This window comes from Erpetoichthys calabaricus, chromosome 17 (genome assembly GCF_900747795.2).
Source record: "Erpetoichthys calabaricus chromosome 17, fErpCal1.3, whole genome shotgun sequence".
Taxonomy (NCBI): Eukaryota; Metazoa; Chordata; class Cladistia; order Polypteriformes; family Polypteridae; genus Erpetoichthys; species Erpetoichthys calabaricus.
Genome location: NC_041410.2, coordinates 97,957,044 through 98,101,222, shown reverse-complemented (window position 1 = coordinate 98,101,222; position 144,179 = coordinate 97,957,044). Strand labels below are relative to the sequence as shown.

The window sequence follows — 144,179 nt, the reverse complement described above, 5'->3', positions numbered from 1 at the left end:
ACCTTGACGTAGATCTCCTCGTCTGGCTGCAGGTGGAAGACGCCGCCCAGGTAGCTGTTGGCGAGCCACTGTCCGGACGAGTCGATGCAGTAGAACTTCTTCATCAGCATCAGCTCGATTTCTTTTTTATACGAGGGCATTTTCTTATAGATGGCGTGGCTGAAGTACGTGGGCTTCTGTTTGCACGCGATCTCCCCGTAAAAGACTTTGGAGTAGATGTAGTAGAACCCCTCGTGCTTGATCAGCAGACTCCCATTATCTGTATAGTCGACTTCATGGGTGAAGGCTTCTCCAAGTTTGGACTCCCATTTCAGTGGGCCAGCGGTACCGGGGCTGCTGCAGTTACAACCTGGGGGGGTTAAGAAGGAAAACGTTACAACAATAGAAATGATACGACAGTAATGGCCGTCAAAAGCGCCAGAGACAGCCCCGGTGGGATGCTGAGCAATTCTAAACCGAGCAGGAGAGGCACGGCCACGGCTTTGGTTGCCCTGAGAAAAATGAAAATGCACAGCAGTTACTTTAAGTAATTATTGGTACTTGACTCTGTTAGTGACTTCTACTGACGTGATCCCAGTTAGTGAGATGTGTTCATCATAACACAGGATCATGCAGGTCTGCCATTACAATGTTAGGACATGAAACTCTTTTATTCACTTTGAACAAACACAAAATGTCCAAGTTTAGCCAGTCGATGTCACATTACACGACTTCTGGTTTGTCAGACTCGATGACTCCAGTTGCTGATCTTGTCACCTGAGTGTTACGATTGGATTTCTGTTTAGATTTTCTGTGTGTTCTCAAAGGAGAGAATAAGAAGGTCAATGAAAACGAAGGAGAGGTCACATCGGTGTGATGGAAGGGCGTGGCCTGTTATACCGGAAGGACCAGGGCTGTCTTAACGTATGGGCACAATGGGCACTGGCCGGGGGCCCCAGGAGCATAAGGGTCCATGATGTTTCTGATGCCTATGTATGTTTCTGTTTTGCTATCAGCACACGGACCCCGGTGCACTACTTTGCTGGGGGTCCTAAGATGCTGCTAAGATGCTGCCTCCCCCCCCGGAGCACTAGAGGGCAGCCCTCCTGGCTCGCTATGGCTCCACAGATTCCTGCACGGCTTCATGGGAGTTGGAGTTCAGGTCAGCCCTGTTGCGTTCCGTGGGGGCCACCAGGGGGAGCTGCAGAACACTACATTGGGCCTGATTCCCGATCCGGCTAACGAGCCCCCTGGAGCACTCCCAGGAACAGCATAAAGGGAGCCGCCTCACTTCACTTGGGAAGCCAGTAGAGGCGGGAAGGAGAGGAAGAAGAAAGAGAAAAGGAAGGAAAAGAAAAGAAAGTGCCGTGTGCTGCTTAAGGTACGAAAGGCAAGCGTTTCCCGTTGAAAATGAAGCCTGTGTGTTGCAAAGACTTGTCTGTGTCGGGGGTTTGGGTGGGTGCTGCGCCCCCTGGTGGACACACCGGAAAAGGAAAAGAATCGACCGACAAAACCTGCAATGCAACGACCAAACTTCAAAGCCTCATTTCAAGCAGGGAGCCGCACAGTCGTCAGCCACGTTTGGTCGTTTGGGGTCTCAATACTCTTAATGAGGTCCCAGTGCATGATGGGTGCCACAAGGCTCTCAGAATGGTGGCCACCAGTTACCAAAACAAAATGGCGGCAAAGATAACGTTGTTAAATTCACGATTATAAAATAAAGTCCCCAAATAATACAAACGGATGGTCCGGGTAAGCAAACCTCCGAATAGACGTAAAGATGAATTTTTTAAGTGTAAGGAATACGCTTGAGATAAAAAAAAACCTTTAATCACAACACAACCGATTTGTTTGATGTGTCACTTGTTTGGGGGGGTTCTGAAGGCGCAGATGACTTTTCTCACAGTAAGTTTTCATTCTGTCGTCTCCATGACAAGTTATTGGGTGCATTTTGGCTGCCATCTTGCATTTTAAAAGCATTTGTTTCCATCCATCCATCCATCCATTTTCCAACCCGCTGAATCCAAACACAGGGTCATGGGGGTCTTCTGGAGCCAATCCCAGCCAACACAGGGCACAAGGCAGGAACCAATCCCGGGCAGGGTGCCAACCCACCGCAGGACACACACAAACACACCCACACACCAAGCACACACCAGGGCCAATTTAGAATCACCAATCCACCTAACCAGCATGTCTTTGGACTGTGGGAGGAAACCCACGCAGACACGGGGAGAACATGCAAACTCCACGCAGGGAGGACCCGGGAAGCAAACCCAGGTCCCCGATCTCCCAACTGCGGGGCAGCAGCGCTACCCACTGCGCCACCATGCCACCCAGCATTTGTTTCTAGAGCACATTTTCATACTAAGCACTTTACAAGATGTTGCTTTGGCCTCCCGTCGTTAGGACTGTGCCGAGGGGCGGGGGCGTGTCCTCAGAGGTCGTGACCCGCGGGTAGTTAACGCGACGGGTTAAAAGGTCGGCTAAGAGTCACTTCCTCCTCCAAGTTGCGGATTCAAAACCCTTTTCTGCGTCCTTTGCTTCAGACTTTTCTCGTTTGATTTCTGGTGCTACTGACCTTTTGGCCACGTTTTGTGTCTCCCGTCTTGGCGGTGGTGTCTCTCGGTCTCCAGGCTTTGAATCAAAGAATCAAAACTGATCTGATGAGAGATCATCGCTGAACATTTTGGTTTAAAGTACCTCAGGAGGCCGGGTGAGTGAGAACGTGTGTGGCACCTGGAATGGAAACGGGATAAGCGTACAGAAAAGCTGACGACACCCCGGAGGACCTTCAGGCTCCGCACTAAGAGGACTAACCGCTGGGCTACCCAGCATACCTGACCTACAGCACGTGAGCAGCCCTGTTTAGGTACAGACTAACAAATCAAATAGGAAACTGTCAGGACCTCCTCCTCTTCCTCTTCTCCTTCTTCGTGCTGTGAGCTCAGCGGACGTTTCTTGTTCCCTGCTCAGAATGCGTGTTAGTCGTTCCGATTGGAGGCAACAAGGCAGACAGAACAGTAAAATGGCATTTCAAACGAACCTCCGCACATTGCTTAGGATGATGACACCGTGTCCCTAGTTGCTCAGAATGAGAGTCGGCACTGGCAGGATGCCGTTTCAAGGCGGGTGGTGGTGGTGGGGGGGGGAGTCCTCCTGCTAACGTGCTTCACGCATTTATAAGAAGTGGATTTGTTTCCCTTTCACAACCAGGGTAGGCCTCACATCTGAGACGACTGTGACGGTGGCCTCCATGCTAAGTGCACTCAAAAAAAGAGCATCACGTTCAGCAGCAGCGGAGCCCACTCAGCCGGGCCTCGTGTGAAATCTGAAGGAGGCGGGGGCCTTTTCCCTTCCATGGTGGTATTAACTTCTCATTTAAATATACAGTCTTGCAGGACGGCCTGCACACAGTGGGGAAATTGAAAAGATGTGTTTGAGTTTCTGTTGTGGGTGATACAGTTAACGCCAACCTCAGAGACTGTGATATGATGAGGCCGAGTAAGCAGACTGCGGCCTGGCATTTCAATTTAGTCAGCTCCTCCGTTGATTCCAAAGAGAGTCAAAAGAGAACGATAGAACGTGACAAAAAGAAAACTCGGCGTGCCTGCCATCCGAGCCGTGTAATCTGCAATGAAGTGCGGGGTACGCCTCCAAAATGGGCGAGCTGGGAAAGGAACAAATGACCAGCCGTATCTGATAACAACGCTGACATATAAGGCAAAGGGTGGCAGAGGTCACTGCTCCGCCAACGGAGCGCAGCCATGGAGGTCTGCAGGTAGACTCTGTTGAGAAGCCATCTTGTTGTGGGGCCATCGCCGTGACGCACCAATGGTTGCTTCCTGAAGTTATGTGGTTGACGTCACCAAGACATTACTGCAAGAACTGGCACGGCGGACGTGTGTGGATATCAAGGAAAAAATGATCTTGGTGTTTGTGTTCGGCTATGTCTGCACCGCTATGTTTTCATTTAAAAATGGTGCTTGTGAATAAAAATGATATCCTTCCGTATTAGTGTTTTCATACTGTTTGTGAAAGAATCTCCGTCCAAACTAAAACTACCAAAAACACGTATGACATGGGTGTTTACCTACACTGGGCACACACACATCGGCGGACGCTGTAGTGACACTGGGTAGGAAGCGGGATCCAGTTAGGGGAGGGATAGACAATAGGCAGGATTCAATCAGGAAGAGCTGCATAATAAGTAAGACCCAATCAGGGGAGGGCTACGTAATGAGCAAGAGCCAATCAGGAAGAGCTGCATAACGAGCAATACCCAATCAGGGGAGCACTACACTAAGCAGGACCCAATCAGGAAGAGCTGCATAATGAGCAAGACCCAATCAGGAAAAGCTGCATAATGAGCAAGACCCAATCAGGGGAGGGCTACATAATGAGCAAGACCCAATCAGGAAGAGCTGCATAATGAGCGAGACCCAATCAGGAAGAGCTGCATAATGAGCAAGACCCAATCAGGGGAGGGCTATGTAATGAGCAAGACCCAATCAGGGGAGGGCTACATTAAGCAGGACCCAATCAGGAAGAGCTGCATAATGAGCGAGACCCAATCAGGAAGAGCTGCATAATGAGCAAGACCCAATCAGGGGAGGGCTATGTAATGAGCAAGACCCAATCAGGGGAGGGCTACGTAATGAGCAAGACCCAATCAGGGGAGCAGCACTATACTAAGCAGGACCCAATCAGAATAAGCTGCATAATGAGCAAGACCCAATCAAGGGAGGGCTATGTAATGAGCAAGACTCAATCAGGGGAGCACCACACAATAAGCAGGACCCAATCAGGAAGAGCTACATAATGAGCAAGACCCTATCAGGGGAGGGATACGTAATGAGCAAGACCCAATCAGGAAGAGCTGCATAATGAGCAAGACCCTATCAGGGGAGGGCTACGTAATGAGCAGGATCCAATCAGAGTGCGATTACAGTCAGCACTTTCCAAATTCTCTGTCTGTTTAGGGTTAAAAACGCCAGGTTTGTGTGGGCAAAAAATAGAGAATCAAGTCCACTGTATGTTTTCTAAATGAAAAAGTAGTAATGCGGACGTATGCTTAGTTGTACTATTAAGACTTCCCGACTGTGACTTTTGCTTTGATTTCCGTGACTCCGATTTCCAGGGTTTACATAAACGTACAGCTATTGACGCTTGACCAGACCGACCCTTCGTTTCGACTTTCTGCTCATTTGTGTTTCCTCTCCTGGTCGCCACTTTAAAATCCGTAGCCTTTACTGTACAAGTCTAACAGCAGGGGGTGAAGCCCACCCCAGCCACACTGGAGGTCAGGCAGGAAACAGCCCTGAACTGGACACTCACTTACACCCCAAAAACACACACCCTAACCTAACCTGCGTGTCTTTGGGGGTGTACGTCCTGCCCACGACGCAGCTTACTGTTCAGTTCTTTATTGATCTAAATGTAATTTTCCATTTTGGTGGCTTCAGGAACAGGGGGACTTCAGAGGCTCAAACCCCCTGAATTTCTGTGCCAAGCTCCTGATCTTTTTCTCTATCACATCCAGTAACTGATCAATAGCAGCAAGCCTCCTGCCTCTCTCTCAGTCACATACGATATGCCACACGCGTATACAGTAGTCTCATATCAAAGATACACCAAACACAGGGCCGGTGCCAGCATTAAGGCGAATTAGGCATCAGTGTAGGGTGTACATCATAATTGGGGGGCCTACAGGTTAGCCACTGTACATTAACACTAAGAAGCTTGGCCTAGGAGTAAAACTGTTCAATGCTTAGCCCCCAAACACCCCCCCACTACCCCACCCAAGAATACTGGGCAACTACTAAATGAAAGAGACAACCAGGAACAGGGGTTGAGGATTTTGAAGGGTGATTGCCTGACAAAGGCAGGGTGGGGGGCATGGGGTTGTGGTCGGCTTGGGGTATCAAGTGTGTCATTCACAGATAATAGGTCGAAGTGCAGGGTGGGCATTGAGGCTCTTACAATTCAGCCCTTCCTTAACGACGCCACTGCCCCGTTCCACTCCATATTAAAGTACTCTTCTTGTTCCCGGTGATTTTTGGAAGACCCCGTGCACTGTCGGTGGTTTCGGGTGCGACCTATGGTGTGATAGCAGCGACGTTCTCACGACAACTTGAATGTTGTTAGTAATGTCCACGTCCTCCAAACTCCGATCTCTGCCCACCACTGACTGCACTTCTGCTCGGACATGGCGTTCTTCCTTTTTTAAATGTTCTTTCCGTTGTAGACGCTGCCTGAAGAGTTCAGTTTGGGCTGAAAACCCGTTTATAAGTGGGCTCCATTAATCACGTGTGTCCGTTCACAGCGCGTCTTGAAGTTCAGTCATCAGGGCGTTCTGTTCACGCGTGCGGGGGCTCGTGACAACGAGGGGCTTTTCCCCGAATCCACAGCAGTCCGATAACAAAACCACCTCAAAGCACAAAGAGTCAGAAGTACTGTGCAGCTTTCATCGAGCCGGTGACCGCGCGCTGCATCCTTAAACTCTCCATTAAGGAGATAAATCACCCGGGCGCCTGTGGGGGTCCTCATCCGGGCTCGAGTCAGAAGACATCCGGTGACCTCAGTAACCCCGCAGCCGCAGGAGCGACGAAGCACCCGGCCGCGAGAAAGGGACGTGGTGGAAACAAACGGCAGTGAAGACGAGCCTGGGCTGCTGACGGGGCAGGCGGAGATGGAGCGGCGCCGGCCTCCGCCTCGACAGCCCCTTCGGTGGCACACGAGCCCACTGCTCATTTCCACTCTTTGAGGTTTTTTTTTCCGAGGGATTTTTACATTTTTTTTTTAATTATTATCATTATTATTTCTCTAAAGATTGCAGAAATTATACGGATGAATATTTTTTGTGAGTTGACGGAACTCGAGTTGAAGCGATTTTATAAACCCCCGCCTTGTCCTAATTAGGTCAAGTTTTATACAACACGAAACTTTGGTTTTATTCCGTGCCGTAGGCAGCAGAGCTCGTCGGGGTCTCACAGGCGCCTGTCTAATGGCGAGGAGGGAATCTTCAGCTCGGAGGTTTCGTGTAGCGCTTTCATAAGGTGGGGGGCCTTCAGATGAACTGAGCACTCACCCCGGGACACCTTGAGCTTTTCGCAGAGACCGAATCTCCAAGATTGTGATTTTATATAGTGCCTTTCCATTGGCCAGGTGCGAATCTCCCGCAGTGTTGTTTTATTTAGAGCTTTTTATAAAGTGGGGGCCGTTTCTGTTCAGCTTTGCACCTGCTCTGCAGTCTGCCCGGGATGACTTAAAATGGGCACAGTTGGGGGTTAACTGACTGACTCTGGGACACTTTGAGCTTTTAGAAGATTTTCATTTTATATATATAGTGCCTTTACATGACATAGACCATTTTAGACTTACACCCAGACGGTCTCCATATTCATGAAAATGAATCACAGGTGGATTAAATGACTCCCAAAAGGTCTCCCTTTGAGTCATCTGGGACATTAAACCTCCAGCATTGTGACTGTATATAGCGCCTTTTCATAGTGATGGCCATGCTGAGGAGTTTCACAAACACAACACACTTGTCCTCACATACGACAAACTGGTGAACACTTGAGTTAAGTGACTCACGTAGGGTTGAAGTGTGTGTATGCTATATAGTGCCTTTCCATAGTGACGGCCATGCTAAGGAGTTTACCACATACTGTCCATCTCTCTCAGTGTCGCTCATACTGGACACCACGAAGACCGAGTGCCTTCCTCAGGGTCACACTATGAGTTTTTGGTAGAGACTGAATCTCTAACATTGTGACTTTATATTGTGCCTTTCCATGAGAAAGGACATTCTAAAGAGCTTTACATATACAAGACAATTATCTCTGTATTTTTAAAACTGACATAACTAATTGATATCTTGTTAAATTTTATGGGGGGGGGGGGTGTTAACCTGCAGCATTGTGCCTTTCCAAAGTGACATCCATGCTAAGGAGTTTTCCACATACTGTGTAACTTATACTGGACACCGTAAAGGCTGAGTGACTTCTTCAGGGTCACACTGTGAGTTTTTGGTAGAGATTGAATCTCCAGCATTTTGATTTTATACAGTGAAGGTCATGCTAAGGAGTTTTATTTATACAATGCAATTATCTCTGTATTTTCTAAGCCGACATATTTGAATATACTGTGTTGGTTATGGGGAGTTGTGATTTTATTTCGTGCCTTTCCATAGTGAAGGCCATGCTAAGGAGTTTTCCACATATTGTACAACATTGAGCAGAGTAAAGGCCCAGCTGTCCCTTTATTCATTAAACTGGAGTAACGATGGGTCCCTCGGGGTCACACTGTCAGTCAAGAGGGGGAAATTAAACCTTCAACATTGCTATTCTATATAGTGCCTTTTTTATATCTAAAGAGTTTTCCACTTACTGTTTAAACTGGACACTCTAGTAAAGGTGGAGTGGCTTCCTCAGGGTCACACTCTGTGCTTTGGCCGAGGACTAAACCTCCAAGCCTGTGCTTTTATGTGCTTTCTAAGGTGACGGCCATCGTGGGGAACTTTACACAAATTGCACAAACGCAGCCATCGCCATTTTCTGTGAAACTGGGACTGAGAATCAGATGAACTGACACGCCAAAGAGTGCCGAGTGAGTCAAAAGCAGTGACACTGAGTGGGTAACCTTTTGATTTTCTGTCTGCTACCAAAGCCAAAGTGCGTGGCCCAGCGTTGCAGTGTGGCGTTGCGGTGACACAGACGAGCTGAAGAGCGGATAGTCAGTGACCACAGCTGAGTCAACATGAGCGGCCCACCTCAGTGGACCGTCAAGGACGACTCTCAGCCTCTGCCTCCTTCTCGCCCTGCTAGCACTTCACATTGTGTTTCTCGTGTTTTGGCTATGAAAGGCGCTATACTCGGCAAGCTGACCGATTGAGTCTAATTGTACAGTCCTTCATTGAGGAGACACAAGCACTCACCTGTGAGGTGCGCCGAGGCCTTTCCCTTGCCGTCAACGTCTTTTTGTTCACCAAGAAAAAAAGCAAAGAAAACAGAGCCGTTAGTCACAAAGAAAGGGGAAAGCTGACATTTAGATATGTGCAGTGATCTGAATAAAAGAAAATAATACCTCGTCCATTAACAGCATTGACTTCAGTGCCACGGGCTCCTGTGTGAGAGGCAGACAGACGTCATCAGGCAGGCATAGATTATAATCCAACAATTATGATAATAATAATAATAACAATAATAATCCTCAAAACTAAAAAAGTTCAATAAAATTAAACGAACAGAACGGCAGCATGCATTACTAAAGGCTGACGTCCTCCAAACTATAATCGCCTCCCAAACGGGCTCACATTAAAACTTGGCGTTCAGTGCCAGTCGAAGCCCAAATGGATCACTAGCCGGGTGGGGATCGGAAAACGGCACCCATCGGTGTCCGTAGCGCACTTTCAGTATCATTACACTTCGAGTCCCCCTTGGTGTTCAGAGCGCGTGCCCCTTCAGTTACACAAATGGCGCCCGTCCCTGTCCAGAACTTTCCTGGAGCACGTCATCTGATGGATTGACCCGCTCTGCTTACGTTAAAGCTGGTCGGTTATCGTTCTCCGCTGTTCACCGCCGTCTTTGAGATTCGCTCGTTAAGAAAAAGTTCACCGTAGTCCGCCTCTGACTGCACAAACACTGCGAGGTCGTGCATTGACGGGAGAGCGGGATTCCGTTATTTGCATACAAGAATTATGGGTAAATGTGTAAAGCTAAACCTTATACTTTAATTTCATTGAATTTTATCCTTATATTAAGTTTAACAATTTGCTTAATTAATTGAAGTAAAAAGCAAATGTTACAGAACTACCAAGGTAAGATTAAAACTATTGTAAAATGATAACTAAAAATGTCACCATCACTGTAAGTATCTGTTTTTCTGGAAGTTTAAATACAGAAATCCAACAGCTTTTATTTATGGTAATTTGATTGTTAAAACGGTTACGTTTTATTTTTTTCTTTACAGAAATATTAAATAGAAAAAGAAAACATAAATAAATATGTAAAGCCTGCTAATTCAGCTCAACTGCTGTGTGTTTTCTAAAAAGTCACCCCACCCAAGCAAATAACAGACGTGACTGTAGGTCATCAAACGCCCCCCTGGACATTCCCAAATTGTAAATTCACTGTTTTGTGTCCAGACCCTCCACACTTCGCTCTCCCCAGTCCTGGCTCCTCTCTCAGGTCTCCATGTTTGTCTGTGATGATGCCACTCCAAGCAAAGGGCATGGCGGTGGCACCACTCACAGCTTCTAGAGCGAGCCCTGGATTGAACGGCCCACTTGCCAATCTGCTGTGTCCATTCCCTTCTAGAATTAGCCTTAAGTGGTGGAGTGTTGGTGTCTGAGGCCACCTCTGCGCCTCTCATTGAGTGTCGTGCCATAGCGCTGGCGCTGATTCATGTGCGTCACCAATCAGCAGTCACATTTCTTCAGCGCCCAGTGATAAATCCCCGTTCTAATAACTCGAGTGGGTTACGCCTGAGATGGAAGGTCAAAATTGAACAGGACCAGGACTCGAAAGAAAAGCTGTGATCAGGAATGTTCAAGATGAAAACTTTGGGTTGTGGCTCATCAAGATCCACCAAACCAAAATGAATATCCCGAATACTTGGAGTGTCTCCACACTAATACACACGGTAACATTTTATTATTTATCCATAAGCATGGAAGGTTAGCGATATTGTGCCTCCATCTTAAATAGTGAGGTCGTGTGTCATGTGATAGCAACAGTAAACTGTATGGCATTGGCATCATTTCCCTTGACCTTTAAAAGATAGATAGATAGATAGATAGATAGATAGATAGATAGATAGATAGATAGATAGATAGATAGATAGATAGATAGATAGATAGATAGATAGATAGATAGATAGATAGATAGATAATTTATTAATCCCAAGGGGAAATTCACATACTCCAGCAGCACCTTACTGATACAAAAAACAATATTAAATTAAAGATTGATAATAATGCAGGTAAAAACAGACAAAAAATTGTTAAGCTGTCATTTTGGGGGATTTTTGGAGGTGAAAACAATTCAGTGATTTCATCCATCCATCCATTTTCCAACCCGCTGAATCCGAACACAGGGTCACGGGGTTCTGCTGGAGCCAATCCCAGCCAACACAGGGCACAAGGCAGGAACCGATCCCGGGCAGGGTGCCAACCCACCGCAGGGCACACACACTACACACACACACACCAAGCACACACTAGGGCCAATTTAGAATCGCCAATCCACCTAACCTGCAGGTCTTTGGACTGTGGGAGGAAACCCACGCAGACACGGGGAGAACATGCAAACTCCACACAGGGAGGACCAGGGAAGCGAACCCGGGTCTCCTAACTGTGAGGCAGCAGCGCTGTGATTTCATTCATTTTAAAAAATTTTTATTAAAATTTCTTTTTGACTTCTTTCTCCTGCGACGCCATATTGGTTTTGTACAAATACCAGGTTGCTAGGGTTGTTGTGAAGCTGAAGGACTGGAGGTGTGCGTAATGTGAGTTGGCATCATGTACTTGTGAACTGTCGAGTACTCAGGTTACTTCTAAGAGCCTGGTGTGCGGCAGATTTGATGAAGTTGGCCTCTTGGCTTGGACTCGTTTTGGTTTCCTGACTGCGCCTCTCGCCTCTCGTATTGGCTGATAAACTGTCACCGACTTGCTACGCCCCCTGTGACCCCGATGTCATCTTTACATTTTGGGCTCTGCTTGACGTTCCCATTTTCTTAACTTGCTTCTCTGACTTCATCTCCTGAGTTGTAATCTAAAGCCGTCTCTGACTGTTTCTTTCTGTGCGGTCATTACAGATGCCCACTGTGACAAAACCAGACCATCCAAAATGGTGGCAAAAAATTTACAAAAATGGCAAAGGAAAATGACAATAAAGTCATATCATGTAAAAAAAATGGACTGTAGAACTGAATCTTCTAAAACACCCAAATCATTACAATGCTCCTCTATCAGACACTCCTCGGTGGTTGGCTGCTGAGCAGGAAATAGCTGGGCAGCCTTAAGATAATGGGCATCTGGGCATCTGGGCAGTGACAGCCTCTTTATGTTGAATACATTTAGAGGTGTCAGCTTCTAGAATTAGTCAGCTGTTTGCCTTTTTGAGGATGAGAGAAACCCACCTGCACCTGAGGACAATTAGGTGTTACCAGCAGATCTGAATGGCACAGGAACAAATGGCATGGGTGGGCTGGCATCCCAGATGGGATTATGACACTGCTTTTCTTGGTCAGGAGGCCAATATAATAAAAGGACAGTGGGAGACTGCCCCCTTCCCCAACCCCCTTGTGCCATGTCCTTCCCCAGTATGCTGGGTGGCACAGTCCTCCTGGCAGAGCTCCTGCTTGACTGGGTGGGACTTGTAGTTCTCACCCACAGCCCTGCTGGTGTCTTTGGGTGCTGCCCAAGGGAACTGCCAGGAAGCTCCCCCATCATGCGGAGGTTCAGGTCATCCAACATACAACACTGATGAGCCAGAAGTCGGCCTGGTCCGGGTTACGAAGGATCCTTAGCTGGGCAAGTCGGAGTTGAGAGCAACTGGAGAGGAGGAGAAGGGCACAATGAAGGGGTAAAGGGCACGAGGGGTCTGTGTGTCTGTCATGCTTACAGCACCTGTCTGGGCTCTTTGGAGAAATAAAGGATCGTCATTCAGACTGGAATTGCATCTTCTGAATTGGGTCTGAGGTTTGGGGGGTGAGACGTCCTCTGCAGTTCACAGCAAGTGCCTCACGGAAGTTTGAAATTTAGGGAACAGATGGAGATGATGGAATACGGGCTTATAATCAGAAATCACTGGCATACAGGAAATAAATTATAATGAGAATAATCATTAAAATTAATAAGGATAATCATTTCATTTCAAAGACTCTGGCACTTTTAATGTTACAACAACAACAATAATCATAATAATAATGTCATGTTAAAGACTTGGGCACTTTTAAGGTCACTACAGCCACAGCAATAATAATTATAATGGTAATAATAATGAGAGTAACATAAATTGCTGAGGAAGACTTCAGCCTCACCCTTCACACCCTCCTATTACTATCATTAGTATGTCATTGTCACTACGAGGCTAAGGACTGGAACAAAATATGATGTGACCCACCTCCAGTCTGCTGTTGAGCGCTGTTGCCTGCAGGGTCCTGTAACATGCAAAGAAAAAAAAGAAAGAAAGACACTAATTAGGTGACATTTACTTGCTGAGTGCGTCCCACATCTGCTTTAACACTGACCACCGCACAGGAAGAGAAGCTGTTTTGAACCGGTGCTGCCAAGAGCAGAGCCAACGGCCTGGTGGTTACAAACCACTCAAAAAGGCCAAGCTGGGCGACTGAGAACTGATAACTAGAGCAGCAGCACAGGACTTCCGCTTTCAGACCTCAGAGATGTCCCACTTAGAAGGTACAGGCGTCTCTTGGACAAGGAAACATCATGACACCGGACATCACAGGTCTGAGAGAATTAGGGAATGGAAAGATGAATACACTGGTAAGAGGTGTGTCATCACACACTTCACAATTTCTAATAATATACTCCTGTATGTTCATATATGTATTAGTAATTAAATAAATAAAGAAGACACTCACCGCAAAGACAGACAGATAGATAGATAGATAGATAGATAGATAGATAGATAGATAGATAGATAGATAGATAGATAGATAGATAGATAGATAGATAGATAGATAGATAGATAGATAGATAGATAGATTGTATTTGGTATAGTAGGCAGGAACAGATAGATAGATAGATAGATAGATAGATAGATAGATAGATAGATAGATAGATAGATAGATAGATAGATAGATAGATAGATAGATAGATAGATAGATAGATTGTATTTTGTATAGTAGGCAGGATCAGATAGATAGATAGATAGATAGCGTAGTTGGCAGGATTAGATAGATAGATAGATAGATATCTCACTAAAGTGAGTAGACCCCCCCACATTTTTGTAAATATTTGATTCTATCTTTTCACTGAAGATATGACCCGTTGCTCCAATGTCAAGTAGTCCGTGTACAGCTTGTATCACAGTGTAAATTTGCTGTCCCCTCAAAATAACTCAATACTCAGCCATTAATGTCTAAACCGCTGGCAACAAAAGTGAGTACACCCCTAAGTGAAAAATGTCCAAATTGTGCCCAATTAGCCCTTTTCCCTCCCCGGTGTCATGTGACCCGTTAGTGTTACAGGTCTCAGGTGTGTTACATTTGGTGTTCTCGCTCTCACACTCTCTCATACTGGTCACTGGAAGTTCAACATGGCACCTCATGGCAAGGAACTCTCTGAGGATCTGAAAAAAAGAATTGTTGCTCTACATAAAGATGGCGTAGGCTATAAGAAGATTGGCAACACCCTGAAACTGAGCTGCAGCACGGTGGCCAAGACCATACAGCGGTTTAACAGGACAGGTTCCACTCAGAACAGGCCTCATCATGTCGACCAAAGAAGTTGAGTGCCTGTGCTCAGTGTCATATCCAGAGGTTGTCTTTTGAAAATAGACGTATGAGTGCTGCCAGCATTGCTGCAGAGGTTGAAGGGGTGGGGGGTCAGCCTGGCAGTGCTCAGACCACACTCCCACCGCACACTGCATCAAACTGGTCTGCATGGCTGTCGTCCCAGAAGGAAACCTCTTCTAAAGATGATGCACAAGAAAGCCTGGGAACAATTTGCTGAAGACAAGCAAACTAAGGACATGGATTACTGGAACCATGTCCTGTGGTCTGATGAGACCGAGATAAACTTATTTGATTCAGATGGTATCAAGCGTGTGTGGCGGCAACCAGGTGAGGAGTACAAAGACAAGTGTGTCTTGCCTACAGTCAAGCATGGTGGTGGGAGTGTCATGGTTTGGGGCTGCATGAGTGCTGCTGGCACTGGAGAGCTACAGTTTATTGAGGGCACCATGAATGCCAACATGTACTGTGACCTACTGAAGCCGAGCATGATCCCCTCCCTTCAGAAACTGGGTCATAGGGCAGTATTCAAACATGATAACGACCCGAAACACACCACCAAGACCACCACTACCTTGCTAAAGAAGCTGAGGGTAAAGGTGCTGGACTGGCCAAGCATGTCTCCAGACCTAAACCCTATTGAGCATCTGTGGGAAAGGTGGAGGAGCGCCAGGTCTCTGTAACATCCAGCAGCTCCGTGATGTCATCATGGAGGAGTGGAAGAGGATTCCAGTGGCAACCTATGAAGCTCATGTGAACTCCACGCCCAAGAGAGTTAAGGCAGTGCTGGAAAATAATGGTGGCACACAAAATATCGACACTTTGGGCACAATCTGGACGTTTTTCACTTAGGGGTGTACTCATTTTTTTTGCCAGCGGTTTAGAAATTAATGGCTGTGTGTTGAGTTATTTTGAGGGGACAGCACATTTACACTGTGATAGAAGCTGTACACGGACTACTTTACATTGGATCAAAATGTCATATCTTCAGTGTTGTCCCATGAAAAGATAGAATCAAATATTTACAAAAATATGAGGGGTGTATTCACTTTGGTGAGATACTGTAGATAGCGTAGTTGGCAGGATTAGATAGATAGATAGATAGATAGATAGATAGATAGATAGATAGATAGATAGATAGATAGATAGATAGATAGATAGATAGATAGATAGATAGATAGATATGTACACTATACACACTACACACAGTATATGCAGTATTTAACGTCTATGCCCCTTTCACATACCCTTATGCAGAATAAATATATTTAACTGTGAAAAATGAATTGCACACTAAAAATCAATAACCAAATTAGAATTTCAGACGTGCCCTCCACCCTGCATCTGTTCTGATGAGTCCGTCAGTTTAAAGCCCCCGCTCTTCGCTGTCTTGAGCCCCCTTAGGCTCTTTCTAAAGTCTTGTTGTTTCTTTGTTCTTATTTATGTTATCTGAATGTGTTCATTTGACATATCCGACCCTACCCTTGGTGATGCTCGCCCCCTTTCTGGTTTCTTTAAGTGGGTCAGCTTAACTTCAGATTTTTGTGAAGTGCTCGTGCTGTTGTTGCGCAGCCTCGTTTCCTCCACGGCCCTACATGCCCCCTGGTGTCGAGTTTCAGTGCGTTTTTCACGCATGGATGTCGTTCCCTGCATGGACGGTGCAGTTTCGAGCTGCTGTTGGTGGTCTGACCGACTTAAGCGCCTCACGCTGAACGTTGGCGCCTGCTCGCCTGAGCTGTAAATGAGGTTTAACATCCGCCACCATGCAGGCTCGATACGACGCTGCCTTTCAAACGCTAGGAGGTTGTTATCGGGGGGTTTAAAGGGGCACAGAAGTCTTAGTCCGAGTGAGCCCGCGTCTCCACTTTGCTGAGCTAAACAGGCCATGCCTGTCATATCTAAGGTTTGACCAGAAGGACAATTCACTGACCACCATCAGAGGATCTCGCCCGCTTTTCGAATCACTGAAGCTGTTAGGTGATTAGCTACATTTACTGTTTTGGTGTCTTTAATAATAATAGTAATAATAATTCATTACATTTATATAGCGCTTTTCTCAGTACTCAAAGCGCTATCCACACAGGGAGGAACCGGGAAGCGAACCCACAATCTTCCACAGTCTCCTTACTGCAGTGGCACTACTAACTGCGCCACCTGTGAGTACAATCTTTAGTGCAAGCTTTGCTTCAGATCTGCCACAAGACATCTTTAAATCAGCTATACATCTTCAGTTGAACCTGTTGCAAAAATATTAATAAAACAGTAATACTTTGCCACGATTTAGTTATTAAGCTGGTAAACAAATATGGCTAAGCAGCCAGAGTTCTAATCAAAACCTGACTACCCGGCCGTTATCGAAACAGGCAAGGATCGACCCCCATCACAGTAATATTAGGGAAAAGGGGGCAACCATCACCGTCCATGACAGGGCGCACAAAGTAACAGGACACTTTATTTTACATTTTTGGCAAGTGCCAGAAAGAAGAAACCAGCCCGGTCATTTAGCCGGGCTATGCCATGTCGAGCCCACACCACCCAACCGTGCACTCGAGCCGTTTGGGTTACTTGGTGGCTTTATGGAGGTTATCGCACCAGGACCCCTCTGGCCCTTTTAACAACCCAGCGCTTGCGTGATAGGGGTTTGCCGAGAATACTCGCACATTAGTGGTTTTCCTTTTTATTTTATTTTTCTCTCACACCTTTTTTTTTTACATTTTTAAATTCAAGTGGACACATGTGCAAATCAAAGAGCACTTTCTTCACACATTCACCCACACCTGGTGATACCTGCCAGGTTAGAATCGTCAGAGATACACGAAGAGAATGGCGTAAGCAACTTGGAGGAACACCATAAAGGGCCGGACCGGGCTGAAATTGGGATCCCTGGTCCTTGGAACTCTAAAACGGCAGTCTACCTTTGTATAATAACTTGCTACTACTACTACTATTACTACGAATTCAGATCCACACCCTTTAAAAAATCCAGTTTGTGTTCAAACCGCGAGTTAAGAAGAAAGTTCCAGTTGAAACGTTAGTCTGCGTTGATCCGGCTGACAAAGTCAATGTTCACCCGCGACAAAATGACTCACAAATGTGAAATACTGTAAGGACCAAGACAGGGAGACGTGGGTGCAGCCGCAATTAACCTTCCCCTTTGAGTTTCGGTTTTCGACACTTTAGTGGAAGCAATCATTTCATGACTCGGGCATTTTTCAGGGTTTTTATCATCACGGGACAATTCCGTTAAAAAGAACGGGCTTCAGCCCGAGCGCGCGTTTGTGCGACGGAGACTGCGCGTAGCTGTGAGCGCGCGCGTGCTCGCAGGTGCCCCCTTTTGTGTATTATGAACGCGCCATATTACGGGTCTGCGGTTTTTCGGACGGGTTTCAAGCCTTGATGCTCTGTATGTGTGGGCGCGTGTGGGCGGGTTAGCTAAAAGTATGTGGGACAAATTTTGAGAGAAAGAGAAAAAAAAGTCCCACAAAGATTGTAAAAGCAGACTTGTCAATAATGAGGGAGTGCCCCGGTTTGGATTCCTTTAAGTATTTTAAAATAGCCAAATTGACTCCTTCACTGCTTGAAAGTTCTAGGCAGTTATGAATGAGTTGATGCCAAATTCATTCAGAGCAATCTACACGAACATGTCTTCAGAATTTAGTGTGTGTGTATTGTGTGTGCTTGCAGAGCGCTATTGTCCACTAGCACCTGAATCTCTGAAGAGACATCTATTAGTGTATGCGAATGAGATGGTGTGTGTGTGTGTTTGTAGGTCTAAACATTGAAATGCTCACTAATGTTGGCGGGTGGCGCAGTGGTTAGCGCTTTTTGCCTGGCAGTATTCTGCGTTAGAAGCCGCTGCCTAGGAGGCTTCTGCGCGGTTCTCTTGGCGTTTGTGTGGTACTCGAGTCTTCTTGCAGAGTCCCAACGCCTAACTGGTGACTCTAAAGAGGTCGAAATGGTGCCCACCTGATACAGGCGGGCCACGTAAACCTCACTGGACTATTGTAAGGGAGTGTATTTGAATAAAGGTCTTAACCGTTTTACAGCCCTTACTGTTTGGGTTGAACTCTAGCTAGCTCACCCTCACGGCTTTGAGTGTGTTGATTGTTTTAGTTGATAATTATGTACAATCACACCTTTAAAAGATATTCATCAAAGTTCATTCAACCTGTGTGATTTTTGGGTTGTGGGCGCTGAAAAGCTCACACAACTGCGCCTGTCTCTGTCGTTGCTTATTTACTGCTTGGACCCTTTTCGTGTATTCTGGTGCAGGCAGTGAAGTGAAATAATAATAATAATAATAATAATAATAATAATAATAATAATAATAATAATAATAATAATAATAATAATAATAATAGCGGGTGAGGCTTTGGCCTTCAAGCCACGAGGCTCTGGGCTTAAATCCCACTACTACCACTGTGTGACTGACTGTGCTCCAATTTGGAAAACAAAGAAATGTATAATAAAAGTCGCCTTGGATAAAGGTGTCAGCCACATGATGTGTCATCAATTTAAAAGAAAAGGGAAAAAGTACAGAAGATTGTGATTTCATTTTGAAACTACTTTCTTTAAAATCATAAATATAAAAGTTAATGCGCCCCGTTTTCGTTCTTATATTAGACTGCTTTTTAAACCTCGCGCGATGCAGTAAAGTGAGCTGATCCTCCACGTTTTAATTCTTGCCACCCGTACTTCTATCCGTCCATTTTCTATGCCGCGTATCCGGATCGGAGCCGTGGTCAATCGAGCCAATGCAGGCACCAGCCGTGGACGGGACGGCCGCTAGTTCATTGCTGAGTGAAGACACTAAAGTCATTTTTATATCCGATGCTGATGCTGATTTTCATTTTCGGTCCTGGTTTTTAAACCTTTTTACGCGTTTTTCCGTGTGTTAATATTGTGAATATTTTCGATATTTTTATCGCTAGTATCGGGTGCAGGAGAAGGATGAACAGATAATCAAATGTGCTGCGCGAGAACGGATATTTTTTTTTTATTTAAGTTTCTTCAGATTTCTAGCTCAATTTCTACAACCCAATCGCTACCCTCTTTCGCCCCGTGCCCAATCTAGCTGGCACCAGCCCCGTTGCATCGCTACTGCTTGCCATTGTACTTACTTACCGAGTCCTCTTTGGTCCGATAGGTGAACAGATAGTACCCTTCGATCGCCAGTCCGGAGAAAGCAAGGATGACCAGCACGTAGAGCACCAGCAGGTGAGTGTTGACCTTATGCGCCCTGCGCCGATCTGGCGGAAAGGACACGGGGTTCACCTTGCCGTCCACCACAAATACGGATGGGTACACATTAGGATCCGACATTTTTGGCAGTTTGAAAATTCAGCAAAAATCAAGCAGTAGAAAATATCAAAAATAGCTAATAACGGTGATGCAGAAAGTTGGAATGAAGTCCATAAAAGTGAGGCGTGGGTCAGGCAGTGCGCCCCTTTACTGTGTGAAGACGAAGTGAAGAAGAAGCCCTCGTGATCACAGAGTGTCACTTAAAGAGCCATCCCGTGATGCGCTGCACCGCGACACAAAACGCAGCAAGTCTCCGGCGATACGGCTGACCACCATCACTTCCTGTCACCTCCACACGACCAAAAATAAAGAGTGAAGCTGACACGTATAGCGAATAACCCTTAATGTGCGCCTTTTGCAGACCTGACAGCGACAGGAACGACGCTTCCAGGAAGCCAGCGACTCCAGATAAAATCTGCAAGAAGCAAAAAAGTGAAAATGAACTGGCAATGATAAGAGGACGGATGGAGGAGTCCACTGCCATCTAATCACAGAAGTAATACACGTGGCGGGGAGAGTTTTGATCAGTTTTATATCTGATTAATCACAGGCACTTCATGGTCGCTATAACATATGGCTTCAAGAAACGAATGGACGTAAGTGACTGAGTAACCAGAAGGGCATAGAGGGGTCGTTTCAGCCATCTCCTTGCATGTCTGCTATTCCATCCACATCAATGGAAGGGTAGGGCCTTCCCCTTCTAAGTTTCCTCCAAGGGACTTAATGTCGCTTGTCAAGAGGAGTGTGCCCTTCAGTCTATTGAGCCAAGGAGATGTTAAATTAGCACCTGGTCATTCATTCATTCTTTTAATGTAGGAGATCATTTGCTGGGTGGCACCCTAGTTAGTGCTGCTACCTTGCGTATCCCACTCGGTTTGACACCCACACCTGGATGTTGTCGGAACTTCCATGTTCTCCAGCTGAGGCTTTTCCTTTGGGTACTCTGGGTTTTTCAAATCTCTGCCCCAAAGATGTGCAGATTATGCTAACTGGTTATTTTAAAGTGGCCCAAAGGCACATCAGGGCGCTGCCCTACCCTGTGCCCAGTGCTAACAAGGCAGGTTTCATCTGCCTGAAAATATCAATCAGATTAAGCAGATTTCAGAAGCTCACAGTTTGTATAGTAACAAAGTAGAAATATTTTGTTACTTGACATTCCTAAAAAAAAAAAAAAGTACAATTTTTGGTTCCCAGAAGAACCATCCTCATGAACCTTGTGGATCATAGAGGTCACTGTTGCCCACCAGACAGACATCCAGGACACACTTGTAAAAGCACCAAGAAGAATTCTTTAATATTTTTCTTCTAATACAGTGCGCAAAGCACCACACACGCCACAATTCTCCAATAACAATAATAAAAAACAATAATCAATAATCACAATCCTCCACTCCTCCCAGCAGCTCTGTCACTCTACCACCCAACTCCGGCTCCCCTTGTCCTTGAAATAGTCCATGACCCGGAAGTACTCCTTCTCTTCTTCCGGGTCAATTGCACATCCTCAGTTCTCAAATAGCCTGCGTGGCAGTACTCCTCGTGTCTCCGAAGTACTTCCGGGTCGTAGTAACAGTAGGAGTCCCTGAGTTCTTTGTGAGCTCCCCCTGGCGGCACAGGGTTGAAGAAATGGACTCCATGTCCCAGGATGCCCTGAGGGAATCCGGGGAACCATTGTCGTCCAGGGGAGCTGCCACCTAGCATCCCCGGGGAGGCAGTGTCCCAAAAATGCTGCTCTTCTCCCTCCCTTCCCGTTCTGGGACATCCTGGCTGTCCATCACAACCTGCATTTATTTAGATCCATAACAGGTCACATATAGCTGTGTAGAGATAACAGGCTGGTGATTAATGGTTTAAAAAGGACTCTTGCTGCTCACAATCACACAGGTTAAGTTCAGGTTTTCTGGATCTGTCAGCACCCATATGTAGCTTGCTTCAGTCTTGACCATTAGGAACCTTGTAATGCCGAAAGAACCTCTACCGGATTTAAATGGTTCTTTGTCATGCAATGGCTCTAAGAGTTACCACACAGCCTAGTAAAAAGGTCATTATGGAACCATCATTTGTAAGTGGGTACAGTCCTAAAAATAAAGGTGCCCAAGTGGTTCTTCAGAGTGACGCCACAGGGCAGGGGTGTCAAACTCAGACAATGGAGGGCTGCTGTGGCTGCAGGTTTTCGTTCCTGCCACTCCCTTAATGAGTTACCAAGTACTACCGCTGCTATTTCATCAGAATTCTTTTGCCTTATGGTTGACTTGCTTAATTGCTTTTATTTTTTGTGTTTTCAACCAATAAAGAGATACAAAGCAAGCCAACAGAAGACCAGCTAACTCAGGGGTCTCAAGCATTTGAAGGCCACCATTTTCATTCCAACCAATTTTTTATTTAAGCGTTAATAAAACCCATTATTGAATTCTATGGCTTGTTAGTGTTATTAATCTGACATACCATTTCCAAAACCAGATCACCATCCAAATGTCTTGTGGACCGGAGTTTTTTTTTTTCAGATACTTTGTTGAAAAGTATGAAAGACACAGTTGCTTTGTATCTCATTATTGCTTGTCTGCTCCTTAAAGGAAAAAATGAAATAATTAAAATGCAAGTTAATTTAAATTTAGGCAATATAGTTTGTGTCATTAGAAGTAGCAACTGGCAGAACAAACACCTGCAGCCACCGTGTCCCTTCAGGAACTGAGTTTGATACCCCTGCCATTGGGGGATCATTTTATTGGTTGCCTGAAGACCCATCCACATGAAGATTCCAGAAAGAACCATTCATTATTTAGACAGGCTCCATAAATAGCCATGAACTGATAGATGATAACAGATTTGTGGAATGCCACCAGGATTCTGTTTTTGAAAGGACATCTTGATTCGCACAGTACACAGGCTGAGTTCAGAGTTTCTCCATCATCAGTATCTGCTGGATTTCTGATTTGTCCCCATATTAAGAACCTTCTTCATTAGCAAAAACCACTTCAAAGAATGAAACGCTTCTTTGACAAGCAATGGAGCTACGAGGAAACACACAACCCAGTTATGTGTCTTGCCAAAACCGTTATTTTTAAGAGTGTATTTGAGTATGTTTTGGGAATATTTCTGCTTTACTTAAGTACTAGGGTGTTGTACCGTGTTAGCCATTATGAATGTAGAGAAAAGCCAAGCAAAATGACACCTTTTATGGGCTAACTAAAAAGATTACAATATGCAAGCTTTCGAGGCGGGCCTGATTTGTCTCGAAAGCTTGCATATTGTACTGTAATCTTTTTAGTTAGCCCATAAAAGGTGTCATTTTGCTTGGCTTTTCTCTGCTTTACTTAAATATAACATTTTTCGGCAGCCTTTTCTTTTACATCACTGCACTTGCAGACGTGAATGGTTACTTTTCCTCCGATGTATTTTTCTAGACACATTCGTTGCAGCAATATTGAATCGAGAAACAAAAGGACCACGCAAATGTCATACCCGATCTATTCTAGAAAACACGAGCTTTCCCTACTTTAAGAAAATTCGCGCATACGGAGAAGCCTGGATGACCTCCGAACGAATGCCGCCGGCGGTCATCTCTACACACTCATTTCAAGTCCACTTCTAGGCCGTTAATAAAACGGGGCGTGGCTAGATTTTCGAGACGAGGCCGGACGTTGCTGACGCCCAATCCCAGACTCGGCAGTTTCCAAAGCGCAATCACAGAGCGGGCTGCAGTGAGGCGGGCTTATTCATTCACATGCTGTGATTCGCTGACCTTGTCACGTGGGTTGCTCGAGTCTTCCCGCACTATCGGGACAGTTTCGGAGCAACACGCCGTGAGCAGGTTGGGAGAGCCCGAGAAAAAAACGAATGTAAAACTAGACGTGATAAAGTCCAGGTAAAGCGATTTATTAAATGTTATTTAATGAAAGTCAATACTGTTTTAGTTATTTTTTATGACTAATGTTTTAACTTTGTAAATTTTCATGTAATGCCTGAAGAAGGGGCCTGAGTTGCCTCGAAAGCTTGTATATTGTAATCTTTTTAGTTAGCCAATTAAAGGTGTCATTTTGCTTGGCTTTTCTCAACTTTCTAAGTGTAATACGGAGATATTTCAACAAAATGAGGGGCATTTTTGGACGCAGTGAACGCATAAATGTTTTCCATTTATATTAATTGTAATTAGGCGTTGGCGTTACGATAATTTGCATTAGGAAGGGGTTTTCATGAACAGAATGGGTTCTTTCCTGAAGCCTGCATGCACGCCATTCATATCTGCGGCCACCCCACAGAATTCATGTAAAATCATCAAGATGTCCGCTCGCGGCTTCAAGTTGCAGTCTCACGGCTCGGATTTTAGTGGCAGCAATAGGACTCACGTGTAAGAAGAATTATTTTGTATTAGCAAGGACGTTTTTATATAAAACAGGGAGTGATCCTCCATTTGCTGGTACTTTTGATAGTCAAGTAGTTTACACTTAATATCAGATACTCTAAATCTTCTGCTTCAGCAGTTTTAATACACATTTAACTTTTACTTGAGTCACTTTTCAGAAAGGCATCTTTGCTTTTACTCGGGTGACTTTATACATAAACACTGGAGAAAGGAGGACGTACCTGAGGAGTGGAAAGTTGCAAATGTGACACCAGAATACAAAAAGGGAGACAAACTGAATCTGGTAATTACAGTCTTACTTCTGTGCCATGCGGAATTATAGAAACAATTACAAGAAGTACATTTTAAAAAATGCTTATATAAATAGCAGCCAGCATGGGTTAATGAGAGGAAGATCCTGCCAAACCAAACTTTTAGATTTTTTTGAGCAGGTGGCTGCAAGAGTTGACAAAAGCAAAGCTGACAACAAAAATCCTTTGAGTCAGTTCACAGTGAAGAGTCATTCTGAAACTAGAAGCTGTTGGCATCAGAGGTCACCCACAAAACTTCAGCTGAAGTTGGTGACCTGGTAGGAGAGAAAGAATACAGAGAAGAGGAGGATGGGAGCGTTAGTGGAGTCCCTGAGGGGTCGGTCCTTGGACCCACATTCATTTTTCTGATTTATATTCATGACTGATTTTGTTTTAGTTAGTAACACTGTGAAATTTACAGATGACACTGAAATAGGAGGAATGGCAGACAGTGATGAGGCAGCAAAAAAGAATTGTAGAAGACCTGGACAAGCTTCAGAACTGGATGAACGCTTGGAAAATGGAGTTTAACGTAGAAAAGTGCAGAGAGCTACACGTGACCAGATTATAAATACAAGATGGGAGACAGCGAGCTGCCGGCAGCAACCTGTAGGATTTAGGGGTTTATGTTGACACAATGATTTCATTATTTAAGCAAATCACAGATGTGATTAAAATGGCAAATAAAATATAAGGTTATATCGTAAAAAATGGAGGGACATTATATTCAGATTGTTTAATGCATTAATGAGACTGCATCTGGAGTGTTATGTGCAGTTCTGGACACTACTCTGTGAAAAAGACACAGCAGCACTTGAAGCTGTGCAGGGGAGAACAGCCAGGTGCATCATGGGAATAAAGGACATGGCGTACTGTGACAGACTTAGAAAATGAAACCTGTTGAGTCTGAGCAGGGGACGCTACGTGGGCACTATTTCCTATAGGGGGCGATAGCACCCTAGTTGGAATACGTTCTTTTGTAATTGCGGCGTTTTAAGTAACCCAAAACTATATACAGTAGATATAATATTAAAAGGCGAGATCCCTCCCATAGTGACATGGCGGTAAGAAATCACATAAGAGAAAATACCTTAACTTTCTTTAATGACGGATTTACGTGGCAGATGAAGGATGCCATAGCAAGACAATTACCAAGGTGGGATCTTGATGTACTGTATACAGTCTCATTTATTGTCAGTGCGATGGAAGGATTTTCAGGACGGATGACATTATCATCCGTCGGCTTCGAAGACTTGGCTGCTGTCCAAGTCTTTTCTACCGTTTTCTCCACGTCCAGGCCCTTACCTAGGTTTCAAACAAGGCAAGGAGAGGATTCAATTTCATCTCTAACATACAGAAATTGTACAATGCCCATTTTCGTAGTTGTACCTTTCTCTCTTCGAATGCTTGCCTAGCAGTTCTAAATGCTGAGAGCCCCTGTGTGCTAACTTTGACCTGGCGTGTACATGTGAGAGGATTTATAAAATAATTTTTGTACAGAGCACAGTGACATTAAACTTATTATTATGATTACAGGCACCTCACCCAGGTCTTCAAAATCCTGATAAAGTAGATCCAGCAGGATTCTTTCATACTAAAGAGTAATTCAAGTACTCGAGGACACTATTAGAATTTAAAGGGGAAGCGTATTTAGAAATAAAGCCAGGAAGCACTTCTGTACACCAACTGCCAAGCCGTGGAGTTCAAGCAGAATCCTCAACAACATTTAAGAAGGATCTGGATGAGGGCATCCTTCAAAAAGGCGAGCTTCAAAAGGGCGACCTCAGTTGAGCACGGCGAATAAAGGCATTTGTAGATAATTTAGATAATAATAGATAGATAATAATAGTAGATAATAATAAAATATCTGCGTGGCATTGCACATAATCTACAGCTTCAAGTGTAAACACAACAATGAGTAAGAGCAGAAAACAACGAAATATAGAGAGCTTTAGAAATAGTTTGTTTGAAGTAGTTCATTAGAAGTTCATGCATTAATTAATTGGAAGTTTTAATATTCTTGCTTTCGCCTTTTTATACGTTCAATCATTGCCTTTATCTAATAAATTTTCTGTAATAATTTTGTTGCGTTTGCCTTTATTCGCTGCGCCCAATTGAGGTCGCCTTTTTGTGTGAGCCCTTATTGAATAGAACCCTGGATGAGATATTGAGACAGCTTAGCTATCAGCTAAACAAACAAGCCTGAAGGAATGTGGTGTCTCCAAATTTCTTATGTTGTTATATTAGAACTTTTACTGCTGTAAGAGACATGCAGGTAGCAGCACCTTTTATGCCCCAAAGGGGGCACTACTGTACAAACGATGGTTTGTACAAAATGCTTATTCAAATAAGGAGGAGGATTGGGGGACTCCCTTTTAGATTAAGGGAGAGAGCGCACTGTATATTGTATGTTTGGACCTGAACTTGAACTTGTTACTAGAACTTTCTCTTTGTCTTCTATCCATACCCTTAACAATGTAAATCCAACTAACAGCACAATCTATAATACAAGACAGAATCGCAACATTATGTACAATGGTAGTGGATAATAAGGTACTGCACATAAGCCACAAATGTATAAAACAATGTGACAGAGCCGATCTGCACTCCCGCCCAGCAGTATATCGAGTGATCAGCACAGTGTAGGCCAGCGTTTCTCAACCTTTAAGTATTTGCGACCCGAGTTTTCATAACAGTTTTAATCGCGTCCCCCCTAACGTTTTTTTTGAAAGGAGCCCACTAATACCAATTTGTTCTTTTATAATTAATGATATATCATACATGCATATTTTATTATACCTACTTAACTTTATCGACATTTATCTACAGTAAGTCTATATTTATTTTTCTAGTACCAGAATGTAGTTTAAGTTAATTTGTTTTGGTTTCAGTAGATGGATTTTTCATATTTTTGATTCTTGTTTTCTTTTTTTCACATCTTCGCGCCCGCCCCACAGATTGAGAACCACTGGTGTCGGCTTTAGGAAGGTGTTTGGGGATCAGGAGCAGACAGATGAACTCGAGACTGCGGTTAACCAGATTGGCAGCAGTAGGTAAGAAACTCTTGATGTGAGTCGTGGTTCTTTCTTTTAGTGGCTGATAGTCTCCTTAATCTTAACCAGATGGGCACGTTTCCTGACTCCTGATGTCTACAGGTCCTCAGTAGTGTCCAGTTGTCCAATTTCAGGCCTATGCACTTTTCTAGTGCACTTCATGTTTTGAGTGAACAGATGCATCTCCATACCACACCAGCCTGCTTACCTGCAACCCCAGGGCTTTAACATGTCACCCTGGATCCTTGGTTCTTTCCAGCAGCGATCCCTGTAAAAGTGACATCCGGCTGTTATCTGTCCAAACCTGGAGTTCGGAGGAGAATTTAAGACAAGAAGGCGATGGGCCAGAGGACATGAATTTCAGACACGAGAAGGACTGCGGCATTGTGTCAGTTGAGCAGGGAATGGCTGAGCATCATGGGCAAGTGTACCAGCTAACCCACAGGGTAGTCGGGGAGCATTTTTGTATAAGAATGTCTAGTCGGGTGGATGTATTTAAATTGTATATTTTGAGTTCTCTCTGTTATAATTATTAATTCATTTTAAGATCCTCCTTTTGTTTTTCACTATCACATCCAATATCATTGTTTGGGTTTAATGACTACCTAAAAGCACCTCCTTCAGTCCACACTGTTTAAATACGACTCCTGGTGCAAAGAGTATCCTCTTAAGGATTGCTTCATTGTGACGGGGAACACACACAATTAAATTTAACGGGACTGGGAAATCAAAACTTTAAAGAGGGAAGTGGTGCATAGTGTGGGTTGATGGCGTGGCGCACCAGGGAGGAACACAATTACACAGCACACCAGGGAGGTTGACTTATCCGTTATTTGATTCTGAAACATTTTGGCACCACTACTGAGGTCTAACACTAATGTCAGCACTACAAAATGCTAACACCATTTATTAATCTTTACTGCATCAAGTTAATATGACGTGAAAAGTTGAAGTCGGCAAAATGGGAAGATTCTTTGAGAGCTGTTAACTCTTCTTACTAACAAACATCAAGTGTGGCATCTGGAATATGGCAAAGAAAGGCTGGTGGGATGTAAGGGAGGAATGCACTGATGGACGGACGGACAGAAAGAGAAGATTTAAACAAATATGAAAGGCACTGTAAGAGACAAATAGGTAGATCTATAGATAGGAAAGGCACTATGTAAGATGAACAGATAGAAGAAATTCACTATGTTAGATAGGGTGGCACGGTGGCGCAGTGGTAGCGTGGCTGCCTCGCAGTTAGGAGACCCGTCTGGGTTCGCTTCTTGGGTCCTCCCTACATGGAGTTTGCATGTTCTCTCCATGTCAGCAGTCCAAAGACATGCAGGTTAGGTGCATTGGCGATCCTAAATTGTCCCATGTGTATGTGTGTGTGTGTGTGCCCTGCAGTGGTTTGTTCCTGCCTTGTGCCCTGTGCTGGCTGGGATGGCTCAAGCAGACCCCCATCATCCTGTGTTAGGATATAGCAGGTTGGGAAATGACTGACTGACTATGTTAGATACGTAGATATGCCACGCACTATGTAATACAGTAGATACTTTATAAATAAAATGAAACTTTAAATACTGTAGGACTCCTTGTAGACAAAGAAGGATAGTTAGACAGATTTACATTTTAGAGTATCTTAGTGGTTCTCAGACTGTGGGGCGCGAATGTTGCCATATGTGGCATAATTTCGCTATTCGTAGGAAAATTTTAAACTTGTAGCGGTGTATCGGCAGCAAAAAATATAGGAATGCGTTTTATTAGGGTTTCAAAAAAACATTAGGGGGATGCGATTAAAACTGTTATGAAAACTCAGGTCGCAAATACTTAAAGGTTGAGAAATGCTGGAGTATCTATTGGTTATCGAGTCACTAGCATGTCTCATACCCCTGACCATATCTTTACTTTGCCTCTTGCATTTTTTTCTAACACCTTTGCTATGCTGGACAAAAGGAAAATTCACTTGAATTACTCAGGGGAAGACGAACAGCCATCTGTGGTGACTTATCTGCCCAGTGCTGTACAGTAGACAGTGCAGGCAGACACACACATACAGTGCCTATCAAAAGTCTTCACCCCCTTGGAAGTTTTCACATTTTCTTGTTACTCAACATTGGCACTCAGTGCATTGAATGTGGCTTTTTGACACTAATTAGCAGAAAAAGACACTTTAATGTCAACGTAAAAAAGATGACTGCAAAGTAGTCTAAACAAATTACAAATATAAAATTCAAAATAAATCCTCACCTTTAATATGGCACATCACTGGTGCAGCCGGTTTTAGAAGTGCCATCATTAATTAAATGGAGCTCACCTGTCTAGGGTTTCAGTTGATTGTATCTGAAGGGCCAACTTGCGTTGAGTCATAATGGTGGTCTGACCAACACAATGAAGGCACAAGAACACATAAGCCACTCCATGAAAAGCACAAGACAACAAAATATATAAGCCACTGTGCATCCATTTAAATCAATCATGAAGAAATGGAATGAGCATGACCATCTATAAAAACCAAACAAAAGAAGTCAGGGAGGCTACAAAGAAACTTCTGACAACTCTGAAGGAGTAGCAAGTTACAGTGCTTGAGGCTGGAGGGGCTGAGCAGCCAAGAGCAGTGCTGGCAGGGTTTGTGGGAGAGCAGCAAAGAGCAAACAACACAGGACATCTTGGCAGATAACGTGAGGGAGGCTCTGAAGACTTCTTTTATGCACTTAACTAGGACTCTTTTTTTCCTCCAGGGCTCATGCATTTTTCACAGATTTGCAGCGTAAAGGCCAAGCCTCTGGCTGTGGCAGCACACATGGATGCCCACAGGCCTGTTAGCTGTGAGCCCACAACCTCGGATTCCGGAGCTATGAGTCAAAATTAAAGCAAAGTTCCGCTCTCTGGCATCAACTTCCACAAATGTCCACCCACAACAATGATCATGTGCAGCCTCACCACTCTTTGTGGGGTTGTGGGGGCACCACAGAGAGATGCTAGAAATAAATGCCAGGCACTCCAAAATGGAGAAAGCCTGTCCTACGCATGTAATCTTATCTTTTGCCCGATTTAATTGATTAATGTCCCAGTGTGTTTTACAGCTACTGTTTCAGTTACATAGATAGATAGATATAGTGCATTTCTTTATTTATCTATCTATTATATAGTGCCTTTCATATCTATCTATCTATCTATTGTATAGTGCCTTTCATATCTATCTATCTATCTATCTATCTATTAGATAGACATATGAAAGGTAGACATATCAAAGGCACTATACAATAGATAGATATGAAAGGCACTATACAATAGATAGATGTATAGTGCCTTTCATATCTATCTATTATATAGTGTCTTTCATATCTATCTATATCTATTATATAGTGCCTTTCTTATCTATCTATTGTATAGTGCCTTTCATATCTATCTATCTATCTACCTATCTATTGTATAGTGCCTTTCATATCTATCTATCTATCTATTGTATAGTGCCCTTCATATCTATCTACTATATAGTGCCTTTCATATCTATCTATCTATCTTTTATATAGTGCCTTTCATATCTATCTATATCTATTATATAGTGCCTTTCTTATCTTTCTATCTTTTATATAGTGCCTTTCATATCTATCTATCTATTGTATAGTGCCTTTCATATCTATCTATCTATTGTATAGTGCCTTTCATATCTATCTATCTATCTATTGTATAGTGCCCTTCATATCTATCTACTATATAGTGCCTTTCATATCTATCTATCTATTGTATAGTGCCTTTCATATCTATCTATCTATTGTATAGTGCCTTTCATATCTATCTATCTATCTTTTATATAGTGCCTTTCATATCTATCTATATCTATTATATAGTGCCTTTCTTATCTTTCTATCTTTTATATAGTGCCTTTCATATCTATCTATTGTATAGTGCCTTTCATATCTATCTATCTATTGTATAGTGCCTTTCATATCTATCTATCTATTGTATAGTGCCTTTCATATCTATTGTATAGTGCCTTTCATATCTATCTATCTATCTATTGTATAGTGCTTTTCATATCTATCTATCTATTATATAGTGCCTTTCATATCTATCTATCTTTTATATAGTGCCTTTCATATCTATCTATCTATTACATAATGCCTTTCATATCTATCTATTATATAGTGCCTTTCATATCTATCTATCTATCTATTGTATAGTGCCTTTCATATCTATCTATCTTTTATATAGTGCCTTTCATATCTATCTATCTATTACATAATGCCTTTCATATCTATCTATTATATAGTGCCTTTCACATCTATCTCCTGATTCACCCCCCCCCACCCCCACAGTATTGACATGTTAAATGGTAAACCACTTGGGCTGAGGGGTTTCAGTGTGGCTTATTAGCTGCAGATGGTTTGAGACCACAAGGCTGCTGGTTTCTGGTGTGAACCTAAAGGATTATTATTTGTATGTTCAAATGTGTGGTTTGGGACAGGCATTCCTGAGAAAGGTGCAACATTAGATAGTAGTGGATATATTCATCTGCACACACTTGAATGGGCCAAGTGTGTAGTTATTTATAGATGGTGTCATAATAATCCATGCATATGGACAAAATGGTGCTCACCATGAAAGGCGCTATATATATATATCTTAAGTATTCAGGATAAATATTGAATACTACGCAGATGTGTGGCAGTTTTCCTGTCATTTGTATGTATTTTGTCCAAGGATAGAAAGCATGCTATGAATGTAGGGCAAAAAGAAGGCAAGTCTCAAGTGGACTGTATGGACATTTGGGAACCACTAGGGGGCAGGAGGTTTCCTCCCCTTCATTGAGACCTGGAGGATCCCAACAGCAGGGAGTCTTTGAGCCTAACATGATATGAGTGAAGGGTTAGGGTTGTGCTGACTTCCCAGGATATGCATGGGGCTGAAGTGGTGCTGCCACCTGCTGGTTCAAGAGGTGAGCTTAAGCAAAGACTGGAAAACGTGTCGGGCCTACCAAACTGAACTTTGCATGCTCTGATGGCAATGTGGGGAGTAGAAAGTCATTTGTAAGTTTTTGGCTGTGGCCTGTCTGAGTAAAAAGAAACCCTCTCATGATGAATCACAAGGCCACCATCTGGCCAGGCCCACTCCAGCCCTGCAAGTCTCTCTCTGGTTTTGAATCTCAGAGCCAAGATGCTGTCCGCTTGGTGTCATCCCAAGACATTGAGCAGCATCTTCAAAAGAAGACAATGAAAAGTGAAAAAGGCAGCTGAAGTGCAAAAACCACCAACACGTTTGTCTTATCAGCATCTCAACTGGGCCAGCAAAAGAAAAAAAAAGAATGAAGCACACCTTTCCGGGTAGCGAGCCGAAATGAGAGCAGCGTGGAAACGACCACCTGGCGTGCCGGGAAATCAAATTAGAATATAAATATAAACAGGAAGAGCTTGGTGGCGCCCACTATCTGGGTTTCAGTGGCGTCTTAATGGAACAGGGGCCTGCAGAGGGTTAGGGGTGCTTTCCGAGGGTCTTTTGGCATAAACAGTACCTGTTCCAGGAAAAAAAAAACATGAGCTTTTGTGGCTGCTGTTGTGATGATTTGTGTCTTTTGATAAAATGTATTTATTTTTTGTTGCTGTCACCCGACAGATGGACGCTTGACCTCTTTTTATTTTCAATTCTCCTCCCTTGATATTCAGAGAACATCATGTATGACATGGAATGGGTATTGCCAGTGCTAAACGAACTTCTGTATGTGAGCCATGCTACACTGAAAGTCACTATATAGGTCTCCAGTAAGTATAAGAGCTCATGCATTTCTTCTTGATTCCTTCGGCTGTGCTCTTTTTCCACTTATTCAGCTTAACATTTTGTCATGTCACAAACCTACTGCTTATACTGCAATGTTTAAGACCCGTGATCTCTTTGTGGTCACATTAGAAGAATCTCGCAATTTATGTTAACTGCTGCACTATATCCATTAATGTATGCTTCAGATTGTCTTTATAATTTTAATTACTCATTAATCCATCCACAAACCAGAGATCAAGGAGAGCCGGAGCCTCACCCTGCATCATCGGCCGTAAAGAAGGTCTACAATGAGTTCCATTACAAGCAACGTCCTTTATATAAAGGTTCAACGAAAAGTGTAAATGTTAAAAAATCATTTTAAAAAATGAGCCTCCGTTCCCCGTTTGCAGCCAAACACTATCGCGTGGTTAAAGCCGCCACGATGTCACGATAACTTCTTGTTGCGCCCAGATAAGCAGGAAACCTCTGCGCAGTGCATTGTGGGTTAGTCCCCGTGCGCCGGTCTCGTAGTCTTACAGTGAACAGGAAGAGTTCGTGTGTCTTTATAAATGTCGTCTTTTTTTTGTATTTGGCGAAAGCTTTAGACAAAAAACAAAATGAATACAACGTAAGTTCTTTTGGCATTTGCGCCAACTGTGTAAAACAGAAACAAAAAACTTACTAAATGTTTGTTTCTGAATAAATGACTTCTGTCATATTCATAGGTAGATTAATATATTCAGATAGGAAATACACTTCATGTAATCGTCATGTGTATTTCACTGTTGTTACGCATGGTGGGCAACTATGCCAATACAGTATTACCTTAGTCAAATATCCATCTGCAGTAGTTGTCTGATATAGTGTCCTTCAATATCTCTCAGTCCATCTATTCAGTAGTGCCTTTCCAATCTATTATATAGTGCCTTTCATATCTGTCTATCAAATCTATCATCTATCTTTTTAAATATAGTGCCTTTCTTTATCAATTCATCTATCGTTTGCAAACCGCTCATATAACACAAAGGCTTTGAGTGAAAATGAAGACCACACCTTTGCACAGCTGGCGCAAGCGTCTTTTTGATTGGTACAGCGCATCCCCGCGAAAGCCCTCCTCCGCCACTCATTAATTGGTCATTGTAGCCTACATGCCCCGCCTCCTCGTGACGAATGCTGACTAAGAGCGTCGTTCACCTGGGCTCAAGCCAGCCAATACGCCGACGGCTAAAGTTTGACTAATCCAGGAAGTTGTCGTGAGGAAAGTTTGAAGCGCTGGGAGCGCCTTCGAGTCGTCGGCGTCCCTTCGTGTTCCTTGGTGGAGGAAAAGTGACCATGGTTTGGGAAGGCAGTGCGGGGTTGTATATGAGGGCGCTGTGCGTGGCGCTATACGTGGCACTGGCAGCGAGTTTCACTCAGCCTCGAGACTCCGAGTTCACTTTCATTTTACCTGCTGGGCGTATCGAATGTTTTTATCAGAAAACCGAGAAGAACGTGAGCATGGAGGTGGAGTACCAGGTGAGAGCCACGCGATCGGAGGGCGAAGGTTACCGGGGGAAGACAGATGAGAAGGAGGAGGAAGGGAACTGGGACAAACATGCGAGGAGAAACGTCACCCTCGAGTGGCATTTAAATGCTGGGTTGAGTGACAGTCCCGTCTGGTGCCGATCGCATTTGTCTTTTCGACACTCCGAAGGCCAGCCAAGTCGTGGCAAGAGACCACTAAACCAGGATCTAGAAACGTCCACCAGGAGATATTAGGAATAGAAAAACCGGTGCCACCTGTTTGGCAAATAGGCTGCCGAGCTCTCCTTTATTTACACGTGAACACGCCTTCCCACGAGCCGCGGCCCCACTGTGCTTGAGTGGCCCCTCGAGACCGTCACGTGATCCGGTTATACCAAATCTAGTCCAAAGGCGTGCGGTCTGATTGGTGATCCAGAATTGGGCGAGTGTGTGTGTGTCTCTCAGAGTGCGCCCTGCACTTAGATGACATCCCGCCCGGGGTTGGGTTTTATCCATTGTCTGGATGGGCGCAGCCTCTTACCACCCCCTGCCGGAAAAATTATGAATCTAGCAATGTTTTCCAAAATACAAGGAATGTTTTTAACTGTTATACAAATATGAAATGAAATGTCAAAGTGCTTCGCTACTCAGATTATGCAAAAGACAGTAAATTGATGAGAAATATTTGAAAATAGAGGAGCGAGTAAGACTAGAAAGACATTTAAGGTGTAAACAAGTAACATACAAGATGTAACCTACAGTGGCTAAATTGCATAGTATAATATTGTGCAAGGCGAGTGTGTGTGTGTATGTAAGTATATAATACCGTGTGCGTCTGTATATAATATATATTTGTATAATGTGTGTGTGTAACTAGTGAAGCACGTGGCTGGTCTTACTCATTATTGCATTGCGTATCTCACACTCGACCCTCATCAGTCTGTCCCCCCCCAAACCCCCACCTGAGTACTTACACGCGGACCTCTGGTCCCACAAATTTCTCCGTCTTTGTCATTCTTGCATTCTGTATCCGGCACTTGATGCTCCGCAGGTGGCACGGCTTGCTCTTCTTCCTCGTTTTATAGTGTTTTCCATCACGTCATTGGCCTGTGTGATTTGCTTGACGCTCAGCAGTGATATTGATATTCTTTTTCGTTCATCACTTTGTTCACGTTACTTTGCCATAACAAGCCCATGAGCGCAGGTCAGTTTGCTGCTATCTTGAATTTTTTGAATTCCCCAACCATATCAGGTCATAATAAGCTTTCAGTCCAGACGAAGATTGGGGTTCTTGCTCCAGTAGATCACAAGTAATGCAAGCAGATGGACAGACTTTGGCATTTTATGTATGTAAATAAGTAAAAATGACAAATATGAAGCAGGTGAGCAGTTGCCAAACCAGGATGTGATGCTCCGTGTTGAGATACCTGGAGAGCCTGTGTTTCCTCAGATGGTGATCACGGATGTTCAGAGATTAGAGGTATTTGAAGCTGCTCATCCTGTCCGCTATAGCCCCATCAGTTTGGACTGGTATGAAGGACCACCACCACTGCTGCTGCTGCTTTTTGCTGAAATCCACAACCAACTCCATAGTCTTGCTGACCCTCAGCTGCAGGCCATTTGCCGTTCTCTCTATAAAGGCCATCTCGTCACGTTTAGAGACGTGACACACCACCACTGTGTCCTCGGCAAACTTCACATGCATTTCAACTCCATGCCTGCCCTTCATTCAGAAGCGATGTGGAGGAGTGTGCCCGTCTCTCGCTCAGTTTTGTGGTCCCTTTTTCTAAAGGACCCTTTTTAAAGTGGATGGAGGAGACACAGATAGGAGGGCAAAGGGATGTCAATGTCTGCCGACACTGGGAGGAAACCCGGGCCACAGGGAGAACATGCCAACTCCGTGCGCCACCATCTGAGTGTTCCCAATCAACAGTCCTAATACATCCCTGCCCGCTTATCCTCTGTGTGGTGTGCGAGTTGGCCCTGCAGTGGACTGGCATCCCACCCTGCGCTGGTGTTTGCCATGTGCCCGATGCCACAGGGAGCGGCTCCACCCTGCAGCACTGAAGTGAATGCACTATGTCTGTGGCATCTTGCCCGGAGTTGGCACTTACGTTGTGCTCGGTGCTGCTTGGATAGGCTCCACCCACCACTTCTCTGAACACTGGATTGAGAATCTTATTTGATGTTCTCATTGAGCAGGCTTTGAATTTCATAAACGGGGGGGGGGGCGCTCTTGGGCGGCCTCTATCCATATGTTTAACAAAGCTGATGAAGACTCCTGGGGGGCTTCTTGATAAGAGTGGTGGGCAAAGATTTAATTGAGTGGGCCAGCTTGGACCCCTTGAGCCAAAAATATGAAACGGAGATTGTGAGGAGGAGGCGGACAAACGCACTTTATACCAGACGAGGTTTGTTCTCATTTTTATTTCATTAATTTATTCATCTTATGACGAGGCCAGTCTGGCACAAGTGGGTGCCACGTCGTCGTTAAAGGGGTGGAGCGGCGACACCCAATGAATTGAGTTAAAAGAGAAAGTTCCATAGTGGAGGCCTGCCGGCGATTTTTAATTTGATACAATTTAAGAAGTCGGATATCAAATTACAGGAGATGGCATGAGACCATAAGGTGGCACAGTGGCCACTGTCTCTTGGCTCCAGAGGCCTGTGTGGAGTCTGCGTGTGACTGGCAAGTCTTTACGCTGATTGGCCCCTTTCAAGTTGTCCCAGTGTAAACCGTGCCAATCGATGGCCTGGCACCCTATCCAAAATCCATCCTGGCACGGGTTCCCCAAGACCGAGTGGATTGAAATGCTTAAATTCAGTTGTATTATGAAAGGTGCCATATAAAGAAGGGGACCCCTTCTCAAACCTACCTCATCCAGTTTTAGAGTCGTGGCGGGGTGACCAGTCATCCCATTTGAGGCATCGCGTCCCGTTTAAATATTGAAATTTTAGCAAATGTCACATGCTGGCCATTTAGTAAAATGACAAGGGGGGACACAAACAACCCCATGTCAGGGCACTGGAGGCAACACTGGGCACAAGGTGGGAGACCACCTGGACAAGCCAGCCCACCAATGGACACACACACAGCGCTTTCTTAATGCCAGCTAAATCCCAACAGCGCGGTGCCAGGCTGCCACAGTGCCCACTCACACTCAGCCAGTCGGCCTAACCTGTACATCTTTGGAATGGGGGACGAAAAACTGGAATACCCAGAGGAGGTCCGGGGCTCTTTATGATGATGTGAGCTGGGTGTCACTGCTAGGGGATTCATGCGCGGTGTTGTCTGGGAGGGGGGTGGGGGTTCTCACACACTCTGAAAACTTGGTGGATTAGTGATGCTGAATGGGTGTGTGTGTGTGAGATCACCATGTTATGGGCTGGCGTTCTGCCCAGGTGGGGTTCCTGCCTTGTGCCCGATGCTGGCGAGGATGGGCTCCACCTCCTCCAGGACTACAACATGGCTGGCTGGATGAAAGCAGGCCACATCACTGACACAGGCAGCCTGGAGGGGGTGCCAGTGCGTTGGTATCTCGCAGCCTCCCACTCCACGTAGGGGAGCACACGTGAGACGTCGAAGGCCTCTGTGGTAATCAGGGGGTCTTTCTGTCGAGTCTCTTTGTTCTTCTGTTGTCCTTCATTCTCTGAGAGGCAGCAGCGTGCAGGAGAATGGCGTTCACTCTCCAAAGGCGCCTCACTATTTAAAATACAACGTGGATTTGCCTACTGAGCTCCTTCAGTAGTGGAGAGGGGCAGGGTGGAGCAGGCTGGTGGTCTGATGGGTCCTCTCTGTGTCTCTTTCAGGTCATTGCAGGTGCTGGGATGGACGTGGACTTCAGCATCAGCAGCCCCCAAGGAGTCATCCTCTACACGGACTTCCGGAGGTCTGACGGCATGCACACGTGAGGCTTTTGCTTTTCCTCCCTTCCTTTATTTTGTATTTATTAACCCTTCTGATCTTTACGTGTGAAGTGAAGGTGCCCACCCCTGACCCCCCCTTCACTGGCACATGCAGAAGTGCAGCTCAGCGACACTTAAAATGTCACCCAATGCTAGAAGTTTGGCTCCCTCGATCTCTTTTGTCTCCAGTAGACAAGTGTGGGACCCCTGAAGTCACAAAGGGTACCCCCCCCCCCCGTATTTGCTCAAAAAATGGACAGTTTTGTGAGAAACTAAAGCACTTTAAGTAAAGGAGCAGACCCCTTAATAGGGGATAAAAATAATCATAAAATAAACGTGCGCCATAAGTGACAGAGGAACGAGACCACCAGACAGGAGGAGATTTCAAACTCTGGTGGAGTGTTCAGCTAAAATGTAGCAATGCGTGTTGGGGAGGGTGAAGGTGAGTGGACCCCCCTGAGTGGCCGCAGTGGTATTCACGTCACAAAGGCCTCAGCTGGCCTGCATGCTTCAACGTTGATTTATTGTGACGGTGACACACAACGGGTAACTGTGTCCCCTGGCACTGGACTCCTGTCCCTGTGTCCACCGTCGTCACTTCATACTCTTTTGCTGGCTCTTTGTTGGGTGACTTCACCTCTGGTCTTACCCACAGTCTGCCCCCTGGTGGCACCAGATATCCCGACACCCCCAGCTGACTTGTACCCTGCCCTGTGTGCTTTTGTAGTTTGTAGATTAAAGCGCCCCCTGGTGGACCTTCTCCACATAAGTACAGTAATCCTGTCCCACCGATTCCCAAGAGCCTATGGAACCCTGAACAAAGTAGCCAACCCGCCCGCCCCCCCCACTCCAAGGGTCCCCTTAATTTGACCCCCTGGCCTCTTTGTAACTTGGCCTTCTCTACTTTCTCCACAGCATTGACTCGACAGACGAGGGCGACTATCAGCTCTGCTTCGACAACACGTTCAGCAAGTTCTCGGAGAAGATGGTCTTCTTTGAGGTGATCTTTGACTCTCCGCAGGAAGGTCAGGACGACTGGTCCCAGATGGTCCCACCCGAGGAGCTGCTGGACTACAAACTTGAAGACATTCGGGTGGGTGTCCACTCTGCTGCTCATATCTCGGCAGGCAGGCAGATTTAGGACAGATCTGAGTGAACCTTAGGAGCCGATTGACCAATGGTGCTGCTGGCACACTTGGCATTGCTAAGCTATTGACCAATGGTGCCACTGGCACATTGCTAAGCTCTTGCCCAATGGTGCTGCTGGCACTCACTGGCACACTTGGCATTGCTGAGCTCTTGACTAATGGTGCCACTCACTGGCACACTTGGCAGCACTGAGCTCTTGACTAATGGTGCCACTCACTGGCACACTTGGCATCGCTAAGCTCTTGCCCAATGGTGCTGCTGGCACACTTGGCATTGCTAAGCTATTGACCAGTGGTGCCACTGGCACATTGCTAAGCTCTTGCCCAATGGTGCTGCTGGCACTCACTGGCACACTTGGCATTGCTGAGCTCTTGAACCAATGGTACCATAAGCACTCACTGGCACGCTTGGCATTGACAAGGTCTTGACCAAGGTTGCCAGTGGCACTCACTGGCACACTTGGCATCACTGAGCTCTTGACCAATGGTGCCACTGGCACGCTTGGCATCACCGAGCTCTTGACCAAGGTTGCCATTGGTACTCACTAGCACGCCTGGCATTGCCAAGTGCTTGACCAATGGTGCCGCTGGCACACTTGGCATCACCAAGCTCTTTCCTGGTATTAGTGAGGTAAGCCAACTCTCAAAGAAGAGTAGCAGCCCAGAGCGGCTAGAAATGGCGCCACCTGCTGGACTGACTGACCCTTTCACGGTGCCAAAGACTCCCAGCAGGTGGCGCCTTTACTATGATGAGCCCCCCAGTAACCAGCTCAGCAGCTTAGTGGTTGGCAGGTCAGCCGGGCGAGTCCTCACCTCTAAGTCACTCGTTGACCGCTGAACAAGGCGCGTCACATCAACATGTCGTAGGGTTGTGCTCACTGCTGAAAGGCGCTATATAAAACGGGTCAGTGAGTTCACCAAGTGATTTGAGCGGCTGATGACTAAACAGTAAAGTCCGAGGCGTTCACTCGTCACTCGCAGATTTATTGACTTTAATTCATTTCTCGCACCCTCCAGGAGTCCATAGAGTCGACGTGGAACCGGCTGGAGCGCAGCGTCCAGATCCAGACAGTACTGCGGGCGTTTGAGGCCCGCGACCGCAACCTTCAGGAGGACAATTTGTGGCGCGTGACCTTCTGGTCGGCCACCAACATGCTGGTCTTGGTCATAGTGGCCCTCGTGCAAGTCTACATGCTGAGAAGCCTCTTTGATGACAAGCGGAGAGTTCGCACGTAGCACCGTGGGACGAGGACACGGCAGGGGAGCGGGGGGTCAAGGACACTCGTCCTGAGAAGTAGCTGGGGAATGGGAGTAGGGGGCTTAGTGTGGGAAACGGGCGAACGAGGACACGGTGATCTGCTTAAAGGCCAGCAGTGAATGTTGTGAACTGGCGTAGTCGGCGGGATCAGCCGTCCTGGGACTGCCCAGCGGTGCCTCGGCTTTTTCTTTGCCTTCTTTTTTTTTTGTTTCTTCCATTCATGTGATCAGTCATCTTTGATGATGCTGGACTTTTTTTTTTTTTTATATTATTATTTTTAAACATTTCAGAACTCTGACCTGCCAAAGAACAAATGAAAGTGAAAATCTCCATCTTTAAAAAAAAAAAAAAAAAAAGTCAATTTTGGGAGTTTGTCGTTTATGGAATAATCTTTTAAAAGCCATGAAAGGTAAAACAACTTTTACAGTAAGTCAGTGCCCAGTGGGTGCTGGGCATGTAGTGGCAAAGAGGGGTGTGGGGGGTCGCTAAGGGCCAACGGGACAGCTGGTGTGCCAACTGTTCAACGTTCTCCTTGTGAAGCGCCTGCCCTTAAGGTGATGGTGGGGGCCGCCCTCCCCCTAAAGAGTTGGTGGCAGCAGTGGGCACCAGGGCCCTACTCAAGTTGGAGTTGCTGCCTTGTCATTTAGCCCTCAATTTAAATGCCAAATGCCCCCCAGGGGGCAATGGCTTCCCTACTTCTATGCACAGCAGATGTGAGCAACAGGTGGGACTTGGCCTGCAGTCGGGGGTCTCGCCCTTCTTTTTAAGATTATAGGGTAGTGAAATCCCCCAATGCCAATCTAAAGCATGGCACTTTAATGCCAGTTCAATTGACCTGTGTACTCTTCTCACACACACACACACACACACAGTGACCAGGCCGGACCCTGTTGTCCTAACCCCTGCGCCCCCCCATCATGTTTACATCCTCACACTCCTGACTTGCCATGCTGTGAGTCATGGCGGTCCGAGGACTTCTGTGGCGCTACCTTTAGAAATCAAACTCGGGCAGACATTTAGGACGGGCACACAAGGCCATGCAGGGAGTTGAACCCGAGACTCCAGGTGTGTGTGGCAGGGGTGGCATGACCCTCTGTGCCACCCTACTCAGTGAAATCCCCACAGAGGTGGTGATGAGATAGAGATTTGAAGATGGGAGGCAGCATTGCTAACCGCTGTGCCACCCGACTGCTTTCAGCTGACAAAAAGCTTGACGATGGGGGAGAAGATGTAAACACCGCGCCGATATTGACTGAGATGTGACTTGAACCCAAGACTGGAGTAGTGAGACAACAGTTCACTCCTCACCACCCTCTGCCCTGCGTGTGCACCTCAGCCACCCTGCCAGCGTTCACCCCGAGAATACAGAGAGAGTGGGCAACAGTGCGCCCCTTACTGGACCTTTGAAAGCACAATGCTGGCTGATATTTCCTCACCACGGCCCCCCGAGTGTGGGACCCCAAATGTCTGACAGCTGGGAGTGGGGAGAATACAGCAGCGCCCCCTAGTGGCTAAGGTATCTCATGGCACCTGCCAACATTTAGACTGTAATAATACAAGAGGAGCTGGGATTGGCACAACTAAAACTAAACTGCTGTACCCCCCCCGCGAGGTTAATCTGCAAAACTTTAAATCCCAGAACTGCCCAAACGAGCCCTGACTGCCCGAGTCGGCTGTTTACACTTCCAGCCATCACAGCAGCAGCCATTGAAGAGACGGCATCAGTGAAGGGGCAGGGCGCCCTCTAGTGGCTAACATAAGGTTGGCTATCATTTCCTTGAAACCTGAATGAGTCGCTTACTGTGCTTTCAGTTCAGCCTCGGCTTATAGGAGAACACGGGGAGGACATGCAAACAGCACACTGATCCTAAGGGAGATGAAACTTGAACCCAAGACTGCCGAGTGCTGAGGCGCCAGTGGCAGTTCAGTCCTCGGTGTTGCCTCCTCATCTAACCATCCTGACATTCATCCATCCATTTTCCAACCCGCTGAATCCGAACACAGGGCCACGAGGGTCTGCTGGAGCCAATCCCAGCCAACACAGGGCACAAGGCAGGAACCAATCCCGGGCAGGGTGCCAACCCACCGCAGGACACACACAAACACACCCACACACCAAGCACACACTAGGGCAAATTTAGAATCGCCATCCTGACATTCACTGTGTGAATACACAAGAAACAGTGACTCGTGAAAGAACAGCTGACTGTTAGAGTGCCCCCTGCTGGCTTGTAACGGCCGACCACTTACCCAGACCGGGTGAATTCTCGCCTTTCTCCTCTCTCTTTCTTTCTTTTCTTCGTCCTTCTTTGCCTTTCGCTCCTCTTTTTTAAATACCCAATGTCCCGGATGTATCAGGTGAGTTTGACAGGTGATGTCCCTCTTGGGGCTGCGGTCTCACTCCATCATCCGTCCCCTCTTCACTTACGGGGACAACATTCACTGACGCACATATAACGGACAGTAAATGGGACGATGAAACGAAACAAACATAGAACATCCTATTATTACGTAGCCCCTGCTACAGGCTGGCAGACATTTCCTCACCACTGACCCCTGACTGTGGCACCTCAGATGGCAGACAGCCTGGAGCAGTAAGAATACAGCAGCCACCCAATGGCCGTGGTGCCGCCTAGTGGCTAAAGTGTCTCAATTTACCTGGCAACATTTCAAAAATGCAGGAGTTGGGATTGGTAAGAATAAACTACTACCAGTCTGTGCGCCCCCTAGTGGTTGCACTGCTGAACTTTTAAGCCCAAGTGAGCTCCAAGTCCTGACTGCCTGAGGCTGCTGTTTGGACTTCACAGCAGGAATCCGCATTGCTAAGATGGCAGGGCGCCCTCTAGTGGCTCAGGTGCTCAACTGTAAAACAAAGGATTGGCTGTCTGTTCCAGAATTCTGAACGAGTCGCTTGGTATGCTTGCAGTTAACAAACGGTCACGAGGACAGCATGTAAACTGCACACTGATATCAACCAGGCTGGGATTTGAACCCAAGACCACGGAGAGCTGAGGCAGCACTGGCAGTTCAGTCCTCGGCATTATCTCCGAGTCCTCACTTAACCTGCTGGCACTCACTGCGTGAACATACAAGAAGCTGCGACTTGTGACAGCACAGCAAACAGAGTGCCCACTACTGGAAAAAATGTTGCACTTCAGAAAGCTCAAGGCTGGCCATTCTCTAAGCCAGGACTGCTATGCTGATCCCCTCTTGTGAGACCCCAAGCGAGTCATTCAACCTGCCAGCCCAGGAACGACAAATGGCTGGATTAGTGACAATACATGACAGTCACGGTGTGCCCTAGTGGTGCTGAAAGGTAAAACACATTCAAACCCCACTGGTGAGAATCAAGTGTCATGACAAACTTTACTTTGTAAAGTATTACGTGGCAGGTTTGACTCCGAAAGGCGCTATATAAAATGAAAACTGAATGAATGACACAAAGAAAACCACCGACTCCAGTGACCCCGAGGCCCTCACTTGACTTGAAACGGCAGCCGACAGGACGTGCGCCCTCTAGCGGCCAAGGTGTGGAACTACAAAAGACGGTCACTGAACCTGCCGGCAGACTCGCTGGAAGACAAGAAGAGCAAACGTGATCAGTCAGGGCAGACATGACAGCCCCCTAGTGGGGTCTCCGGTTCAAGCCGCTCTTGTGACTCACTTTCTAGGCTTACCTTCACATAATCCCACCATATGGCTCGCCAATTTTTTTTGTCAAATGTTGTGTGAAGGTGCCCACCAGGAAAGACGCTATATAAAATTAAATGAGGGGACGAGGGAAACCCAAAGGAGAAAACGAGCACCAAGCCAGACGGGTCGCTCCTTGTGGGCCGGGCGTCACAGGAGCAGACTGGGCAGCCCACTCGAGTTCGGATTTCGTGTCTGAGTTTCCTGCGTTTTTTGTATTTTTTTTTTCATATACTCATCCATCTTTGACTCCAAACTGTGCCATCCCATCAGCGCTGGGCACAAAGGTGGATTCCACCTAGGAGGGGGCTCTTGGGTTCATTACAGCTTAGAACAGGCAATTAACATGGGTACAAACCACAAGAAACCCTGGGTGCCTGCGAGCTGTGAGGTGCCACCCATCCCGTGCCACCCATTTAATTAGGCACAGATGCCCGCTTGTCTTTCATTGCTTTTTATTACAGATTGAAATCCAAGACTGCATAATCAGGTAAATCAAGAAAAGCCCGAGGAGCTTCGCCAAGCCCAACCCCTGCGGCCACTCGTCAGGTGCCCCAGTGCCCACCCTTCTCCCACACCGGTGCCCAAAAGGTGAAGGGAAAAGAAGCCACAAAAATACAGAAAGTGAGTCCCAAACCAAGAAGGCGGGCGCGAGCACTCGGACTGAACGGCGGGAGGCAGACAGGAGTGTCACGTGAAGTGCAGTGCAGCAATGCCAGGGCAGCAGAGGGCACAGCACGGGGTGAGAGGCCCGCAGTAAGGACTGGGCTGACTCCGCCCCCCCAGGCATCAACAGGCCCCGCCCTCCTGGCATTTAAGATCTGAACCCCCCCCCCCCCCACACTCACTCCCCAGTCTGACGGTGAGGCCACAGCGCCCCCTGCTGCCAGTGGAACGGTGGGCACCTTCTCAGTCTGCTTCCCTCACTAGATGGGGGGTCTCGTCCCGGGTGGTCTCACATCTTTGTAATGAGCCGTTGCCGTCGACAGAAGGCTCCCACCTCCCTCGGGGTGCCACTCGAGATGTTCGCTCAGTTGTAACTTGGTTTCGATGGAGCGTTGGGGGCCGGGCGCCTGTGCAAAGAAAACGAAAAAGTTAAATCCTCCCGAGCCAAGGGGGTCCCTGTTGGCACAGCCTTACCACAAGTGCCTTATGTGTTATTGGGGGGCGAAGCCTTAGTCTGTGTGACATAAAACGAGATGCCAGGGGAATCTTTTGGGGCCATGGTGGTCCTGCCTTGGAGCACTGAACATTCCAGAAAAGTAGGGGGGGGTCCATCAATCATTTACTAACCTGCATGGGTCAAGGGGAACTGGTGCCTACTGGGCAGCACTGGATACCAACCCTAGAAGGAATTTCAGTCCACCACAGGGCCCCCCCGCACCCACACTGGGCTACCAATGAGCCACTTGGACCTTCGTGGGGGTCCACACAAGAAGCAACTGGGCAGGATTTGAACCCTAAGATAGTTTGGACTCCCCCAGGGAGGATTTTCCAATTTTATCCCAAGTGCCCACTGAAGGCTCACCAGTTTACCCACCTTGCCCCACAGTGCTGCCAGACTGATCAGGACCCTTCTTATTCTCCAGATACCCCCAAGACCCCAGACTGAAATGGAGGGGGGGCTCTGAAATGCAAGGTGGTGTGTGTGATAAAGTCCTAAAAACCCAATAAGTGAAAGTGTGAGGTGGGGGGTGTTTACACCAGCTAAATGACCCCCTGGACCCCCCTGAGCAAATTGGTGCACCTCAGCAGCAAAGTTTGTTAATCAGAGGGGCGTCCCAAATCCGTCACCTGCACCTCCTGAAGTGTCCCCAACGTAAAACTACCATTAAGTACATGGAGTGTGAAAATGGCTCCACCTGGTGGAGAAATGCTGCAACTACAAGCCCAGCCAGCAATGAGGCTATTGACCCAAAATAAATGAAATCAACGTAAAAGAAAGAAAACCCAAAGATGTGCTAAAGTCCGTCCAGAGGTCAGGAGGTGGGAAAAGGGCTCCTCCTGGTGGAGAAATCGTGCAACTGCATGCCAAGCAACCATTCACTCCCCCAAAACTAAATCAAAATATGTTAGCCGTGGAGGTACAGGCCTACTTCCATACTCGGTGGGCTTTCTCAAACTCCCAACAGGCCCACTCCAGTTCTGGCAGATGCATGGATGATGTCCTGGAGGTTGCGCCGAATCCCCAATGAAGGGGCATTAATACGGAGATCACAACTGAAGTGCCAGCAAACCTGGAAATGTCCGCAATGGAAGTGCAGGGAGTGTGAAAATGCTTCCCCCAAGTGGACAAACACTGCAACTACAAACCCAATAACCTGTCACCTCACCCCAAATAAACACTTAAATAAGCAGAGAAGTAAGCTGTTTACATTTAAACGACTTTCACCTCCATTGGTTGTTCTCAAACTCCTAACAGCCCAATCCAGTTCTACTGGGTGGAGGGTCTTGTCCTGGAGGGGGCGCCAGATCCACCAATGGTCATACAGTAAAACAGAGATCATGACAATTAACGTGCCACACATTGGGGGTCCTGGCTTGTAATCCTGCACCATTGACTGCTTCCATAATTAATGTTCTATGAAGGGCATGTGTGTGAAAATGGCTCCACCTGGTGGCGGAAAGCTGCAACTACAATCTACTCACCCAGAAATAAATAAATACAGAAATAAAATCAACTCATAAAATCCCTACGGCAATGCGTTACGTGTTGTGGATGTGCTGATCCACTTCTGCCCCAAATGGCGGCCCAGTCCAGACCTGCAGTGGTCTTGTCTTGAGAAGGGCGCCAGACTCGTCAAGGAGTGGGCAGAAATCCAGAGGTCTGACCAAAGTAGAGCTGCCACCCTTATGTGCCACCCATCGTCTTGGGTCTGAACCCCAGACCACTGGAAGTGTCCACAATAATAAAAATAACAGCACCACCTAGTGGACAAACGGCGTAACTGCAAGGTCAGCACTCAACTGAAGAAAAGGCAGCGGCAAATGAAATGGAAATCAGGCCTTAATGGGCTAACGTGCCTTGAACCCCAGTGGTCCTCCTCGGACTCAACGCCACCCACCTGAGCTCCAGTTGACGTAAAGGCCCCCAGCGTCATGAATTTTATGCTGTTCTGAGGAGTGTTCCTTAAGCCCCTAAACCTCTTCCGTGAATTGTCCTTTGCGGACCCCCAAAGTGAAACGGCCATCCTTCCCTCTCTGTGGCCTCTTCCCATTTCGGCAGTCGTCCTTCTGAGTATTTACTGCAACTTGGACCCCTCGGTGGCTTGGCTAGCAGATGGTGGGCTAGCCAGTCGCTCAGTAAGGACCCTCCAAATGACCACAGCCACAGCACAGACTCCTTAGAGAGAATGAGGACCCCCAACACCACGTCCACTTGAGGACCTCCCACTGCTCCACAGATGGCACCCCCGACACCACAAGGAACCTTCAGGAATCACAGCAAGGCCCCCCCATGGTGGTCTCTCAATTTCCATTGGCCAATTGGAGGAGTCAGGGGGGCTAAATTGAGTGTGACACCTGAAGACGACAGGAAAACCCACGGGGGGGGGGGCTTTATATAAAAAAAAAGTGGGCAGTGCCCCCCCACTCCAAAAATAAATAAAAGAGACAACACCAGAATGACACACAAAGGAAAGAAAACACAAAGAAGAGGCAGCAGCCACCAGAGAGAGTCCCTTTATTGTCATCATCATCATCATCATCATATAAGATCTTCATATAAGGACTACAGAGGCACTTACAGGTCATTAGGCAGACACCTGTGGAGTCACACAAGTACAACAACCAAAGGGGGGGTCAGCCACAACACATCGGCGGTCCCGAGAAGGGGACGGAGCTGCCGGCGGTGCTCTGGCCACAGTGGCAGAAACGGGACGAGTCTGTGGGCCTCTCGGAGGGCGCCGAGGAGACGGCAACATGAGGAAGAACGGCCGCCACCTGCTGGACTGCAGCCCAGAGCTCATGGACCCTCGCTGACCACCACTGCCTGCATCGTGGAGTGAGGGGCTTGGAATGGGTACTTGGGGGTACAGAGAGACATGAAAGGCACTATATGATAGAGACAGACAGACATGAAAGGCGCTATATGACAGTAAGACAACTCTAAGAGGCACTATATGAGATTTACAAGCATCCGCCACCTAGTGGAGAAAACATACAACAGCAGGCCAGAGCTCACTGATGACAGCTACCTGCATTATGGGGCACGGGACCCTGAGAGGGCTCAGCTACTGAGGGGGGGGCATTTGAAATAAAAATGAAGACATTTAGCATGAGAGAGACCGAGAGATACGCAGGCAGAAATGAAGGGCGCTATATGACAGACCGAGAGATACGCAGGCAGAAATGAAGGGCGCTATATATAGCGCAAAGAGCAAGAGAAACATCGATATACGTAGATATGAAAGACTGGTGGGTGTAGCAATAGAAGGGAAAGGCGCTATATTACAGATGGACAGAGAGATACCGAGATGTAAGGCACCATATAACAGACAGGTAGACTGATATATGAAAGGCACTGTGTGAGCCTGATGAGCATCTGCCACCTGGTGGAGAAACTTAACAACTGCAGGCCAGGCGTCACCGTCCCTCACTGTCCCTCAGTGTCCCTGAGTGCCCGCATTGTGCAGTACAGCATTGTAGAAAGGCACCGCTGCTGGGGGAGAATTTGAAATAAATGAATATATATATATATATATATATATATGAGAGACAGAGAGAAATACAGCTAGTTATGAAAGGCACTATATGATAGATATGAGAGGTACTGCATTACAGACAGATAGGAAAGGCACTATATTATAGATAGATAAATTGATAATCCTGGTCAAAGTCACAGAGCACACATGGCACAAACCAAGAGCAGCTGAGATGCCAGTCTTAAACTTTATTGCCGTTTTAACATATTTATTAATTTCTCTCTCTCTCTACTGTATCTATGATGTAGCGCCTTTCACATCTATCAATCTAATTCTCTCTATATATATATCTCTACATATTGGGCTACATGGGTAGCCACTTGGAGAAAATGGGGCACAGGAGGCCTCACGTGTGCCAGTTCTGGTGGGCTCTTGACCAGATTAGCTTGTGCATGGCACTGCAGGGCACAGGGCTCTCATTCCCTTCAGAGCCTCCCTCTGTATCCCGTTAAACTGAGCTGTCATTTGGCCACCTTTGCCCTCTATAGCGCCTTTCGCAGGGATGCCTACATCTCCCGGCAATGGCCCACTGTCACCCCCTGCAGGTAACAATTGTCCAAAGAAGCTAATGGTGGGTTTGGACCTTGGGCTGGGCAGTTGAAAAGCCTGTCACTAGGTGGCACCGTCATGAATGAGCCGCTCTGCCCACTTCACACCAACGCTTCAGTCCAGTGGCGCCTCAGTGGTTACGACACACACCAGTCGGTCCAAACTCCTGGTGAAAATGACGCAAAACAAAGGGAAGTGACACAAGGGCATCGAAGCCACAGGTGAGCAGTGCATAGCGGCAGGTCCAAATCAAAGTGGACCCCCCCAAAAAGTGACCGTGGCCAGACGCAGCCCCCTCTTGTCTGCCCAACACATCAGAGCACAGAGGAAAGAAAAAAAAAAAAAACAGAAATTGCTGCCAATGTGAAAGCAGAGCCTGGCATCCTGCAGCACAGTTAGTGACAAAAATATGCAAATGAGCTAAAGGACCGAGGACACTAAGGGGGATTCACTCGCCGGGCGTCTCGTGTTCAGGTCTCCGCTGTGCGCCTCATGAGAGCCGAGGGTGCACCCGTCCAGGAGCTGGAGACCACCGGGCACAACCAAAGGGCAGCCCACCCATGGACACCCGGGACTGGGTCGTGATCACCAATGAGCCTGAGATGGAAACGGGGGCCGCACAAAGCCTACAGGGGGGAGTCGGAATGAGGGTCCTAAAAGCAGCAGTGCAACAAACTGATTGACTGGCCAAATGTATAGTGCCTTGCCAGTCACATGGGGGGGGGGGCTTCACCCAAGTGAGTGTGTGTGCCCCCCAGGACTAGCAGGTCTCGTTTGAACAAATCCATTAGTCGCGTCATTAACATCCCACATAAAGAGAGAAGGAGGTTCAAACTTCGAAGGACGAGAGGCGCCTCAGTGCCCGCCATCCCACGTGTCCCAAGACCCCACTGCCGTCACATTTTCAATTTCCAGAGTCTTCAGCCCCAAATCCTTCTTCATGCCCTTTGTCTCGTTTTGTGAGGGTCCGTCAACAAGCAACACTCAATGCCCCCCGACTGACAACGAGATTCCAGAAATTTTTGTAAATTAATTCAAAATAAAATTTCCCGTTGACGTGAGAATTGTGGCTCCAGTGCATCCCTTCTATTGGTCGTCATGGAGCTGTTTGTGAAGCCCACCTGCAGTCAGCTCAGTGACTAGGAGAACCCCCCACACCTCCCCCCAACCCAAAAAAGGCCAAAAACCCAAAGCATAAGCTCGGAGGAGCTGCCTGCAGAACTTCAGGACAGCAATGTGTCGAGGTGCAGGTGTGCAGAAGGCTGCAGCACTGAAGGACCCCAAGAGCCCAGTGGTCTCGTAAATGGAAGACGTTTGGGACAAGCACACCTCCCCCTACATAAGAGAGCTTGACCAGGAACCTCAAGGCAACTCTGCTTGAGCTCCAGAGAACCTGCGTAGATATAGAAGAACCTTCCAGAAGGACGAGCGTCACGGCGACGCTCCACCGGTTTGAGGTGGCCTGACAGAAGCTTCTCCTCAGTAAAAGACACACGGAAGCCCACGTGAGGTTTGCATGAAGGCACTTGAACGAGTCTCAGACTGGGAGAAACGACTCTCTGGTGTGATGAAACCAAGACGAGCAGCGGGCACTGCCACTCCAACAGTGCAGAATGCCAATGGAGGCACCAGGGACTGGGAGACGGAGCAAAGTCCAGAGAGACCCTTAGTGGAGACCTGCTCAGAGCACTTGGGACCTCGGATGTGGCTGAAGGTCCAACAGAACAAACAAGAGGAGCGGCCGAGGGACAACACTGTCAATGTCCCCGAGTGTCCCAGCCAGAGCTTTCAGACCTGAACATCTCCAGACCAACCTGAAGACAGCTGGACACCGATGGTCTCCATCCACCCTGACTGACCCGGACAGGATCGGCAGAGAAGAACGGCGGAAAAAAAATCCAAAGTCTGGCTGGCGTGTGACTCGAGGAGGCCAACGAAGGGCAGGGGAGCAAAGGGTCCGAATGCTCGTGGCGACGTCACGGCGGAGTGTCTGCTCTCGCTGCGTCATTCTGGGGTATCGTGAGTTGCTTGACAATTCTGAATGAGTTTAGCAACAGAAAATGAAGGGGTCCGAATACCCAAGGACTCCACAGACAGAAGGAATGGCGCCCCCCTTAGGCACCGATCACCCAGTAACATCATTATGGCGAGGACCCCCCGGTAGAATTTTCTTGAGAATGCACAGCATCGGCACACACTTCGGTTTTTGTCAAGAAAGCGCCGCCATTTCCTCGTTTTTTTTCGCCGGAGGCGTCCCGACTTCTCGTTCTCACGACGGTTAAAGCATCGCGTCGGCTCACTTCTCAGATGAGCTCATTAAAACACAACGGTATTTGCGACGAGAATCACACAGCAGGTCGGCCGCGCTGGAAGACCACCAGTTTACCTTTGAACTTTCCCCCTTTTCTGCAAGGTGGAGTGCGCCCCCCCAAGGCCAACTCTCACAACATAATTAACGGACAGGAACAACAAAACAAGAGTGTCAAGTGGTCGCGGGTGACGTGTCTGTTGACGAAAACTGCAAACAAACCGAGGGGGACGAGAAAATGGCGTCCACAGAAAGCCAAAGTGGAGCCCGAGACTCTCCGGTGGCGTAGTCACCATCACCCAACTTGCTCCCCTCGCAGCGGTCAGAGAGATCTGGGAGTTGTCGAGAACGCAACCTGTGATCTCATCTTAGTAGAGAATTTCCAGAACAATCGACTCAGTTATGGAGACAAGTCCAGGTGCATCCTGGGACATGAGGCCATGTCCAACTCCGACAGACTCGGAGAATGAAACCGGTTCAGTCTCGAGCAGAGGGGATGGAGTGGGGACCTCGACCAGGTCTTCCCAACGGAGATGCCGCCCATGAAGCACAGACTCCAGGACACCTAGTGGTGACTAAGGGGAGTGCATTTAGGACCAAAGCCAGAAAAGCAGTGGTGTGGGGGATCTGGAACAAACCAGCGAGAAGCAGAAACCTGGGCGACCGTTAAGGGGGATCTGGAGGAGATTCTGGGGTAGCAAGAGATGGGCCGGATGGTCTCCTTTCGTTTGTCTAATTTCTTGCGTTCAAATCTAAGTGAATGTTTTAGAATCTGCGACAGGTTGCACCCAACATGTAAAACGAGAAGCCGTTGGTACCAAAGGGCTTAGTAAAAAAAGGAAATTTTAGGAAAATCGTCCATAACACGCTGCGGGAATCGGTGGGCCGCTTCACTCCCAAAACCAACGGGTTTGTTCGGCGAGTCGACCCCAGGTGTTGAACGAGCTTACGGTCAAGCCTGGGATGAGATGAGTCAGACGAGACTCGGTGGTGGTCCAAAACAGACGGGGGTCCACGCTTAACTCGGGATCTCAGCATGTTTGGGTGGCAGCTTGAAGTTTGAGCAGGTCAGGTGACATTACACGTCCATAATGCCAGCTGCAGACGGACGCGATACGAAGCCGATGCCAGGTCTATGGGGGGCCGCAGTGCTGGGCTTGCACTTTCCGATATTGTCGGATTGAGAAGTTTCCCACTCAGCCGGGCTGCTTAACTAAATCAGTCTAATGAGCTCCCACGGACGCCGTTACCTCACAGAACTTTGAAGGTTTTTTGGAGACGTAAAATGTGTGCGATTAGCAGATTTCCGTGTGACATTTGCAAACCGACACACCACAACTTCCCAGCTAACTCGTCCGAGGGGCCGCAGGGTCCGGTTAAGTCGTGACGTGAAGACCGTTCATCAGGCCCCTCACGAGTCCATCGGTTTCCTCTTGAGGACCCTCCAAAACACTTGGGACACCAAGATCTGTGACCGCCTGGCACACGGGGGCAACTAGGAACTCAACTGGCATCCGACTGCGTTTCCTTAATTCCTTTAACCCCATAACTTTACCGGCACTGAGGTGGGCGACAGCCTCAGAGTCTCAAGCTCTGCTCGAAGGGCGCTGTGCCACGGGGGTTTAGTTTGCAATGCCAGCTGCTGCCATCTCCTCCTCCCTCATTCCTTCTATTCAGAAGACCCCAGATTGGGAGAAAGTGGGCACAACCAACAAGCGTGTGGCTCCAAAATGGCCACCTGGGGCACACGCGGCTGGCCATTCAGAACCCGACTGCCCGGCACAAGTGCTGTACAACGTGGGCATTTAACTCGCAGCCCCGTTCATCAAATTAGAAGGTAAAACAAACAAACAAACAGAAGACAAAATCGTCAAGTCTCTATAATTCCCAAACCCCCCCCCCCAATGAATAATGGACAGAGATGAAAGTGCAGCCACAGAGTGATCACCCCAACAGGCGAGGGTGCTGCCCCCTACAGGACTGACAGACTCACGGTTAGCACACAGGGGCAAAGACCCCATCGGGATTGGCACGGCGCCCCCCGGTGGGTGCATTTCAGACAAGCTGCTGACGTCTTTTTCAGTTTACAGGAGTAGAGACCGCTTGAGGGGCTCGGCGTCTGGGCTCTCGGTCAAACACAATTCAATTAAACCCCCCCAATTCACTTCAAAGTACATCCAGCCATGGGGCACTCCGGCCTCTCTCGATGGCAGCTCCATTCTCAACCATGTGGCTTCATCCCAGGTGCCTAAACGCAACTACGCAGAAGAAGAGTTCACCTCAGGAGTGCGGGAGGGCATCCTAAACCGGGACGGGACAGAATTCCAAAAAAAAAAAAAAACCAAGCAGGATGGATGCTCTCACGTGTTTGATTTTATTACCAGTTCATTTAACTTGTAAGAGAGGGGCGTCTATGCCAAGACCCTTCAGCCAGGGGGCCGAGCTGAACTCCCAGTCACATGATCTGTCCGTCCCCTCCCCGAGAGTGACACCTCACTAGCAACGCCGCGCTGTCTGTGTGTCTGTCTGTCTGTCTCCCAGTATTTTAGTCTAGTAAGGAGGGCTCCGCCGGGCGGATTATGGTGGGCCGGTTGGGAGCTGCAGGTGGTTTCCGGCTGTGGGAAGACAAAGTGAGAAACCAGAGGTGAGCAAACACATCCGACGCAGACAACACACAAAGACATCAATGAAATCACGGCGTGCAGGTGCTCGGACGTCCTCGTGGTCGGCGACACCGGAGCACAAACGACACACGGCGTCACATCACACCCCCCAACCGCCCACCCCCCATACACACACACAGGACGGCTTAAAGTGCGGAAAGTCCCAGCTCAGAGGTGGCCAAACCAGCTAGGCAGTGACATTATAAATAGCAGCTCACAAAGGCCGTTTATTTGACGTAACGGCTGCTGAACACAGCAGGACTCGTGATTTAGACGTCCAAACGCGACTTCACAGGAAGGGCAAAGAAGAAAACAACGGCGCCAACTTTAACTTAACATTCCCTCTCAGGCATGAAGAAGCCTCGCCCACTGGGGCTGACATCACATCTGCTCCACCCTGACTCCGCCTCCCTCCTCTCCTTGGGCCGAACAGAAGCTCTGAACAGGAAGCTGGCGATCTACACAATCTATTTAATAGGACATGACATGATATGGTATGTTATGAGATCAAGATATTCGATATGATTAATATTATATGATGTGATATATGATGATACGATTTAACTAACTGGGAGAACATGCAGAATACGTACAGACAGGGTAGGGCCAGCTCTGGGACCCTGACATCAGTGTACTGTATATATATTTAATATGACGTGACGGGATATGAAATGATATTCAATAGGATATGATGCGACAGGATACGGTATGGTGTATGACCTGACTAAACGAACTGGCAGAATAAGCACTCTGGGACCCTGACATCGGCCTACACGATATATGATATGTGACATGACATATGATATGGTATGTTATGAAATTAAGACACTCGATATGATTAATATTATATGATGTCATATATGAGGATATGATTTAACTAACTGGGAGAGCATGCAGAATAAGCACAGAGAGTGTAGGGCTGGGAATAAGCAGTCAGCTCGGGGACCACTACAACAGTGCGTATTACACTGTATGATATTACATTATAATATTATATTACAGTACAGGATATTATATTTGGAAATTAAAAAGGAAAATATACACAATTAATACAACCAGTCTTGAGCTAGGAATAAACCTTTATATAATATAATATAATATAATATAATATAATATAATATAATATAATATAATATAATATAAGGCAACAATGTGTAAAATAAACATACACAGTGTAGAGACTAAAATTAAACCTTCATCTCTGGGTTCTATTACAATAGTGAATATTAAATAATATATAATATGATATGATATTTATGATGATATGAAATTATATTTGACATGATTTAATATTATATAATGTGATATATGATGTGCAGAATAAACACAGGCAGTGTAGGGTTAGGATTAAGTGGTCAGCTGTGGGACCACAACAACACTGCGTATTACATTGTATGATATTACATTATATTACTGTATAATATTATACTACAGTACAGTATATTATATTTGTAGATTAAAAGGGAAAATATACACAATCAATATGACCAGTGTTGAGCTAGAAATAAATCTTCAGTTCTGAAACCATTATTATAATATAATATAATATAATATAATATAATATAATATAATATAATATAATATAATATCTGCAGTGGGTTGGCACCCTGCCCAGGATTGGTTCCCTGCCTTGTGCCCTGTGTTGCCTGGGATTGGCTCCAGCAGACCCCTGTGACCCTGTGTTCGGATTCAGCGGGTTGGATAATGGATGGATGGATGGATAATATAATATAATATAATATAATATAATATAATATAATATAATATAATATAATATTAAAGGCCAGAATGTTTAAAATAAACACAGACAGTGCTGGGCTAGGATTAAACCTTCACCTCTGGTATTCCTGCATTATATTGTATGATATGACTTTACAGTATTATTTACAGTATTTGCATTTATTTGCTCAGCAGATGCTTTTATCCAAAGCGATTTACAACAGACATAATATTATATAATGTTATATTGCACTATTATTATTAAACTAAATTAAAGGTGAGAAAGTGCAGAACAAACTCTGAGTGTGCTGCGTAGGGATTCCTTTTTCACGTTTCTTTCCATTAACGCTATATGATATACTGCTAGATTGATATTAAATATATATATATATACAGTATATTATATATACACACATACCGTATCTCATGATCTTCTCTAATCAGGTGTCAGTTGACATATTTAAAGTGCTAATGTGCCCCGTAAACGCAGGCACTGTGGGTTTACTCTTCACGCCAAGTGCCGTCTGCTGAGCTTTCTGCTCTCAGGTGGAAGTTCACGAACGACGGTGCCGATGTCGGTGGTGACGAGTGACATGACGATTAGCACAGACAGGTAACAATTTCACGGGACCCTCACACGGGATAATTAGGGTCCCATTAAACTCTAAACTTGTAATGGGGGACCAAGTCAAAGAACTATTCATTTCTAATCACTTTCCCCCCTGATGTTTCAAACGGCCGTCTTAACGTTTTATTCGCTTGCTGATGTAAATTCCATATCAGCCACACTCTCACAGACCGTTGTGTTTCATTTTTAATGACCGTATGTCACTTTTAATTCTTTTTCTTTCCTTACATAACAAGCACAGTAGTTGCTGTCATTATCTCATCATCAAAGGCGTAGGGGGCAGCCTTTTTTAAGGCTATGTGCCACTCCCAACTCCCATGACGTCCACTTTTGGTCACCTCTAATGACACACCAGGCGGATGGTGACCTCATTCTAAATCTTTGGTCCCAATGGTAAATGTTACTGGAAGAAACGCCCACGGAGTTGTCCACCATTCTGATCTCCAAAGCAGCCTCTCTGTAATGAGCGGGGGGGGGGGGGTGATGAAAGCCATGTGAGGAAGAGTACAAGAGTGAGACATCAACATTGAAGGTGGAACGATAGGCAAGGCTAAAAAGAGAGGAGGTGACAATGACCTGGAGGACATGTGGAGTGTCACCAAGTAAGAAGGAGGGGACTGCAGATAAAAGTGAAGAACATGGCATTGGCAGGAGACGCAGGCCGACATGGTTTGGGCAGGTGGAGTGAAGGGCAGAGGATGAGGAGGGCGAAGAGGTGGGCCAAAGGAGGACGCTAACTAGCTGGAGTGGGATGACATGAAAAGTAAGAGCCGCAGACAGCAGAAGAAGCAAACTGCTAGCCTGGTGAAACTCGGGGAATGGCTGTTGAACCGCTGATGATGATGATGATGATGATGCTGTAGAGTATCTGGTGAAGCACATTTCACATGCACTGACATGATTCTGTGGGTGGGCCTGCCTTTGCTGCCTCATACGTCATGGGGCCAAGTTGCTACAAGGTTTGGCCAGCCCTGCTGCCGGTGACATGCCGCTCGCCCCTCCATTCCCCTCCAGTTATTTGTTCCTTTATTAATTTGAAGATATGGTGGAGCACAAAGATGACACCCCACCTCAAAATGGCCCTAACCCTCCACCTTCTCTGCACTCAGTACAACTGAACCCACCTGACCCGGCACTGGTTAGTAGCAACGCAGCAAGCTTGTGATTGGCTCTCAGCACAGAGACAACGGCCAATCGAGAGTCAGAAGACACTGCAAACATCAGGCAGGTGCAACAAGCAAAAACAAAATGGCGGTCAGGACGGCAAATGTTTAACAGCAGCCAGCCAACCAATGAGAACGGAGTGAGCGGAGAGCCACGTTATCCTGTTGGCAAATGGCAGCCGTGCTAAGTGGGACTTGGCGCTTGCGACTCGACAATTACAAACGAGCGTCTGCTTGCACTTAAGCAGCTCAAGCCACCCATGCGGTCACTTTCTGCGCTTGTGGACAAGGTCATTGGGGGAGGGGTGAGGGGGGAGGGGTGTTGGGTTGAGGGGGCACTGGTTATAACTTTATCAGACACACAATGGCCATAAAGAGCAAAGGGGAACATGGCACAAGCACATGCAACAAGTGGCACACACAGCACTGCAGGGCACCTAAAGTCCAAAGCCAGGATCCCACCTATGCCTCACTGCCCACCCTTGCTAACTGAACACTCAAGGCCTGTCAACTCGGCGGGGCTGAAATCTGACACGTGGTCTTCTCCTCAGACAGGGGGTCCAAACACCGCGCACAAGAAAATCCCACGTGCCAGCACTCCAATACCCCCCACCCCCTTCTTTTTGCTCTACTTGCTCCTTGTGACGCCGTCACCAACCCTATTGCAGTTTGAAATTTCCTCACCTGGGAATGCCAGGGGGCGCAGCTGGTGGGATGCGGGCTGGCCGTGAGGGGATCTGTGGAGGAGCGCTGAAAGGATCCTGATTGGCTGAGCTGTAGGATGTCATGGGGCCCGGCCGGCTCGGGATGGGTGGCACTCCGAAGGGTAGGCCAACTGCCGCGGGGTTCATGGGCGGCCCTGGCGTAGGACCTCTCACTGCTGGGGGGCGGTTCGGAGGCTGTGATGTTCCGGTGGGCCGGTGCTGTGGCGTTGGGCTGGTGGAAGGAAAAATAACAAAGGAAAAGTCGATTAGACGTTTACAAAAAAAAAACACAAAGCAAAAGCAGGCATGTCGGCCGTCCAAAGGCCTCCTGTTCTGTTCGGCCGTGGGGCTTCTTCATGCTGGGGGGCCGAACTCTGGAGTGTAGTGGTCCTCTGCCCCACAGATGGCAGGGTACAAATGACTGCCTTGTGAACCAGGAGACACGAGAGAACGCTACCCCAATACGAACTCTAAAAGCGTCAAGAAAACGGACAAATGTCCCGACTCCGTACGTCGATTCTGAAATAACAGACACATGCAAGATTCTCTGGTGCCAACTTCAGTAGCGTCACACGTCACAGGCTCCTTGGTGGCCAACCGTATCAATGGGATCCCAATGTCAGAAACAATATGGCCGCTGCCAACAGACACAACCCAAAGTGACAGGCCCCCAAGAACAAACAAATATAAAATGCTGGACCTCACTCTAAATAAAACGATGACAACAAATCAAAATTCATTTACAAAATGGATTCCGCGCACTCCAGAAGCTCAGAGCCACACCGGTTCAAGATGGTGCTCTCTCATGGTGGAATATGGCAGCCCATGAGCGCCTCCTGTCTACTTGGATAAGGACTCGCCTGTGATCTCCAGCTCCGACACACGCAGGTCACCTCCAGTGACTTGTAGGGTTTATCTGAGGGTCGTTGTCCCTGACAATTCCCTGTGTGACCACAAGGCCACCTCCCCTACCCAGACCCCCAGGAGATGGCAGGGTACCTGGTATCCTTCTGAAGCCAAGTGTCGTCCACCGGTGGGGGCACCGGGCAGGAGACGGTGGAGGTGGTGATGTCGCCGATGATCTTGAGTGATTCTTTCAGGGCGTGGACCATGCGAAGCGTCTCGTCCCGTCTCTGCACCTGTTCTGGCGACTCCTCCATTAGGCTGTTTTGGTCCCCACTGGAGTACAGGTAAGCCAGGAGCTCTGAGGTGATAAATTCTTTCGTCTGAGAGGAGACACAAGTGAAAACAATAGGTTTCAGGTTTTTTTGTTGTTTTCAACTGGTGCACAGGCAGGCGAAGTGACTAACTCAGGGTCAAATGGTGTTAGCAGTGGGATCTGAACTCACAACCTCTGAGTATGAAGACCAAAGTCTTAACCCCTACGACACACCGTCACCTAGAAGTGTTTGACTCTAGCTCATATTGCAGTGGGATTTGAACCCACAACCTCAGAGTTTGTCATTGGTGCCAGAAGTGGGATCTGAACCCACAACCTCAGAGTTTGAAGACCAAAGTCTTAACCCCTACGACACCCTGTCACCTACAAGTGACTTACTCAGGGTCAAATGGTGCCAGAAGTGGGATCTGAACTCACAACCTCAGAGTATGAAGACCAAAGTCTTAACCCCTATGACACACCGTCACCTAGAAGTGTTTGACTCTAGCTCATATTGGTGTCAGCAATGGGATCTGAACCCACAACCTCAGAGTTTGAAGACCAAAGTCTTAACCCCTCCGCCACAATGTCACCTAGAAGTGACTTACTCAAGGTCAAATGGTCTTAGAAGTGGGATCTGAACCCACAACCTCACAGTTTGAAGACCAAAGTCTTAACCCCTACGACACCCTGTTACCTACAAGTGACTTACTCAGGGTCAAATGGTGCTAGAAGTGGGATCTGAACCCACACATTCAGAGAAACAAGACCAAAACCTCTATGCCACACTGTCACCTAAAAGTGTTTGACTGTGACTCGCATTGGTGTCAGGGGTGGGATTTTAACTCACAACATCAGAGTTTGAAGACCAAATCCTTAAACACTATGCCACACTGTCATCTAGAAGTGACTTACTCAGGCTCACATTGGTGTCTGAAGTGGGATTTGATCTCACAGTCTGAATCTGAAGACCAAATCCTCAACCACTACGCCACACTGCCTGGTGATAAACATTTTTTCTCATTTCTACAGTAACACCACCACCCAGAAATGAATGGAGCTGCTCTACACAGCAGTGGTACACGAGACCCCAACCAGATGCCAATCAATGAATTCTATGTCAGTTTTTTTTTTTTTTTTTACAGTAGAAGCCCACAACCATACGAGACATTCAATGAGGCCCCCCTCACCCCGAGGACGTAATCCACCCTTACATTCACTTACATTGTTAATCATGAGATGCATGATGGTCTTTGGCATAAGATCCCTAATGGACTTGTTAACGATGCCAATGTAGGAATCCACAAGGTTACGAATCGTCTCCACCTGGCGCTCCAGCTGTGGATCCATGGAGAAAGTGTCCACCGGCCCAGATTCTTCATTCTCCACCTGAAATCAAGAAAAGCAGGACCACCAGTCAACAAAGACACACCAGGAAGCCGCCAGTGACGTCCGTTACGGGAATTCAGCGTCCGCTTGAAAGGATGAGGCAGTCAGAGGTTGAGGATTGGATGGAGCAGAGCACTCGCCATGGCGGCCCACCCAGATGGAAACCTGAGTGAAGACATCTCATCAGAACTCACCCGTCTGTCACCCATGAGGCCCAGTGCTGCTAGGAAAGCCCCCTAGGAACCCTGCGCTGGATTAGGCGAGCTTGACGATGAATGGACTTTCGAACCAAACACCACCTGAATGCCACCTCAGTCGTTGCCCATTCATTTTAACAGCCGCTCTCAAAGAGACGTGTGGGCATTGAGCCCCTCTCTTTACGTTGTACCGACAGTAGCAGCCATTGCCATCGAGCATGACAATGTCTGCATGCAGAGGAGGCACTTGAGGTGGTTCGGCTGCTACGGGTGCCACCTGGATGCCTCCCTGTGGAGGTTTTATGGGCACGACCTGCTGGGAGGAGACCCCGGGGGAAGATCCAGGGCTTGCTGGTAGGGTGTGCCAAAAACATTCTAAAGGAAAGAAGCAAAACCCTTCTTCAAGATGGCCACCCGACCAAAGTGAGCAATCATGGCAGAAGAGCTTTAGTAAGAGAGGTGACCAGTGCGATGAGCTCCAGAGATCCTGTCTGGACATGGGAGAAACTTCAAGAAGAACGACAAAGTGTCCAGACGATACACAGACGTCAGCATCTGAAGGACTCTCAGACTACGAGAGACAACTGCATGGCCTCAATCCCAAGTGCCACGTCTGGAGGACACCAGGCAGTGCCGATCACCTGTGCCATTCCATTCAAACCAAGAAGCCAAGTGGTGGCAGGGGGCTAGGAGACCAGTCCAGGCTGAACAGAGAAAAGTCCGGAAGATTCCGAAATGAAAACTCACCACCGGGTGCTGTAGACCTCAGACTGGGCTCAATGTTCTTCAAGTAAAGACACCACACAGAGAGAGAGAGAGAGACAGAGAAGGGGGGGGGGGGGGGGGGGGGCTCAGGAGCACTAAAGTTTTAACCACTATGGCACACTGTCACCTTGAAGTGACTCGGTCAGGCTCAGATGGTGTCAGAAGTGGGATCTGAACTCTCAAACTTTGCGTGGGTCCTTGAGATGCCCAGCAACCCAATCAAACACCTCGAGGGAGACCTGAACGTATCTGTCCACGGGTGGTCTCCATCCCACCTGAAAAACAGCAGGAAATCCCGCAATGCAGGGGTGTGTCAGACCTTAAGAGGACTCCAGGCTGGAAATGGCTGCCAAAGGGGCTTCAACTAAGCGCTGAGTGAAGACTTGAGGTACTTGTGTCAGGGTGAGGTTTTGTTTTTCATTAAAATTTGTAATAAACTTGAGAAAAAAGAAACTCCTGCTGTCGCTTGGGCATCCTGAAGTGTTGCTTGATAAGAAATAAGAATTAGCACAAGGCTGCAACACAACAAGAAGTGAAGGGGCCTGAAGACCACCTGAGGCGCTGCGTATCCACCTATTGATTATATAGCGCCTTTACTATCCACCCACCCGTAACACTTCAGTGCTGTGTATCTACCGACACGATTTCTGGGCCCAGCGCCGCCCCCCCCCGACCCAAACCCCCCCTGGTTAAGCCAGGCAGGACGTGTCACATACTGGGGGGCTCCCAAGCTCGCTCCAATTCTGTGATCCGAGTTCATTCCCACCTGATTAATGTCTGCGCTCAGATGCCCACCAGACATCTTCCTGCTTTTCATTGGACCATTTCAAGTGTGATGGCACAAAAGTTCCGGGTTTCGTCCTTGGGCCTCTTCTGTGCCCTTTAATCTGGAGAGGTCAGTGACATCTGCCATCATGGCCACCGAGCTAAGGACAAAGCAGCAGTGGTAAAGGACGCGGCGGCCCTGCCCTGCCCGGCTACTTACTTGGTCTTTCTCAGGGTAGACGCCAGCTCTCAGAAAGGAGGCCTTCCAGCTGTCCACGTCTTCCTGGGAGTCACACGCCAGCTCGATCTGCCGCAGATCCTTGTAGACGTTCCTGCGCACAAAGAAGTGAGCGGGCATGAGAGCCTTGGCACGAAGACAAGCAGAGCGCCAAATGCCTGCGCGCCTACGGGCGACTGGCAGAAAACATGAGGCGAGCAGCTGCCACACGGGCGGGAGGCGGCACTATTTTTTTTTTTTCGTTACCTCTGTTCCGTGTTGAAGATGCCAAAGATGTGTTTGTTGGACATGAAGCCTTTCTCCACATCCCGGATCTTCAGGTTATCCAGAGGCAGCATGTACTTCTTCTCCTTCTCCTGTCGGATCAGACGGACACAAATCAGAAAGGGCATCGAGCTGCCTCCATATTGAGACAGGGGCTGGGCTTGTGTCACACCCCCCCCCCCCAAAATCAAAAGACCCCCCTTTATTTTGTTACTTCTACCTAACATGCACCCCACCGCGACCCCGAGCCCCCCATCCTGGTTTGTCAATAACCCGACCACCTCTTTACTTTCACCCACAGGGCTTTTTGGGCCAAGAGCTCCCTACTGGCCCATTAAGCTAAAACGCGTGGACTGAAGCAAAACGAAGGGGGCCGCCACGTGCGGCGGGGTGGACGTTTAGAGGACATTGCCCCTGGAAAGCATCCCACCGAAGTGTCCGGCTTGCGGCCCCCCGCGAGGCGCACAAAATGAGGCATCTTCTCTTAAGGCCCCCCAACGGCAGACTGCGGCAGCATGAACAGGGGGCTGGACATGGGGGGGTGGGGGTCTAAGACTTGGCAGCCAGGGTTCAGGCCGACGAGAAACATCTGGAAATGTTTATATCTCCGAGTGACGACTGGCAGGGCCTTAACACCAGATGCCTAAACTCAAACACACTCCAGGATCCCAAAAGCCTGACGTCAGCCCCCAGTACAAAGACCCTGAAGCCTGGAGGACCTCCCCCCGACACCCCACACCACATTTCCTGAAAACTCGGACGCTTCTTTGCGCGCTGGAAATCTTTTTTCGGAGCTGCCACGTCACTTGCAGGAGAAGAGGCGCGTGAAGATAACCCGCACTCGCTTTCCTTCGGGCTTTCTTTCCCTTTTCGAAGCACCAACTTGTGTTGTTTTTTATTTTATTTATTTATTTATTTGTCCTGCCGATGAGGTCAGACGTGTGCGGTAAGTCCTTCTTTCTACGGTCGTTCTGGAGGGAGTTAAGGAAGCCATAAAGAGCCGAGGGAGCCTGTTGAGCTCTCATCTCGCATATCACAAGAAACCCCAGGAGCCCACCGGGAAAACTTGGGGACGGCTGCCTGTGCATAGGGGGGGGTAAAGGTTAGGTGGCACACTGTCCCTGCCACTTGGGGTGCGCTACAGAAACGCGCGAGGGACCTCCTCTAGATCCTCCTGTTGAGGATGGGCAGCAGTATGCCCGCTCTTAAGGGGGCACGAGTGAGGCAAAATGGGCAAAATGTTAGAAAAAAAAAACTTAATGTGTGTGTGTGTGGGGGGGGGGGGGGTACAAGATGCGACTACAGTAAGATTTGGAGTGCGCACGGCACATTGATGTCCGTCCGTCTGTGGTTTACTTTTTACAAGGAGAATTTAAAAAAGGAAAAATCAGTCAAATAATAAAAGAATAAAAAGACACTCGCCAACTGGGCACTTTCATCGGGTACAGATGGCGGTTCCAATTTGATTTTCTATCGGTGCGTCTTTCTCACAAAAAGAGCAGGGAGGTAGAAAATCCCGAAGTGAGGGCGATCCATGACCCCAAACCCACCCCCCCGCACCGCCAATCTCAACCACGGAAAAGGGGGTCTAGAAAATGGATTGGCGGACAGGAAGAGATGTGGCACTGTGCTGCTCTTTGATTCGAGTGTGTGTGCGCCTTTTTGGGGTGGGGGGGGGGGCGGTGACACTTCACAGGCAATGTGAGGATTAAATCAAATGAATTAAATCTAATTTTGAAAAAACTGGCATATGGTGATACGCTGGTTGGCAATGTGATTCACAGATCCAGCGTTTTGGTGCCAAGTCCTATGTATACTGGGAAAACTGGTCATTCTAAATGGGACCCCTGTGTGTGTGTGTTTATGAGTGGGCCCTGCAATGGATTGGCACCCTATCCTGTTCTGGTGCCCGCTACAAACTGGCACCCCATTTCTGTGGTAGGCTGGCCCACTGAATTAGGGTTGGTCCCTTAGGAGGCCTGGTGCCCCGTCCAGATATTTTCTTTTAATAATTTTTAATCTGTAATGGACTGCTGCCCCATCTAGGGTTTAGACATACGATGGGCTGGCATCCCGTCCATGGATGGTGCCTGTGATAGACTGGTACCCCATACAGGTTTGGTCCCCTCTAATGAATGATGCACTATCCAGAGTTTATATATGCGATGGCACTGGTGCCCAATCCAAGGATGCCACCTGTGGTGGACTGATGTCCTATACAGGTTTGGGCCCCACAAAAGATTGCTGCCCTATACATGGTATCAGACACATGATGGTCTGGCATCCCATCCAGGGCTGGTACCTCATACAGGGATTACGCCTGTAATAGAGTGGTGCCCAGACACATCTGGTCCCCTCTAATGAATGGTGGCCCAACCAGGCCTTTGTCTGTGACATACTGGAGACCTACATATGTTTGGTGTCCCATCCAGCATTTGACGGACTCCCCCATCCAGTGATGGTGCCAATAGTGAACTGGCAACCCATATGGGGATGGCACCTATGATGGCATAATTCAGGGGTGGAAACTGGCACCTCATACAGGTTTGGTCCCCAGAAACAAATGATGCCCTCATGCAGGGTTTGTACTGAGGAACGGACTGCAGCCCACTCCAAGGATGGCATCTGTGATGGACTGGCACCCCATACAGGACTGGTCTCCACAAAGACCCAGTGCCCAATTCAGGGCTTGTACCAGTGACAGACCGGCACCCCATTCAGGTTTGGCCCCTGATGCTGGTGAGCTCGGCCCCCACACTGTGACGATGAACTGGATTGGCAGGTTTGTTACGTGGCGCCTTTAGGGGTATAATTTCCTTTAATTCTGAGCTACCCGAACACATGCGTGTGATTGGACACAATCACAATGCATGACACGTCATTATATAAGCAACGAGATGGGATGCCATCGAACATCGTCACATGAGGATGGTGGCATAGCCTCCTACACAAATGCCACTATTTTTGACATCTCGCTGCTTCTGCTTCCTAATAAATTTGTCAAAAGAATTAAAACTTATAAATCCGCTGAAGGTAAAGATACCAGCGGGTGGCTACACGAGGAGGCCGGGCTCCCAGCGTGGCACACTCTCACTCATTGCTTTCTCTCGTTTTCAGCACTGAAGACCCCAGTGGGCCTCTGAGAGATGGACGACTCTCCGATTCCCCCTCGTCTGCCCAGTGTTCAGACTACCTGTTCATTTTTCAGCCTGTGTACAGTAGTCCGCACATTGGTTAGGCTGGGCAGGGACAAGCCTCGAGAGGGACGCCCGAATCCTGAGGAGGGGGCAGCATGCGGGCAGGAGAAACTCTGAGGATGCACACCTCCCTGACTGGGCATACCTGGACTGACGCCTGGAGAGTCAAGACCAGGACCTTGGGGGGCAAAGTGGGAAAACTGGTAGAGCCAAGCAGCGGGTGGCACTTGCTGCAGATCCCCTCGACCTGGCATACCCCCAGAGTACCACCAAAGTTCCATGCCCAGAACACACAGTAAAGTGACACGAAACATAAAAAACATGAAACACTGCTCGAGTGTCCTTTGTCCAACCACACTCATCATCATGCTCCTCACATTCACAGGTCATAAAGACGGGCAAGGCTGCCCGTTCGAGGGTCCAAGCCATCAGCAAAGCACGGCGAGTTAAACACCCACATGGCACACTCACTTGCCACTATTCCAGCACTGTTCACACAAATCGATGCCAAGCTCCAAAATGGTACCTGACAGGGCATCACTCATAGGCACAATGATTGTTAGGAGCCAACAAGGAACTGCAAGGAACAACCTTGGTAACTTGGGCACAAGTCCTTCAGGTGTCCAGTTGGCACACTATCATTAACAGTGTCACAGGTCATTCAGGAGACCTATTGACACATCCTGCATAACAGGACCATAAGTCACTTAGGTGGCCAGTTGGCACACTCTTCTTAACAACGTCATATGTCATATTTTGGATGACCTGCCGGCACATCCTACATAATGGGATCCTAAGTCCTTCAGATGACCTACTGCCATACCCTGTATGACAGAACCATAAATTCTTCAGATGCCCAGCTGGCACAGCCTTCTAAAAAACACCAAAGTCCTTCAGATGATAAGCTGGGCACTCTCCTTATCAGCACAGTTAAGTGCTTTGGATGGCCAGTTGGCACAGCCTCCTTAACATTCTGGGGATTTCCAGCTGGCACAGCCTCCTTAACAGGACCACTAGTTCTCCATGTGTCCACCTGGCACAGTCTCCTTAATGTAACTACAAGTCCCTCAGGTGTTCACATGGCACACTCTTCTTAACGAAAGCCATATAGTATGTCATTCAGATAAACTGCAGGCATATCCTGCTTATCAGGACCACAAGACCTCTGGATGACCTGATGCCACACCCCTGAACCATAACTTCCTCAGCTGACCAGTTGGCACAGCCTTTCAAGAGGACCACAAGTCCATTCAGCTGGCCATCATCCACATACAGCCCTACATACCCAGAGAGATGTGTTAGGTTAACTGGCGATTCCATGATGCCTGCATGTGCACGAGTGGAGCCTTAGATGGACTGGTGACCCTGTCCAGGGCTGATGCCTTGTGCCCAGTGCTGCCAGGAGATGCTTTGACCCCTGCTACCCTTGCAATGTCCGGTAGATTAAATTAAAAGAAGGGGCTACGGCTGACACTCCAGACTATCAATCAAAGCAGATAATGTGGTGAGCAATGATGATGCCACAGGGGTGGGCACCCACTGGCTAATGTCACAGTGATCCACTCACTGGCATCCATTTAAAAGAAGTCACTCCAGCTGTCCCGTTGATCATTCACCCCAAACCAACATAAGGTGCACTACTCCTATACTCCTCTATACTCACTAGGGGGCGTCGACTCTGAAACACTTCATCTGAGTTTGTGGGTAGGGGGCACTGCTGAAATGGGCATGCGTGTCATGATTCTGGGCTTACAGAAGGTTCTAGAAACAATTTAGCTCTGGATTTTTACGTACAAAGCCAATCTGATTTTAATATTTTCATGACGTCACTTCTGTATGTTTTTCTAACGCCATTTTGTGAGGATTTGCCACTGGAGATGCCATATCGTTTACTTTTGCCAAGTTCAAAATAGACGGACTACAAATTTGAGGTATTCCTTCTGTTTGATAACTTTGATGTTTGGGTCTTGACGAGTTGATTCTGTGCCCTCCTTTGCCCACGACCTCTCATTGACTTCATGTTCCTGGTAATCTTTACCTTTGGGGCTGCCTTTCCATCTTAGGCTCAGCAATATCTAAGTGCACCAGCAGGGGGCAGCAACTGAGTACATTTTTTTCCTTGGCTCTTATTCACTTCAAAGGTGGGCTTCTCATGGAGGTCCTGAGGCTGCTCAGGTTTCCGAGCTTCTTGACATGAGAAAAGAGGAGCTCTGGTTCAACAGCTCGGGTTTACCAGATTCAAGCCCACAATCTGAGGGGTAAACTAAGGGGGGAATGCAGAGAGGGGTCAGCGGAGCTCCTCTCACCCCCACTGAACTAACATTCTATAAAGGGAAGACCTGAAAGTCTCTTCAAAGGCGCTATATTCAAGAAGGTCTGATGCCCCCAAAGTCCACTGCTGCTCAACAGATTGTCCCTCAGCCATGGCAATATCAAGAGCTGCGTGGCATGTGGAACGCACTACCAGATGGGGTCTGCCATATGAAAGCAGGCAATGCCCACAGAAGGGTGTGCCACGGATGGTAAGGACTGGGCAGATAGTTCTGCTCCAAATCAATCTCTCCAAGTCAGTTCTGTAAGAATATAAACAGACAATGCGTCCTTAACCCAAATAAAAGCACGCCGCCCAAAGTGCGAGCTGGGCCAAGCCTTTGGGCACCAGCAGACAGATGCCACCTGGCTACCATCCTCCCTCACCCATCCTCTTGTTCTTTACTTGTTTATGCTTCACTCCTTTATTCCTTTTCACTCCTAATGCCAATAAGGGTCAACCTAGGAACTTTTCTGGAAACTTCCATGCCATTCCAGAAAATCAAGAGCTGCCCGAGTGGGCGGAGAGGCCTCCTCAAAGAGGCACTATATGCAATAAGGCCTGGTGCCTTAGGGGTGGGCTTCACACCATTCACACTCCACCACTGCTGCTGAATGGTAGGTTGGCAAATAGCCACTTGAGTGAATGGGGGCATCGGGAGCCCGAGTGGCAGGGGGGACTCAATTCAAGATAAGGCGCGTCATATTAAGGAGGGCCAAACCTGGCAAGGACTGCGACAGGCAAATGAATCTCACGTTCATCCAAACTTTACTTTACAAAGCAGTCCACAATTCAGAAGAGCTTAAACAGCCGCTGGCTCCTTGACCCAGGATGAAGCCCAGTGCCAACGCCTTTAGATGCCTTTTTGTTTCCATCCTCCCTCAGTTGTCTCCTTTTTTTCACTTCCCTTGCCCCGTTTTGTTATTCCTACCACCAAGAATGTTCAATCCCCCCAAAAAGAATTTTCTGGAATCCATATTGTTTGATGTTTGGACATTTCATTGAATTTCCCACGGGGTGATTACGATGTGTGCAACACGATACCCGCCTGTCTGGAGATGCCATTCAGAATGGTGGCATCTGGGCGGATTACTTGAACCTTTCATAAATGCTGGGCACTTGTCTGCTGTAAACGCCAGATGGCTTTCAGTTTTTGCTCGTTAAGAATAACTTGGGTTTTACCAACTAATGGGGGCAATTCCAAAATGGACTGGCACCCTGCCGAAGTGATGCCTCCTGCCCTGCGTTCAGTGCTGCCAGCACAGAACCCCAGAGCCCCCACGACCCAGAATTAGAATATCAGGTCTTGAGTATGGCATGCTGTGGGTGCAAATCTCATGTCAAATGATGGGCTGGCACCCTGCTGAGTGATGCCACCTGCCCTGCGCTCAGTGCTGCCAAGATCCGCCTTAGCAGCCCCCATGACCCAGAATTAGAATACGAGGCTTTGAGTATGGTAAGTTTTGGGTTCAAACCCGCACTGCCCATATGGCACATGTTATGTTCTCTCCATGACTGTGTGGCACTTATTCAGGGTCTCCCAATTCTCCTCCCACATCCCCATTCTAAAGTGGCCTCGGTGTGGGCATGTGGGCACTGGGATGAAGTGGCACCCTGTCCAGTGTGGGTTCCTTCTGTTACTGGCTCAGCCTCCCATGATGCTGCACTGAATGATGAGGGTTTTGTTAGGCTATGTTTACGGCGGCACAGTGGCACACTAGCGGACACCACTGTCCTACAGATTCTCTTGCCCGGCTATTGTCTGTGGAAGTTTGCACCTTCTCTCCATCTCTGTGGGGGTCTTCGGTCCCACATCTCCTCTGCTAAAAGCCCGTCTTGTTTGTGCCCTATCTTATGCCCGACGCTGTGGGTATATTCTCCAGCCCCTGTGTCGTCGATTAAGCATAACCAAGAATGGAAAGTCACGCACCATTTAGCATTTCGTACCAAACTCTTCATGCGGCGGAGTCTACGACTGGCACTAGGAGGTCTTCCGTCAGAGTGGCGGCCCTCGGCATCAAAGGAGTTAACTTTCCGGAGGGGCACCCGAGGGAGCGCGCGGTCTGGCCAGAGGAATTTCCTTCCAGCAGTCGCCAATGGAGCTCTCGGCTCCCCAGGCCTCCCCTCTCGCCTTCCCCCCAAGTTTTCATCTTCACTCAGCTAAACAGTGGGCTATTCATGGAGCGACTGGATTCAATTAAGGCGACATATCAGAAAGGAAAATAAATAAATAAACGGCAGGGCAAATGGGGGTCTAAATGAAAAACCGAAAGGAATACAGAGGGGCGTCGAGAAAGGAAAGCCAAGCGGGTAATGGGGGGGGGGTCTCAATGGAAACTCCCTGAGGGGCACACAACGTGCGCTGAATGCATTCGGGTTCAAACCGGGCCAGGGCCGCCTGGTCTTGATGTGTGTGTGTGGCACTTCTAACACTTCTGAAGCCTTCTTAACCCTGCCAGCGCCACCATTGGTGGTCGTCACGTTCAGTGCTGGCGCCCCCCTGTGGCTGCAGGCCTTTGTTCCAACCGATTCTGATTTTAACTGAATTCCTGCCTTTCTTTAAGCAGGCTGCTCTTTCCCAGATGCAGTGTTTTAGGGTCGATTCAAAAATGAGAAAATACACCAACTGGTTATGTGGCCAGCATGACTAGAGTTTGGGTTCTGTGGGGTCAGTTTAGAGCTTCCATCTTGAATTCACAGACGTTCATAACCCGCGATGGGGAAACCACTCCAGCCATTTTCTAAATCTGCTTATGCTGAGGCGGCTTGCGGGTGACGCCTGGAGTCAATCCCAGCAATCACAGCAAGACCCCCGGACAGGGCGCCGCCAGCCCACCATGGGGGGGGCACACACATCACAATGTCATCTACCTTGGTGTCTTTGGACACCAATAAATCACGTAAACCTGGCACTAATGGGATGTTCTAAATGAAGACCTCAAGCTCAATTCGAGGGTCCAATGACATCTGACTGCAGGGGAAAACCGGCAGAATCGAACCCGAGAAGCACTGCGTCGTTACACTCTATGCTTAATGAACATTTTGTGTTTAGTCCTATGTTTATATTCTTTGTTACGTGGACCCTCGGGGGCGGGAGGAGCCCACCCATGAGTTTAGAGGCGAGGGTTCGCTGTCAAGCCCCTCTATCTGGCTGAATGGATTCACTCCCTCACTTTGGCTTTAGTGGATGTGGATATCTGACTCAGTAGGCGGTTCCTTCCATTTTGTTCTGCGCTTTATGGGCTTCGACTCGTGTGTGATGAAGAATTCCGGGGTACCCACTCTGGGGTGTTGTTTACCTCTTTTTGGATCCCTGTTTGTTTTTCGAGTTTTTGTTATTCAAATATTTGTTAGCACGGAGGGCCAGGGTTTTCTTAATGCAGTTCCCCTCTCCCTCTTAGGATTTATCTATAAAAACACAGAGTCATTGGGGAGAGGAGATCTGAGAAGGTGAGGGCCTGAGAAGAGTCGGGGGTTCGGGGGTGGCGAGAAAACAGTCAAACCTGGAAAAGGCCATTGCGCCACAAACAGTCAATACCTTTAAGCTTAATCCAGAAATTGAAAGTCAAAAACCAAAAGGGCATCAAACCCAAACCCGCGCTTGAAGCTAAACTCGTACAGAAAACTCTGGAATGTTAGCGGACCCCGAGCTCTGCCCGAGTTATGGATCGTTCACTGAGCGATACCCAACCCGCTGATCCCCGGCAGGAACCAACATCACTAACCCCGATGACTGTGCTCACATGGCAGCCCCATAGGATTACTAAAGTGCATTTAACATCCAGGCCCCCCCCAAAATGGCGTGGCGGTGAAAAGACTGAAGATGATAAAATAAACCCAACCAGTCGAAGTCACTTTGAAAAACTGGAAGCAACTGGACGAAAGCCCAGGAAAAGTTAGAAAGCCTCCACAATAATTACAAATGTCTAAATACTGTGAAGCCTGTGTGCTTTGGGGGGCATCTTCAGGGCAATGCCACCCAGAGTAGGCAGGGGGCGTAGTCACCAACTCCTTCTCAGTTTCCATCTGCACCTCAAGAGTTCTCTGCCCGATGGTCCACGGGTGACCCCATTTCCGGTGCCAAGACCCCCCAACAGGGAACCGATACAAAAGTCCTAGAAACACCAGAAGTGGCCGTTCACTGATGGGCCGCAGTTTGAAGAGGACACAACTACCCAATGGCACTTGTGAATTTCCCCTTGGGATTAATGAAGTATCTATCTATCATATAGCGCCTTTCACACCTATCTATCTATCTGTCTATCTTCTTCTTCTGTTTGTCTCGGCTGAATGCCAACGTTTTGTGCCATCTTTTCCATTTTTTTCTACGCGCGGTAAGTATATTAAAATAAAGGAGACACAGAATTGGCTCCTTTTCAACGTGTAGGCCGGGAAAGCCTGCTCCTCCGTTTCGGTGCCCAGCCTTCCACAAGCCTCGACTCCTGGTTTGGAAGGTGAGGTTTGTGTGACATGACGTTGCTTCTTCGTACCAATGGGATCAAAACTGGACACTAAGGGTGGGCGGAGCCTGTCCAATCATCACGCCACCCAATGAAATCGACTTTCAGAGATTTGGAAGGCTTGGCATAAGGGGCACAGGCTCATTGGTCCTGACTGGTCCAATCCGGAGGACCCCTATGGGGTTGTCGTAGATTTCTGATACCCCTGGTCATTACGAAACTGGACGTTTTACGGCACGATTACACGTGACCACTGTAAGATGCTGCAATTCACTCTTAAAACGTTTCCCATAAAAAAAACAACTTCCGATAAACTCTGCCTTTAAATAAATAAGGAACGAGTCCCCGTGGTATGCCAGTTAACCATCGCCCAGCACTCAGATTGGCAGCACTCACCTCGTCATCTTTGTACCAGGACAGGGACTCTGCGGTCAGGACAAACCAGTACTCCTTGGAGCCTCCCTTCATGATGCTGATGTTGTTGATGGTGAGCCAACCCCGTCGAATCACCTGTAGGGGGCAGAAGGAAGGAAGGGGTAACAACAACAACAAAAAAAAGCAAAGGCTGCAGACCTCGACGGGCACACGGGGAAGGAAGGACTTTGGGCCTCAAGCCCCCCCCCGGCTGGTCAGCTCTGTCTATGTGTGCGATGGCAGGTGAAGGGCACGGGGGCAATGGAGGGGGAGTTTAACAAAGCCAGTGAGGGGCTGTTTGTTAAGGGGCTTGTCTCTCTCCGCGTCACATGAATTCAAGGCCCTCAAAGTCACAAGTGACTACTCACCCAGATTTACTAAAGGGAGTGCCCAGCCGGCCCACCCAATGAGTTACTGCCTGGCAGGGGCTTCTTCTGTAAGTTTCTGCTCACCTCTTCTGCACTCAACTACCCATCCTGGCAGCACAAGGACGTGAACTCGGGACCCACCACGAGTCCCGACGAGAAACTCAAATTCAGCAAAGCTGGGTAAGCACTCACTTCGAAGTAGGGGGTTCTGGGTTCCCAGCCGAAGAGGGCATGAAACGGAGAAGGACGAGACCCCACACGGTGTGACAACCACACAGATGAGTAGTGACAGCCTGTTAAGTTCATGATGGCTTCACAAAGGAAGAGTGGTGATTCCAGGGAGTGCAGGGGACTCTGCCCGAGATGTTATGGGTCACTGCTTGCTGACGGAGAGCAACTGAAGGACGGCCACAAAGAGGAATGAGAGGCCATGCTAAGAGTCCGGCATCATGACAGCAACGACTATGGCCAAAGGGAGAGGAGGCCGAAGGGTCTCAGGTATTCAAGAAGAGGAGGAAGAAGAGGAGCAGTTGGTTTGGGACCAGCAGCAGCATGAATAAGGGACTGTCTACAGGTACAGTGGTCACCCAGGGGCGTCACGGGACCACCCTCGGGCACGTTTGTGAGGAGAGAGGCCAGAAGAGTAATGGCTGGCAGGTCGTTGAAGTTGCCAGTTCAGTTGAGTCGTCTGCCTCACTGAAAGCCCCTGACCAGGCCACTCAACCCGCCGGGTCTCCTTGTGTGAAATAAACACTTTGACACGTCCTCGGTGACGCCCCTGGGATCGTTCAACATCAGACACCCCCAACCTTAGTGACCCAGCTAGGGCTGACGAAGCCCCTACTGTTGCCCAGGTTGTGATCTCATCATCTAACTCCAAAGCCCCCTAGAGGCTGCTTTATCAGCCCCCCTGGTTATCCTTGTGGACCTTCTGCTAAAGTGTGGCAGCCATCCTTGGCTGCTGATTGGCACTCTGGACCCGTCTTGTTACAGACTGGCAGAAGGAGGAGTGAGAGGCTGGACCGCCCATCCAGTACAACTCGGGTTCAAAGGAGGAGACGCATGGTGAGGGGGCACTCTGACCTGTGTGGTCCGCGTCTACTTTGGGCTCCGTCAGACTCCACTTTGGGCTACTGGGATGATCCTACAGCAACTGTCAATGTTTGAGAAGACTGAAGGGGTCACACAGACAGCATGTGTGCGTAAAAGAAAAACGTCCCAAAGCCATTTTGGGGTCCTAGCCTAGGTAATCAAGTCAGGGTCCCTGCGAGGGCCTCCACACATTCACACAAACAAATAAAAGAACGAGAAGAAGGCCGCCCTCCCAGTACAACGGAGGACAGTCAACATTAAAAGTGGAGATGCAGAGTCAGTGGGCACTCTGTGTGACATGTTCTGTGCCCATTTCGGGGGGGCCATTGGCCAAACACACACACACACACACACCTACATGAAAGGAGGATGGACATGCTGGGCCATCCTGCCAGGACGACTCACACCTAAGAGGGCGAGATGAGTTGGCACGCCCAGGGTGTGGGACCACAGGAATTAGAAGTGGACTCCATAACATCCTGGTGCCATCTCCTCCTTCCGTTACAACAGGGGTTTGTGAGGGTCTGACAAGGTGGTACGCTGTGTGTGTGTGTGAACGCCTCTGGTCAGACTTTAGTTCCAGATATATATATATATATATATTTTTTTTTTATTTGCTAGGTGATAAAGAGCAAGCAGATAAAAGCCAAATTCCAAACAGACAGGTACAAAGACAGGGGTGAACGACACGGACATGTGGGCAGTGGCTGATGGTGGACAAACCAGGTGGCGACGATGACGTCAAACAAAGAGACACACGGAGCACACCAGCCAAACAGAAGCTCCCCGAGGACTAAAATGAGTGACAGTGTGAGACGTCGCCACGCACCCCCCAAAACGCCGAGGTGGGCAGCTTCCTTTCCTAAGAGTTACAGACACAAGGAAGCCCCTCGAGATGCTGGAAGTGTTTCATTCATGCAGCGCAGACACAGGCCCCCCCTTTGGCAGGGGCGAACATCCCAGCTCCTCCCAGCCAGACATCACAAGGCTCAGAGTCAGCTTTCTGAAACACCCCCCACCCACGAAACCAAAAATACCCACCCACCCGACCCGACCGCATCAGTCAGTAACACCACTGGGGCTGCCTACTCCCAAAAGCTAAGAGGCAGCTGCAACAAGCAAATGAAGCATCTTGGTGGGCTTCACAGACGACCAGCCTCTGCTGCTACTGCCTGTTGACCCACCCTGGCACACAAAGGTTAAAACTGAAGGATGGCGCCACCAGTTGGAGTTAATGGGATCAGTACAAATCTTCAGCTACGCTGGAGTTAGTAAGAAGCAGGGGGGTCTCGGTGTTAGCAGACTACGCTAAACGGCGCGGCTGAGGCACTCGCTGCCCCCCCACCCTCCACATCAGGCCCTGCTGCAAAGTGTCTTCTGCGTTGTGCTGCTCGTCTCTGGCAGCGCCCGCTTTCTTGGTAATGCTGATCAGATTAGCTGCTTACGGGGCTTCACAGAACGAGGGATTCGACCGTTGGTGGGAGAAGGGGTCTGCAGGTAGAGCTGGGAGAGGAGCCGAAGTGGGCAGATGGGGCATCAGTTAGCGGAGAGGAGACGGGATGGCTAGAGCTGCCTGTGCTACGGGGCTTCACGTTACAAGAAAACAAAATGGAGGCGGGAGAACAGGGAGGGGGGAGGCGGGCATCTTTATAGCTTAGTCACCGGGCTTCATTATATGTGTGACTCAAAACACTCCGTGTACTCTACTGGGAGCTGCATGACAACCTAATGGCACCAATTAAATCTGAAAATGCTCGTAATACCAGCATCTCGCCCATTTCAGCCACTGGGGCGGGTGGGTCCCATTAATGTAAATGTTACAAAGGTGCCTTGAGAAACGCCCGATTCAAAGAGTGGAGTGTCAGAAACAAGACAAGCGACATAAACGGTTGACTCATTAATGAATTAACAATAAACTCTCTGTGTTGGTTAATCTAGTGATTGCATACATACCATATGTAGACATTTACTGTCACGCATACAGTGTCTGAGGATCGCCATCCAGGTATGTAGTACCACCCCAGGCCGAGAGGGGGCGCTGCTGCTAACAGCCTTGTCATGTTCTTCCTCCACAGCCAGGAGAAAATGCCCAGTAAGGGCAAAACACTCCGCCCCTTCCAGTCCCAGGGCTTCAGAAGGAGACGTCACTGACCAAGGAGACCACCTCGTGAGAGGTGGCAGAGCCCGACAGACTGAGGCTACCTGGCTACGTGGTATTGGGTTCTATCATCGTGTTCACGCCATCGTGTGTGGCTTTTGTTTAAGAACTGTTATTAAATGGGGAGGGCCGTGTGGGCACCCCAAACTACTCCTGGCTTTGTCGACCCTTCTTCACTTGACCACCACAATACATGTATACCCATATATAGGTGGCATGGGGGCACAGCGGTAATGCTGCTGCCTCGCAGTAAGAGGCCAGGGTACGCATCCCAAGTCCCGCCACCCCAATGCAGGTTCTCCCCATGTTTACGCAGATGTCCTCCTGGAGCTCCAGTTTCCTCCCACCGTCACGCAGGTTAGGTGAATTGGTGACACTAAATTGCATCTTTTAGCACTTGGCACTTTTCAACTAGTTAGGACAGGCTCCAGCAGACCCCCAGGACCCTATTTAGGGCTAAACGGGTTAGAAAATAACTGACCGACTTTTAAACTCTTCGTACGTTTCTGCTTTTCCATTCGCTCCGTTATGTAATTATAAACACTTTGCTGGCAAATGACCTCATCGAGTGCCTCGGCCGCGCCAGGGGAGTCCCGGTCACAGACTGTCCACTGGTACAGCCCAACGGGCAGAATTGAATCAACAACCCAAATCTTTTCTGTTATGAGCATCAGGTGACACAAGCGCACTGATTCAAAGTCTGATTGGTCCAAGAAAGGAAGGAGGGGAAAAGAGAGAAAAAATCCCCCCCCCCCAAAAAAAAAAAAACGCTAGAGAGGGGGCGTGGCCTCGTTGATGGCCGAGAACGTGAAGAATTAGGAAGCTGCAGGAAAAAAGGTGAGCGGATTTCAAGTCAAGCACCAGGCACTTGTTGAAGAGGTGACCTTTAAAACTGAAGGTGATTAGAAGAGCAGGACACCCAGAGCATGAACCGAGGGGGGCACTACCCAAACCTCACACAGCATTACAAGGAAGTCCACCAGATCAAACTCCCCAAAACCGCCATGCATGCACTTCAAAATGATTGGAGGAAAAAAAGTCCAAATCAGCAGGTACAAAATCCAACAGAGTCACTTTGCCTTTTCTGCACTGCTTTTATAAAATGGGTGCCTCGCTCCGAGAAGTGTATTCATCCCCCAAAACTAGAGACAGCACAGCTGGAGGAGACGTCACCGACTCACACTACTCGTCTGACGTTGGGCACTTTCAAAACAAAAAATAAAACCTCAAGGGGGCGCCACTGAGACCCAAACAGGACAAACGAATGGCCACACAGCTGCTTGTGGAGGGGGTGCCTGCTACCTGAGGCGGCCATGTTCTACCCGAGTTTTACGGATACGCTTGGCATTACCGTATCAACGACTTGTTCTCGATCCTTCCCAGTTAGCAAATTGTACTTCTTGCTTTTTCAACTTTGACTTTTTGATTGCATTTTGGTTTTGACGAAAGAAAACTTTCCCGGTTTCCGATCGCGTCCTCTCGGTTCTGAATTCCAATTTTTTGATTAGGCCTCAGCTTTGTTTGAAAGAGAAGACTGACTTTTGTTTCAGGTCCTTACATTAAATAAAGTTTACCTTCTCCCTGTGGGGTCGTACATTTTGAGGAGCCACCAGATTGGTGAACCACAAAACCTTGGAATCTCAAACACAACTCCTAGTGGGCCGCCATTCTCGTCACAACCGGTTTCTTATTTAACACCAATGCTTGCTGTGGATGAAGCCCTCCGTATTGGCGGGTTAGGCTTCTGTGGACTCAACAAACAGCAGTCTGAAGATATTCAAACAATCCAGAAAGGTCCAAAAAGCAAAACTTGAACTTGCTGCCTGCCGACTACGCCAAATCCCTGCGAACGAAGAGATCTGAAGGCCGTACCCTGCTGTAGCCCCCCGCCATCCAAGTGAAATAAAATGGCACACAGGAGTAAACTTACAGCTCCTACGTGGCAGTCAGCACTCTGCACTTCCAGAACCCGAGTCTGAGACCCCCGTGGAGTCCAACTGGATTAGTACTTCCTCTACAAGTATTCCTTATTTCCATACTCTATTAATGTACTTTATTAGGTGTCACTTGTGTGCGACTGGCTATCATCTTCCTAGCTCAACTCAGGTAAGTGATACCACTCCGGGACTAGAGGGGGCGCTGTCGCTAATGGTATCATCTTTTCTACCAGCAGCCCCTAAAAGACGCCCAAGTGAGGGCGTCCAAGCCTGGCTGTGATGCCCAGAGTTGGCCCCGACCCCATAAAGCCGGAGAGCCCAGGATGGTGGCAGTTGCTTTACAACCAGGAGTCGAGACCGAAGGAGCTCCCTGTGACATCCCAGTAAGGAACGCCGATTTTGGTTGGCTGCCTCTCTTCATTTGTTTCCACATTGCGCCTCTCCTCCCTTAGTTATGCATTAAACGGTGTTGCCACGTTGTACCCCTACAATTCCTGTTGTCTTGGCTCTGACCTGTCCACCAGTCACATTGGTAATAGTGTTGGTCATATGTGCCATCTGTTGGAATGAAAACGTCCACTGTATTTTACTAGTTTACATGACAAATGCCTTGCATTGGCTGTGTAGCGAATAAGCGAGTGTGCCGTTAGTCACGTCAGACTGCAGTTCCGTACTGATGACCGCTATCCGTTCTAAGCACCACCAATATCGGACACGATTTATCACGGACCGGGCCTGCTGGTTGGTTAAGAACTATAAAGGAGGCCGCAGCCCCAGCGGTCCTGTAGGATTAGCAGTTGACACCTGAGCTTCAGGTGACGTCCACCCTCTCCGTCCACACAAGCGTTTTCACGTCGTTTAAGAAAAGATCTCCGTCTACACGTCAATAACCGAAAATGAATTAGCCGTTGGCCTACACTGGGTACGCACGCACCAGCAGGAACAGGACATTCACACACGGAGAACAGCAACGGCAAAGACAAAAATAACGACTGCTTTGTTTGGACTGGCAATGAGGTGGCGTTGATATTGAGAGTAACGCACAAGCCAAGCGGCTGGGAGTCATGTGGGTGCAAGCAGAGTGACATGTTGCACTGTCACCATCCCATCAGGAAAGGGCCACATGATCGGATCGCAACTGGAGGCTGCGCCGATTTCCATTTTAACGCTCCATTTCATGTCACACAGGTGGTATGGAAAGGTGACGAATGCTAGAAGTGGCTTCTCGTGACATCACTGGTGCGCCAACACACAAACGACAGTTGGGTGTGAAGCGTCGTCCAGGACCGCGAATGCTTCCCTTAAGACTCTGGTGTGCGACTCTGTGAATCCGTTTTACGATTTCTTACTTCGGCTGCTGGTTTAGGGTTTGCTGCTCTGGCTGACTTGAATGGCTTTGACCCCATGAGTATCTCACAAATGTCTCTTCTTATTAATCGCTCTGCCATCCTGGCACAACACTCATACCCTCTGTGGTACTGGTGGCCCGTCATTCCCAATTTGCACACATGTAAAAATTCCAGGGTTCAAAGGTCACACATATCAGGGTTATCACCCAAGCGGCAGACAATTCTCTTCCCAACTTTGCAATGTGCTAACGCAATAGAAAGTCCTGTTTGGATCTCAGATGGATGCCAGTGGTGACAGAATTTTTTTGGGGGGGGGGGATGAAATAAAATAAACCAACATGAAGCCGCTAGCAGAAAAAGGCACCAAGTATCAGGTGTGCGGGAGATGCACGCTTGTACTTGGACACACCCTGATGCCCACTCTGATCAGATTTGAAGGGACTGGCGGACACAAAGGCATTGTGGGTACTTACCAGAATCTCACCCTTTTGCAGAAGAAAAGTTGGTAGACAGGCAAAATAGTGTGATAAGAGGGGGGATTAGAGGGGAGGGGGCAATAGAAAAAGGGGGAGAGGAAGAGAAAGAAGGGAAGGAGCAAAAGGAAAAGAAAGGAAGAAGCGGGGAGAAGGGGGTCATGCAGAAAAGCGGAATAAGAAGGGACAGCAACAGGAAACAAAAGAATTACATGCAATTAGATCAAAGTCATCAGCATCACATTCAGCTTTATGTTCAAGATACCAAACTTACAGTCCACAGCCCTGAGTGCGGATTAATGAGAAGCCCGCGTCATGCACGCCGACATTTGCTCCGGGGTTAGGGGACAATCTCGTCATGCAGAGTAATCAAAGTGGTCTTGACTCGCTTGAGAGGAGAATTAGTGACGTTTAGCACACATTTAGCACGTTACACATGCCCGCCCGCCCGCCCACTCTTAGTGGTGTTAGTGTCTCTGGGGGGCTCACTGTGTGCATTACAGGGTGCAACCCAAGAGCACAGGGCAGACAGGCTGGTGGCGCAGCACAACAGCTCCTTACAGGCCGCCACGTCTTTAAGGAGCGAAGTGCAGCACAAACCTAATCGTTAAAAAAAAAAAAAAAGTCGATTGTTATTTTGTGGCCAACAGACGTTAACTTCAAGGGGCAGAGGGCGGAAAACGGTTTTCTAAATGTTACGGTGCTTCGTTTGAGGTTCCTTCCACTAGATGGCAGCAAAGATCGCAAAGCAAACAGAGGCTCACTCACTTCAGGCATTTGGTCTCCGTTGCAGCGTGGCATCAAACGCCAGTCATCGCTCATACCCGCCTGGCAGGCTACCTGAACGCCACTTTCCTGGCCTCTGTGGCAACAAGTAACGGGAGTACGAGGCTCACAGGGCCAGGCGTTTCAGTGAATGCGATTGGCTTAACAATCAAGAGTGTCACATTTCAGAACCAATCCAATGGCTCATGAGGGCGGAGCTCAAGGTAGGGGCGGAGACTTTATAAAACAAAGAGCAAACGGCGGTCCCGTCAACATCGCCTGACCCATAATAAGCCTGTGCTTACGACAATAAGCCGCCCATTGCCGAAAAGTGCCCTAAAACGCCCGAGTTAAGCATAAAAACGTGTTGGGGGTGCAGAGAACACGCTACATGCTGTATGTTGGCAGTAAACATAAAACCAGACTGGCATCACTGAACTAGCGGTAAAAATGAACCACCAGCTGCACGTGGTGTCTGATGCTCTCAGTTACCCCAATACACTCGGGAGAACAAATGGAAAGTGGAAAGGACTGCCGGCTACGGCTGTGAAAAATTAACTTTAAAAAGCACGCTTGGACTAAACGGAGAGCCATCACTCAGGAAAAGGCGCTAGCAAGTCGAAAACGAAGAGCCACAGGTGAGGCAGAGTGTGGTACTCGAGTGCCTCGCGACTCCGACACCAGCAGAGCCACAGACAAGGCTGCACGGCATCCACCAACAGCAAACACGGCGTGCCAACTGTCACCCAACAGCAGGGCTCCTCTATTAGTCCAGGGGCTGGCACCGTCACACGCCGACTCTCCTCTCCTCAGATCAGAACACGGACCCCGTGAGGACCTCTGATGTCACTTCAGGCTCTGGGGACATTGCGCTGTCACGTCCACCTGGAAAGCCTTAAGAGGTCCGCCATCACTTCAGCCAGCAGTGTAGTTTTGGACTCGCTGTCACCCTACTGCAGGGCTTCTCTATTAGTCCAGGGGTTGGCGCCATCACACGCTGACTCTCCTCTCCTCTGACCAGAACACGGACCCCATGAGGACCTCTGACGTCACTTCAGGCTCTGGGGACACTGAGCTGTCACTCCTGCCTGGAGAACCGTAAGAGGTCCGCCATCACTGCAGCTGGCAGTCTAGGTTTGGACTTGCGTCACCTCCGTAACTGTCTGCTTGTCACTTATATGGGGGTCTCTATCCCCCCCCCCCATGCTCTTTTGTGTCCTTTTGTTCCACAGCATATAAATAAACCACAATACTGAATCAAATGGTACTCCGCTTCGGAACATTACCGTTAATATTCCCTGAACAAATCCCATCGAGATGTTTCTTCACTTGTGTTATCGTCAATAAGCCCAAAACGATAAATGAGCCTCACGACTCCGATACCAGCAGGACCCCCGAAGAGCCCACTGAACATGTACCTCCTGACCGCACGTCTACACAGATAACAAAAGGAAACTCAAATTACCGACTGACTGCAAACACCACGTATTCCACACCGGCGTATACAGCGACCACCATACCATCTCCAAACGTCACAAAGACCGCTGCCTTATAATGTTGAATACGTTTTCCTAGACATCGAGATGCGCTTGTGTTTTTGGTTGAACGCCGGACTTTACGGTGCACGGACTGGGGGAAAACAGGGAACGGGTTTAAATGAAGAATCTCCGGAGCCTTTCCAGTTGCGGATTTCGCCGCCGTCCCCCATAAACATTTTGCCGATTTGTCCCCAGGCGCGTGTTCTCGTTCCAGGAATGACGTTTGGCCACACGAGACGACAGAAATGCAAGCTTCGGATTGTAGCGACAGTAATCGTCACGTGACTCAAACGGCTCTCACGTTCAGACGTCTGCTTCTTGTACGTTTGTCACAAAACTAAGTAACGGCAAAAGTTTTCACATCGAGGTTTATCTGAAAAATATTCAGCCTCAACGGAGCTGCGGTAAGTAAAGAAAAGGTGGGCAACTGCTTTACCAGAAAGAGCCCAACCTGAATTAGGGGGTCTGCGAGTCTTAGACTTGGATGAGTCCGCAGACTTGGGGGGGGTTTGGATTCGCCTTTAAGCTGGAAGGCCCGGGTGTCACTGGTCCCCCATCCACGGGGGCCCACAGCCCTGACCCTGGGTAGCCGCCGCGTCCCGAGGTTGCAGTTTACACCCGATTCGTTTAGAAGTTCACTTCATCTCCAGGATTCTTGAGTCGCAGGTCTGCAGTTCAGAAAAGGCAAGCGAGTGATCTGCCCTCATCAAGCTGAATGAAGAGCGTGTAAATAAATACATTCCATTAGCAGCTCCACAGGGGGCACACCCGGGTTTGAGACCTCCGGGGTGGCTCAGACCATCGGTGGGCTCCGATGAGATCAGAACTTCCTCTACTAGCCTTCTGTATTTCCTGCCACGTTTTTCTGTTTTCATTTCCTTTGCTAGGTGATCATGTCCGTTGCATGCACCATGTGTTGGAATGAAAATTGCAGTGCATTTCAATAGTACAGGGGACTAGCGCCTTGAAATGGGCGCATTATGAATGATGCCCTTGGGTGGGTGTTGTTGCGGGTGCGGCGGGCACTTCTGCAATGTACGCTATGAACAATAGGCCAGGATTTATCAGGGCGGGTCTCTTACACTCTGCCAGTGCGCTGGGCTTACAAACGGATCATAAAAGAATAAAATGGAGTAGGGTGTTACCATGGAGTGACCGAGAAGCTATACAAGAGGGGGTACAATTTCTAAGAAACTGTGACAGACCAGATGTACCCAGAAGGGTCTATAAAGGACCCGGGAAGGCAAACCTGCTTGACGGAGGGCACAAAGAAATGGCCTGCGCTGGCTGTGGGATTCCAGGAGCAGCAGGTGGGCAGCTCACCCACACCAGGGCTGTGTCTCTGCTGGTTATTCTAAGAACGTAAAAGAATCAACAACTCGGTGAAACAGCGTCTGTGGCCTACACCTGCACACAGGAGAGACGTTCTCTTAGTTAATTACATGATAAAGAGCCCCCCTCTGCTAAATGGGGCCGTGAAGGACTCAAACAAACAAACAGATTGGAGCAAAGACTCAGAGAGCCTCTCATTTGGCAGGAACTCAGTGCCCCCTAGTGGGCACCAGCTACCAAACAAGCGACACTACTGAGATACTCCGAATGTCCCAGCCTGCCCCACACAGGGAGGTCCGGGCAGTGGTCTCCTGGGCAGACCCAACGTCACTCTCCCGCTCAGGCATTTATCTTTATCTCAGTCTTTTTCCTACTCCTTCTTCAATTTGGTCCCATTATATAAAGTAATTTCTTTGATGGCCTCCAGTTCATTTCAGATTATTCTTATTTGGGACATTTCCGCCTATGAATGGAATTACTCAGCAAGAACACTTTGGTGCCCCACTGCCCATTAAAGGTACAAAGAAAAACAGCAGGGGCAGACTGATGTTCTGGGATTGGACTGCTGAGGTCAAGTCATCTTCTCTGATGAATCCCCTTTTTGATTGTTTGGGGCATCCGGGAAAAAAGAAAAGGTGAGTGGCGCTACCATCAGTCCTGTGTCAGGCTGACTGTAAAGCATCCTGAGACCATTCCTACCAAGCAAGGCAGTTGGCTCACTCACCATTTGGTGAAAGAACACAGCCATGAAGAAAGAATGGCACCAAACATCAACTGAGAGCAACTTCTGCCAACCATCTAAGAACAGCTTGGTGACCAACATGGTGGATCACCGGGACATAAGGCAAAAGTGAGAACTGAGTGGCTCTGGAAGCAAAACACCCATGGCCAAAAATTATGGGCACCATTCCGACGCTGCAAGGAATATCAATCTGGGCGGCCGATTCTCGTTTGGGTTTGTGAATGACGAGTTGCAGGTGCCCACAAAAGAAGAAGCGCACAATCAAACAGCTGGAATCGAGAAAAGCGGATGGGTTTCAATTTATTTTGCTACTTTTGTGTTTTGCACTGAACATGGAGAAAAGAAAGAAAAGCCAGAGAACTGGACAGCACAGCACGGACCACCACCAGGCTTCAAGTTCATCTCTGGAGACCGTAAAGTTCCTGTGTCCATTAGACTGATCAATCAATCGATAGTCTGATAAATAGATAGATGTGAAAGGAGCTATATAACAGAGAGCCAGACATGAAAGGCGCTATACAACAGACAGCCAGAAATTCATTTTGGTATAGTTGGCAGAATAGATAGATAGATAGATAGATAGATAGATAGATAGATAGATAGATAGATAGATAGATAGATAGATAGCTGTGAAAGGCACTATATAATAGCATAGTTGGCAGGATTAGATGGATGGATAGATAGCATAGTTGGCAGGATTAGATAGATACTGTATAATAGACAGCGATGTGAAAAGTGCTATAATAACAGACAGACATTCATTTTGGTATAGAAGGCAGGATAGAGACACAGACGGAGTGAAAGGCACTATATAATAGACAGTGAAAGGCACTATATAATAGATAGCATAGTTGGCAGGATTAGATAGATACTGTATAATAGACAGAGAGATGTAAAAAGTGCTATAATAGACAGACATTCATTTTGGTATAGAAGGCAGGATAGAGAGACAGACAGTGAAAGGCACTATATAATAGACAGAGAGTGAAAGGCACTATATTAATAGATAGCATAGTTGGCAGGATTAGATAGATAGATACTGTATAATAGACAGAGAGATGTGAAAAGTGCTATAATAACAGAGATAGACAGGATAGAGAGACAGACATAGATAGATATGTGAAAGGCACTATATAATCGAGAGACAGAGTGAAAGATTGTATGTAATAGACAGACATTCATTTTGGTATAGATGGCAGGCCAGAGAGATAGATAGCTATGTGAAAGGCACTATATAATAGACACACAGAGATAGCTCATTACTCTTTAACTTAAAGTACAGCGCTTCTGTAAATGCAGAGTTACCGAGAGTTTGGAGGATCCTCGGCGCGGCAGCCAGCCAGTTGCTCGCAGTTTTTTTCACCACAATTCAGACAATCGCCCCCCTGCCAAGTTTTTTTCTCATGTGCCCACATCCCTGCACATTGGCTACGATGCCCTGGACCTCACCCTTCTTGATAACGTGGTGTGCTGTGGACACAGGAAGCTTAAGGCCCCTGAAGGTGGACTCGCGGCCCTGATTTGTTACTGTCGGTGGTCTTGCCACCTCAGACAATCCTCTGCTTTTCTTTCTCTCCTTCATGTTCACTCTCGTCATTTTTCTCGATTCTCGACCGGCTGAATGTTCGCTTTGTCGAGGGACAGCCGGGCAGCTCATTTCCTGCTGCCCTGCTTGATGCCCATGTATTTCCTACAACTCTTTCCAGCTCGTTTCTTGTGTTGTTCCACTGCAAGCAGCAGAAATGCACGTGTGACTCCCAATCCATTTTTTGCACTTGAACAGTTTTCTGGTGCATCAGAGCGTCTGTTTCTGGCCCTGACGACACACACACAAACGTTTACAATAAATGAGCAAAAAAAGGCACAAAGTGGGGGCACAAGTGACAAAGCAAGTGTAACGCAGTGGAGTAAGGGGTGCTGAGGCAGAGCCTGTGACTAAAACTGAACTACAGTCCGGTAAAGGAGAAGTAAAAGTCCTTTAAACGAAAAGCAGCAACTCATATAGACAAGGCGGACACCCAGGACGGGGCACAGTAGCAGTGGGCATGACGTGTGGGTCACCATCTGGCAGGGCAGATGCAGCCAACAGCAAGAGCCTGGCAGCTCCCTGAGCACAAAGCGACGTGCCACCAGTGCTCTAATTCAGGCCGTGCTGCTTGATCTGTCCATGCGGAACGAACAAAAGAACGAATGACAACACCCATCTTCCTTCCATCCATCCATTCTTTTCAAAAAGTTTAACTGAAGTGTTAAAAAACTTAAAATCTTGAAACCCTCCCTTTGCAATATGCACAGGCGGCCAGCAGAGGGCAGCACATTTCCCATTCACACACGCCATTCAGTGGCTGCTGCTCAGTACGAGCCGATATGAGAGCAGCTAATAGTAGATGAACACTAAGTCATCATAAGGTCAAGAAAAGAATCATTTATGGTTTTTGGGGATGCCAAGCCAAACTGGCAGCACCCACCCTTATTACTTCTGCTCCCCTAAAACTGCATGACCATCAGTTGCTTTCAATTTCAGGAAATACCTGGAGAGACGAAATGACTGCAAACTTTGCCAAATGCCAATGATATCACAGACCTCCGACTCAGGAGCACCCCATAAATGCCAGTTTCAATTCCAGTGGCGCATACAAAAGGAGGTTTTGATTGGGTGAACTCTCTTTTATAGAAAGAATCCCCAGGTTGGCCAATTTTGTTTTTCTTTTCCTTTCCTTTTCACACAACATCACCAGAATGTTTTCTTGTGTGGGCACACAGCACCACCACATGGCAGCACCACATTCCCACCTCAGCAATCTGTTGAGAGGATAGAGAAGTTGTACCTGGTTAGGAATGGCCCTCTTCTTGTTCATCTGGGTGTTCCTCTGCTGGGCACTGAATGAAAGATAAAAAGAAAAAGGGGGGGGACCGGAAGGGGGTGTCAAAGAATGAAAATGTGCCAGGCGGCAGGACTCCGCACTAATCAAGACCACTAATGCCTAATCACATACAACATTCCTTCAAGTGCTGAGAGCCCACCTGTTGGGGTAAGCTGGCATCAAATTCTCTTCCAGCTTTCTGAACTTCTGCAAGTCTAAACTGAAAGTGATGTCAGAAGATAAACAGGCCTGGTTAAGTTTGCTCCGCGCTGGCACAGAAACCCGCACGACACGCACACACACACACTGAGCATGAGCAAGCTTTCGGTTAGCACATCAACTCCATTCCAGGTGTGCGTGCGTGCGTGCGGGTGGGCAGGCGGGCAAGCAGGGGCACCAGGTGGGCAACAAATGTGGAGCAAGCTTTCTGAACTGGAAAAGGTACGGGCAGGAGTCCACAGTGGTGAGAGATGGGGAAAGGGGATTAAGTCCATCTGTACCCAAAGCCCACTATGGATTCCGCACAAGCTGGAGGTCAGATGTCGAGACTCGTTTCTGTGTTGCTTTGAATACCAACGAAGCTAAGCGATGGTGGCATCTGCCCGCTGCTTTGTCATTTAGTGGTGGCTTCACTTCCTGGCCCATCCCTCTTTTGTCCTTCAGGATTCTTCCCCAGCTCACCAAATGGGTAACCATGTGGGATACGAGGACACTAGCTGGTGATGCCCTCATCTCCAAACACACGCCAACACCTGCTGATGGACTTTGTGGACCGCTCGGTTTCTTATTAGAACTTTAGATTGTAACAAGACCAGCGTTCAAGGGTCGGGTGCCGCTGGTGGGCGTGTGGGTTTCCTCCATGTTCTCGCGCTTCCTCCCACTGTCTAAACACGTGCAGGTTAGGTGGGCTGGTGATGTTAAATTGGCCCCCGGTTGCGTGTGGGTGTATTTATCCTATAAAGGGACTGTTCCTGCCTTGTGCCCCAGTGCTTGCTGGGATAGGCGACAGCTTGCCCACCATCCTGGACGGCCAGAACACGAGAGTGGGCCATTCAGACAGACAAACCCTTGAAGTCCTCTCCGTCCAAATTCTACAAAATGACGTCAAGTTGAGCTTTGCAGCTCCCCCAAAGACGTCCCACTGTCCGACCCCGCCGCCACTTGGTCACTTCACCCACACGTGTTTGTTGGGGTTGTCAGTGTAAAGAAACACCTGGTCACGTTTGTGTGAATGACCCCTTTAACCAGAGCCCACCCGCGTCCCTCAGTCCTTGTCGGGGGGCTCGTTTCAGGGTAACGGCCGGAATCCACTGAACTGCAGGAAATCCTTCCGGGAATTTTAAACACTTCAATCACGTTACGACTTCAGCCCTCATTCACTCTCCGCCGTCCCACAATGGAATACGGAGACCCGAAGTGCACACAGTGCTCCAAGTGAGGCCTCGCCAGTGTGTGAGATGGTCCAAGGACATCCTCTCTTGACTTGTACTCTGCAAATCTGGGAGGGCGCCATACATTAGGGGTTCCCCAGCTCCGGTCCTGGAGGGTCCCAGTGGCTGCAGGTTTTCATTCTAACGCTTTTCTTAATCAGCGACCTGCTAATTAACTTCTTTTGAATTCATTTTAATTGACTTGATCTGGAGGACTCGGACCCCTTAAGTGTTTCTTTTTCCTTAATTAGCAGCCAAACAATAATGAGATACAAAATGAGCCAAAAACAACTGGTGTCCATCATACGATATCTGAAAATAAAGAAAGGTGAGGGTCTCAGGAATGTCGATCTGCTCAGGTCCATAAAACATCTTAAAAGTGCTCTTAGAGAAGAGAAAATCCACAATGTCGGACATGTCTGCTGAGGCACAACGATAGCAGCCAACAAGCCATAGAGTTAAAGAACGCGTTTAATTAACAACGAGACTCGGCGCCTCATTAAGTAACTGCTGGGAGTTTGAGGCCCTGACTTAGGTGGTCTTCTGTTGGTTCCCTTATGTCACAGTTCATTTCTGTTTGGATGCCATTTAAGGAAAGAGATGAAGCAATTCAGAAGAACAAATCTTAAAAAATAAAAAACAAGCCAGCCAGTTAAAATGAATTCAAAAGAAGTTATTTAGCAGGTCAAAGGGTTCGACGGAGTTGGGGGACCCCTGATGTATGGCGCCCTCCCAGATTTGCAGAGTACAAGTCAAGAGAGGATTTCCTCAGACCATCTCACACACTGGCGAGGCCTCACTTGGAGCACCGTGTGCACTTCGGGTCTCCGTATTCCATTGTGGGATGGCGGAGAGCGAATGAGGGCTGAAGTCGTAACGTGACTGAAGTGTTCAAAATTCCAAAAGGATTCACTTCAGTGGATTGCAGCCGCTACCCTCAAATGAGCTCCTCGACAAGGACCGAGGGACACGGATGGGCTCAAACCTCCTCACACGTCCCATTAGCCTTTTCATCTCATCTGCGCCATGTTTGGATGTAGACAGTGACAAGCCCACTATGGCACTCAGGTCTATCTCATAAGGGGTGCTGTCATGTTGTGTGGTCAAGTCCTACTCTGCCAGTCCTGCCATCTCCAGAGTCCTCAATCAGCCCGGCTGTTCTTCTCAGGACTTCTTCTCGCACTACTGAGTCTTTTGTGTCATTTTTAAGACACAAGACTGCCCCCACACCCCACAATGGCCCAGACAGTGTGTTACACGGCTTCAGCATAACCTCCATGACACCTCGTGCTCTCCACCTCAGGGTGGCTACATGTCCTTGTTTTGTGATAATATATCTTTTATTTAAAAAGGGACACTTTGTTGGTATTGTGGGCCAAGGGTTTATGCTGTCCCCAAACCCAAACCCCCCCCCCCTTGAATAATCAGCTTGAAAATTCTCTCAAGTTGGATTTTTTAATTTATGGCCAACTCCAGTTGTGTTCGGACTTGCAGGGCTGTTGAAACCCAAAACAGGTTTCACTTCAAAAAGTAGGCCGGAACCCTGAACTTGGCCTTCATTGAAAGCTGATGACCTGAGATGTTCTGGAAGATCAAAAACCATTTTAGGTAACGGCAACCTGGTGGGCAGGAGAGCCCACAGTAATTAAAGCCCCGTCCCCTGCTAATCCCCCAGAAGTTGACCATTCATTATTAAGGGGAAGCTCTTAGGTCGCAGAGTTTATTGTGTAATACAAGGGGACTCAAAAAGATTCACCTAATTTCCAAGTGACATATTTTTTATTTTTTACAACCGTGAGGCGCCTAGGAACCAATCAGGTAGCAACTGAAAGGGGGGGTGTGGCTTAGCGGGTCCACGGCTCGGATGAAAGGCCAGTTTTTAAATTAATAATCGGAGCACACGCGGTTTAAAGAGGGGGTGTGATCGTGTGGCTGGAGTGGTTCCCGGGTGGTCCTCACTTATGTGCACAGGTGAGGAGTCGTCCCGATCTGTAACTGATGCTGGGAGCTGCTAATCGCCACGTCCCCGTTATACAGGTGCTGGTCATAAAATTAGAATATCACGACAAAGTTGATTTATTTCAGTAATTCCATTCAAAAAGTGAAACTTGTATATTAGATTCATTCATTACACATAGACTGAAGTTTAATCAAATGTTTATTTCTTTTAATGTTGATGATTATAACTGACAACTAATGAAAGTCCCAAATTCAGTATCTCGGAAAATTAGAATATTGTGAAAAGGTTCAATATTGAAGACACCTAGTGCCACACTCTAATCAGCTGATTAACTCAAAAGCCTTTAAATGGTCTCTCAGTCGAGTTCTGTAGGCTACACAATCATGGGGAAGACTGCTGACTTGACAGTTGTCCAAAAGACGACCATTGACACCTTGCACAAGGAGGGCAAGACACAAAAGGTCATTGCTAGAGAGGCTGGCTGTTCACAGAGCTCTGTGTCCAAGCACATTAATAGAGAGGTGAAGGGAAGGACAAGATGTGGTAGAAAAAAGTGGACAAGCAATAGGGATAACCGCACCCTGGAGAGAGGATTGGGAAACAAAACCCATTCAAAAATGTGGGGGAGATTCACAAAGAGTGGACTGCAGCTGGAGTCAGTGCTTCAAGAACCACCACACACAGACGTATGCAAGACATGGGTTTCAGCTGTCGCATTCCTTGTGTCAAGCCACTCTTAAACAAGAGACAGCGTCAGAAGCGTCTCGCCTTTGGACTGCTGCTGAGTGGTCCAAAGTTATGTTCTCTGATGAAAGTAAATTTTGCATTTCCTTTGGAAATCAAGGTCCCAGAGTCTGGAGGAAGAGAGGAGAGGCACAGAATCCACGTTGCGTGAGGTCCAGTGTAAAGTTTCCACCGTCAGTGATGGTTTGAGGTGCCATGTCATCTGCTGGTGTTGGTCCATTGTGTTTTCTGAGGTCCAAGGTCAACGCAGCCGTCTACCAGGAAGTTTTAGAGCACTTCATGCTTCTTGCTGCTGACGAACTTTATGGAGATGCAGATTTCATTTTCCAACAGGACCTGGTTTAAGGACCATGGTATTCCTGTTCTTGATTGGCCAGCAAACTTGCCTGACCTTAACCCCATAGAAAATCTATGGGGTATTGTGAAGAGGAAGATGCAATATGCCAGACCCAACAATTCAGAAGAGCTGAAGGCCACTATCAGAGCAACATGGGCTCTCATAACACCTGAGCAGTGCCACAGACTGATCGACTCCATGCCACGCCGCATTGCTGCAGTAATCCAGGCCAAAGGAGCCCAAACTAAATATTGAGTGCTGTACATGCTCATACTTTTCATGTTCATACCTTTCAGTTGGCCAACATTTCTAAAAATCCTTTTTTTGCATTGGTCTTAATTGATATTCTAATTTTCCGAGATACTGAATTTGGGACTTTCATTAGTTGTCAGTTATAATCATCAACATTAAAAGAAATAAACATTTGAAATACATCAGTCTGTGTGTCATGAATGAATCTAATATACAAGTTTCACTTTTTGAATGGAATTACTGAAATAAATCAACTTTGTCACAATATTCTAATTTTATGACCAGCACCTGTATATAGTAGGAGCGCGAGTGCAGGGAAAGGAAAGAAAAAGTGAACGAAAGTTAAGGGAGAAGGCAGCTGGAAGCAAAGCGAATGAGTGGGCTCGCTGTAATAAAGAAGGCAGCTGGGCAGTGAGCCCTACCAGGGTGTTTGGCTGGCACCCGGGGGTAGTTGGTAGCGGTCACTCCCGCTGAGCGTTGGTGACTGGAAGGAGGATGGCTCGTTGCAATATGGCTGTGGGAAGTCTGGGACTTGGGAAGTGAAAGCCCCAGCGTGAGCGCCCTGGTCGACCACCGGAGTCAGGGATCGGAAGGGCAAACAGACGCAGCAGAAGGCAGAGAAGGTCAGCTGAGGGGAGTCACCAGTAGAATGAAGGCACTGGGCTTTGTTTTAAAAGGGACCGCTTCCAGCCATTGTTTGAACCTCATTACAAAAGGATCTGTTGATGTGATTTTAACCTCCACATTTTTCAATTGTTTTTTTAGTGGATTATTTATTTATTGAACCTCATGCACTGCACTTGTTTTAAATAAAAGCACTTTGCACAATTGGCACCATCCCCTTGCTTTGTCGTTGATGTCTTCACTGTCCAGCTCCTCCGGTGACATTACCAACGGTGTCGGGTTCGAGAGCTGCCAAACTGGAGACGGGAGCCTGGAGCAGAACCCGCATCGTCACAGGGGGTTGGTGGAGTTTCTGACTGTCACTGGAAGATGGCTCCCTTCAGTCTGCCTTGTATCTCAACAACGCGCTGGATTGGCGCTCCACTCCTGGCCCCCAACATCACCAGGGGTACCGTTAAGGATTCTGTTTACGTGCCACCACTCCCAACAACACTGGGTGAGCTCCGAGACCGCCTTGAAAGAGCCGCCCGACGTGCTCAAACGAGTGGGGGACGAATCGGACCATCGCGTCAGTGTGGTCCGTACAGCTGGAGGAGGTGACACGGAGCACAAGGACGTCATAAACGTTACGCTCACCTGACCCGTTAACAATTCACTGCATTGTTCTCGAAGGATTTACAAGTGAAATAAATCAACTTTGAAAATCGGACAAATCTTTTTGAATGCCCCTGTATAGTATAACATAATATAAACTGACGTAATGAGCCCAGCGTAGGTGAGGCTGGCACAGGATACGTTTGAGGACAGTGTGACAGAGGTGAATGACAGCCTGGTTCAAGTGGACGGTGGGCTTACATGTAGGACCGGCGCCATCCTGTTTGCAGTGGTGATGGATTGGTGGGCAGAGGAGCTCAGACAGGGTCACCCGTGGACCGCGATGTTCTTGGATGACGTCGTGATCTGCAGTGAGAGCAGACAGCAGGGTGGGCCGAACGGGAGAGAAGAGGAAATCGAGTCAGTGGGAACAAAGATGGAGTCCATGTGAGTGAATGACAGGGAAGGTTATGGAAGGGCACGACTGCAAGGAGCAGAGGCGGTGAAGGGAGACAAATTGAAATGCTTGGGTTCAACAGTCCAGAGCAGCGGAGAGTGCGGCAGAGAAGTGAAGAATTGGGGGGCTGGCTGGAGAAGGTCTAGAGAATGGTGGGTGGGGAGACCAGCCATGTTGTGCGGTCTGGGGAATGGTGGCACCGACCAAAAGATCAAGGAGGCAGAGCTGGAAGTGACATTAGAGTGACAAGACAGCTATGACAGTTTGGTGGCAGAGTGAGAGAGGCCAGATTGAGGTGGTCGGGCAGAGGGGAGAGATGAGGGGGGGCATCGGGAAAAGAATGTGGAGGATGGAACTGCCAGGCAAGAGGAGGACAGGAAGGCCGAAGAGGAGGGTTATGGGCGTGTTGGGCAAAGGCGGATGATCTGCTGTGGTGAAAAATGGGAGCAGCCAAAGCAAGAAGAAGACGAAGAAGATGGTGTGATGATTCCAGTGCTGATTGTCTACTCTAAGCCCAAATGCCGCCCGTGTTTAATGTTTCTGCCCATTTCTTGATCCTCATTGAAGCCTTGAGGCCAACGTTCTGAAGTGGAAAGCTTTCTTGAGATGCGCCCTGCAAAACTTAACGCAATTGGGGTGGGCTTCCAAATTCAAAGATCCCCAAGAAGCCCCTGCGAACACCCAATGGCACTCAAAGCAACACAAGTGAGGCCCGTCCAGCTGCTCCTGACTTGCCGCACCTTTGACACTACAAGAGCCGCTGGCGTCCACAGAAGCTCTGCCCGTAGTGCCCTCATTTTAAACCTCTGGGGTCAGTTTGTTAGTCTTCTTCATCCGGCAAAACATTATGCATCATCAGATCTACCATCAGGCGGGGTCCCTAATGAACACCCAGCTGAGAAAAAGTAAGGGAGGCGCCACACTCACAGCTCGTACTTACTTGGCAAAGCCGATGAAGTCTTCGTGATTGGTGTTGATGTAGGACAGCTCGATGTCGATCAGTAGCAGAACCTGTGGGGATAGCAGATAAATAAGCAAAAGGCCTGGGGGGGGGGGGGGGGGGGGATGGGGGGTCATAACATTTCAATGGTGGTGTGAGGCTGAGGGCTGAACACTCAACAGTTCAACATCAGGCCGGCCCACGTGCCATTGGGTTTGACACAGAACCTTCCAGAAGCCTAACATCGTGGACGAGCGACTTGCAAATCAAAGAGAAAACAGGACATGCGAGAAGCCCCCCACTTGGCCAGTCTCACCTGGTCTTTGGTCCGGCCTTCCCGCTCCCTCACGTGTTGTGTGACAATGCGCTCCGTCTCCTCTCGTAATCGTGGATAAGAGCCCAGCTGGAAAACGGGGGGAAAAAAAAGAGAACAGAAAGAGACAACAGCTATGCAGGCGAGGCCTTGGATGATGGTGGCACCTGCTGCTAAAATGGCAAATCCAGTCCGAGGTGCGAGGAATACAGTAGCCTCTGCTCACGGTCAGACACGACACCTGGAGTCAGCTGAGCAGGTCGCCCCTCAGGCACGGCCACTGCTCGGCTCTTTCCTCAAATCGCACCCAGGGGAAAACAGAGGGGTGAACGCCATGGGCTGTACAGTAACTGATAGGGGTGGCTTTACAGAAACCCGGCAGTCCGGAGCGCCAAAGACGCCAATCAAGTGGAAAAAGGGAACGTGTAGTTGAAAGCTGGCACAGCCCTACTGTGAAGTCACATCCAACGCCATTTACTGTCACATGGCCTTGGACTCCCTGCCACGACTGAAAATGGGCAAGGCCTTGACGCACCGGGCGCCATCTTTGACTATACAAGTGGGAGAAATAATAAAAATGCCAGTCACCTGACCTGAGAAGTGCGAGGCCGTCGGTTTAACGCAGAGAGCCGGTGCAGAGTCGCTGCTCAATTCACTTACTTCGTCAGAGCTCAGAGTAAAGAATCAGCAGACAGCTTCCAGTTTGAAGGGAGCCTTCGGAAAGTGACACTTAAAGCCCTTTATTGAATCATTTATATCATATATTGTATTATGAGACTCCTACATTATATGATCTGTCTTTATTAATATTAGGATATCATGTGACATTATAATAAAATACAAAAAGATGAAATACCGGCAAAATTATTCAAGTACTTTAACATACTATATGATAATATAATTCAATATATAATCTACCTTTATAAAAGGACGTGTCTGTACATCTGTATAGCCGTCTGGTTGCTGTGCCTGCATCATTCTAACAGATGGCGCATCGCAAATATCTGTAGTAATCAAATGCATAACATTTGACATTCCAACAGATGGCACAACTCAAACATTGACAGCTTTAACAAATCCAATACCTCTTGGTAATATAATAGACATACGTATTGCATTTGTCATTCCAACAGATGGTGCATCACAAACAGTTTTACAGTAGTAATAAAATCCATTGCATCTATCATTCCAACAGATGGTGCATCAACCATTTTTAGTAATAAAATGCATTGCATTTATCATTTCAACAGATGGCACGTCACAAACCTTAACACTGCTTTTACAAATCCCATACCACTTGGCACATAACAGAGATCTATGTATTACATTTGTCATTCTAACAGAAGGCGCACCATAACCATTTGTAGTAATGAATTTTTATTATGACACGTTTGTGGTGCGCCTTCTGTTGGAATGATAAATGCAATGCATTTATTACTACACACATTATAAAATACATTCCAGTAGATGGTGCACTGCAAAACATTAATGTTGTGGCACACAACTGCCAGACAGAACAAAGGGAGCGCACAACTGTGCTGGAAAGTCTTTTAAATTGATACGGTTTGACGACAAGATCAGCAACAACTGTCGGCAAGTCTGACATACCCTATGACTAGAAGTCACATAATATGACATCGGCTTAACCTAACATTGCTGGTGTTTATTGTGCATAATTTACTTTAATATAGAGAGCATTAAATTTATACTACATTGCAGTGTGCACTATGCAATGCCAGTGTCTCTCTTATATGCCATTTGGTATGGAATCCGCAAAAGGAGTGTTAATGTTTGTGATGCACCACCTGTTGGAATGCCAAACACAATGTATTTTATTACTAAAAATGTTTTTCATGTGCCATTTTTTGGTATGCCAGAGACACTGCACCGGATGGATTCACAGACACGTATCCTTTCAGAACGGTTGATGATATCTGCTAAACAACGAAGATCTGTGTGTCCGGTCCTTCTTGGCATTCTGATTGGTCAATTTGACTTTGATGTGATTGGTCAGTTTAGCTCTGGTGATGCAATAAGGGAGGAAGTGTGAGTGTGAGATTGACGAGGAGGAATAATGGCGCACACAGAGAGTCACCTGCAAGGATAGAAGGTACAAGGCGTGAAAGGCGCTTCACAAATAATGACAGAGTCGTCGGATGAAGACGCAGATATATGTGCGTAAACATGTTTGTTAACACTTCGTTCTTGATTTGTTATTGTGCAGCCAGGCCTTCAAAAGGAAGTGTAACCAGCCCGAGTATGGCGGAGCACACAGGAGGTGCCACCCCTGTAGACCCCCACCTCCCCTTCCAGTTTAGCAGGCTTCCCAGCCAATCCGCTCTCTCCATTTGTTTATCGTGTGAGCACCGAGGCAGTGGCCACCGATCCCCGAATTCAGACTGGATCTACCAACTTTTAACAAACCCCCCCCCCCCCCCCCCAAAACCACATGCACAAAAGGCAGAAAGCTCACAAATAAGGAATGGTGAGAAGAGACAGAAGGGGGAAAGAAGAGGAAGAAAGGGGGCAGGATGGACGTTTGCAGGTCATGTGAGTCAGACAAAGCAAATGACAGGACGGTTAAGAGCTGCAGCGCGTCACCTGGGGGCTCGCTAGACTTTGAAGGGGGGGGGGATACCCAATTTAGAAATGGCGTGGGGGGCAGGGGGGTGTCCACTATTAAGAAATCCTTGTAACTAAAACCAGACCTGGAGATTATTATGGGTGTCTAGGGGTGTCAGCCACCAGCAAGTGACACAGATGTCACCAGGCTGGATGCCAAAAGTCAAAGAAAAGGGCAAAATGTGGGACAGGAACTGTAGAGTGCTGGGCAAGGAGAGTTCTACAGCCAAGAAACCGGACCACCACCTTCAAGACTGAAATGCCCCTCTCAATGGTGGCCCACAAGCAGGCAGGCCCTGAAAGAAGATTCAAGCTGGTATTGCTTTGACAAGTGGAGGCTGGGATGGATTAGTGTGAAGAGGCAAAGGCACTATATACTGGAAGATCGCGGGCCTTATGGGGACACGCATGTCCATCAGACCCTCATGGAAAACCACAGAGACATAAGACCGGCTAGTAAGGAGGTAGTGGTGTGCATTAAACCCAGATATCGATGAGGTCTGCACTCCTTCACTCCCTTCCCAGTTTAATTCATTTGGAGATGGTGGTCCCGACTCACACACAATGCATCTTCTAATCTAACGTTTCTCCATAAACTTCCTTACACAAAGAACCAAACCTTCCTGTCTGCAAGATGGACCCCCTAACGGAGCTTAAGGAAAAAGACGGGGGTAAAGTGATCAATTCCAGGTGGGCAAAGCTTGTAGGGGCTTACCCAAAAAAAAAAAAAAAAAAAAAAAAAAGACTCCAAGCTGGAATGGAGGGGTTTCTACAAAGTACTGGGTCTAAATAGCTCTAAGAATGGGGGGGTTTCAGTTTTCAATCAAAAGAAATTTCCAAACCTTATTATGGGCTATCGAGTGTTGGGCAAAAATGGTTGAGTTTTCCATTTAGAATTAAATGTACAACACAATGAAGTGTGCGGACAATGAGGGGCTCTGGACCCCCTAATCTGCACATACTACCACCCTACTCGGCTTTAGGTGTTTCTGACACACCATCTATATATATAATCCACTAAGCTGCCGCCAGCGCAAGCAAGACACCCATGGAAGCACGCAGGACGGAGCCACGCCCACCACCTCTAAGACCATTGGATACGATGACAACTCGCAGAGCCACGCCCACCAACTCGGACGCAGCAAACTCACAGAGCAGGGCGTCATTCGTGTTCATCTCTGCTACACTCCACATGCACCTCTGAAGAAGCCTGTTTGTCGCGGATGTGAATCGCTGTATGCGGCGTGTAGAGCAGTTTGCGAGGGGTATCCCATGGTCTTATGGTTGGTGGGCCGGTCTCTGTTGCTCTTGCGAGCGGGCACATGACCAGGCAGTGTGTATGCTTCGAGAGCGAGGGTGGACGCGACAGCACCATCTAAGAAGAATCATATTTGTCACAGATGTGAATCGCTGTATGCAGCGTGTAGAACAGTTTCTGAGGGGTATCCTATGGTCTTAGCAGTGTCTATGGTTCGATGTGAATCGCTGTATGCAGCATGTAACACGCTGTATTGCATGTTGCCCTCTCCAGAGTTACATCTTTTCATTCACCTACAGTCGTATCCTCAAAGCCAACCCCATTTGGACAACTGTGTCTTTCAGGGAGTGTTCACCTATCAACACATAATTATGCGGCGTATGCTACGCCGCGGGTTGACTAGTAAGAATAAAAATCTGAACATGCGAGAGGAGGCCATTCGGTCCACTTGTTTGATAATCGGAACATCTAAGAGTCTCAAAGTCATTCTGATGAGTAATTTGACTCCCATAATTCTTTGCTTCCTGGCTTCGGCCCTAGAAGGTGAACGTATGACTGAGAGCCACCGTGAGCTCTAATTTGCCTGCAGTTCAGCATGGCTGGTTAAAGCCCAATATACTTTCATTATAAAAGGATCTGCTGACCCCAAGTGAGTATTTGAATTGGCGCTCCGACATGAAACGATGTACCCCAGGCCCACCGAGAGACCATTTTCACGGCTGATACTCGGATCCACGTTCTCAAAGTCTCCTTAAGAATCATCTTCAATATGATCATTCAAACTGACTTTGGGGTCTTGTTCACTTTTATTGGACTTGGGGTGGGGTGGGGGTTTTGGGGGGGGGGGGTGCCTGGTAATCGAGACCCTCCAACACAAGGAGAGCAGGAGGAGGAAACAGGAAAACAAAACGCTGCGATCTGCCAGATAAGAGGAAGGTCCCATGAAACTGTCCCTTTCTGCCAGTGACAGGACACCCCAATCAAAAGAAAAAGAATTTTGGAGACCCCCACCCGCCCCCCTCGGCTCATTCACAGGAGGCTCTCACCCGCCCCCCTCACCCTGCCACAAGACAATATGAAGGTAAAAAAAAGCATTAATTGTGACATGAACAGTGCGTTCGTTACCTTGCCGGCACACTTTCGGATTAAGCTCGTCAGCTCGGAGATGACAAGATCGATACATTTCAAACACGGCTCTTTCAGCTTCACAATCTGTTTTTTCACAATGGCCTCAAATGCCATGTCAGGGGTAAAGAGCCCCGTTCTGCATGCGGGGTTGGAAGGGTGGTGGACAGGGAGGGAGTGAGGGGGAAAAAAAAGGACGAGATGTGTAAAAAAGAAGGGAGACAAGAGAGGAGAGGAGAGAAATTGTGACAAAACAAACTCCAGTTAGTCATCAAGTCATGCAAAGAATAATCTCCAAAACTACCAGAAAGCAACCGTCAGCATGCAGTCTACAGTAGAAGGTTTGCTTCACCAAGTTCTCAGCGCAGCCTCCAACTAAATCTCTACAAGTCTCTTTCACAAGGGGGGGGGGCAGTGGAGAGGGGGGTATAAACTCAACCTCCTCTTGCTTCTCCAACCCCCCACCCCAAAACCCCACCCTCATCCAAAAACAACTGGAGACGCAAGCATGGAGGTCGACCCCCTCACCATGGACCCCCACCCCCTAATTGAAGGCTAGCGACTCTAGAAATGCCAGCTAGTCTAAGGAGGCATCGCGTTCCCCACCCCAGCCTTCCCCACTACACAGGCGACTGGATGGTGCCCATACTGTGCAGAGGACGCCCTGGAAGGAAGCTGAGATTTGAGCGAATGTGGGGTTGGCAGCAAGTGCCATCTGCAAAGGGGCCATCGTGAGCTCTTTGGGCAGCTCGTTCCTGCTTCGGGAGTGTAATCAATGCATTACAATACATTCCATTGAGGAAAACTCCGGAACAGGTGAACATCAGATGGTCTTTGGGGTCTCCTTGGTATGGAGTTTGGGGTTTTTCAAATCTTTCACTTCTGCTGAGATTCACCAATAACACAACACACTGCTATGACTTCAGGGCCTTTCAGAGATACACTAGACAGCGAGGACACGTCCCATCAACAACCCTCTGAAGGGGAAACAGAACGACTGGGTCCCATTACTCCTAGAGGACATCCGTCACGGAGTCCACAGAGTTGAGTTGACTGTGATATACCATCAGTTAGGACAAGTGGAGATCAGATGGCCTTTGGCATTCCTTGTATGGCACGCGGGTTACCATTTGTAGGACCGCTGGGGTTTTTCAGATCTTCACTTCCACGTTGACTCATCAACTACATAACACATTGCTAAGATTTTGTGGCCAGCCAGCTCTTGACATCCTGGAAATGCTACAACTAGAAAGTGATGGCAGGACTTGTCAACACTCCACCAAAGGAGCCATGGAATAATTAGTGACAATTACCATCATGGAGTCCAAGGAGCCGAGCTGACTGGAATACTTCAACTCCAAAACAACAGCCATGATGGAGTCAATCAAGATCAGTCATAGGGTCCATCGTGAAGCCCATCAAAGACTGGTTTGCATTATCCCAGGAGGATGTCAACCATGAGCTCCATGGAATGACTGGGACAAATGACCCCAAGTGGGCATCCATCATTGACCTCATATAATGAACAATATATGTTACTTCTAGAAGTCACCCATTATGAAGCCTATACAGGTCATTTGTGATGTAAACAACAGGAAATCAATCATGTAGACCAAAGAATGACCGGTTCACACTTCTTCACAAGAACGTCAATACACATTACTTCTAATGGACATCCACCATGGATCTCATGTAATGAATGGTTCACATCACTTCAAGAGGCCATAACATAACCTCCATTACACCCACCATTTTGGAGATCACAGAAAGACAAGTTCAAATTAGTTCAAGAAGAAAGTAATTATGGAATTCATAGAAAGACTGGTCCACATTCATCTAGATGGTCATCTTGGATGGCAAACATAAAAGAAGTGATTTGTTCAACAGTAGATCCATCATGGGGTCCATGGAATGGCTGCTTCACATTACTTGAAAACATCCATCATGGGATGCATTGATCCGTAAGGATGTCCACCGTGGAGTCAACACACAATGCTTCTAAAGGGTACCCATCATGGCTGGCTCACAATACTCCCAGAAGACATCCATCATGGAGTCCAAGGGGTATTTGTGACAAATTAAACCATGAAGGAGTCCATACACGTTACTTCAAGGGAACTTAAATTATGGATCTCAAAGACATCCATCATGGAGTCGCACATTGCCACACATTGTATGGTGTATCCATCACGGATCCCAAGTAATGAACACTTTACATTAGTTCTAAAGGACACTCATCCCAGAATCGAGGAGAGGAGCTGAACAGGATCCCATGTAACAAACAGCTCACAAAACTCCAAGAGAACATCAATGATGGAGTCGATGGACTAAATCACCTAAAGAGAGTATCAAACATGCAATCCACGGCAAGACCAGTGCGCATTACTCTATGAGGAAATCCGTGGTGGAAGAGACAAAGGGGCTGACAGATGTTTGTTCAAAAGTACACACACTATACGGGGGTCTAATAACTGACTCAAGTTCTACCAGCAGAGTGGTCCATCCTGAAGTGTCTAAAAGGACTGGCCATCATGGTCCATGTTCATCCAAGATGGTATCCACCATGGAGAACGTGAAGGTTCTCAGGTGCACCTACTCTCTTTAACTAGCTGGTTTAGACCTTCTTCTTGCTATCCCGGTGACCCCCAACCCTAACGTGGGCTCCACCCTTTGTCTGGCGGCTCCTCCTACTTCCTTCCAGAGCAAGACCCTCTGCAGCAGCATGCAATCCAGGCAGCAAGTCAAGCAGGCGCTCCACCCGCACCCTGACGAGGCAGCATTCCAATACCTTGTTGCTACACTGCCTGACCGTATTGATCAGCTCCTGAATGACCAGATCGATACATTTCAAACACGGCTCTTTCAGCTTTATTATCTGCTTTTTCACGATGGCTTCGAAAGCGAGGTCCGGCGTGAACAGCCCCGTTCTGAACACGCAAGTGAATGGCGGGAGGGATGGGTGGGAGAGGAAGAAATGAAAAAGACGTCACATTCTGAGCCCTCACAGCTCGGCACATAACACCAAAACTACAATGAATGTCCCGTAGATTAGAGACGTTAAAGTTATTAATAAAAATACAAAGACAGGAATGGGGTAAATGGAAAGACTTAGGGGGACTTGGGGGAAGAGGGCAATTAGAAGGCATGCACATTAGCCACCTTTATTCTTATACAGCACCCTGCAAACATTTACAAATAAAACGAGACACGTCATTGGACAAAACACAACGCTGGAAAGAAATGATTAGTGTTAAGACAGAAATTCAAGCCGACGTCCCCATAAGTTGAACCATAGTATGGACGCCAGCCTGTAGCTGCAAAGACAAAGAGAAAGTTCTCATCAAGCAAATTCTCCAAATAGCAAATAAACACATAAATTATAATACTAAAAAATGTTAGTACAAAAGTATGTAATATGAAGGATGTGTTTGCCCGAGTGCCCGGGATGGTGAGGAAGAAGGCACAAGGGGGACACAAGCCTGGGTAGGAAGGAAGAAAGAAAAGAGGAGCAAACAGGGACAGAATATCGTCATTCCAATGTGGGCTGATGGGCACCACTAGAGGGCAGTGTGCACTGTGTGTGAAGGGAAACGTCAAGGAAGTAGGCATCATTATTGTCCTAAAGACCTGGGTAATCCTCTCCTCTGTAGAGCAATTTTGGGTATATACAAGTAAATATACCTCTCTATATATAAAATCCAACATCTGTCTGTCTGTCCACTTTCACGAGAGAACTACTTCATGGATTTAGATCAGGTTTTTTTCTAGAATTTGCTTGAACATTCCAGTTGATTTTTCGACTTCTCTCATCACACTAAATATCGTAGTTCGCTTGTGGTACAGATTTATTTGCACGAATCTGAGAGACACGCAGAGGGCCAAGGAGGGCAGGGGGCCCTCCTCACTCAGGGCATTCCTTACTTCGGCTTAGCTAGCGAATGAGAGAACTAAGTAAGGGATTCAGATCGGGTTTTATTCTAGAATTTGCTTGAACATTCCGATTGATCGCACTAAGAATCATAGCTCGCTTGCAGGAGTGATACTGTATATTCACACTAATCCGAGACAGAGGCTGCAGGCCGAGGGGAGGGAGAAGAGTGACATCAGGAGTGGGGAGTCGGGCTACCTCGCCTCTGCTTAGCTAGCGACACCTTTTTGTTTATCGATTTTTAAAGTTTGACCTGTTTCACTACTACAAGGGTGGACCCGCGGGGGACAGCTAGTGTGTGTACAGCTCATCCCTTTTTCCACATTTTGTTATCTTACAGCCTTATTCCAAAATGGATTAAATTCATTTTTTTCCTCAGAATTCTACACACAACACCCCATAATGACAAAGTGAAAAATGTTTACTTGAGAGATCCCATGTGAATAAGTATTCACAGCCTTTGCTCAATACTTTGTCGATGCCCCTTTGGCAGCAATTCCAGCCTCAAGTCTTTTTGAATATGATGCCACAAGCTTGGCACACCTATCCTTGGCCAGTTTCGCCCATTCCTCTTTGCAGCACCTCTCAAGCTCCATCAGGTTGGATGGGAAGCGTCGGTGCACAGCCATTTTAAGATCTCTCCAGAGATGTTCAATGGGATTCAAGTCTGGGCTCTGGCTGGGCCACTCAAGGACATTCACAGAGTTGTCCTGAAGCCACTCCTTTGATATCTTGGCTGTGTGCTTAGGGTCGTTGTCCTGCTGAAAGATGAACCGTCGCCCCAGTCTGAGGTCAAGAGCACTCTGGAGCAGGTTTTCATCCAGGATGTCTCTGTACATTGCTGCAGTCATCTTTCCCTTTATCCTGACTAGTCTCCCAGTTCCCCACAGCATGATGCTGCCACCACCATGCTTCACTGTAGGGATGGTATTGGCCTGGTGATGAGCGGTGCCTGGTTTCCTCCAAATGGGACGCCTGGCATTCAAACCAAAGAGTTCAATCTTTGTCTCATCAGACCAGAGAATTTTCTTTCTCATGGTCTGAGAGTCCTTCAGGTGCCTTTTGGCAAACTCCAGGCGGGCTGCCATGTGCCTTTTACTAAGGAGTGGCTTCCGTCTGGCCACTCTACCATACAGGCCTGATTGGTGGATTGCTGCAGAGATGGTTGTCCTTCTGGAAGGTTCTCCTCTCTCCACAGAGGACCTCTGGAGCTCTGACAGAGTGACCATCGGGTTCTTGGTCACCTCCCTGACTAAGGCCCTTCTCCCCCGATCGCTCAGTTTAGATGGCCGGCCAGCTCTAGGAAGAGTCCTGGTGGTTTTGAACTTCTTCCACTTACGGATGATGGAGGCCACTGTGCTCATTGGGACCTTCAAAGCAGCAGAAATGTTTCTGTAACCTTCCCCAGATTTGTGCCTCGAGACAATCCTGTCTCGGAGGTCTACAGACAATTCCTTTGACTTCATGCTTGGTTTGTGCTCTGACATGAACTGTCAACTGTGGGACCTTCTATAGACAGGTGTGTGCCTTTCCAACTCAGGTCCAGTCAACTGAATTTACCACAGGTGGACTCCAATGAAGCTGCAGAAACATCTCAAGGATGATCAGGGGAAACAGGATGCATCTTAGCTCAGTTTTGAGCTTCATGGCAAAGGCTGTGAATACTTATGGACATGTGCTTTCTCCATTTTTTTATTTTTAATAAATTTGCAAAAATCTCAAGTAAACTTTTTTTAAGTTTTCATTATGGGGTGTTGTGTGTGGAATTCTGAGGAAAAAAATGAATTTAATCCATTTTGGAATAAGGCTGTAACATAACAAAATGTGGAGAAAGTGATGTGCTGTGAATACTTTCCGGATGCACTGTATGGAGGGTGAGTCAAAATTATGTTAACATTGGAATGGCAGAAGCAATTTATTCACAAAACATACTTCATATGTGCACGATGATTTACAGGAATGTCTCAACCTGTTCACCATCTTGTTCAACACATGTACCATATGTGTCACATAATTTGTCCACAAAAACTGTATATAAAGGAAGATACATAGCAGTATTATTAGTGTTAATATAATTTTGACTCACCCTGTGTATACAGTATATTTGTCACATACATGTGCATGGGAGGCAGCTAAAGGGCTCAAATGAGGGTAATTCCACGCTAGACCAGGGGTGGCAGAGTGCACTAACCCTTTCTCTCTCTCTCCTCCGCAGACCAGTTATGGGAAATCCCACCTGGCCCCAATGACATCACTTCCGGTTCTGGGGCCGACAGCATCACTTCTGGCCCCAATGACGTCTCTTCTGGTCCCGATGACCTCACTTCCTATGCCTTACCATAAAACTGCCATTTTGTTTCATCCACTCAGTTCTGTTTTAGACTTAATTCTGTAAACATCTCGCATTTAATTGCCTTCTTTGAGTTTGGGGCTGGGCTGCCTGGGGTTAGGCCTGTTTATGGGTTCCAGACTACAGGATCGCTGGTCTAGTTTAGGGAATTTCAAGGCCTGCACTCTTTTTGCTGTGCTTTTGTGGGGAACTTCATAACAGAAACAAAGCAGGTCAGCTGGGCCAGTGATAGAGTGTTAACTAATTAATGAGTTGACCAATGAAATTGAAGATCTGAAATGATGCGTTAGGGAGGAGGAGCAAACAGAAAGAAGTGGCAGAGTGATGTTACACATAGGATGGCCCTGACCTGCAAAGTAGGGGGCACTTGTACACCTGGACACGGTCATCAAGATAAAAGACTTTATAAATCCAGTGTTAGGTAAGCCGTGTATAGAATGAGGGCACTGAAAACAAGAGCAACCCTGCCAACAAGCGGACGTCCTCCTGAAATTTCACCCAAGGAAAGAAGGAGAGTAATAAAAAATTTAAAAGGTGATCCTAAAAATAACAGCAGAGATGCAGAAGCGGCATTTGTAGGAGTGATGAACAGATGAATAATCAGGAGAAGCCTTAATAGAAATGCCAGCCATGGAACAATCACCAAGGAGAAATCCAAAAAAAGGACCAAGCGGGCAGAGACCCTCAGGAAAGGCCAGTTCTGAAGTCTGCTCTAAGGACAGACAAGTCTAAAATTGAACTCTCTGTGCCCAGCAAGAGGGAGCCCACACGGCCTACCACTAAATAAAACCCAACTGGGGGTCCTTGTATGGCACTGCTTTACTTCCTCTGGCCCTGCGCAACTTGGCATCACTGAGTGAATCGCGAATTTTGAGAAATAGCAAGGAATTCTGCAGCAGAAAGTCAGAAAACTCAAGCTGTACACAAAGTGGATGCTTCAAGAAGTCAACGATACTAAAAATACACGTTAAGTCATCTAAAGAAGGCTCTACGAAGAACTGACTGCATGTCCTGGAACATCCACGCCAACAGCCTGAGCAGAGTCCTACTGAAATGCTGTGGCGGGTCCACAAGAGGGCGTCGTTCATGAGTGGCACCCTTCACACCTCACAGTGCTGGAGGAGGGTGGAAGATCAGGGCAGTGGGAACTGGGAATAGGGGGGCAATGATGCCACAAGGTGTTAACTGCAGAGGGGTCACTACAGTACTTGTAGAGATTTGTTACACATCACAGTCTAGTAAGTTATGCACTCAGATAGAAGGTCTTGATTAGGATATTCATGCTTTATAGTTAAGAGTTTGGGTTCATATAATTATCTAAAACAGGGGTCCCTAACTCCGGTCCTGGAGGGTCCCAGTGGCTGCAGGTTTTCATTCGAACCCTTTTCTTAATTAGTGACCTGCTTTTGCTCCTAATTAACGTCTTTTGAATTCATTTTAACTGAATTGCTATTGAAGACTCAGACCCCTTAAGTGTTTCTTATTCCTTAATTAGCAGCCAAACAATAATGAGATACAAAATGAGCGAAAACAACTGGTGTCCATCATACAATATCTGAAAATAAAGAAAAGTGAAGGTCTCAGGTCCACAAAACATTTTAACAGAGCTCTTAGTAAAGAGAAAATGGACAATTACAGAACTGTCTGCTATTGTACAGTATAATGAGAGCAGCAACAAGCCATGGAATTAAAGAACGAGTTTAATTAACGACGAGACTCGGCGCCTAATTAAGCAACTGCTTGGGGTTGAAAGTGGTTGGAGTTTGAGGCCCTGACTTAGTTGGTCTTCTGTTGGCTCCCTCACTTCTCATTTCATTTCTCTTTGGGTGCCATTTCAGGAAAGAAATGAAGCAATTCAGAAGACCGATCAGGGGAACAAATCTTAAACAACAATTCAATTAAAATCAAAGGAAAAGGACTTAATTAGCAGAAAAAAAACTGGTCACCAATTAAGAATAGGGTTAGGATGAAAACCTGCAGTCACTGCGGCCCTCCAGGAACAGAGCTGCGGACCCCTGATCTAAAATAAAGGACCACCTTGAAGGCTCCACAGACTTTCCAATGTAATGTGTGGCTGGCCCAAACCAACAGTGCGATCTCAGGCTGGAAAATGCAGCCCAGGACTGGGAGTCTGGCAAGTGAGAATAAGCTTAGGAAGGGCTCAATTGTAACTTGTCACCCGTGGTCAGACAACACGGTCCCGTTGCTGAGTAGGAGACCGTGTGCCACCCTGAGAGGCACTTTGATGTGCTGTCACACCATCATGGCTTTCTTTCTTTCTTTTCCAGGGCCTTGGCTAGCAGGACCCCAATTCTGGGCTGCCTCTTCCAGTCTGAGCTCCGACTGCTCGACCCAACCCTGAAGCCAACAGTCCCACAAGTCTGGGAGCAGTTGAGTATATAATAAACACCGGGAGTCAGAAAACAATCGGCAACAAAAAAAAAAAACGGAAAAAGAATTGCAAGAGGACTCCATAGTCAACGAATGGGGGTGGGATAAGCCCAGTTTGGGAATCAACGACCAGGAGTGCTGGCCGCTGCTAAGATCTCCATTTGCTTGCTGTCCCAAGGAGATACACATCAAGTTTCTACTTGCCTGACTCCATGAATGTTCTTAATTGCATAGCTGATCTCCCTCCGCAGCTCCTTCTCATCGAATTCCATCTGTCATAAAGAAAACGCAAAGAGAGTAAAACCAGTGTGGCCATCGTGCAAACAAATCAGTCCGGCCCAGTCCCCAAATGCTGAGGTGTCCATTAACCGATACTCACACATCCACATCTCTCCTTTAAAACAAGAGAAATTAACAAAGCAAACTCTGCAGTAGGCTTCAAAGTCAAAGCCGAAAACAAGAACTCCGCTTTCAGCCCCCATACAAAGACAGAACAGGAGGGCCAACTCAACAGGCAGCCCGGCCCCCCCATCTAAAGTCTTTGTTGCCTTGCTGGTCACATGCTGGAGTTTTCCTCCGTTTCTCCCTCTTGTGTGGCATTTTGGAAAGTGTAAGTTAATGAAGTTTGGAACTTTAGGCCAGGTTTGCCATTTTTGGGGGCCCTGACAGGCCAAAGTCTCCTGGTGGTAGCTGGGAGTGCGCTGGACTGGGTGACCCTCTACTGGAAGGTCTTGGCCTCCTTTCACATTCTCATTGGGGGTCTCATTTCCGTTTGAGACAGGGCAGCCCCTCACCACATTTCACACTGATGTCTTCATGGGAGTACGTGGTGCCCACTTCACTCCATACCTGCTTCATCAACAATTCAGCCTTAGTCTCCATACGCAAAACATTTTCCCAGCAGCACTATGGAGTGTCAAGGTGCTCTCCGTTCATCCGTCAAGTGTTTTTATTTACTTACTAGAGGGCTTTGCCCCCTGCTTGCTTCGCTTGTCAACCCCCTGGCCTGTGCTATGCGCCAGTCACTTCACGTCTCTGCCGCTCACGTATGTGGATTTCACTTTCAACAAACAACAAATCTTTTAATTCTTGTGGATACGCCTCTTCATTGTGAAGAAACGCTACTTTTCCCTGATGGCAACACAAATTAAGACGATCTACAAGTCTCCGACTTAAAGTTTAAATCTGAACAATATCTACATACTTCTGTCATATCACCGATGTCCATATATTCGATCTCGTTTCGCTGTTACCTTTTCTTCAAGATCGCACTGAATTTTGATTCCGTGTTTGCAATGACATCGTGACAACACAACGTATAACTGCCCGTGAGTGAATATTGTTTCTTTCTCTCTACACAACTGTGTCTGACAATAGCATTCACACAAATGAGAAGTGATTGGACCGTGGGCGTGGCTGTAAATGTTGTAGATGTGGGCGGGACTTTTCCAAATCTCTTTGCATAAAGTCTTGTCTCACGGGTCTTGAAATTTTCTCTCGCGGGATTTCACTTTCAACAAACAACAAATCTTTTACTTCTCATCGATACGCCTCTTCATTGGGAGGAAACACGAATTAGACGATCTACAAACCTACGACTTAAAGTTTAAATCTGAACGATATATTCGATTCGCTGTTCCGTTATTTCACCGAGTAATAATTTCTGTTCACGCTAATGCAATCTTTCCTATCCTTTTTTTGAGACTTTGGAATTTTCGTACTTCCATTATCTCTAACCTGCTCTGCGTGTGTAGCGCATCAACATTTTTGAATTCTTTACGTCGTTCTACTTTGTCTTCTACTCTTTGTCTTTTATTTCCGTGGTTAAATCTCTTGGCACAATGTCTCGTCTCGCGGGACGTGAAAGTGTCACTCTGAGAAAGTCGCGTCTCGCCTCTCTTCCCAAGATTTTTTTATTATAATAGAGAGATTTACTCTTTTAAAGAGAGCAATGGCGGCCGCCTCCTCCTCGGTGTCCTGCCCTGGACAACAAGCCTGCTCAATGTTTCACATATAGAAGACAGAGTTTAGGGGCAAACACTTCTATCTTTGGGGTGATGATACTCATTTTATATGAGCAGCCTGAGTGACAAAATATTTGCATTGTCTTATTTTATTTATCACATGTTGTGGGGTACAAAATCTGTACATTTTGGTTTATATTTCCATTATATTTTGTTCAAGACAAAATAACAGATGAACGAAATTCAGGACACATCAAAGCATATCCTCTTCCCAGTTGTACCTCACGCCTAAAACAGCTGTTCCAATAAAGAAAGGAAGACATGCTGGTGCCCAAGGCTATTGATTAGTTTATAACCTGGGCATCTGGGACAAAACTAGCTAAATTATTTTACAGCCTGGGAAAGGAAGACATGGCGACACCTCAGGCAACATCAAAAAAAGTTTTATTGGTTGGTAAAACGGACAGTGAATTCATTCATCATATTGCCAGCCAGCCAATCAGAATACCTAAAAGTCACATCTTGCAAAAGCCCCTGGTAGAATTTTATAATAAATATGCCTCATCTGAAGAACAAGGAACGAAGACGTCAGAAATGAACAGAGCGACGTCAACGTGCAGCCGTTTCCATCTGATTGTCAGAAAAGCATCTAATGAATAACTATGAGTGTGAGATCACACACCGCCTGCAACACTCATCCTTGTCACCTGTAACTTTTTGTAAGCTTTTTCTAAAGACTATATATATATATATATGTATATATCCAGACTTTACTATCAGTCCTATTTTCTACAGTATTATTCTTTGTTCCAGTGGTATTATTATTATTATTTCTGTAATAAATATCATGCTGCTTTTAACTTTCTATGCTTTGTCTTAATGTCTATAGAGTGACTGAAGTAATAAGGTCAATTTCATTGAGCACCTGGTGCTGCTGGAGGTTTGCCATACGCTCTGCGCTGCCAGGTTTATTAAGGCTGAGGGTGAGAAATTTGACTGCGACGCTGAAATCTCAGCTTGGTCATTTCTGTAGACAGGCAAACGCCCCAAAAATACAAACAACCCTAATAATAACTGAAAGCCCGTGCCCAACTGCCCACTGTGCCTCATTCCCCCTCACTTCTGTGTTACCTCCCCCCCTTTCAGATGTGCCCTGTGCCATCCAATGGGTACATCTGTTAGCAGTGGCACAGCCCACAGAGGGGCACGGCCAAGAGGCAAGGGGGAAAAAAAAAAAAAAAAAACAGGGGCAAAAGTGGCCGTACCTTCACAAGTTCAAACGGAAACCTTTCGTGAAAGATTCGGTTAATCCTGGCTCCTCCAGAAAGTTCCACGGTGTCCACCTGATCACCTGACCCTTCAATTCGCTTCTCAAAGTCCACTCCAAACTGTTGGACCATCCTTGTAAAAGAGAGAAAAGACAGCGAAATACAATTGAAAATAAGAAAAAGACGTGGTAGAGAGACAGACAGAGAGAAAAAGAAAGACAGATGTGAAAGGCACTATACAAGACAGACAGACTGTGTATGAAGGGCACTACATAATAGACAGATGTGAAAGGCACTATATAATAGATGTGAAGGGCACTATATAATAGACAGTGGTGAAGGGCAATATATAAGACAGACAGATGTGAAAGGCACTATATAATAGATGTGAATATAATAGACAGACAGACAGATGTGAAGGGCACTATATAATAGAAAGAGAGATATAGATGTGAATGGCACTATACAATAGACAGATGTGAAGGGCATTATATAATACAAAGAGATAGCTGTGTATAATAGATAGACAGTGGTGAAGGGCACTATATAACAGACAGAGGTGAAGGGTACGATTATACAGAGACTGAGAAAGGCAGGCCGCTCTTAAATAACATCAGTCTGATAAGGTAAGGTGTCAGAATTGCAGTCGTCACTTGGTTTTCACCATCAAAATGGCTGGTAATGATAATTCACTTTAAAATTAAAACACGACTTCAAACTACGTGCAGAACTGAGTCTTGTCCATTCCAAGACCCTCAAATCCTAACCAGTGACGGCCGAGTGTCAAACCCCCCCATGTCGAGGGGCCGGTTACTGCCTGCCTAGCGGTCAGCACTGGTCCGGACGGCTGATTTTTGTCATTTCCTCAGGAGAGGGTGAGGTGAGGTGAGCTGTAGGACACGAGAGGACTCACTGCAGCAGCGCCTTGGTTTTGCGGGTCGGGTCGTCGGGTCGGAAGTTCTTGTACTCCTCCACCTCCTTCTCCATGGACAGCAGCTGGCTTTGCAGTTTACTGCGCAGTGCGGGGAGCGTCTCCCGAATGTGGTTGGTCAGTTGCTGGAAGAGATGGAGAGAAGAGTCACGTTAACGCGCTTCCATCAAGATACACACGCAGAGAATCCTTCATCTCATTTTGGCTTTTACATTCTATAAATAGCGAAGTACAAGTTTAAATATTTAAGCAGCAAGACTCGCGGTCTGCACGGCTTTGTGAGAGGCACAGGCTGTCGGGGCTGTAAATCTACTTAAGCCTAAGAAGATGAGTGCGGTGGTCTCCTTTATCTTGTACATATAATTGGCTTACCGATTAGCGATGTGTCTGGGTGGCCCCTTTGACTCTGCATTGCTTCAGCACAGTGGCAGAGAGCTACTTGTGTCGAGGGTCTTTGTATGAAATGGTGACATGACCAGGATTAGGGGGCACTATACACCAACACAGCCCCCCTGGCACTGCCCCCCTTAATAAAAGTGTGTGATGAAAACGTTCGAATCTGTCTTACTGAATGACCACCGGGGGTTTTATTTGCACACAATCCACTTGGCATGGAAGGTGGGAGGTGAAACACTTTTGGGATGGCAGACTGGTGAGGTGACCCCATATTTAAGAAGCAGGACCAGAGGAGTGTGCGTCCCACCAGCAGAGGACTGAATACGCAAGGGGGCTGCAGGGAAGAATCCGTCCGATGGCTGAGCCAAACTTGCTGCATGTGTTGGGAAAAGCCTACAACTGTGCCCCTCGGCATGCGTTCTGGGGTCTGCCACATGAATAGGGGGTAACAGAGAGCGGTTAACTCATGATGTCAAATCAGATTTGTGTGTCTGATGAAGTTAACACACACCTGAATGTTACATCCTCCTTCCAGGCCTTTAGGGTATTTGACACCCCTGAGGACCACCAGACACAACCTAAAGTGACCAAATTGTCTGCTGTATGCCCAAAATATGGAGAAAGCCAGTCTGTGCACCTGGTCATAAAAAATGGCACAAGCTCACCTGGTTCAGGGTCTTCTGAAGGTGGGGGGTCCCCAAGCGCTCGGCTAAATGTCGGTAGGCTGGGTGGGACAAGAAAAACTTTCTTTCTGCAGACAGTGCGGCGCGGATGTCCTTCCTTCCATCAATGTCCTTCTGACTCCGGTTCACCACTCCGATGTACCCTAAAGATAAAGATGGCACTGGGTGAAGCAGCAGATGGGCACAACCCTGCAGTAGCATGGCCAGAACGATGTGCCAACGATGGCTCCACAACCCCAGGGCTGCGGCAAGCGTTGAGCATCTGCTGAATTTTAAATGCCAGGAAAAGGCCGTCAACGGGCATTTTATTTCATTTAGTTAAAGCAGAAACCCTGACGACCTTCAAGAACCTCAAGAATTCAGCGAGGAGGAGGAGGAGCGAGAAAGGCCTTCAGAGGGAGCAACACCAGCGCTTTCCACAGATGGAAATGACATATTTGTTCATTTTTCAAAGAATAAATTATTACAGAGACAATTTGTCATCACCCCCCCATTACATCATCTTTATCTACAGATACTGTTTAACGGAGGATGAAATCTGAATAAGTAAGTCCAGATACACCAAAAAGACAATCAAGTCATGTGGTGTACTTACCATACATTTTCACAGGACTGCATCTATTATCTAGTTCCTTTCACATTTATTTGTGTATCTCAAAATATAGTGCCTTTCCTTTCAACCGACAGGTATGAATGATGTGGGGAAAAACGTTAAAATTATTTTTCCCTTGCAGATAAGAAATATAAGTGACGCACCTGTTTAAATAACTATATGCTATAAAGCGCCTCTCCAATCTATCTATTAATGTATCCCTCTCTGTAACAGACAGACAGACAGAAAAATTGGTATAGTTGGCAGGAATAGTAGATTGATAGACAGACAGACTGACTGACAGGAAAGGAGCTATAGAATAGACAGACAGAGAGACAGATAGATAGAATTTAGTATAGTTGGCAGGAAAAGATAGATTGATAGATAGCTAGACAGACAGACAGACATTTTAGTATAGCCGGCAGGATCACAAAATTACACAGACAGACAGAAAGAAAAATTGGTATAGTTGGCAGGAATAGTAGATTGATAGACAGACAGACAGACAGGAAAGGAGCTATAGAATAGGCAGAGAGAGAGAGAGGAAGGAAGATGTATAATAGACAGAAAGACATTCATTTTAGTATAGTCGTCAGGATCACAAAATTACATAAATAGACAGACAAACAGACAGACAGAAAATTGGTTTACCTGGCAGGACTAAATAACTAGATTGTTTCCTGTCAGTCAGTCTATCAATCTGGTACAGTTGGCAGGATTAGATAACTAGCTAGCCAGACAAACAGAATAGAAAGGAAAGGAGCTATATAATAGACAGACAGAGAGGCAGATAGATAGAATTTGGTATCGTTGGCAGGAATAGATAGACTGATAGAGAGCTAGACAGACAAACATTTTAGTATAGCCAGCAGGATCACAAAATAACACAGACAGACAGACAAAAAGAAAATTGGTTTAGTTGGCAGGACTAGATAACTAGATTGACAGACAGACGGAGACAGACTGACAGGAAAGGAGCTATATAGAATAGACAGACAGAGAGAGAGGGGAAGGAAGATGTATAATAGACAGACAGACAGATATTCATTTTAGTACAGTCGGGAGGATCACAAAATTGCATAAATAGACAGACAAACAGACAGACAGAAAATTGGTTTAGCTGGCAGGATTAGATAACTAGCTAGCCAGACAAACAGAATAGAAAGGAAAGGAGCTATATAATAGACAGACAGAGAGGCAGATAGATAGAATTTGGTATCGTTGGCAGGAATAGATAGACTGATAGAGAGCTAGACAGACAAACATTTTAGTATAGCCAGCAGGATCACAAAATAACACAGACAGACAGACAAAAAGAAAATTGGTTTAGTTGGCAGGACTAGATAACTAGATTGACAGACAGACGGAGACAGACTGACAGGAAAGGAGCTATATAGAATAGACAGACAGAGAGAGAGGGGAAGGAAGATGTATAATAGACAGACAGACAGATATTCATTTTAGTACAGTCGGGAGGATCACAAAATTGCATAAATAGACAGACAAACAGACAGACAGAAAATTGGTTTAGCTGGCAGGATTAGATAACTAGCTAGCCAGACAAACAGAATAGACAGACAGACAAATAATTGAAAAAAAAAAATATCACACAACAGAAGTGACAGATATGAAGTCACTATATCACAGACAGACTGACAGATTTTTACTGAGCCTGTGGGTACCTCAGTCCACAAACACCCTGACAGACAGAAAGACAGACAGACGTCCCATTCTGGGATGGCTGCAGCCTCAGCCTGCATCGTGACCTTCCCGGGACGCCACCGTCAAGCCGCGTAACGCCATCCCTCACCTTGCACTTCCAGGTTTTGTGAAGCGACCTGACAGGCGCACCTCGTCCTGCCTTAACACTGAGATGGGATGTTTTCCAGTTTTTTTTTTTTTTAGGTGGTCCGTCAACTCTTTTTTTTCCTGAATCTGCAGGCCCAGTTGCCCGGTTTCCAGTGCACATTCCTGCCTTCCACCCATGACTGTTCAGTTTCACATACTACTCGACATGCCATTAAATTAAATATATTTTGTTATTATAGGACGTTATATAATTTGAATAGACGGATAAATGAAGGCACTCCGTCCCGTTATGTGACGTGCCAGCAGTTCTGCTCCTCTGCCTGCCCCCTTACCTTTTAGTGCAGAGCCAGCAGCGGTCAGGTGGTGGGAGTCTGACGGGGCTTTACATTCAACTCCTTCCCCACCACGTGGCCACACTGCTTGCCTCACTGGACAACAACATCTCATCAAAACTCTCAAACTGCAAACCCACCGTCCCCCCCCCCCCCCCCCCCCCATCACCACCACCAGCTCACCTCTGCGGAGGGGTAGCAGCTTGTTTTCCAGAATATCACGAGCGTCCGTCCCCTCGTCCATCAGGTCCAGCTTTGTGATGACACCAATTGTCCGCATGCCTGTGAAATGGACAGAACGGAAAGAAGAAATCATCAACCACTGATGGGGTCCTTCTTGAAATTCGGGGAAACACAAGTGTGATTCTGGATTGGGATAAAATGCCAAACTGCCCGGCCGAGCAATGAGAAGCGTATCGGATTGGATTCCCTTTTGATTCCTCTCATTGGTAGTACTTTTTGATTCTGGACTTCACTCGTTTTTCAGTTACCTTTTCTAAACTCAAGTCCATTTTCTTTCCTTTTCCAGTTTACTTTTTTTTCTTTAACTTCTCCTGTTAAATAAACCCTTTAGTTATAAAGAATTGTTTGTGATTTCATGCCAGGGGGTTTTGTGGTTCCCCTTCCCCATTTTTGAGACTTAAAGGAATTGAGTACCTTTGGGTGTGCAGGCCTCAAAGCCTGCTTCTTGAGTTTAAGGACCAGGCCTACTTGTTATCTGGCCTGTCTGGGAGTAGAGAGGCCTTTATGCCAGGCAAGTGCCACCAAAATCCAAAAGTGAATTAGGTCGGATGGTAAACCTTATAAATATTAACTTGTGCCCCTTCATCTTTAACTGCTCTGTTCTAAAGTTCGACTGCAGCACAGACAGACCAGTCGATCTGGGATGGGAGTGAGATGTTCACTGGCAGCCCCCAATACCTTGCGGATCGACCTCCTTGGCGAGCTTGAGGGCATCTGAATTGGCCAGGTCACTGTTGGCAGGAGTGACGGCCAAGATGAGGCAGCTCTCCCTGCTGATGAACTGCATGATCATGTCCTTGATCTGGTACTCAATGTCCACCGGCTGATCTCCCACTGGCACTTTTGTGATGCCCGGCAGGTCAATCAGGGTCAAGTTCAGCACTGTGGGCAAGAGAAGGGAAAAGGAGAAGAGTTCAAGTGGAGGCAGGAGGAGGAAGCCAGAGCCATCACGGAGGTCATCAGCTCCAGCTCACAAGTCGGCCACTTACCGTGCGGAGAGTAGACACGCAGGTTGATAGGAACGGGCGAAATCCCTTTATTTGTCCCAGTGATGCGGTCCGTCTCTGCTTCGATTTCCTGCCGGACCTCATCGAAGTCCACAAACTTCTTTCCCTTGCAGTGCAGAAACTCTGCATGTTCTGTGAGGAAACAGGGAGACCACGGTCAAGCGCTGGTCACTGCTGACATTCAGGAAACGCACGGCCCCTCCCCAAGCCCGGCTACCTACCTGTCTTTGCATTGATGAGCTGCAGGATGAGAGGCCGCCTTGTAACGATCCCTGATCCACGGGGAAGGAAATCCCTGGGAAGAACAGAAAGACAAAGATGTCAGAGATGTCTCGTTCTACAATCTTATTAAGCAGTTCCCAGGGTGGGCGGCTCTCAAACGCGCCAAACACGAACACGACAGCACAAATAAACACATTAGCAAAACGACGGACGCTCTGGGTTTCGTGTCTGTTTTTTGGAAATAATCGGATTGGTAAACGTATTTATGTATTACAACTTGTGCAAAACAAAATACAAACACAGTAGGCTTTGCACCCTCGGAACCGAGCGACCCAAACCACTCGAGAACATTTCAGTCATTACTTACCGCTGATCTTTCTGGTCATAAAATCGGTGATTGAGATAGCAAATGATGAGAAGAATTCCTAATTTATTGCAGAATTCCGATATTTGAGGGCCTCTTTCGTTCGCACGATTTGGCTCAAAAAAGTTTACCATTTTTCCGGTCAGCCGTTTCAGCTCTTGACCGTCCTCCAGAAACTGCGACAGAGACCCGTCATTGAGATATCGGGGACCCTAAAACGGCGAGATCCCTCGAAAACCAACATTTGACGAATCTGAAGACTTTCTGCTCCTCCCCCAAAGACGACAGGCTAGGGGGCAGGAGGGCACAAAGAAACTGATCACATGGTGTCCTTGAGTGTTTAGAAAACCACCTACAAATAAATAAAATGTATTATCTATAATAATAAAAGGCAAAGCCCTCACTGACTGACTGACTGACTCACTGACTCACTCATCACTAATTCTCCAACTTCCCGTGTAGGTGGAAGGCTGAAATTTGGCAGGCTCATTCCTTACAGCTTACTTACAAAAGTTAGGCAGGTTTCATTTCGAAATTCAAAGCGTAATGGTCATAACTGGAACATATTTTTTGTCCATACACTGTAATGGAGGAGGCGGAGTCACGTATCGCGTCATCACGCCTCCTACGTAATCACGTGAACTAAAAACAAGGAAGACATTTACAGCACGAGTCACACGCGGGAACGAAGGTAAATTACGTTAATTTTTGACTGTCTTTTAATACTGTGTAAGCATACATATTAACACATGTGCAATTAAACGTGTGCATTTACGGGGTGATTTCTCAGGCTTAAAAGCTCACCTTTTATCAAACGCGGGAACAAAGGTAACTGACGTTGTTCACTGTCTTTTAATACTGTGTAACCATACATATTAACACATGTCCAATTAAACGTGTGCATTTACGGAGTGATTTCTCAGGCTTAAAAGCTCACCTTTTATCAAACGCGGGAAGAAAGGTAACTGACGTTGTTCACTGTCTTTTAATACTGTGTAACCATACATATTAACACATGTCCAATTAAACGTGTGCATTTACGGGGTGATTTCTCAGGCTTAAAAGCTCGCCTTTTACTAAAAAGGTAAATGCAAAACTATTTTCAATCAGTTTATTGAAACGCTCCCGTTAAGGATTGCAATAACATATTCGCGAGATAAAAGAACGAAGTAGGGGGAAATGGAGGAACAGCCGCAAACAGCAAAGAGCAAAAAATTAATTAAACAATTGAGAACGGAGCGAGTTAAGCATACAAGCATGTTCATAAGGGAAACAAAGCACGGTGTAAAACGTAAGTTTCAATTAAGTTTATACAAACGCTCCCGCTGCGGATTGCAATAACATATTCGCGAGATAAAAGTTTAATGAGAAGACACGACGTATAAACGAACCACACGCCGTGGCACAACGTTAGGGGCAACAGTTTCAACCATTCTATGATCTGCTTCTCGCAACTGAAAGACGGCACATGGCGGATGTTAGCCGACTTGCTGACCGCAACGTTAGGGGCTTCAACTATGGCGCTGACGCCACATCTCAGTGCCAACACTTTGCAGACTGTACTTAAAAGACACGCCCTCCTCACTGGACAGTTAAAAACACCAATCAAACTAACGATGACATCAAGTATTACCCAATCCAAAGTAGGAAAGGAGGCATCTTCATAAAATGCGTGTGGGATGATTTGCATGAGACGCTGCTTTAAAAAAAAAAATGATAAAAAAAAATACGGGATAAATCCCGTCCAGTATTGATTCAAAACGGGACGCGCAATTTCATTCTCAAACGCGGCACGATTCCGTATTTTAAAGGACGGGTGGCAACCCTACAGTGCCAGGTAACCACCCATACAATGAGATTGTGATTCAGACTAGGAATGCAATGAATGTAATTACCCCGATCTACATACAAGGCGAAAGTCTTGCAACATTCAAAGATGATGGTTTGGGATAAGTACACCATACAACATAAAAGAGCTTATGAAGCCTTGAACCGAAAAAAAGCAAGATCTCAGAGATCGTAAAAAAAAAAAGGAGGTAATGTCGTTTTACTCGCTGTACATTTTAGTCAAACATTACCAGTTATTCCACGAGGGAGACCAGCAGATGAACTCAACGCGTGTTTAAAATCCATGCTTCTCCCACGCTCGGTTATATGTCGCGTGTTCTCGGGTAGGTGCACCAAAAAATGTATACATTTAAGCATGTAATGGGCAAACAAAAAATGAGGTATACCCGAAGGCACTGCAGTAGTACTTCATGTAACTTTACTTCTTAAATGTTAATGTTTTACTGTTTAATAATTTATACGCTTCTTATATGTTGTTCAAATTCTTTTATCAAAATACCACTGACAGCGCAATGCACGATAACATGGAGTGAATACATCATACGCATCCGCCCACGGCCGCCCTGGTGTGCGCAGATAGGAGTTGATTCTACAATAAAATAAAATAAAGATAAAAAGAGTAAAACAATCATCACCCATAAAGCGTGTGTGTGTGTATATATGTGTATATATATATGTTGATATGTGGATGTGTATATGTATATATATATATATATATATATATATATATATATATATATATATATATGTAGATATGTATATATATGTGTATATGTATATGTATATATATGTTTATATGTGTGTGTGTGTATTTTATATATATAAAACACAGCAACACTCATAACAATGACAACACAATTACATTGACAATCATGTTACGTTATTTTTAAAATGTTTCCTTTTTTTTTTCATAACCTCTTTAACACACTACTTCTCCGCTGCGAAGCGCGGGTATTTTGCTAGTTATTATTATAAGTGAAACTGCTGAAAAGGGTCAAGAATGCCGATCTCTGGAGTCGAGGAGGGAAGCGCATTTTTTCCCTAAAGGTGGCGCCACATTTACGTCTCAAAACGACTCGCAACAAGTTTTTAGACGGACAAAGACATGTCACCTTGAAGGAGCGCCACTCCTCGGTCACCTGGGCTGTCACCTCCAGTGAGTGGCACCGTGTCAATAATAATTCCAAGGATGTTTCCTAGCCGTCATTTATTCAAAGTTGCGTATCGCGCCATGTGAAGAGCGCAAGTCAAGGGTCAGTGTGGCAGCAAAATGGCGTGAAGAACGTCGAAAGAAGAAACACACACAGCATGGACAAGTCAATTGCATTGATGAGCACACGTGGTAGACTTTGGTGCAGAATTTGGCCTCGTAGGCCCTTACTTTTTTGAGGAGGTAGGGAGAGCAACGGTCACCGTCACTTCAGAACGTGACATTGAAATGCATGTGGTGGGCGCCTGAAGCGATGGCTCATACGGCATGCGTGGAGATCCATGCAAGTTTTATGGGGAAGCTGATCTCCCTGCACGGTGATGTCGGGTGGCCTTCACACTCACCTGATCTCGCTCCATGTGACTTCTTCTCAAGTCGAAGGTCTACACACACCAACCTCAACGACGCTATTCCCCTTGAAATGGCTGAACGAGTCGTGCAAGCGTTCAGAAATCATCTTGAGGAGTGTAATCGCTAAGGATGGCCACCACCTTGAAGACACCATTTTAAAAACACTGGCAAAACATCTATTTGGTATCCTCTTTCTTGGGTTGTAATGACATCGATTTTATCTCGCAGCGTTTTTGTAGAATAAACGTTTGAAATGTGGTGGGACTTGTTTTTGGCTCCCCCAGTTGGGCGACGCCATTGGCGAGTGCAGAAGCGTCACGTTTTGGATCACATGGTGATGTCGTGTGTGCTTCTCAGTCCTCTCCTCTGCCCACAAGCCCACTTTCAGACTGACGGCTGGCAGAAGGGTGCCGATGAGGAAGTTGGGCGGCGAAGTCACCAAGCGCTCCCGCAGGTGCCAGTGAAATGGACGGGGACCCGGCATGTCAAGTGACAGCTGAGCACCTCCTTGGAGTTTCTAAGTCACTCACCGAGGTTCTTCACATTGCTTGAAAGTTTTAATGACCGTGGAGATGTCACTTCAGTTTCTACTCATGCGGCTTTCTTCTACAAGATCAAAGTGATAAGCGGATGAAATGCACAGGAAGCAGACAGCACAGCTCGCCTTTTAACGCATGTGATAAGAGAGGCTTGGCGGGCCCGTGAGGGGGCTAAAAGGGAAATGGGGAGGCGTGATGGCCTCCCACCCGAACCACATAACCAGAAAAGGGCCTGCAAGGGACAACGCTGTGTTAGATTTAAAGAGTGATGCTCGCCCGGGCATTTTAGGGGGACCAGCCTGAGCGAGTGTCCCCTCGCAAAACGTCACTTTTGGTGACATTCACCTTTAGGTATTCCCTGGAATTCTTATTCAATCTTACCTCATCGGTCTATTTAAGGCCATTTCAATATATCAATACTTAAGGGTACAAACCCACCCTACGCTGAAAAAACGAAATACCCCACAATCTCAAAAATGCTTTGACGGATTAAACTGAAATTTGATGAAGTTATAAAAAAAAAAGAAAAAAAGAGGCCAACATGTTCATTGATTTTATTTTTTATTTGTCGATAGTAATCCTGTAGCGAGTAACCTGTGAGAAGGCACCACCACCTTTAATCCCACAGCCATGCAAAGAACAACAATAAGACCACCAACAAATAAAACTGCCATCTATAGGAGGGTCACCAGGAATAAGCCCCTTCTGTCAGAAACGTTTACCAGAGACCACCTGGACAAGACTTCTGCCCCGTGGACAGGTTGGTGCAAAACAGAATTACTGGCACACACCTAATGGGCCGATCAAGCATGGTGGGTGGGTGGGGCTGCATTCCTTCCTCCAAGCATTATCGAGGGGAATCACAAATTCTGAGAAATAAAGGAATTCTAGACAAGCACATCAAGCCATTCGAGGTGGGCACAAAGCGGACCCTTCAAAAACACGACGAGCACAAACACTGAAGAATGGCTTAGGAAGAGAAGGCTGTGTGTCCCGGAATGGCCAAGCCAAAGTTACAACTAGAATCCTTTAGAAATGCTGAGGCAGAACTTACAGAGGGCGCCGTTCACATTATAAAGACGAGTGGGGTGGGATTTGGAGAAATCAACTGTGACAGAAGGCGATGGCACAGAAGGAGGTGCCACAAGTTGTAGACTGAGAGGGGTCATTTACTTTTGCACACCACAGTCTAAAACTCTGTGAGCTCTGTGTGTGCAAGTCTTCATTTAGGACCTTCATGCTATCCACTGAGCGGCCACTTCATTAGGTACACCTGTTCAACGGCTCAGTAACACAAATAATCCAAGCAGCCAATCACATGGCAGCAACTCCACAACTCCCGGCCTGCAGACATCATCAGGACCACCTGCTGAAGTTCACACCAAGCGTCAGAATGAGGGAGAAGAAAGGGGATTGAAGCGACTGTCAACGTGGTGTGGCTGTTGGAATCTGAGGATTTCACAAACTCCTGGGATTTTCAAACCATCTCCAGGGTTCCGAAAAATGGAAACTAAAACAACCAGTGGGTGAAAATGTCTTGTTGATGCCAGCGGTCAGAGGAGATGGTCAGACTGGTCTGAGCTGACAGAAAGGCAACAGCAACTCAAATAAGCACACGGTACACATTAGAGCAGCTCAACCTTGAAGGAGGTGGGCTACAGCAGCAGGGGACCACCCCAGTGACACTCCTGTCAGCTAGGAACAGGCAACTGGGGCCACAAGTCACACATGGGGGTCACCAAAACTGAACAACAGAAAACTGGGGAAATGTCACCTGGTCTGCTGAGTCTCAAGTTCTGCTGTGACATTCTGGTGGTCGGGCCAACACCATGAAAGCAGAGATCCATCCTGCCTATCAGCACTTCAGGCTGCTGGACGTAGTGTGATGGTGTGGGGGAGATTTTCTTGGCACACTTTGGACCCCTTAGTGCCAAATGGGCATCATTTAAATGCCACAGCCTACGTGAGTATTGTTGTTGACCACGTCAATCCCTTTATGACCGCCATCTTCGGATGGCTTCTTCCAGCAGGGTGTCCTGCCATGTCACAAAGCTCAGATCAGCTCAGACGTGACAAGACGTTCACTGGACACCAATGGCCTCCACAGTCAGCAGGTCTCAGTCCAGCAGAGCACCTCTGGGATGTGATGGAACAGCAGATTGGCATCATGGATGTGCAGACCACAAATCTGCAGCGTGATGCCGTCATGTCACCGTGGACCACAATCCCTGAGAATGTCTCCAGCACCTCGTTGAATCAACGCCATACAGAATTACAGCAGATCTGAAGGCAAAAGGGGGTCCGACCGGGTACTAGCAGGGTGTACCTAATAAAGTGGCCGGTGGGTGGACGTTCTTAAAAGGAGTTCAAGCTCTACAACACCCTGAGGGGTCCACAAACCCTAATTGTGGCCTGGCCATTATACAAAAAAGGTCTTGAGGTCACGGGGTCTCTCCTGATCCCACTGGACGCTTACAGTGGGTCTCTCTGCTTCACTCCCCCCGCACCTCAGCTGATCCTGCCCCCTCTGCTGTGAAAGGCACTATATTATAAATATATATATACGACTGCTGCTTGGCCGAGGCCTTCCTGTTCACTGGGTGTGGCAGTGCGTGTGTGTCACCGAGATTAGACAACGTCCCCCTGACTGGTGGGCCGGACTCTTTCCTTTTGTGTTAATCATCTGACCCCCACAATTCCAACCTGTGGGGGGTCAAGATAAGCAGGTGGAGGAGACCCGTTGGGATATCAGCACGCGTGCCACCAATGACACCAGAGTGTGACCAAGGACTAGTCGTCCCCTCCTTCCCTGTCACGTCAATTTGCTATCCAAATTCGGATAACCTTTGGATTAGCTGGCTGGCAGCCCCTGCCGCCCCGCCCCGAGGGGGGCTCTGTCACGGTCCTTGATTCACACTAACATTAGTCACCGCCACAAGCAGACACACTGGCTGTGTGCAGAGAGCTGGGTGCTAAACGCAACGGGCAGACATCCAGACATGGGACACGTCGAGCACATTTACGCTGTCTACTAGGGGACACTGGAGAGCACAGCACATTCAAACTGATTAACTCTGAAAGGCGCTATAAATAATCAGAGCACTCAATGGAGAGGCCAGCAGTAAGCTCAGCAGGGGTGACAAATGAGCCAAACCCCCCCAGCTAAGGACTCATGACTCAGGTGCCCCGAGGAAGTCGAAACTCAACAGCGTGCCAGCCTGTTCTGCACAGCCCCCCCTAAACATCCCAGTCATCGGATTCCATTCCAAGGATCACGTTTCAGCTTTCACTTTCGGTATTTCCTCTACAGACGGGGCCAGGAGTGTCAGTCAAAGGGGACTGGACTGTGAGTTGGCACCAAAAGTGTTGTGATGTGTTTATGCCACCGACGCCACGTGGACATGGAGACGTAAAGTTTAGAGGTCAGAGAAATCAAACCATAAAGAGCACGAGTCGAATGAGAGGCTGGCGACACCCACGATATTCAGGGAATGAGCAGCCCGGCCCACCACACGGAGATGCCAGGCAGCGGCTGTACCAGCGAAACACTCCCAATTTCAAGTGAACCCTGTACAGGTTACCCACTCAGTCAAACAAGATAGGTGCAGCCAACTCACGGCACCGCGAATGTCACGTCACCCACTCGATCAAACAAGACAGATTGGCTTTGGGGTTGGGGGTCCTTAAGACCTAGCGGTGTCTGCACTGCCCATCTTGGCTTTGGAAAGCACTTAGCATTTATTCAAATTTCGATGGTTGGCTCCCAAGGGGGCGGGGCTATATGCAAATAGAAAATAGAAAATGCAAAATCAAACTAAAAAGAGCTGGCAGCATCAGCAGCGGCCCGACTGGCACGTGTTAACACACACACTCGTGTCACTACACTTGTGCTTTCTGATGCACACAAGCAACTTTGTAATCATACACGAGAGACGGAAAACCTTACGACCCCAAATCCCAGACCCAATTAGCCGAAATATAAAAGTCCCGGGTTCAAACAAACTATTTCAAATAAACCAAACGCCTCCTGACGGTTGTCTTCTTCAGTTTCCCACAAGCACACAATTCCTTTCCTTCTTTCTTCCTTCACCCCTAACACTGACACGTGTTGTCCTTCTCGTCTCCCAACTCTAACTCCCCTGAGTGAGGCGGAGCAGCTTCCTTTATGGTGAACCCACAAGTTTTCCTGGGTGACATGATAAAGGACTTGGGAAACACTTCTGGAACCTTCTTAAAAGGAGGAATTGTCCTCCCTGTAGCTCCTGTTGGTGGCTCCCCATTGGAAACTACAACTCCCATGCAGCCCAGCAGGTGTGCACGTGGAAGATCCACCAGGGTGATGCTGCTTCCTAAACTACTGGGGGAGCACATGGCCTTGGATAGCTGCTGTTCTCCATCGGTCCACCTTAATAAACAGATAAGTGTCTGTCTGTGTGTCCTTCTGGTTACTATGTCTGTGTCATTCCAAAAGGTGGCACGTCACATTTTTAGTAATAAAATGCATTTCATTTGTCACTCCAACAGGTGGTGCGTCACAAACATTAACACTGCTTCTACGAATCCCATACCAAATGGCATACAGCACAGACATATTCATTGCAATTCTCACTCCAAAGGATGGTGCATCACAAACATTTTCAGTAATAAAATGTATTGTAATTATCATTCCAACAGATGGCACGTGACAAACATTTTCAGTAATAAAATGCATTGTATTTGTCATTCCAACAGATGGTTCGTCACAAAAATTAACACTGCTTTTATAAATCCCATACCAAATGGCATATAACACAGACATATGCATTGCACTTCTCATTCCAACAGATGGCGCATCAGAAACATTTTTGGCAATAAAATGCATAGCATTTAACATTCCAACAGATGAAGCATCACAAACATTAACAGTGCTTTATGAACCCATACCAAACAGCATATAATAGAGACATATGCATTTCTCATTCTAACCGATGGCACCTTACAAAAATTTGTAGTAATAAAATGCATTGAATTTATCATTCCAACAGATGGTGCATCACAAACATTTACAGTACTAAGATGCATAGCATATATCATTCTAACAGATGGCGTATCAAACATTTTTAGTAATTAAATTCATTGAATTTGTCATTCAAACAAATAGCTCGTCACAAACATTAACACTGCTTTACGAATCTCATACCAAATGGCATAACAGAGACATACACATTTCTCATTCCAACCGATGGCTCCTCCTAAACATTTGTAATAATAAAATGCATTGCATTTGTCATTCCAGCAGATGGAGCATCACAAATATTGACACTGCTTTTATGAATCCCACACCAAATGGCATAAAACAGAGACCTAGGCACTGCATGGTGCACTGCACACATTAACACTAAATTCTTCCTTAGGTAGCACAGCGAGTTCATTAATAATGGCTTCCCGGCCAAGTAAGAATTCATTCATCCTAGCCAGAATGCAATCCAGTCTGCGTCCTCTATGACACTATACACTCACACACTCTCTCTCTCTCTCACACACACACACACACACACACACACACACCGTGTACATCGGCCATCCACACACACTCATCTTCCCCATATGAATGCGCACACATGCAATACAAGCTCACTCAGGCACACACACAAACACTCAGACAAGTGCAAACACGTCCAAGTGCATGTAAACACAGAGTAGCTCTCATGTGCGCACACACACACACACACACACACACACACACACACACACACACACCTTTAACAAAAGCTCTTTCCTACTTGACACAGAGGCTCTTGTGGGCTCTCACACACTCTGTCAGACTTATCAGCACTCTCCCCCACACTCACCCTTACTGTGTAAGAGCTCTCACTCACTCACTCACACACACACACACACACACACACACACACACACACACACACACACCCTACTTGACTGGAGTGCTTTCTCTCTCACACACACAGACACTTGCGCAAGTTGTCACCGGCCTCGTTAGAGTGGCACACCCGCCTCCTCGCCAGCACGCACTTCTTTCCATTATTAATTAACCTTCAATAATTAAAAAGGAGAAAAGAAAAAAAAAAAGGGCCGCTCCAGGCAGCAGGCCAAGTTCCAGGATGAATTATAAATGTCATCCTGAAGATGCCACCCGTAAGCAACGCAAATATGAAGAGGCGCCCGCCCTGGCGGGCACAATGATAAAAACTGGCCTGGACACTCAAACACTCACAATAATAACGTCTTCCCACTCGGATCTGCATGTCACACACGCCCTTTGACCCCCGCAGCACGTCCTGTCAGCCCGGGGTGTAGACGACAAAGAAGATGCCAATGAAAGCAAATGAGAACATGAAATTCTCAAACGGGCAGCTTCAGGTTGGGGGCGGAGCCTATCCTGGCAGCATTAAGAACAAGGCAGGAGCCAGCCCAGGGGCGGAGCCTATAGTGGTAGCACAAGGAACTGGGCACAGTGCCCACTGACACTCACCATCTTCAGCTGACCTAAAACACCAGCCTTTGGGAATTGGGAGGAAAACTAAAGCACCCAGACAAGCCAAGTGGGCACAGAGACCACATGCGAGTGCCACACAGACAACACAATGCCAGCACCACCATGCCACAGGGTGTATGCCCAAGGGCTCAAACTAATCTCCACTTTGGTGGCTGTCCTTTTAATTTTAATCTTGCCTAAGCTCATCAACCGAACACAGGATGCTGAATCTGCCAGGCAGCAGGGCTAAGCACTATGCCACCATGCCACCTCCCTAATGACAAACACGCTCTAAAAATGATAAAAAAAGAAAAAATAAACATAAAATAAGCAAGCATGTGAAAACTGGAGGATGCAGCACTGGGCAGCTTCTGCCACCTTCCTCTTCTATATGTTGAGTTTCCAGTGCCAAGTGCCCAACGCCATGTGCTGAGTCAGAAGGAACCTGGGAACGCCTGGCCGTCTAGACTAATCTCCGAAGGGCAGGCTGTGCCACCCCCTCCCCCGTATCTGTGCTCGCTAATACTGCCAGCAGGACGTCATGGCATACACTACACGACGAGTTCAAGCTGCACAAGTCACTGCCATCTTCTGGGACCCCTTGTGTTTTTTTTTCTTTAGACACTTTTGCCCCCAAGGTCACTCACAAGGCAGGTGTAACTCCGACTAAGGACACAGCCTGACCAATCAGCACTCGGGCATGGGGGGGGGACATCATCTAAAAAAAGACTGTTTGGAAAGCTGGCAGGGTGTGGGCACCACTGCTTTGGTCCTGACTGGTCCATCAGAGTAGCGTCAGAGACCCCTAGGGGGCTGTTTGGTGTCATGGTGTTTGTCTTTATACCCCTGCTCAGTCCGAATCTTTAAAGTGCTAGCTGCTTGGATTTCATTTTACCAATATGGAGTTACGTCCCTTGGCATTTCAGAAACACAGGGGGGCACATCATTGTGTGGTGCCAGTGACCTGTGTCTAGTGGCACAGGCCTAATTCAGAGGAGCCTTTCTGCACACCAGTGCTCTCCTGTCACCGGTTCTCCGGGGGCGCGCATGTGTGTGTGTGTGTGTGTGTCTTGGTGGTTCTCAAGTTTTCTGCCCTGGTGGGCCACAGTGGCTGTAGGTGCCAATCTGGTAGCCCATCACACCAAGAAAGCTCAGCTCACTGCGGTCAACACATCATGACTGGCTAGACCTACCAATGTGTCACCTGTCCTCATCCTGCTAGGTGTCCCCTCCACCTTCAACACGGTCAACCACTCTCTCTGAGCCTGGCATCACTGGTACTGCCCACAGGTGCTTTGAGTCCTACGACTTGGGCAGCCCCTACCATGTACCCAGTCAAGGGTACCCCAAGGCCCGATGCTGGGTCTTCTCCCTGTACTCCTCCACACTACCATCTGGTCTCATGGGCTCTCATATCAGGGCACAGGCTGACGATGCCCTCCAAAGATGGACCCTCCGCTTGTCTGATTCAGCCCCTCATCCCTGTTCAGGTCGCTATGACCCGCCAAGTCAGATACAAGCAGGTGGTGGTGGTGGTGGTGGTGGGCGATGACCACCCACCCTTCGCAGCGGACTCTCTACTCTGTGAAACATCTGCAATGTGAGACCACATCTGAGAGAGTGTGGAGCACAAGTCCTACTCCAGGCTTTGTCAGACTCAGGTGGCAGGGGTACCAGCCCGGGTCACCAAACCGCTGACGAGAATTCATCACCAGGCATGCCACACTTCCCTTGTCTTTTCAGACCACTACATTGGTGCCCTGTTAAGTTCAAATCCTCGATGTTCGCCTATGGAGCAGTCGGTGGGTCGGCGCCCGCCTGTTTTTAATGAGTTTGTAGCCCACGTGTTCACTTTGTCACTGAGGGGCAAACATCTCCATTTAAAACAAAAATGGACAACATGACAAAGTGTGTGGAACATCAACATCTGTGTCCGTCTTACACAAGGCCCACCAGAACATCTGGGACAAAGACCCCATTTCATCTTTGACCCCTGCCCCCCCAACTCTGCTCCACAAGTCACAAATCAAACTTGAACGTCGTGATTAAAGTGTCACATCACACTTGTTCTACACGGCCCCCCATAATGTTTGAGGCACAGCAATGGCAGCTCAGTTAAAACCGTTGTCACATCAAGGACTGTCACGTGTCCCTCACACGCCATGACTGTGACTCACAGACATCTCCAGGTGTTGAGGGTCTCCGCTGGTGATGCTCTGCCAAGCCGCTCACATAGCCATCTTCAGCTCCTGCTGGATTCAGGGGGCTTATCTCCCCCCCCCCCTTAAGTTTTCACTTCAGCATATGGAAGGCCTGCTCAGTTGGACTGAAATCAGGTGACTGGCTTGGCCTTTCCAGAATTTTCCGTTTTTTAACTTTGATAAAATCCTGTGTGGCCTCAGCAGCGTGTTTGGGGGTCTTAACTCGTTGAGTTTGAGGGCATCGACAGGAAGTTGAGCAGATCCGCTGTTTCTACACACCTCACAATTCATCGTCACATCAAGTGTGGCAGCCATCACACCCCCAGCACCGCCATGTTTAACCGACTAAGGTGGTCTCCTTTGGACCGCAGACCCCCTCACTCTGATGCAGCAGGGTCACCTTTGTCTCGTCTGCCCACATGACCTTCTTCCCAGAATTCTGCAGGCTTCCTGAAGTCCTCTTCCCCCCCAACTGTACTCTGGCGGTCCTGCATTTGGGGTCTCCATCTCACAGTGTGGCCGCCTCTGTGTTTTTGCGGGTCATCGTCTCCAAGACGTCCACATCAGCCCCCTGAAGACTGTCACTGATCCGGGGGCTTCTTCTTGACTAATACTGAGGATTCTTCTGTCATCGGCAGTGGAGGTCTTCCTTGGCCCACCAGTCCCTTTGCGATTACTGAGCCCACCGGTGCCTTCTTTCTTCTTCATGACTTTCCAGACAGTTGGCTTCAGTCCCACTCGACGTCTCCAATGGTTTTGATTCTTCAGTTTCGGCCTCTTCATGGCTTCTAGGACTTCCACTGGCACAGTTCTGGTCCTCAAAGGGTAGAATCAAACCGAGATGTCTTCTGAAGACCACCTGAGGAGTCACAAACACCGGTGATGCCTACTGTCCCAAACATTATGAGGCCCTGAAATGGAGGTGGGGGGCGATGAAGACAAAGGGTCATGTGACCAAAATGTCTGCAAAGCCTGCAATGAGCACTTGTGTCACAAAGTCGGAATTTAAATAAGTGGAGCTGGGGGATTTTGGGTGCAGTCAAGGACAAAGGGGTCTTTGTCCCCAACGTCATGGAGGGTCTTGTGGGTTCACCCACTTTCAAAAGTTTGTTATGTGTGAAGTCCCTGCCATGAAGCCCCTGGACATGGAGCCTTGGATGTGGTTTTGCACATATGGCGCACGTGTGTGTGTGTGTGTGTGTGTGTGCGCGCGAAGACCTTCACCTGATGTATTCAGGGGACACTAGGGTGACCTGCCCAAGTCTGCACAGACAGGCAGCCAACACGAGCGCCACACTCAACACCCTGCCTGGCTTCACTGCATTGGCGTCCTGCCCACTTTTCCCAGCCTTCCCAAATGCCCGCTAAGTGGGCCACTCTAAGCCTCCCCAAGCGTCAGGCTCACGTGAGCAGAGCAGGAACACAATGGCTGCTGACGCCCGTCTGTTTTGTCTTTCACCCACAGCCGCCGCCGCCGCCGCCACCCCCCCCACCCCACCCGCATCACATGACCAACTCCCTTTATCTTCAACATTCCTGAACAACAGCAAACCTTAGCTGCATTGTTACCTGGCAGCGGGCGGGATGGGCGCGGGAGAACGTGATCTGCGAAGTGGGGCGGGCGTAATCTGAAACCGAAAGGAATGTCTCAAAGTGAGCAGTAAAAACAAAAACACGACAAGCAGCCAAGGTGACTGACGGCCCACCAGTCCGGACACGTAAAACACGTGCAGGCAGAGCGGTGGGCGACAGCAGAGCTTCTCTAGGGCAGACCCCACCCGGCTCACAAGACTCCATGAACATGCCCCCGAGTACTCCTTGCACAATGCAGGTAGCATGACATGTGGCGACAGCAGATGACGTGTCCTTTCAGGGGTCTCCTCCATTTTCTGAGCTGTAGACCCTTCTAGCAAGTCACCAGTTTGAGCCTCACTGCAAAGTGCAACCCGCCTGGTAAAGCCGGGACCCTCCAAGCAACAACATGACATCACATCACTTAGACATCACAACTTGAAACAACCAGTGGGGGGCAGGGGAGGCTTCACATCGCTGACCTGTGCCACCCCGAGGGAGGAGGAAGAAGAAGATGAAGAAGAGAGGGGTTTCAGAGTGTCAGGTCTTCATGATGTCACCAAACAGAAGACAACGGCAAGTGTAAAAATGTCACAATGCCAAGCACAAAACTGGACAGGCCCACTCAGTCATGAAAACCCACCACACCTTGGCACTTGGGCACAATCTGGACAAAAAAAAAAAAAACAACCGTCACCCCCACGCTTGAGACCTCATCCTCTCCACTGGCATCAAGCCCTTGCCATGTATGTGTGTGTGCCAGGGCGAGGGTAACCTGCTCAGCACTGGTGCCTCACGGACCCCCACCTCCAGGGTTCCTGTATGAAGTTCTGCAGGTCCTCCCCGTGTTTGTGTGGGTCACTTAGGAGAATGCAGGGGTGTGTGTGCGAGTGGCATTGGGTCTCACAGGTGGTCCATCCAGGGTCGAGACCAAAGCAGAACTGACTTTAAACCCTCTGTTTGAATTGAAGAGGGGGTAAGCGGGCTCTACAATGGACAGGTAGGGTCCTGCCTTGTTGTTGCCCCTCCAGCTGTCCCCCTAATTTGGACCACCAGTGTGCGTTGCTCTTTTCTCCCTCATGACGTTTCAAGTTATAATTAATTAAAAGTTAATAAAACTCCTGCAAAGCCAAGCCAGTGTGGACGGGCTAACGGAAGGCCAGTGCCAGGGGCAACTAGTGTGCCACACTATGCCACAGATGAGAAAGAACAGAAGTGCCTCAAATTCAAACATCCTTATTTTCTAAATGACACATCAGCACAGTAACCACAAGCTGGCACTCACTGATGTCACTCGCTGAAGTCCATGTTCCCAATCCCCCGCCCCGGGCTTTGCAAATTAGAGTACCAGAAAAGTTAAATGGGCAGATATTTGCATAACAAACCGCACGGCAGGCCGATGGCACCTGGAGGCAGAAGCCGCGCCCAGCTACAAATAAAGCACCAGGCAAGCAAAAGCAGGGGGCATCCTTGGGGGGTGGGCAGGGTCACATCTAGCAGCAGACGGCCACTACCTGTGTATGGAAAGGAATTTCAAAAAGCAGGGTGAGGTGCCCACTTCATCTCTATGATGGGCTTTCTTTGACTACCATGCCAATCCAGTAGATGCCCGCTACACTTGTACTTCTTTACTTCTGTGTTAATGTCATCGGCATTATCTGGGGTGGTGGGCAGCCTCGTCACTCTGTGCTTGGCCCTGCTGCAGCCGTCCCACCTTCACGTGTTCAAAGGCCTCACAATGAAGTAAGCTTTGATCAGCACTCAGCTGTGTCTGTGTGTGGGGGGCTCAAGGGGGGGGGGGGGCTCTGCTTTACTGGGCATAATAGCAAATGAAAGTATACCCAGTGTGAGAAGCACAACTCAAAGGGGGCCGACTACTGGGCTAAGAGTGGCAAAACTTCTCATCAGCTGAGTACTATGAGTGACACTGTGTAAGGCGCTATATAAAGATGCTTGTCGTTGTGAAAGGCGCTATATGAACAGCTGGACGTGTTATCTCATAAACTGAGGTACTGCGACAGGAGTCACTGTGAAAGGCGCTATATAAAGCTTTATCATTTACACGCTCTTGTAAACTGCCAAGTCCAGTTCTTTTTTCTTCAGATTGCAGCTCGGCCAATCAAAGTCCATTTTTGTGACGTCGTTCACTGCGGGGAGCAGCTCACCGAGTGACCAGACAATGTAGTCTTGGCGCAGACCCGACTTGAACAATCAAGTGTTTGGGAACAAAGTGCTTCCTGGTTTTTAAAAAGAACAAAAAATAAAAAATAAAAACAAAAGAGGAACAGGACAATGGCATCGTCACATGACCTGAAACTGGATGGCCGACACATGAAAGGTGGGGGTGAAGCTTCTGGTTAAACCAGCTTGGGAATCAGCAGAGTGGCCGGGTAGGAGGAGAGCGCACACACACGCACAGGTCACCTCCAGGGAGACAAGTGACCAGTGACAACGTGTGTGTGTGTGTGTGGGTATGGGGGGAGAGGAGGTCTCACTAACCACACCCGGTCACTGGGGACACGAGCTGGCACTTCAAGGCCTATGTGGGCTCATTTAATGGAACTAAAACTCAACTGGCACCAGGAAAAATGGGGGATTGGCACTCACTTCAGGGTGGGTATCTTGCTGGGATGGGTATCTACTTTGCACTCAACTTTCAAATGGTCTAACTAGAATGATAGACTGGTGCCCCCTCCAGGGTGGGTATCTACCTTGCACCCAACTTTCAAATGGTCTAACCAGAATGATAGACTGGTGCCCCTTCCAGGGTGGGTATCTACCTTGCACCCAACTTTCAAATGGTCTAACCAGAATGATAGACTGGTGCCCCCTCCAGGGTGGGTATCTACCTTGCACCCACTCTCAATGCCCACACTAGCCCTTCACAATTCTAAACAAGTGGATGGAGACTATGGCAGGGGATTTTCCCAGTTGGCCCAGTTGTCGGCGCTTCTGCCTCACAGGCCCACTTCCCTGACCATTCACCTTCTGTGTGGACCCCGAATGTCAATGTGGGGGCTTTCCTTGATTTTATTTTTTTTTATATAAAGTTTTCCTCAGCCATTCAAAATTTAAGTAGGGGACTTTAAATTGGGCATCTGGTGTCCCGGCTTTGCTTCTGCCTTGTGCCCTGTGCTGCCAGGTTGGGCAATGAGCATTCCTACAGCCCTAATAATGAAAGAGTGGATGTGTTTGTTTGTTTGTTTGCTTATTTATTTATTTTTTACCCGTTTGGTTCTGTCCTGTTCCAACAGATGGGCAGCCACCAATCTTATCAAACAAACTCAGGTCACCCCGCTGCCCTCCAGGGGTTTCATCTGCCTCACTTGGCATACGTTACGGATATTTGACCACTTTCTGACACTTTAATTATATGGTGTCAACTGAGCCCTTTAGAAATAAGGAAAGCACACAAACCTGAAGCAAATGCCCCATCTCTACCCATATGCTATCCAATTTCTTTTGCCTGGCACCCGTTCTGTAAAATGTTTTGTGAAAGGCACTATATAAAAACATGGCTGAAAAGTGCCAGTGTTTAAGCAGACTGGAAAAACTAATGTCAGGAAGAGATGCCAACTTCTGCCACATGGCTCCAGAGTCCCGGATACAAATGCCAGCCTGGGCACCGTCTGTGTAGAAGCCACTTGTTCTCTCTGTGTGTGCCGTTTTGTCCCTGCTACTCCAGCTCTCCTCCCGACACACGCGGCTGGCGCTGGGCAATCATGTATGTGCCTTGTGATTAACTGGGTCCCATGCCAAGGCCAGCACTGGGCACCAGCTCTTTATGACCCTTAAATGAAGAAGCGACTGGATGGACTCATAATTAAGAAGGCAACGAGGATGATGAGGATGAGGCTGTGGCGATGAAGAATTGTGCCACACCCCAAAGGACACCCCACCCAGGAAGCAGAAGATGACAATTCAAAGGGTCATCAGGACAGGCCAGGCGACAACTGACGCCCCCCAAACCCCCCCGCTTGTATTTTCTACAAGTGCTCCTGCTATGTTATATTCCTGCTTTTTCGCACCAACCGCTGGCTGATGATGGCATCATGCCCACCATCTGCTACTGCCCCGTCCACAGTGCTTTCTTATTGCTGCTCGGCGTGCAGGATTCACTTTTCAGTCTGACACTTATGAGCGAGTGCGCTGTGAAAGGCGCTATAAAAAGACACACTCTGCAGATGTTACAGGCATCCTGACAGATTTCTGCCACTTCAGTAACAGTACCAACTGAGCCCCAGTATACGAAAATTAAAAGGCCCCTTTTGAAATAAGAACTGGCAACCCCAAGGCATATGCCCCATCTCTACCCATGTGCCATCCAAGTCTTTTATTGGCACCCTTTGTGTAAAATGTTCTTGTGCCAGCTTCTTTGCATCTGCTTTCAATCTGACACTTTGTAAGGCACTTCATAAGGAAGTGTGCTTTGAAAGACGCTATAAATGACCAAATGGCTCCTGCTGGACGACACGGCACATGCCCGATGCCTTATGGGAAATCATGGGGAACAGGCCAGTCCCTGCAAAGGTGTCACCTCCCAGATGGTGGCCTACATCTGATGGAACCTCAAATGAAAACTGCAATCAGTCCAACCTGCAGTGCCAGCGTGGGCACAGCCTGGATACCTGGCAACCCACTCAAGAACTCTGAGCCCCCTAAGCACTCATCCCACTGCCATCAATGCCAACTTGTAATACAATATAGCGCCTTTTATATCTAGCCTTTGGTATCAGTGATGCAGATTCCCTCTCTGTCAAATCTCAGGCGGTGGGCAGCAATTGACGGCACTTCAAGTGTGGGCACAGGCTGAGCACCCAATGACTGGGAGGACAACTCAAACGCTCATCCTGCTGCCACCGATGACAACGAAGTGACAATTCAAGTGTTCTACTTATAATTTCATATAGTGCCTTTCACGCCTCTTGTATCTGTGACGTTAACTCCCTCGGTGTTAAACCCTAGCAGGTGGCCAGCTTTCACTGGCATCTCAAATGATGAGTGCTACCAAGCCGACCGGCAGTGCCAGCCTGGGCACCCGGCACAGAGTCTAGAATGTCAACGGAGCTTACAGAAAGCTCACTGGCGCCCTCTTCAGTGTCCCACTTGTAATTTAATATAGCGCCTTTCATATCTGCCTTTGCCTTCTGTGGTGTCAACTCCACCTCTTAAGTGTGGAAACCAATTTGAACAGAAAGCTAAATGGCGTCGGAATGGACCGAAACGGAACCTCCCGCATCTCCCGACTCCACGGCGCGGGCTGCCACAGGTGAGGTCGACGTTCTCGGCCCCACTTCCTGGAAGGTGACGAGGCTTCCTGGTGTAACAAAGACGGCACCGACAAGCCGGTTGCCCACCTGAGCCCCTTCCTGGCGCTACCGCGTTGCGGTTCTTCCACTCGAACTCCGTTTGTTGAACACGAGGCTTTACCCCGGTACGAGCGGCCGCGGCAGCTCTTTTAATCCTTCCTGTATTTTGTTTTCCCTCTCTACACCACACCAAGCCGCCGCTCGCTCTTCTCCCCGTTTACGGATTTTGCGTAACGACCTGCCGGCGGTTCAGGGTGGATCCAGCGCACCGCGGCTTCTTTTCGTGGCTGTCAAAACGCCTCTCGGTCTGCGCAAACCTCGTAGGCGGCCTCCGAGAATTTCACCCCTCCTCCTCTTCACCACGGCAAATAAGCACCCAGCAACTCAGCACGAGCCCAGCTTCGGTTCAGACGGTGGAGGAGAACAACTCACCTGCCCACGAAGTTTTCCAACACGGAGCTCTTGCCGGCGCTCTGCCCTCCGACCACGGCGATCTGCGGCAAATCGAGGTTGCAGCTCTGTCCGATCGAACTGAACGCGTCCTGCAGTTTATTGATCAGGGGAATGAGCTCCTCCATCCCCCGGTTCCCCATTGCTGCCGCTGGGCTTTTCTTATTCAACAGTAAGAAAGTAAAAATCCTTCCGATTCCAAAACGGATGTGTTCGTCGCGAATCGGCAAAACTGAGCAGCAGTTCAATAACCGCGCAGGAGACAAGCTGGGGAAAAAACTCCACAGACAGAATCCAAACTTCTCCCGTCCGGTCAGCCGACTCCCGACCTCCGCTCTGGCAGCCGGGGCACGCCCACTGCCTGCCGTCTCGTTACGGCATTGACCAGTGCCATTGTCAATCTAGTAAAGCTGCCTCCTATTAGCCAGTACGCAAGGCAGTCAACGATTTGGGCGGGCTTAAGAAGACGGGATTCTATTGGTCTGTGTAGACGTCATTCACCGACCTGCTAAAATTTAACTGGGCAGTTTTTAATTTCGAAGACGACATGAATTGCGCGCGCTCACTCACAAGTAGGCCTGAAGTGCGCAGAAGTGACCTCATCGTTTGGGAGGAAAACCGACCGCCTGCAACGACGTAACGGCGAGCCAGCTGACTCGCGTCCGTGGAAAACTCTACAGTCTAAAGTGAAATGTGCGTGCCGAACTCCGGAGGTGAAGTACTTGTTCGCAAGCCTGGATTTATAAAATATACATTGTAGGAATTTACATCTTATTATGTTTGTTTTTGGAAAACATTTTTATTGTTTGTTCGGACAAACTATGTTATGCAAAAGCTGTATAATTTGGGTCGTTTGTCGGAATTCATTTATATTCTATACCTACATTCATTTTTATTTATTGTTGTGAACTTTTCACCTCTATCACATTGCTCTCTATCTATCTATCTATCTATCTATCTATCTATCTATCTATCTATCTATCTATCTATCTATCTATCCCTTAATATAGTGCCTTTCATATACAACTTTCTAGCTATGTATCTATTCTATACCATCTTTCCTGTCTACCCCTTCATCTATGATATAGTGCCTTTCATATCTACGTGTACCTATCTGTTCATCTATTAAGTGCCTTTTCTCTCTATAATACAGTACGTATATTGCATTTCATATCTATGTAGCTATATATGCATTATATAGTACCTTTCAAGTCTAAGTCTTTATACTGCCTTTCTCTTATATAATGAATTTTGCATTTATGAATATATATATATTTATTATGTAGTGCCTTTTCTCTATATTATATATATATATATATATATATATATATATATATAGTGTTTTCTATTTAACTATCTAGCTATGTATTGTTGTATAGTACCTTTCACGTCTACTTAGTTATCTATGATATAGTGCCTTTTGTATCTACGTACGTCTCTCCATCTATTATATACTGCACTTCCTCTGTCGTATTTGGTGCTTTTTGTATCTAGCTACGTGCCTTTCCCATCTAACAATCTAGCTCTGTATCTATTATATAGCGCCTTTTTATAATTGTCTATTATGTGGTTCCTTCCATATTGAAGTATCAGGCTATGTATGTGTTCCATAGTGCCATTCATGATGATCTATTTTATAGTGCCTTGCCCATCAAACTATCTAGCTACGTACCGTATGTGTTATATAGCGCCTGTCATAATGATCTCTTATGTAGTTGCCTTTCATGTCTAACTAGCTAAGTATCTATTATGTTGTGCCTCTCATAACTCTCCATCTTTCTGTCAGCCTTACTGAGTGTCTGTCTTTCCTGGAGGATTGTGACAGTCTTTGGGGGTACAGTATATATAAAAGATCGGTTAGTGGGCAGCGCCCCCCGAAGGTGCACAGGTGTATCTGCCTCTGTTACTTCACAGCCCATCTCTCATGCAGGTGCTCAAGTTTTTCTTTATTGTTTTTTCATTTATCCCACCGGGGTCCGGACCACTGGGCCAGCAGAACTGCACATTTTGGTCTTCTTTCCTGGTGTGAGGCCACAGAAACGTCTCGGACACGTGAGGGGCTTCGTTTGTCAGACAGAAAGATAAGCAACAGCTGGACAGAGCAGTCCACACAGGAAGGGCAGAAGGGAGTTAATTTTCTCCTGACCCCAAAGTGTGACACGCTTATGAAGTCACGTTGTTTATTTTTTAGCAGACGTGTTGTGTTTTGTGACAAGACGGCAAACCAAGAGAATGATGTTCAAGTAATAAAGTAAATGCATCTGACCCCCGGTGCCAAGTGGGGTCTTCATGCCTGTTGTGTCACACAAACTCCAAGTGGCTCCAGTGTAACTCTGTGTGACGTAAGAAACTCTCCAGCCCCTCCTGCACTGCCTTGGTGGCCCGGCCATTGGGTCTTTGTGGACCCTCTCACGTTACGTATTTCTCATAAATACATTTTAAAGCGACCCACTGCTCAGCCTCCTTCCTGGCACCGTCTTGATTTTGTGACATCTCTGAGTCGTCATGTCATGGCCTCTGTCATCTGCTCTCTCGTTTCCCTTATTTGCCGTTCCTAGCTTTTTTTTTTAATTTCTTATTTGTCTTTTATTCTTCTTTTCTTCATTATGTAAAGCACTTTGAGCTACTTTTTGTATGAAAATGTGCTATATAAATAAATGTTGTTGTTGTTGTTGTAGCTACAGTCGTTCATATTGCTGGCTCCGTAAGAAAACCACTACATGATTATGAAAAGCACCATATAAAGTAAAACTGGATTAACTAGCAGGTGGGTAGTCTGATATGACCCCGTTATCTCGGGTGGTGGGCTGCGTTCTGCCAACAGGTGCCATTTGTTTTGGACCTCGCCCACTATTGGAGGCACCTGAGCTTGCTGGCGCGTTGAGGACTTCCTGCTGAGACGCCTGCACTCCAGGGAGTTCGGAGACAATAATAAAGTCGCTGTCAAATAAAAATATTCATGAGAAAGGCGCAAAGCTCCAGGAAGCGGGCCAATGAGCTGATGAGGCTTAATGGAGCTCAAACAGCCTGCCCCCGCAGGCCAGCCAAGGAACTGCTGACCTTTATTTATTTAAATATCTGTGTGCGCTCCTTGATTTCGTATCCACCTTAATGAAAGGATACATATCTGTGTATCTGTGTGTCCATCTGCTTGCTGACATCACAAGCCACCCACTTAGTCAAAGGCCACATTATCAACCTGCTCATTCCAAGTTGTAAGTTGTGTGAATTAATAAAAAGAGCTGCATTTTTCATTCCAACAGATGCCACATACAACTAGCACTGTTCACCTTAATAAAGGGATAAGTGTCTGAGTGTCAGTCTTTGTGTCTGTACAATTGCCATGTCTCTGTCATTCTAACATCTGGTGCATCACAAGCATTTATAGTAATAAAATGCATTGCATTTATCATTCTAACATATGGTGCGTCACAACCAATAACTGATTTTACGAATCCCACACCTAATAACATATAACAGGGACACATGCATTGCATTTGTCATTCAAACAGATGATGCATCGTGGACATTTGTAGTACTTGCTAACACGTGGTGCATCACAAACATTTATAGCAATAAAATGTATGTATCATTCTAACAGATGGCGCGTCACAACCAATAACTCTGATTTTACGAATCCCATACCTAATAACATATAACAGGGACACATGCATTGCATTTGTCATTCAAACAGATGACATGTCGTGGACATTTGTAGTAATTGCTATGTCTCTGTCATTCTAACACATGGTGCATCACAAACATTTATAGCAATAAAATGTACATATCATTGTAACAGATGGCACGTCACAACCAATAACTCTGGTTTTACGAATCCCACACCCAATGACGTATAGCAGAGACACATGCATTGCATTTATCATTCCAACAGATGACGCATCACAGACATTTGTAGTAATTGCTATGTTGCTGTCATTCTAACACATGGTGCATCACAAACATTTATAGCAATAAAATGTATGTATCATTCTAACAGATGGCGCGTCACAACCAATAACTCTGATTTTACGAATCCCACACCTAATAACATATAACAGGGATACATGCATTGCATTTGCCATTCAAATAGATGATGCATCGTGGACATTTGTAGTAATTGCTATGTCTCTGTCATTCTAACACATGGTGCATCACAAACA

General features: G+C 47.4%; 3 protein-coding genes and 1 long non-coding RNA gene across 8 annotated transcripts in view; 2 read left to right on the top strand and 2 right to left on the bottom strand.

The window, feature by feature from the left end:
- Nucleotides 1-20,040, bottom strand: part of tnfsf14 (TNF superfamily member 14) — a 20,752-nt gene extending 712 nt beyond the window's left edge. Inside the window, exons 1-4 of the mRNA XM_051920292.1 lie at nt 19,588-20,040; nt 13,073-13,146; nt 8,921-9,048; nt 1-349 (exon numbers count right to left, since the gene is read on the bottom strand). The exon at nt 1-349 is cut by the window's left edge and continues 712 nt beyond it. Coding sequence (XP_051776252.1) covers nt 1-349; nt 8,921-9,048; nt 13,073-13,146; nt 19,588-19,785 — 749 coding nt within the window. The 5' untranslated portion in view covers nt 19,786-20,040. The remainder of the gene's footprint in view (nt 350-8,920; nt 9,049-13,072; nt 13,147-19,587) is intronic.
- A 3,430-nt stretch (nt 20,041-23,470) lies between these two features.
- LOC114668027 (uncharacterized) lies at nt 23,471-28,064 on the top strand. Its single transcript, XR_003718823.2, has 3 exons — nt 23,471-23,626; nt 27,372-27,467; nt 27,537-28,064. It is a non-coding gene; the product is annotated as an uncharacterized LOC114668027 (long non-coding RNA).
- A 6,354-nt stretch (nt 28,065-34,418) lies between these two features.
- On the top strand, nt 34,419-41,397 carry LOC114668026 (transmembrane emp24 domain-containing protein 1-like). Its single transcript, XM_028823613.2, has 4 exons — nt 34,419-34,724; nt 38,523-38,620; nt 39,534-39,711; nt 40,784-41,397. The coding sequence occupies exons 1-4, from the start codon at nt 34,542-34,544 to the stop codon at nt 41,000-41,002; spliced, it is 678 nt and encodes a 225-aa protein (XP_028679446.1). The 5' UTR covers nt 34,419-34,541; the 3' UTR covers nt 41,003-41,397.
- A 3,755-nt stretch (nt 41,398-45,152) lies between these two features.
- dnm2a (dynamin 2a) lies at nt 45,153-140,355 on the bottom strand. 5 transcript variants are annotated; one of them, XM_051920537.1, is made up of 21 exons: nt 140,002-140,355; nt 119,700-119,773; nt 119,461-119,610; nt 119,150-119,353; nt 118,412-118,510; nt 115,478-115,638; nt 114,399-114,541; nt 113,483-113,618; nt 110,458-110,525; nt 104,373-104,511; nt 96,583-96,669; nt 96,267-96,337; nt 89,089-89,148; nt 88,893-88,944; nt 74,293-74,406; nt 63,911-64,020; nt 63,647-63,758; nt 61,535-61,699; nt 60,151-60,377; nt 59,132-59,383; nt 45,153-45,787 (listed from the first exon to the last, which is right to left on the bottom strand). In XM_051920537.1, exons 1-21 carry the CDS (start codon nt 140,160-140,162, stop codon nt 45,745-45,747), a joined length of 2,628 nt encoding a protein of 875 aa, XP_051776497.1. In that variant the 5' UTR covers nt 140,163-140,355; the 3' UTR covers nt 45,153-45,744. The 5 variants fall into 5 exon arrangements, with proteins under 5 accessions (XP_051776497.1, XP_051776495.1, XP_051776496.1 ...); XM_051920535.1 differs by lacking the exon at nt 45,153-45,787 and adding an exon at nt 54,628-54,889 and having other exon boundaries at nt 140,002-140,354; XM_051920536.1 differs by lacking the exons at nt 45,153-45,787; nt 104,373-104,511 and adding exons at nt 54,628-54,889; nt 101,585-101,723 and having other exon boundaries at nt 140,002-140,354.
- Between the last annotated feature and the right edge of the window lie 3,824 nt (nt 140,356-144,179).

Coding starts and splice junctions, on each gene's coding strand:
- LOC114668026 (XM_028823613.2), top strand. CDS start 34,542: ATGGTTTGGGAAGGCAGTGCGGGGTTGTATATGAGGGCGCTGTGCGTG. Junction 38,621..39,533: donor AGGTCTGACGGCATGCACAC/GTGAGGCTTTTG, acceptor CTTTCTCCACAG/CATTGACTCGACAGACGAGG. Junction 39,712..40,783: donor ACAAACTTGAAGACATTCGG/GTGGGTGTCCAC, acceptor CGCACCCTCCAG/GAGTCCATAGAGTCGACGTG.
- dnm2a (XM_051920535.1), bottom strand. CDS start 140,162: ATGGGGAACCGGGGGATGGAGGAGCTCATTCCCCTGATCAATAAACTG. Junction 119,774..140,001: donor TTGGAAAACTTCGTGGGCAG/GTGAGTTGTTCT, acceptor TGTTCTTCCCAG/GGATTTCCTTCCCCGTGGAT. Junction 63,759..63,910: donor ATCTTCAACACGGAACAGAG/GTAACGAAAAAA, acceptor CTTTGTGCGCAG/GAACGTCTACAAGGATCTGC.